The 121896-nt window shown below is 41.1% G+C and overlaps 3 protein-coding genes and 1 long non-coding RNA gene across 6 annotated transcripts in view; 2 read left to right on the top strand and 2 right to left on the bottom strand.

Annotated features, from left to right (window-relative positions):
* Positions 1-7019: 7019 nt before the first annotated feature.
* Positions 7020-73369, top strand: EP300 (E1A binding protein p300). Its single transcript, XM_010983525.3, has 31 exons — positions 7020-7814; positions 24360-24997; positions 32789-32965; positions 34050-34311; positions 34924-35037; positions 35931-36176; positions 41469-41562; positions 42118-42255; positions 43940-44057; positions 44727-44901; positions 47236-47313; positions 47514-47623; positions 49108-49245; positions 49837-50274; positions 51350-51529; positions 51755-51899; positions 53806-53924; positions 55108-55347; positions 55727-55815; positions 57705-57785; positions 59705-59761; positions 60430-60507; positions 62181-62248; positions 63143-63293; positions 63415-63561; positions 64199-64312; positions 65168-65333; positions 66086-66250; positions 67045-67206; positions 69564-69845; positions 70068-73369. The coding sequence occupies exons 1-31, from the start codon at positions 7721-7723 to the stop codon at positions 72264-72266; spliced, it is 7263 nt and encodes a 2420-aa protein (XP_010981827.3). The 5' UTR covers positions 7020-7720; the 3' UTR covers positions 72267-73369.
* On the bottom strand, positions 50264-97737 carry LOC116156514 (uncharacterized). The gene is made up of 4 exons (XR_004140359.2): positions 97036-97737; positions 96461-96500; positions 89180-89215; positions 50264-50411 (listed from the first exon to the last, which is right to left on the bottom strand). It is a non-coding gene; the product is annotated as an uncharacterized LOC116156514 (long non-coding RNA).
* Positions 97738-103857: 6120 nt separating this feature from the next.
* L3MBTL2 (L3MBTL histone methyl-lysine binding protein 2) lies at positions 103858-120428 on the top strand. Of its 3 annotated transcripts, none has more exons than XM_064491414.1 (17): positions 103858-103977; positions 105999-106239; positions 107512-107645; positions 109301-109424; positions 110240-110319; positions 111935-112052; positions 112492-112626; positions 112926-113014; positions 115090-115288; positions 115689-115765; positions 115952-116056; positions 116751-116898; positions 117303-117385; positions 117663-117897; positions 118378-118443; positions 119293-119409; positions 119867-120428. In XM_064491414.1, the coding sequence occupies exons 1-17, from the start codon at positions 103954-103956 to the stop codon at positions 119977-119979; spliced, it is 2088 nt and encodes a 695-aa protein (XP_064347484.1). In that variant the 5' UTR covers positions 103858-103953; the 3' UTR covers positions 119980-120428. The 3 variants fall into 3 exon arrangements, with proteins under 3 accessions (XP_064347484.1, XP_010981823.1, XP_064347485.1); XM_010983521.3 differs by having other exon boundaries at positions 115057-115288; XM_064491415.1 differs by lacking the exon at positions 103858-103977 and adding an exon at positions 105078-105186 and having other exon boundaries at positions 115057-115288.
* CHADL (chondroadherin like) overlaps positions 119268-121896 on the bottom strand; it is a 10949-nt gene continuing 8320 nt past the window's right edge. Inside the window, exon 6 of the mRNA XM_010983524.3 lies at positions 119268-119483. Coding sequence (XP_010981826.3) covers positions 119457-119483 — 27 coding nt within the window. The 3' untranslated portion in view covers positions 119268-119456. The remainder of the gene's footprint in view (positions 119484-121896) is intronic.

The following is a 121896-nucleotide window of genomic DNA, read 5'->3' as shown; positions in this document are numbered from 1 at the left end:
GGAGGGGGTGGGAGGAGCCAGGAACCTGAACTCAGGGGGATCAGGGAGGACTTTTCAGAAGAAGGGCTATGTGAGCTGAGACCTGAAGGGGGACTGGGAATTAGGTGGGTAAAAGGGATGGGGGATGTGGGGGTTTCAGACAGAAAGGACGTATGTGTGGATGTCCCAGAAACACAGAAAGCATGGCAGGAGCAGAATAGAAATAGTTCCACTTGGCTGCAAGAGGGAAGTCGAAAGAAATGAGGTAGGTAGGCAAGAGCCACTTCTCGAACATGAAATTTTACCTTAACAGCAAAGAGGAACTATTGAAAGTTTTTGAAAAAGCACTTTTTGGTTCTGATTTCACACACCACAAACATCTGTAATGCAGAATGAAAGCTCCCCATAGCACTGCTCTTACCCCAACACTGTTAACAGTGTGCTGCATATTCATTCCGTTTCTAACCCAGTATTATTATTAACTACACTTGTAAAAATAAAAGCCATTCTTTACCTACTGTCCTATAATTTTCTTTTTGTCCTTAGGAATATATGGATATCTTCCTACAGTAGCACATCCACATAGCTGACTACTCTTTTTTTTTTTTTTTTTTTTGCGGGGGGAAGTAATGAGGTTTTTGTTGTTGTTGTTTGTTTTTATTTTTTAACATCTTTATTGTGACATTCATATACAGCAAACAACACATAATTCAGAGGTACACTTTGATGAATTTTGATAGATGTCTACACCCATGAAACCACCACTACAATCAAGATAGCTAACATTTCCATCACTCCCCCAAGAGGTACAAATTTTGAACTCCCAATTTATCCCTCACCGGCCTCTTTCCCCACTGGTAACCATAAGTTTGTTCTCTATGTTTGTGAGTCTGTTTCTGTTTTGTAGATATGTTCATTTGTGTCCTTTTTTTATATTCCACTTATAAGCAATATCGCATGTTATTTTTCTTTCTCTTTCACTTAGAATGACAGTCTCCAGGTCCATCCACATTGTTGCAAATGGCATTATTTTGTTCTTTTTTATGGCTGAGTAGTGTTCCATTGTATAAATATACCACAGCTTCTTTATCCAGTCATCTGTCAATGGACATTTGGGTTGTTTCCATATCTTGGCTATTGTAAATAGTGCTCCTGTGAACACTGGGGCACATGTGTCTTTTCGAATTATATTTTTCTCTGGATGTATGCCCAGGAGTGGGATTGCTGGATCATATGGTAAGTTTATTTTTAGTTTTTTAAGGAAACTCCATACTGTCATCCATCGTGGCTGCACCAATTTACATTCCCACCAACAGAGTAGGAGGGTTCCTTTTTCTCCACACCCTCTCCAGCATTTATCGTTTGTGGACTTCTTAATCATGGCCATTCAGACAGGTGTGAGGTGACATCTCATTGTAGTTCTGATTTGCATTTCTCTAACAATTAGTGATTTTTGAGCATCTTTTCATGTGCTTGTTGGCCATCTGGATGTTTTCTTTGGAGAGATGTCTATTTAGGTCTTCTGCGCATTTATTGATTGGGTTGCTTGGGGTTTTTTTTAATATTAAGCTGTATGAGCTGCTTGTATATTTTGGAAATTAGTCCCTTGTTGGTTGCATCATTTGCAAATATTTTCTCCCATTCTGTAGGTTGTCTTTTTGTTTTTTCGATGGTATCCTTAGCTGTACAAAGGCTTTTAAGTTTAATTAGGTCTCATTTGTTTATTTTTGCTTTTATTTCCATTATTCTAGGGGCTGGTTCAAAGAAAATATTTCTGTGATAAGGTTTTTTTTTCATTTAAATTTTTTAATGGAGGTACTGAGGATTGAAACTAGGCTCTTGTGCATGCTAAGCACATGGTCTACCACTGAGCTGTACCTACCCCTCCTTTATACCTATTCATTTTTAAATGACTACATAATATCTCATCAGCATAAGACTGTTTCATTGTTTGTTTTTTATCATGGTAAAACAAAAAATATATATATATATACTACATATATATATATCATAAAATTTATAACCATTTTTAACTTTTTTTTTTATTTTATTGGATTTGGGGGGGGTGGTAATTAGGTTTGTTTGTTTGTTTGTTTGTTTTTAATGGCGGTACTAGGGATTGAACCCAGGACCTCATGCAGGCTAGGCATGCACTCTACCACTGAGCTATACCCGCCCCCTCTTAACCATTTTTATATTTTTAAATAAATTGTGGTAAAATACATATAACATAAAATTTACCATGATAATCATTTTTAAGCTCACAGTTAAGTACATTCACACCATTGTGCAACCATCATCACCATTCATCTCCAGAAGTTTTTCATCTTATCAAATTGAAACTCTGTACCTCTTAAACATTAATTCCTCATTCTTCCCAGCTCCTGGCAACCACCATTCTACTGTCTGTCTCTATGAATTTGACTCCTCCAGGTACATTATACAAATGGAATCACATCCATTGTTGTTGTTTTTTAACCATTCACGTAGAGATGGGCTGTTGGCTTGTTTCCCCCTTTCTTGGGTTGGGGAGGAACTGTCACAATGCTGCAGGGATATTTTCATCTCTGTGTACTTGCAGAATACATCCTAGAGATACTGGGATTTTCAAAGTCTATAAACATTTGGTATGAAAGTAAATATTTGTACCACACTCTATTCCCACTAACAATATTGGAAAGCACCAATTCTCCACATTCCTGCCAATATTGGCTATTAAAATTTTTTTAAGAACAGATTTTATTAACGTGGCTGAGTAACAATGGAATATTATTCAGCCATAAAAAGAATGAAATACTGCCATTTGCAGCAACATAGATGGACCTACAAATTATCATATTAAGTGAAGTAAGTCAGACAGAGAAAGACAAATATATGATATCACTTATATGCGGAATTTTTAAAAAATGATACAAATTCTATTTACAAACCAAAAACAGACTCACAGACATAGAAAACAAATTATGGTTACCAAAGAGGAAAGGTGGGGAGGGATAGATTAGGGGCTGGGGATTAACAGACACACGTTACTATATATAAAATAGACAGAAAACAAGGACCTACTGTATAGCACAAGGAACTATATTCAATATCTTATAATAACCTATAATGGAAAAGAATCTGAAAAAGTATATATATAGATATACATATATCTTATATATATATAGATAGATAGATATCTGAATCACTTTACTATACACCAGAAACTAACATGACATTGTAAATCAACTATACTTCATTTAAAAAAAGATATTTTTATATACAAAGTATATAATTTATATATAAAGTATATAGTCTTGTGCTTCACTAAAAATGTTCAGATTAATGTTTTGAAGTAGTTAGGAAAGAACAGATCTTATTAAATGTGTGATATAAAAGAAATCTGTTCTTGCAAACACAGTCAACATTTTACAAGAGCATATAAGTCAATAGTTCCTTGTGATGGACGTGCAGCCTCTTCCACAACCCCATTCACGTTCAGATTTGCAGGAGCAACCCAAGCTCGTGAACCATTTTTCCCTTGATGACAAGTGCTTTGGAAAACCTTTGTTGAGACTATAAAAGCCCTTTTTAGTTTAATTTTTGTGAATAGGTGATACTTGCCCATTGTTCAACATTCTTGATTGGAAAATAATTAGGGAAGTAGGATCTGTGGGACTTGATGATTGGGTGTGAGGAAGAAGGAAGAGGGAGGACTCTGTGGATTCATGGATGGTGTCCAGATTTTCAGCTGGACAAATAGAGGGAGAGTGGAATTATTCCTAGGAATAGGGAATACACCAAAAAAGGTATAGATCCTGGGGAAAGGGGCCCAGTGCCTGTGGATCATATGGATTGCATCTTGACCAGGTACAACCGATGGATTCACCCTGGAGTAATACCTTTCTCTTCCTACTCTTGTGTCCACTATCTGGGGGTCTCCATTTGGCAATCAGGGCACCTGGGAAGCTGGATTAGTGATCAGAAGGTTTCAAGGTGAAGAGAGAATGTCTTAAAGGAGTTGGATGACCCTGTGGTAGCCCAGGAGCAATCACCAAGCTCTGAGTGCTGCCAAACACCTTACATGCAATGGTCTCATTTTTATTCTCCTAGCAACTCTTTGAGTTAGGTAAGATCTTTTCCCTTGTGGAAGGGATGACTGGGAACAGCTAGGTGTATTGAGTACTGATTGTATGCCAGGCACTATGACAAGCACTACTCAATAAATTATAATGTTTAGTCTTCACAATAGTAAAGTAGGTATAATCAAGAAATCCATTTCACCAACGAGGAGCCTGCCCAAGTCATACAGCTGCTAAGTGACAGAGGCAGAATTTAAATCCAGTCCAGGCTGATGTCAGTACCCCTGTTCATACCTGCCTGTCTCATGCCCTCCTCCTCCCCACTCCCTGCTGCTGGCAGACAATTCCTTCTTCATGAAGTTACTCTTCACCTACACGGAGCACTCGACAATTGATTAAATTTTCATTTGATGAGGCTAGATCAAATCCAAGCTGAAGATTCAATTCTACATTTTTGAAAACATCCAAAATTTCACCTTGACCGCATTTTGTGTGATGCTTATTTCTCCAGCCACTTCCAACATGGCTGACCTGAGCATCAGACTCAGGGTCAAGACCCAGAGGAGCTAATCCCAGGAAGATGTGCCATGCATCTGATTCTCCATTCATAGCAGAGCCTTACCTTGTGGGTAGGTCCATGGCCCCTGACTACTCTTTTCAGAATTTTCTCATGAGATGTTCCTCAGATCTTTAGAGTCCCTGTCCCTGGTTCCACAGTAGTTTTGGTTAGGTGGGCCAGGTAGGTTTGAATGCTATTTAACCTCAAGCTACATCCTCTGCAAAAGTAGGCAAATCTTTTCCCAAAGGGTAGAAACTCTTCAAAAAATCAGATGAGCAAAACCTCCCACGAGGAAATTACAAGCCAAATTCCCAGGTGTTATCCACATGTCTTTTCTCTGTCCCTTTTACTGTGAATGTGGGTATAAACTATTCATGATGAGTAAATCACTCCTGAAGGCCAGTGTTGACCTTAGCCCTACATAGTGAATCCATCCTTTACCAGCTTGAAGACAGATAGGTACTGCCCTCAATTTGCCTGCTTTTCTACCACAGTTTGGGTGAATTAGGCTTGAACATCACACGACAGAATTCACCCTTGTTGGCAACCTGAGCTGCTTCATTAGGATCTTTCACTCCTGGGTTCTTATTTATTCTCCTGTTCATTCATTTGAAAGGCAATAAACAGCAACAAAAGACAAAGTAAACTCGACAGTAAGTAAGCATAAGTTGAGGAGCATGAGATTTGAAATACGTTTAAAAGCTTTTAACTATCTCCACAGATACTGGTTTGGGGGTTTCCTTGGGGGGACTTTGCCACCTCCTCAAGTACCAGTTTACCCAAGGGCAAACACAGAGGCATCCTGCAGTGTGTAGGGATGTGAAAAGATGTTGGCCAGGCCCTCTTCTGCAAAACTGTTGTCAAACACACCACATTTTATTTTCAAGCATTTTCCTCCATCGTTACGTTTTTACTTTAATCCATGTTGACATTACCTTCAGCACAGTACGTTTCTGCTCTTTCCCTCATCATTACAGTTTATCTTTAAGGCACTGCCTAAACGTGTTTTTTTTTAAGCTGGTCTGTTGAGAGTGGGTGAAAAGAAATACCCTAAACTGTCCTCAGGTCCGAGATGTGTTAGAAAAATAATTCAAGTCTCTGGTGAGAAGGCTACCTCGCAGGGGCATGTGGACACGTGGTGGGCAAGAAACGAATCTAGATCTGGTCCTAAAACATCTTCCCACTGCTGTGATTTTTGTTTTCTGATTATTAAACTAATACATGTTCTTTTTTTTTTTTTTTAACTGTAAAATTAAGAGAAAAAGGAAACAATTCGTAATCGGTGTGATTTTTGCATGTGAGCCCGCCCCTCTGGGAAAGCGATGAAGAGAGGAACGCGCTGTCTCTGGCCCGAAACACCGGGCGGCTGGGTATCCCCTGCCTGGTAAATTCAACCAAGGTTCGGAAGACTGGCCGCCCAAGGGCCTGGGGCGCAGGGCCAGCCCCACGGCGCTCCTCTTCGGCCACCTGTGCGGTGACTTGGCGCCTTCCCGGAGTAGCTGCGGGGCTCCGTCACCCCCGGTTCCCACCGGTCTCCTACGCAGAGACCCAACCCAGGCACCTTCCCCCGTAAGTGTCCACCGACTGAAAATAGATCCCGAGTCCGCCCCTGACCCCCCTTCTTCAAATCCTCCCCTTTAAAGGGAGCCACCGGGTGACGCCAGGGGAGTTTGCGGAAGCGCCAACCGCGTTGGGGCCTTGGGCGGATCCCGTGATTGGAACCGGCCCCGCCCCCGGGTCCTCTTCCCCCATTGTGTGAGCAGCTCGAGCCCAGGCCCCGCCCCCTGCCACCTCCCTCCGGAGGCCCAACCCCTCCCCTTTTTTTCACCCCCCCCTTGGCTCATTTCCGGCCGCCGCTGCTACCGCTAGCCTGTAAGGAAGATTCGGCAGAGGGAAGAAACAACAGCCGCCATCTTGTTTGTGTGCTAGGCTGGGGGGGAGAGAGAGCGAGAGGGAGCGGGCGAGAGTGGGCAAGCGGGACGCCGGCCTGAGTGCGAACTGCGGGAGCGAGAGTGCGGAGGGGAAGCCGGGCCAGAGAGAAGCGACAGGGGCCGAGACAGTGGCAGGGGGCCCGGGGCGCACGGGCTGAGGCGACCCCCAGCCCTCTCCCGCCCGCACACACCCCCACCGCGGCCCGGGAGCCAGACCGGCGTCGACGCCTAGGGGGGACCATTACATAACCCCGCGCCCCGCGGCGCCTTCGCCCGCCGCCGAGGGCGGCCCCGAGCGGATCCCCGAGGGGCGGGCGCTCCCGGCACCTGGCCGCCGGGGGTGGGGGCCGTAGCGGCGGCCGTATTTATTTATTTTCCGCGGGAGGGGAGGGCGAAGGAGGAGAGCGCGGCGCGAGGGGAGGCCGCCTGCGCCGCCCGCCGGAGCGGGGCCTCCTCGGTGGGCTCGGCGTCGGCGCGGGCGGGCGGCGCTGCTCGGCCCGGCCCCCTTGGCCCTCTGGGCCGGCGAGCTCCGCTCCCGGCGTCCTCGCCGCGCCTCCGCCGCGAGATGTGAGGCGGCAGCGCCAGCCTGGATCTCGGCTCGGTCGAGCTCTCTGCGGCCATTAGGGGCCGGTGCGGCGGCGGCGCGGAGCGCGGCGGCAGGAGGAGGGTTCGGAGGGTGGGGGCTCAGGTCCGGGAGGGGACACCAGGAGGAGGTGAGTGTCTCTCGTCGCCTCCTCCTCTCCCCCCTTTTCGCCCCCGCCTCCTTGTGGCGATGAGAAGGAGGAGGACAGCGCCGAGGAGGAAGAGGCTGATGGCGGCGGCGGAGCTCCGAGAGACCTCGGCTGGGCAGGGGCCGGCCGTGGCGGGCCGGGGACTGCGCCTCTAGAGTCGCGAGTTCTCCGGAATTCGCCGCAGCGGACGCGCTCGGCGGATTTGTGTTCCTGTGCCCTCCTCCGGGCCTGGGCTCGGGCCCGGCCCCTCGCACTTGCCCCTACCTTTTCTATCGAGTCCGCATCCCTCTTCAGCCACTGCGATCCGGCTAAGAGAAAAAGGAACTTCCCCCACCCCTCCTCGGGGGCCCGCGGAGCCCCCCAAGCCCACCCCAGGGATCCGGGCGGGGACCCCGGGCTGAAGAAGAGATTTCCCGAGAATTTTCGTTTTCCTCGCCTGTATCTCCGAAAGAATTAAAAATGGCCGAGAATGTCGTGGAACCGGGGCCGCCTTCAGCCAAGCGGCCTAAACTCTCATCTCCGGCCCTCTCGGCGTCCGCCAGCGATGGCACAGGTTAGTCTTGGGAGCCCCGGCCTTCCACCTCCTTCTTAATGTTTTCTCCTCGCTGCACCTTTATTCGTCCATATTTTCTTCCTTTCTCTCGCTTAGTTCTCTGCCTCTTGATTAATTTTAAAGGTGTTTGAATGAGCTGGTCAAAGACGTCTAGTAGCCCAACCATTTTCTTTGCTTCCTAATACATTCATTGCAACACTGTGTCATATCTATGTGTGTTCTGGAATTAGAGCTCTTGAGTGGTGCTGTAGAAATGGCCTTTATTGTTGCTCCCGTGAAGTTTAATTTTGGAAACGCCAGTGCATTTGTGTTTAAGGGCTTTTTATGCAATTTTACTTTTAATTTCTTTTATTGTTGGTAAATGAGGAATTGCGGATCCTTTTTGATCGTAGTTTACTCTGTTTCCTTTACTTTCTACTGTAAGAATTTGTTTTCACACAAGCTATTCTTTTGAGGATGAGGGTGTAAAAAAAAATCTTGGGTTTTTACTTGTGTGATCCAGGATTTCTGGGTTGACGTGAAGTTTAATGCCAACCCTGAATTTTGGTACGGATTATTTTGCCTACTGTTTCTAGCTTTTTTGCTTCCCCCCTCCCCTTATTTGTTTTAAGAATCAATATGGAGCGCAGTTCATTTTACATCTCTCATTTCTTTCATGCGAGACCAAAATGTCTGAAACTCTGGGGTTTTAGGTTGTGGGAGAGCAGAGGCATTTTCTTTGCAGTTTGTAGTTACTTTCTCTTTGAGAAGGGTTCGGGGGAGGCGGTAAGAACCGATTTTATGGAGTTATGTACTTCGAAATTAAGATCAGAGTCGGAAGAGTCCCAGTGGTGAACAGCAAACATGAGCTGATGATACGAAAGTTTAAAATGTGCATTAGGTTTTATATTTGTGTGTTCTGTTTTTTTGCACTTTAAACATCTGGAGATCCAGATTTCAGTTTTAAAAAGCTCTACAGTTTTTTTTGTTTGTTTGTTTTACTCCGTTGTGGACTATCCCTTTTGTCAAGAGAAATTCAGGGAGACTTCCATCATCTCCTTGTTACAGTTAGTTTGGTACTGTCCTGATGGCCACCGACCTTCTCTTTTGCTGCCCTAGTTGTTTGAGGTGCCAGCATAATGAAGACGGAGAATGGCTGGCCATCTGACAGTCCACAAGATGTTCCCCCTTACTACAGAGCATCTCTTTAACTCTCTGAGAACAGGCTCAACGTCATCCCTCCATCTGCCAGTGAGAGTGCATAATGGAGTTAAATGTACCCTTTGAGTTTGTAGAGAACTTCTAAAGCATGGTTCTAAGTAGGCTTCATTTCAAAGGGTGAAAATGTAAGGATATGGCAAATGCTTTGGATTCTTTGCTTTTATAAGAAAGATGTATTATGAGTTTGAGATAACCTGCAAAGATTGAGGATTTTTGCAGAGTTCCTCTGCTTCAAGCTTGTAACGTTGGTGATGCATGAACTTTGAACTGTCCTCATTCCTTGAAGTTTCTGTAGTCTTCAGGGATTTTTTTTTAAACTGTCTTTTTTCCTCAGAATTCATATACATATTGAATATTCCTTTGTACTTACTGAAATGTTGCTTGGAAGGGTTTTTAGATCCCCTTTAGCCACATTTTCACCTGTAGATTGTTATGGTGTTTCTTTAGTTTTTGTATCCTATGGTAGTTTCTGCTCTTTAGTTTTTGTGTAATGTGGTAATGGATTTTACATTTGAGTTAGCCAGTGACTTGGGATAGTGTAGAGAAGACTTTTTACGTGCATTATTATGATTCCTGATTTGAGCAGCTTAGTCTTAGAGTAGTGGTAGGCCTGAAAGGGAGGCTGTGCTCTGTTCAGACACCTCTGTTCAGGTGCACTGCTGCATTCTCCATATTTGATCTGTGTACTTGGTAACTTTAGCTAACTTATTTTGATAGTGTCTTACCTGGGTAATACACAGAAACTGTTTTGCTACTTGAAATATCTTTAAATAGTTATGAGTCCTAAATGTATCAAATGGGTTTTTATAATAAGAAACCTTCAACATTGAGATTAACTCAATCTCACTACTAAGAGTTTGTTTTAGTGTTAGTTACTTTGTTCTAAATTTTGTAGTGAAGGTTGATTCCCCTCCTGTGCCTCCCCCCCCCCTTAAGATTCTACTCCAGGAATTCTTGGTGTCCAATTTTTAATCCTAACCTGTCTAGATTTTTTGATGGGAAGAGGGAATGGGTATTAAGAATATACCGTCCCCATGTGAACTTCAAGTTGGGCACCATTACATTTTGATTTTTTGTTTGTTTTTTGCATCCAGCACTGTGTACTCTAAGTTTACAGGCAACTTTTAATGGAGACACTTCACTTTTTAAAACTTTACATTTCAAACTTGTTAACTTCTACATTTTTACTTTTGATTTGCCACCTAGATATTTTATAAACGTGAGTGTAAATTGTTTCTTGGTACTTGATTATGAATTTTACCTAGAGCCGGTCAAAATCATCCCAAAATTCTAGACCGCAGAAACTTTTTTTTAAATGATGGAGGCTTGCAGTTTTAGTAGTGTGAATGTACCTGCCAAGAGTGTTTGCGTGTGCCAGTTTTATAGGAAAGAAAACTGGAATCCTTTTAGGTTGACATGCTAAAGCACTACAAATGAGTGTTTAAATCCCAAATTCTGAATTTCTGAGGTTATCCACTGATGCAGAATAAAAATGACTTACTTAATTCTCAAAGATTCTTCTAAAAAATTTCCAGATTGATTAACTTGAATTAAGTTCAAATTTTACATGTCAGAATGGGAAGAGAGTTAGAGGTTTTGCATTTTTATGTTCATGTTTCAATAATTGCACTTCATCCATTGAAAATTTTATTAACTGGTATGTTTAGGTCAAAACTGTTTGAAAAATCAGATGACTTTCTGTTCTACCCTCTCCACTGTGCCCCCTCCCCCCCAAAGAAGTCATAAAAGCCGCTTGTAGAAATGTTTTGGTAAAATTATTGACTAGAATAGTTAACAGGTAAGTCCTGGAAATGTTTCTTGAACCTGTTTCTAGTAATAACCTGAGTGATGAGAATGATGAGGATGCTATGTTGCCTTATTTGCTCACTGAACATGTTCTATCACTGCTTTGTAAACACTTAATGCTGTATGTACGGAAAGAACAGACTCTGGAAAGATGGGTGACTGCACTGGGCTCTGGCAATATTAAGTAGGGGAGAAGATCCTTCTGGTGTTGATACAGTTTTGTGGCCCTACTGTGTACTCAGGTGTCAAAATTGGTTTGAATTTTTTGCCTGCCTTCATTTTGAAGACATGGGGCAAATGAAGCTGCATTTTGACCATTAGGTTAGTGTACACAATAGAGAAGTGGCAAGGATTTTTAAAAAGTCAGTTTTACTTTCTGAAAACACCATTGTGTATTAGTGGTTTATCATCTAACCAGAGTATTTTTGGTGGAGGCCATTCTTTTTCAGCTCTTGCACCTGTGAGATTATATTTTAATTTTATGTTTTAGGCATGAGTATTTACATGAGAGTTTTGCTTCTGTAGTTTTTGAGTTATGGCTCTTTAGTCCAGTGAGGTATTGCTGACCTCAGTGTTAAATTAAATTGCAAAACATCTTACTAAGTGCCTTGAACTTTGGAAGTTACATGTTCTCAAGGCTTTGTAAGTTCGTTTATAGGACTTCAAGAAAGCTATCTGTGGTTGATAGTGAGGTAGAGTGACTTTTGTTAAATTGTAAATCTTGTATGTGTTACAATGAGTGCCCTTTTCCAGCTAGAGTTCATATTCTGTTGCAGAGGTAAGAAATGTATTGGCATGTCCAGTGAATGGTTGATGGGGAGGGGGGAAAGAGTTTCTGCCTTGGTTGCCTTTTGGTGTTATTTTCTGTTTAGCTTTTCTGCTATCTCCTTAGTCTGTTCTATAAAAAGGCAGGGAATTGAAACAAGAAGTTGAAAATTAGTGCATAGTGGTGCTTGTAAGGGAATTAAGTAGTAAAAAGGAAAGGAAAAAAGGAGTAGGAAGAATGTTGCAGATACAAGTGGGAGTGTAAAATACTTCCTCCTGGTATATTTACAAAAACAATTCAGGAGTTATTCTGCCAATATATACACCCAACAATTAATGGGAAAATAAGACATACTTGTTTTGTGTGATTTTTTGAGATTTTAGGGTTTCCTCCTTTGAGAGTTTCTGAATTTGATTTTTTTTAAGTATGACAAGCATTAGAAAAATTAATGGGCAAGTTGAAACTTAAATTATGCCAAGTGTGAAATATTTAAAACATTGAATTTTGCAGATATTTTCTTCATGAGACGGGTAGTGATTTTCTCCTGAAATTTTAATGGGAAAATTTTTGCTCAGTTCTCAAAAATTTAAGAGAATAAATATTGAGATTTTAAGCCTCTTCTGAACAATTTGAGTATCATTTGTCTTTAGATGTAGATTTTTTTTTTTTTTTTTATAAATGCTCCAAAAGGCAGTTAGGAGTAATTTAGCTGAGAGAGAATGTAAAATTTAAACTACGGGAAAAAAATGAATGGTTGAGAGAATGAATTTTGGAGTCAGACTAGTGGAGTTCAGATTCCAGACCTGCTTTTTTTAACTGCAAACCTTGAGCCAATTGCTTAACCTCTCTATCTAAGCTTCCTCACCTCAGATATGTAAGGCATAATGAGAAATCAGAAAGCAGATTGTTCTCATTGGAAATACTCAAGATGAGAATTTGCTATAAAGAATCATGTGGTTGAACATTATTTTTTATTTGTTTATCTGGATCATAAAAGAAGACTTTCCTAATGGAGGAGGAAGTAAAGTAGAAGGAGCAGTGTATCCCCTTTTCAAAATTTTTTTAAAAGTTTTTTTTTTATTTTGGGGGGTAATAAAGTTTACTTATTTATTTTTAGAGTAGATACCAGGACCTTATGTATGCTAAGCATGCAGTCTACAACTTGCGCTATACCCTCCCCCCTAAAATTTTTGACCGCACCTAAGTAAGAACTACATTGTACACGGAGAACCAGAGACCCTGTCTCAGCAAGTGAACAAACAGTACTTACCTTTATTACTTGTATTATCCTCTGATATTTTCTATTTTTTTTGCATTTCTTTTTTAAGTTTTGATTGTGACCCACTATATTGATTTCGTGACCCACTATTGCTTATGACTCAGAATCTGAAAAATACAGGTTTAAAAGAGTTGACAAGCTGCCAGTTGGCCTGTATTAGACCCATATTTTTTGTATGTGAGGCTTTTACGCTCAAAGCAGAATACTCTGATAATCCAGACAGACATAGACCCTTCCTTCCTGGAGTTCATAGACGAGGGGAGGAGAATGACATTCAACTCTGACGTGACCAGTGTTGCATAGTGTACAATGGGAGAAACAGGGGCCCCTAACCTATATCTACTGTTAACTCTGGTGCTGTCTTTGAGGAATTGCTCTCTGATTTTGGGATTTGGAGGATAGATGAAGTGTTTTTAAGAGTTGGCGTAGGCTGAAAATAAGAGTGTGGTCCATCGGGGAACCTGTAAATTTCACCTGGCTTGGGGGAATAGCAAGAAATAGTACTGTAGAGCTGAGCAAGGGGCCAATCATGCAGGACTTAGAATGCGTATTGGAGTTTAGACTTTCATTTTAGCTCTTTTAAATGGATGGACAAAGTTGTACCTTAGATAACTGACTAAAATGAGGAATGGTTTGGAAAGAAACGGGAGAAATAGGCAGAAGGCCAGTGAGATGGCTGTTTCAGGATTCCAGCTGTGATGAGGGTGCCCTGGATTAGTAGATGGAAAGAACTGAAAAGATTTAACGAGAGCATGGGTGGCCCAAAGAACTTGCTGATTGATTAGATGTGAGGATGTTATGATACAAGAATCAAGATAGCTCCCAAGTTTCAAGTTCGGGCAACTGAATTGCTGAGGATGCCGTTTACTAAGATCACAAACATGGGAAGAGAAGTGTTTGTGTATGATAGGGATAGGAGGAGGGTTGTGATGAGTTACATTTTGGACATTTTCAGGTTGTGTGATTCTCCTGACTTGAGTAGTCACTGTTTTCATTTGGAGTGCCTTTCTTTTCAGCCAACAAATATTGACTACCCAGCAAGCTTAGGTATTTGGAATGTAAAGATGAACCAAGGTGCAGTTTCTGCTCTCAAAGCCTTTAGGATCTGATGGAGTTGGTACACACATCAACAAAGTTTTCCTGTAAGTCTTTTAAAGGTACTAGATAAAGGCAGAGGATAGTGATTTTTCTGACAGGACGGGTTTGGAGTAGTTGGGGGGAACTTCATAGAGAAAATATATGTTTGACTGGGGATAGGAGAGTGAAAATAACGTACCTTTTCTTAGAAGTAGGGCAAGTTGGAAAGGTATCTCAGGTGGAACAAATACAAGTGGTTTTTATGTGACTGGAACACAGACAGATTGTGTGGTAGATTGTTTTCATGGGAGACAGATGGAAAAGGATGTTCGGATTCTATTATGAAAAGACGAATATGCTAAGGAATTGGGCATTTATCTCACCATCAGGGTAAAAATCTTACGAGAAGAGTGACATGGTCGAGGAAAGAGTAATTCTAGTGACACTGTATAGGATCAGTAGCAGGGAGGGAACCTAATGGCAGGAAGACCAAGGCTTTATCTCTTCAAATGCACTTATTGTTCGTTTTTCAAGTTTTTGGTAAATTTTAACTATCAAAGTGAATTGTTTATTTTTTTAAGATCCAAGTTTTGTTTACCAGTTGTCGTACATGTAGAAACCATAGCAGGTAACTCAAAAAGAAAACCCCAAAACCAGTCACACTCACCTTTGTCTTTACAGATATTCAATTTTTAGAAGGCTTTTTTTTCTTTTTAAAGAGGTGGTATGATAGCTTTATCTAGGATCCCCTATAGGCATTTCCTTGGAGCAAACCCCAGTTAAGCAAACAAATCCACCCCTCACTGCAGAGCTTCTCACAAGACGTTACTACACTCACTCAAAGTTAAGAAATGATCAGTGATAGTTGTTAGTGGACAGTTCAGGTTTAATATAAACATGTCATTGAGTTGATTTGTAAAGTGGGTATTTATTAAAATATGAATAATAGTGTCCTCATCTTTTGGTTAATATCAAACCAAGAAGTATTACTATAATGATAAAGATAGGCAGGTAGTCAACGTTAAACTTCTAAAAGTGGGCCCCAAGTCACATTTTTGATGAGTTATATAGCACTCCATCTCTGTTTAAATTTTCAGTCCTAACTCAAATGGAGTTAAGAATAAAACTTCAAGTCATTCACTTCCAAAGTATAGGTATACCTTTTGATGTCATGATTGCAAGGCAGTTAAGAGTGCACATTTTGGAAATTAACTTGCACTTTTGCCCTTTTGACTATTGGATTTCAAAATTCAGCAGCTGCCAACATACATAGCTATATGATCCTATAAAACTTAATATTGATTATCATCTTCAGTCAAATTTGTATGTAACTGACAGGTTGTTACCAGTTGTTTTGGAAAGTATTAGAAGTCTTACCTGTCTTTCCAGCATGGATATCTCATTACATTTTCTTAGCATTCCTTCAGATTACGTACTATAGTTTTAAGTGTTCATGCATCTTTCTTTCCTTGATAGGTGGTTGTTTATGATTAGGTTAATTCTGCTTCATCTACAGAATATTAAAATACTATTTTTTAAATGAACTATTGGATGAAGGCTGGGATTGTTATTTTAACCTGGTTAAATTCATGAAGTTTGTAAAAAATCACCTCTTTTTAAAGGCCATGGTGTTTTAAAATGTCTTGCTTTTTAAGCACCCCAAACAGCCAAGTTAATTTAAGAGTAGTAGTGCCCCAAACCAACAAGGAGAAGAGATCTTTGTGAGATTGCTAGTCTCATGTCTAGCCAAACTGTTACCAGAATTATTATTAAAAGTTTTATAGATTTGACTTTCACTTCTAATCCTTACTTTTTTAAATCCCCGTTCTTTGCCCACCTCATCCTGCACCTGGCTCCCCCTACTTTGAATTCCTTGAGTTGCTGTGGCTCAGCTTTAGTTGTTCACATCCTATTCTTTTCTTCACTCTAAAATTGTCCAGCTCCTGCCCATCCTCTGGTCTTACCATGGGATTAGATGAAAGAAAGGTTTTGAGATCTGGAATGTTCTTTTTTTCTTTTTTCTTTTTTTTTTTTTAAGTATAGTCAGTTTACAATGTTGTGTCAATTTCTGGTGTACGGCACAGTGCTTTGGTCATACATGAGTATACATATATTTGTTTCCACATTCTTTGTCCACCATAAGTTACCACAAGATACTGAATATAGTTCCCTGTGCTATACAGTATGAACTTTTTTTTTATTAATAGCAACATTATTTATGATTGCCAAGATATGGAAGCAACTCAAGGGCTGCAAATGGCACAATATCCTTCTGTTCTGTGTTGTGGGTTGTGTTCCATTGCATGTATATGCTGTGTCTTCTTTATCCATTCATCTATTGATGTGTACTTGGAATGTCCATTTTTTAAAAAGCATTTTAATGCTGCAGAGAAAACTAACTGAAAGGAGGAGAATTGATGGATAGATTCTGTCTTCTAAGTGGATACTTAAGAATTACTAATTTTGGAATAATTAATATGGGTATTTTGCTTAAAATACACAGTTTAAGAGCAGAACTGAGTTTTTATTTGACTTCAGTTTACTTGAAGTACAAAAGTAAGCCTATATATTCAACAAAAAATGTTTGAACCTGCTAAGTGGGAAAAAAACTGGAAGAGGTACTGTCATGCAGTAGAATTAGATTTTGAGCCAAAATTATTTCAGTTTTGCATTCTAGTTTATAACTAAATTTTATTTATACTTACAGTGTTTGGGATTTTATTGTTAGTAATCCTAATTTTGAAGGTTATACTTCATTTATATCATAGTGGGGAATATTTGTCTAATTTTTCATGTGTCATGAAATTGTCTTGATCTTTTGATTTTTGGAAAGGCTAATTGAGCTGAGTATTTTACAAGAGATTTTATGGCTAAATCTGCTGTGAGGACCATAGCAATACAGAAGACACCAAGGGTGACCTACAGAATCAGTATGTAATAATGAAAGGATGTTTTGACTCAACACTAGTTTCCCACATGTTCAGTCCAAATTCATTTTCGTTTAAATTGACACATTTCTAATACATGGTACATTGTATAAACTTAATGTATTATGCTCAATTTCAAATCATATTTAAATCTGTCCTGCTAGTCACATTTTGTGTCACTGTGTTTGGACTGAATGTACACTCAGATGAAGAAACATTTTACTCAAAGTCATTTTGTATTTGAGCACCATTAACTGTATATGGGAACTTGTCAATAAACTGGCAGAAGTAGCCTGCTGATGATGTTGATTGGTTGGTATTTTAGAGAGTAAGCAGGAAATGCCTTACTGGAGATAAGTGTGAGTTCATTCATTTCATGTTGTTTATACTACTGTTCTGTAATATTTGCCATAGGATAGCTTAAAAGTAATGGAATAAATTTCAGATTTGTAAATTTCCAATCAAAGGAGGTGTCAGCAAATTAAATATGTAAGAGCTGGCTGTAATATCTAGAAAAACTACTTGCTGTCATTTGCTTTTTTGCCTCCTACTTCTCAGTCCACTGCAGTCTGGCTCTTTACAACTCCACTGCTCTAAATTACTAAATATCTCCTATTATCTATATTGAGTGAATTCTCTCTGGCGCATGGAACACCACCAACATTTCCTTCTTGGAACCTGGTTTCCAAGACACTATTCCTGGTGGATGGGCCGGGGGAATGTTGGGTTTTAGCTAGCATGTTTTCCTGGTTAAGATTACTGGCATTTCCAGTGGTTCCCTTAATGGCTGATGGTTACTTAAGCTCCACATTTCTCTCTCACATTGCCATGAATTCCTCTGGTTGCCCTTCTGGATAATTGTACTCTTAGGTTATCCAGGCCAGAAACTTAGGAATTATTCTCCTCTTTTTCTCTCCTTAACCTCCTACTTATAGTCAGAGAGTTCTTTTGATTGGCCTCTTTGATGCCACTGCCCCTTTAGCAGCAGCGTCCTAACCAGTCTCCCTGACTCTAGACTTCTCTGTCCAATTTATTCTTCATATTGTTTGCCTGTGTAGGCTCTAATAAATGCAATTTTGTGTTTTTCATATTTCTGCTTGAAATTCTTCAGTAAATTAGTTTTCTCTCTACAGTAAAAATCCCAAGCTATTATGTTACAGGACCCTCTAAGTTGCTTCTTACTATATTTGTTGAACATGTAAATTTTATTCAGCTAATCTGAACTAATCCCTGTGAAGGGCAAATTGAGATGAGGGCCTGAGATGGTGATTTTTTTTTTTCTCCTGAGATAGTGATTTATTTGAACTTTTATTTTTTCCCATTTTTTGAAGGAAAAGGAAGAACCTGAGGATCTTAGTAAGAGGCATGAATTGAGGCTAGTCAATAATAAAATCCACTGTTACATAGGATTTGTTTAAATTACGGCATTTAAATTTTAATTTATTTTTCCATTGCACCTTCATACATATTGCTTTTAGTTTGGGACTTGTTTTTCTACTAGTTTTAGACCACTGGGTTTTATTTGCTATTTATGACAAACTGGCCAAAGATGTAGTCTCTTATTTTTAGTGGCCTTTTTATAGTATGTTGCTTATGAGCTTGCTGCCAGTTTGGGGTTTTTTTGTTTGTTTTGTTTTGTTTTTCCTGGGAAGCCCCTTGTGAAAGGATCTAATGGAGAAAGACTGGAAGTTTGGTGGCTAAAATAAAATCCACTTATTAGGTTTTTGAGCTTTACGACTCTTAACCATACTGGTATAGAATTAATTACTTACAGTTTGAGGAACTTTTCTCAGTCTAGAAATACTAATTAAATTTTGTTTAAAAAAACCTGTTTTCTCAGTTTAAAAATGTTCAAAAAAGTTATAGTTTTCATGATGTTCAGTAATCTAAAACAGCTGCTAAAAATGAAGTCTGTCTGCTTGCTTGCATCGAAGGAGCATTGAATTGGGGATCCAGGGACTTCAGTAGAGTCCATATTCAATAACAAAATAGTATAATCTGTGGAAGCCAGTGGTGTATCAGGGGCAGTGTTCTAAGAAGCCTGAGGAAAATGGATCTTTATTTTCCCAATTCCTCCTCACTGAACGTGGTTCTGCTTTTTATTTTGTCTGTTTCCAGTTAAACAGTACTAGATGATCCCAAAGGATCCTTTAGTGTGTTCCACCTGGTATATAACTTTAAAGAAGAAGGTTAATAAATTTACACATTTACATAGATCACACATTTATATGCTTTAGAATCTGTCTTTAAAAATACATTAAGGATCACCTCATTGGTTCTTAAAACAGCTCCATGAAAGTGGCAGATAGAATAAGTTTTACTGCCTTTTGAGAAAAGAGGTGACATGAGCTCACAGTTGGAAAGTTTGATAAATGAGGTCATCTTGTAGAATTGGGTTTGAATCCAGCTATTTGAACTCCTTGAGCAGTGTCAAGTTAGACACCAGTGATAGCTGATGACATTTAGGAATCATAAATGTCCAGAACTTTGAGGCAAAAATCAAACTAGCCTAGAAGTAATAATGACAGTCAATGATATCAGATGAAATAATGTCTGTTTAATCATGGGTCAGAGTACAAATGACTTTTTAACATAGTCTTCCAAATTTAAAATGTAATCATTGAAAATAACAAGTCTTAAGGAAAGGTTAAGAAAACTTTATTATAATGTTGTAAATACCCAATTAGATACAAATAATTATAGTATGTGATTGCAGAATTGTTGGAAACATTTATTATCCGATTCATTCCTTGAGCATGTGCTAGGTACTAAGGAAATGTACGTATCTGTTAAATGAGACCCTTATCCTTCAGATACTTACAATTTGGTAAAGAAGTAATATGCACACAAGTATTTAGCTGTAACAAAAGATAGAAAATATGAAGTGCATAGTTGAGGTGTAACAAAGTGAGTCATCTTAGGAAATGGGGTATTTCAGTCAATCTTTGAATTGAAACCTGATGGATCTTTCTTAATGGAATGGTCACTACAATTAGATCTGTTGAAAATACAGGATTGCCATTAAAAAAACAGCCCTATAACCTTCATTTTCAAGGTCTAGCAATGTAAGCCCTCCTGTCTGCATCACAGTGGAGCCTAACTTTGTAATGTGATGTTAAATGTTTTGCATAAATATAAAACAGCAACCAAGTACAACAGATTTGGCTGTAGTACAGGTTAAAATCCTTAAGACTAGGGCCTAGAGCAAGTCTTCCTTATTACTGAAGTTGATTTCTCCTCAGTGAACTCTCTGTATGTGGCTATTATCTACTTCTGAGATTGTTAGAGGATCAACAAGAATAATACAATTATTGAGCCGCAGACGGTGCCTGACAAACTGAAAGTGCTTGATAAAAGTTTGCTCTCATTATTATAAGCCAGTCTTGTCTCATAAGTAGTGATTCCACTGAATAATAATAGTAGATAACATTTCATAGTGCTTAATATGTGCTAGGCACTGTTCTACCTTTTGTTTGTTTGTTTTGCTAGGCACTGTTCTAAATGCTTGTATTAACTCACTGAATCCTCACAACCTATGAAGTGGGTACTTTCCTATTATACAGAGATGGAAACAGTTCTTCTGTGTGTATTTTAGAATTATCTTGTCTGGTTCTCTGAAAAACTTAGGATTTTGATTGGCATTGCATTGAAGCTATAGGTCAATATTGGGGAAGAACTGATGTCTTTATATAATATTGAGGACTTGTACCCAGATGTTTGTGATAATATCCTATTTATTTAGGTGGTCTTCAGTTTTGCAATTTACACATATTATCTAATAATACTGTCAGATTTTTTTCTGTTTTCCCCTATTATATTTACTTCTAATCATTTGTTACTGATATACAGAAATGCAGTTTAATTTGTTTATATTTGTGGTATGTTCCATCACCTTGCTAACCTCACTATTTCTAATTCTTTGCATTGGATTTTCTATGTTGACAGTTATTTCATCTGCATACAATAAGTTGTGTTTCTTCCTTTACAATCTTTTTACTCATTAATTTTTCTTGTATTATTGCTTTGGTTAGAAACTCCTTTACAACATTGAATAGAAGCTGGGTATCTGTCTTGTTCTGATGCTAAAGAGGCTACTTTTTTTTTTTAACATTTTTTATTGATTTATAATCATTTTACAATGTTGTGTCAAATTTCAGTGTAGAGCACAATTTTTCAGTTATACATGTAAAGAGGCTACTTTTAATATTGGTCCATTATGCATATTTGCTGTCAATTTTTAGGTTTTGAAAGAGACCTTTCTGTCAATTTAAGGAAGTTCCCATCAGGTTTTTGATTGTTACAGTTTTGTTTTTTTTTAATGAGGAATTGGGTATTGACTTTTATCCAGTGCTTTTTTTACAGCCATTAAGATGAATCTTACTTTTTCTTTCTCCTTTGTTAATGTGGTAAATAACATGTGTAGGTGGTCTAAGGTTCTAATGCGTACCTCTCCTTTCTGGATTCCTGAGATTATCCCAACTTGATCATGAAATTACATTTTTAAGATGCTGATAAATTTGATTTTTTTTTTCTCCCCTTTAAGGATTCTTGTTTCTGTGTTCATGATTTTTTTTTTTCTAGTATTGGCCATGTGTGGTTTTTAGAGTACTTTATTTTCTAAAAATGTTTGTGAAAGGTTGAATTGTCTTTTCCTTGAAAGTTCAGTGGGACATGGCTATAAAAGTATTTAGATCTGGTGTTTTCTTCATGGAAAGGTTAACCAATGGTTCATTTTTTTTCAATAGCAATAAGATTGTTCAGGGTTTCTATGTCTCTTAAATTTTTTAAGATGGGATATTTCAGTTTAACAGAATAGTAGAAAGAACTCGTCCATGTGCCTATTATTTCAGGTTACTGATAATTTTGCCCCCTAGAGTTTCTACTGAGTTTTAAAAAGCAAATCCCAGACATGTCATTTCACTAGAAATAGTTAAATATGTATCTTAGTTAAAATGATTTACTGATTTATTTTAACATAGTAACTATGCTATTGTCATACCCAACAAAATTAATAATTTTTTAATATTACCCACTATTCAGCCTTTATTTATATTATTCTGATTCTTGTCTAAAATGTATTTTCACAATCAATTTGAATCAAGACCCAAACAAGGTACATCTGGTTGTTGAATCTCTTGTTTGGTAACAACTTTTCCCATTCTTTTTTGTTTTTCCTTTTATGCCATGGAGAAGCTGGGACATTTATCTGATATAATTTCATTTTTGATTAAGGTTTGTTGAGTATTTTCTCAGGAACTTACTCATTTTTGTCTCTTCAAATTTTTTGTGTAAAATTGATTAATAGTGTTACTTTCTTTTTATTTAGTTTTTTTCTTAACTTCCCAGAAGTTTATCTTATTATTCTCTTCAGAGAACCAACTTCTGATTTTGTTGCTAACCTCTCAGTTGTATTTCTTCTGTTGATAATTGCTTTTATCTTTGATCATCTTTTTCCATTGTTTTTCTAACATAACGTAGATACTTAACTCATTAATTTCAAGCTTTATTTTCTAACATAAGCCTTTTAAGTTTTGAAATGTAGTATTTTGATTACCACTCAGTTTCTTTTTTATTTTCCCTTTTATCACTTAGATACATGCATATTTTTAAAATTGCTATATAGGTAGACATTTAAATTTTTTTCTAAATGTTTAACCCTAAAAATATGCCAGTGATAAACGTTTCCTTCTATACTCCAGGGGGAAAGTAGAATGCAAAATCACTTAAAAGTATGTATGATCACAGTTTTGTGAATTATGTAAATAGAAAGAAATGATGAAATGCATCAGTATATTAAGCAGTGGTCTTTTGAGTAGTGATGTCAGGTAAATTTTATTTGAAACTTTGTTTATATTGCAAAACTATTCATAAGATGCATTTTATTTTTATGATGGAGGGGCATGTATGATTTTTCAAAAGAAAAGAGAATAATTCTGTCAGTCTGAACTCTAAATCATGTCCCAAGATCCTGGAATGCAATTCAGTTCAATTAAAATATGACCAGTTGCTTTTTCTGTTGGGCATTAGGCAAGGAGTTGGTGTGTAAGTGGTAAGACTTGTCCTTCCCAAAGAGCTACAGTCTGGGTGCGGGGGTGAGGTGGAGGGGTGGTGGTGGGGAACAGATGGCATGAGAGTAGGGGAGAGAGACAGACGCGTATAATTTCAGTGCCATGATAGAATGCTACAGGAACAGGAAGGGCACATAGAGGAAGAGTTGTACTTAAAAACCAAGGGTAACTGGGCCAAGACAATCATTATTAAAGTGATATCTTGTCTTCAGTGGGTGGATGATTTTTAACAGGATTATTAGTTGTAGATTCAAGTATATTTAATTTTTAAATACCCAACAATGCCCTTTTAATGTGAAAACTACTTGGAGAATTAAAAGGAAACTCAAACACCTTAATCTGTATGAGTTAATACTGTCAACAAATCAACCAGGGACAGTTTTGCACTTCCAGGGAACATTTGGTGATATCTAGAGATATTTTTGTTGGTTTATTGGGGGGGCAAGCAGTAATTAGGTTTGTTTGTTTGTTTATTTCAAAGGAGGTACTGGGGATTGAACCCAGGACCTCCTGCATGCTAAGCACGCACTCTACCACTGAGCTGTACCCTCCCCCCAGAGATATTTTTGACTGTCACAAATGGGCTAGGGATACTATTGGCATTGAGAGGAGAGACCAGGGGTTTGCTGAGTATCTTACAGTGCACAGGACAGTCTCCCCTTCCCTCACAACAAAGAATTATCCAGCCCAGAATGTTTAATAGTGCCAAGGATGAGAAACCCGGGGTCGCTCTATAATTTGCCTCCTCTTTTTGGTGGGGGTGTGGCAGAGGTGGAGTAGGGGTGGTTTATATGTTGTTGAAGGAACCAGAGGCTTGGGTTTCTAGCCTATTCAGCCAGATTTGGGTTAAGGAAAACTAATCTGTAGTCTGAGGCCCGGTGAAAGCAAATTTACTAAACTTTGTGGCAGGCACTGGGATAGGAATTTGGTAAAGAGTGGTAGGCAGCCCATCTTCCTGGAGCTTACACTGAATGGTCTACAAGTGTCAGATCTTTTTATCAGTTGTCTTTCTCTTTGTTATCTTTTAAATCCTTTGTTTCATTCTGAATTTAGTGTATGGATAAGTTATTTTAACCTCTTCAAAGGAATTTTGGAATAGCATACAGTTTAATTGTTTATTTTTTCATGACTGTCAGTACAAACTTGGCAACTTGTGTAATGGGTATTGTACTAAGATGTAATCCTTTTTTTCCTTCAGTCTTATTTTAGGTACAGTTTGTAAGTGTTTAAACTTGTTGGCATGACCAAATACTATACATACATATATAAAACTTTTCAGTATAACATGAAAAACTGCAATACAAATAGTATTCCATGGAGTGAGATTTAGAAATACTTATTATCAAGAACAAAGTACAGAGAAATTTGTAATTTTTGACTCTGTCATACTTTTAACTATTGTCTTTCCTCTTTGTTTTTTAGATTTTGGCTCTCTATTTGACTTGGAGCACGACTTACCAGATGAATTAATCAACTCTACAGAATTGGGACTAACCAATGGTGGTGATATTAGTCAGCTTCAGACAAGTCTTGGCATAGTACAAGATGCAGCCTCTAAACATAAACAGCTGTCAGAATTGCTACGGTCTGGTAGTTCCCCTAACCTCAATATGGGGGTTGGTGGCCCAGGCCAAGGCATGGCCAGCCAGCCCCAACAGAACAGTCCTGGATTAGGTTTGATAAATAGCATGGTCAAAAGCCCAATGGCACAGGCAGGCTTGACTTCTCCCAACATGGGGATGGGCACTAGTGGACCAAATCAGGGTCCTGCACCATCTGCACCAGGTATGATGAACAGTCCAGTAAATCAACCTGCCATGGGAATGAACACAGGGATGAATGCGGGCATGAATCCTGGAATGTTGACTGCAGGCAATGGACAGGGGATGATGCCTAATCAAGTCATGAACGGTTCAATTGGAGCAGGCCGGGGGCGACCTAATATGCAGTACCCAAACCCAGGCATGGGAAGTGCTGGCAATTTAATGACTGAGCCACTGCAGCAAGGCTCTCCTCAGATGGGAGGACAAACAGGATTGAGAGGCCCCCAGCCTCTTAAGGTGAGTACAGTTTTGGTGTGTGTCAGTATGTTTTTGGAGTGTTGCAATGATGGAGGGGGAGGGCTTGAGGTCAGTTATTCATTTATTCTTTACATGTTTAATCTTGTTACATTATATAGCATTTCCCACATATATGCCAAGGGTTGTCACAGATTTTATGAAGCTCTTACATTAAATGTAATGTAAGTGATACATTTATTTTGCACCTGACTAGTACTGTATACCTTCACAGTTTGTTCCAAATGATTGCCAGTTAATTCCTGGGCCCTGTGGCACAAGTATTAGAATATTTTCATCTCATTTTTAATTCATCTTATTTTAGCCTTCACAGCCTTCCTTAAAAAAAAAAAAACCCACAGTTTTGTGATAGCTAGCATTATACTGTCTTCAGATAGACTTCACTTGTTCCCAGTTTTTAAAAGATGTGTTATTTTTTTCCTTTAATTAATGAAATTGAGGTGCATTAGTTTACTGTGAAACTTTAACCAACATTCCAGGTTTTCCAGTTAGCCTGATTTTGGCTGCTTTTGTTTTTTTTTAAAGCTTACTTTCTTTGTTGTATTAGGTAGAGAATGCTAAATACATTTTTTTAAACCCTTTAAATGTGTACTTTGTATAATTAAGATATTATAAGCATATATTTGATGCTTATTCCTCCATATTTTCCCTACACATTTTAGTCTCCTTTTCTTAAAATGACATCACATTATAGTTGCCACTGCCTGGCAGGTACTTGTTAAATACATGTTGAATGAAAGAGAATGCTTCATTTGGAAGGTGATGTTAGAGATGGATAAGATTTTCAGAAGGAGTTGGGAGCAAGCTTGTTCTGTAAGAGGAATAATTTGAGCAGGCATTAGGACTTCTGTGTTCCTGAGAATAGTGATGGTGAGAGTTTAAGTATGAAATTAAGACATGTGGATGAATTGGGAGGTGGGGGGTGCTGAGGTCACGTATAGATACATGAAAGCCCCCAAATATTTTTTTTGCTACACAGTAAAGAATATTGACATCTTAGGAAGGGATTCTTTTGGCATCCGTGTCTACTCTATAGATTATCCTTTTCTGGCACTTTTATGTTGCTGTGTGGATGTGGTTTACCTAGAATATTTGAAGTGAGAACCAGAAACAGAAAAGTAGATGATTTAGTCAGTACCTCTTCAAGGAACATACCTATGAAGAGTCCCTGCCCCTCCTGATGTTTACATTTGGGGGTGGAGGTGGATGACAGACATTAAACCTTCACTGATTGAGCAAATATTTACTCAGTCCTAGCTTTGATGTTGAAGATACAGCAGTGAATCAATTCATTTTATGGAACTTAAACTTTCTAAGTGTACACGTAAGATGTAAATTTATAGTGTTCCAGGTAAGTGCTGTAAAGACAAATAGTAAGGAAGGGCTCATTAGGAAAATGCCTAGGTTGGGAGTGGGGTACCGTTCTGTTTACAATCCAAATCACACATTTCTTGCATCAGCATTGTTTCGGGGACTAGATGAATAGCAATAAATTAATCAGACAAAATCCCCATCGTTGTGGAGCTTGTATTTTCATGGGAGAGGGGGATTCAAATATAAAAGCTTTATTTTTAAATGAGTCCCACCTATATTTTATATTTGTAAGTTGATACTTGTAAACCAAGTAACAGCAGTGCCTGACACATAAGAGTTTTAAATGTTTAGTGAATCAGTCTTTTGGAGTTATGGAGGCTTGGGGATGAAATGAATTGCTATAAAAGTTAGTACTTTTATAAAAGTTTTCTCTTTGAGAGGAAAAAAGCCTTCTCTGTATTTTCCTGTTAAAGATTAAAATAAATTCAAATCAGCCTGTTCAAATTGTTGGCTAGCAGTTGCCCTTCCAAAGTACCAGGTCCTAAAATTGTAGAGTTGATTATATTCGTTACCTTTCTTGTAAAACTAGTAAGAGTTCTGGTGATATTTAAGAATTAGGAATTAAGATGAGAAACTGAGACTTGATAACTTGAACCCTGTTGGCACATAGTAGTGGCTTTTGTACACAGTTCTTTTTATGAATGAATCTGTGATTCAAAATGTGCAGGTAGGTAGGTTGTGACTTTATTACTATGACAGTCTTTCAGAAGTCTTGCTGATGGTGGCTTATGGGAAGAAACTTGGATCATACCCCCTTTCACCCTAATCTTTAATTTTAGTCAGCATAAAATAATCAGAGACAAATGTTTTAGGTCTTTATTTCTGACCAGTGAGTTCAGGAGGGTACAGTGAAAGGCAGAATAGTGTGCAGATTCTGATCGATACTGTCTGGATGAGAATCTGGTCTATACCACCAGCCTCCTCCTATTTACCTGCATATTGCAAATCAAAGCTTTTCAGTTAAGATCATTTCAGTCCCCATTAACTTCACAAGACACTATGTCTGCCTCCTCAAAAATGCTGGTGACAAAAGAAATTTAAAAATTTTGAAAATCCTTTTTCAATAGCCACCCCTTAAGTATGAAGGAAGAAATGAAATTAAAAAGCATCATAGTTATTGGTGTGGACTATGAGCTGTACTGCCTGTGTTAAAAATGGACTTGGCCACTTACATAGTAGCTACATTACACTGAATTGCTTACGGTACCTCAGTTTTCCCATCTGTGGAATGTGAATAGTAAGAGTAAGTGTCACCTACCTCATGGGATTATTGGAGAACTAGATCAGTTAATACAAGTCAGCTCTTTGTGAGTGGCATATAGTAGTAAGCACCTATTATTAGAGTAGTAGTCTTAGCAAGTGCATGTATTGTAGTTCCCATTTTGTGATGTTCTTTTAACATTTTTATGAGGAGGGGGGAAATTAAAGCCACATCGTGTAGTTAAAGCTGGAGTCTGTAGCAGCATAGCTCTCAGTTGTAATGGGGAGATCAAATCAGTGTACCCCATGGATAGCAGCTGGCTGGAGGTTGTACCAGAGACTTCAGTGGATTAATACTATATAAATTTGATGGAAGGTTTACTTTCTTTGAAACTAAGGACTTTTTATTCAATAAGTGTTTATTAATATTCTGGAGGGGTTTTGGGGGGGTTCCCTTAGAAAATAGAAACAAAGCTATTCTATGAAGGATCTTGTTATGTATGATTAAGGAGACTAGTTTCAGTGTCAGACAGTATACTTGTACGTATATCAGTGTTTAGCTCCAAATTCTAAGGAACTCCTGATTATTAAAGATACTTAATATGTGTTGGGGCCATTAATTCTAACATCAGCCCTATGAAATGATAGTTTTATTCATATTATACAGGTAAGGAAACAAAGTGAGGGAGGTTACTACAGAGAACTCTTGTCTTTCTGAATTAAAAATGTTCGTTCATCACTATAGTATAATGTCATTCTGTTATTGTAATTCTTAATATTCATAAGACCTACACAGCTAAAAACAAATACTGGGGTTTTTTGTTTGCTGTCTCAGCATTTCACCTCCTGGCTTACTTGTAACTTACATACACATGATCATTGCTAGACTGAGACCTGTAAGAGCAGGAGCCATGCCTGTTTTTTGTAATCCATCTTAGTGACCCCTGAACCTTTCACAGATAGAACTTTGGAGCCTCTTTATGTGTTACTTTTCAGTTTTTACTCTGCAGCCCTAGATCGAGGGGAAAAGAATATACAAATCCTAACCCTCTTTTCTATGTCTCTGGTTACCTCACCTGCTATAAAGTGTTACCTGGCATCCAGATAGATACATATCCAAGGTTTTACATGCTTTGTGATTGATGAAACTAGTACCAAAGACAACAATAACAAAAAACAGCCAACTGCGAACTTTATCCAAAGGAGTACTGGCATTAGGAATAATTCTTTTTTCCTTTTCTCTTAAAATTTTTTTAAGGAGGTAAGAGTGCTAATGTCCATTTTGGAGCTCTTCTCTTAAAATTAATATCAGTTTGTGATGGTATTTGGCATGTGATGTTAAAGAGTATTTAACCTGTAAAATTTTAAACTAAGAGTAATGATTTATCTCTTGCATCTTTTAGAACTTGGGTGTTCTTGGATAGGCAAGGAATGAAGCAGGAAGGACCAGTTAGGAAGGTATTAAGTATAAGGCAGGGAGGAAGAATCCATGTTGAGAGAGAAAAAGATGGGCCTTAAAGGCCATATTCTGATGGGTTTTAAATAGGAGAAAATTATGCTCAGATTTACAATCTGGATGGATGTGGTTTTAGGTGTGCAGTATCAACTTAAAATAGTCCCTGTGCAGTGATGAGGCCCCCTAACTAAGGCAGTGGTATAAAAGTAATGGGAATGAGTCTGAAAAATATTTAGGATTGGATGTAGGTTCTGAGAGATCCCTAGTCTTCCTTGTTTATCAGCATATCTCCTCCCCTACCCCAGTGCTTAACATAATGCCTGGCATATGACTTGGATATAGAAATATTATCAAATCCAGTAGGTAGGAGGAAATGTCAGAATGTAGTTTAATTTTGTTTTTATTATTTGGTGAATCTTGGAGTCACAGTTAGTGTTGTTGTGTGTTACTGTTGATGCTTGCAAGTCTTAAGAGATTTTTGTCGCTGTGTTTAATGTTTCTAAACTGTTATATTTGTTGTATTTTGGGCACTAGTTTTTATTTTTCCTATTTATATGTCAATATTTATTCACCATCATGTGTTATATGTGTTCCTGTGTTCCGTAAAGTTTCTTTTTAATATATTGAATGCTTAGACACAACCTGTGTAGTTAGATTTCTTTTTAAAGAAAGATAAAATAGTGCCCTGCAGGTCCTTTGGTTTTAGCTGCCTTAGAACTGTTTGTGGCTTCCTGGTCCTCTGCCTTTTCAGTTTAGGTAGAGATCTGTATCTTTGTGGTTCAGGTAGGTGGTGGGTAGTTGGACATCTGGATCACATTATCTGTAGGGAAGGGAACGAGCTCTAATAACTAACTACAGTATAGCAGAAATTAGGTATAGTATATTCCCTTCTTGTTATATTTGATGGGGGAGCTGTAAGGGTTGGGGGGATAGGGTAGGGATGAGGGGCATTGGTTTTATTTTATTTTCCAATGCTGGCGGCAGAACTCTGAAGGAGATGGGAAAACAAGCCTGAGAGTCTTTGTTGGTCAGAGTGACCAGAAGTATCAGGAATGAATTACTGCCAGCTGACCAGCAGTTAGTGCAGTCTGTATATTTGAGACCGTACTCTGTCATAGAGTGAACTTGGAGTTTCTAGGTAATACGTGGTGATTGAGGGAACAAGCAATATCAGGAATTGGTTGAAACTCAATTGGTGTAGTTGTTTGCACAAGGCAGTGTCTGTGTGAACAAATGTGTGAAAGACCAGATTCTACTAGGATGTTTGATAAAGACATTATGCTTATTAACGAGATACCAAGGCATCTTACAAAGCCCAGCATTTTAATTTATGTAAATTATGGACTCTTTACAAGCATAATCTATTGTCTTTTGGTCTTTTATGGTCTGTCGTGCAAGTTCTATGATAGAATGGCTTTCATTTTATGTCTGTCATGAATTTGCATGGTAATAAGAAACACAAGTGAAATATAACTCCTCCAGGTGGAGATGTGCATATCATTGGAACTATATTAATATAAATATTAGTACTTTAAAAGCATATGTAGTAGCAGCACTCCTAGCCATGTTTGAAACCTGAACTTTGAATTTAAGCCTGTTTCTGTATTCATTTGATTGTCCCTACAATCTTACTGTCCAGATTCACATAGGAAATTCCAGTTATTGGAGACAATACACTTTTTACTCTGGATGCTTACCATTTAGGCCACCCCCATTTTTTTATGATACGCCCAAACTGTGCCAATTTACACAGTCTCGTTCCCTATCATTATTAGAGCACTAGGCAGGTTACTTAACTCCTAGTCTCTAACCTTTCTGGGAAATGTTCTTTAATTTTTTCTTTAATATTTTGCCTTCCCACTACAGGCGAACCTTTGAACTGATGAAGATGTTATATTCATATAAATTTGCAGAGTTGACTGCATATGATATAAAGAACTGAATTTTACTTACAGAGTTCATACAATTTACTTTGTGTTTCTATTTTCCTGAGTCAGCGAGTTCTTTTGTCAGCCAGGTTTGGGATGACAGGGCTACAAAGAAAAATCAACTAAGGTTCTTTATCTTTTGGTCTGTGGATAGAAGACATTTTTCACAGATACTTTTATCACCTATGTTATATTATAAATAAAGGCATGAACATTTCTGTTTGGGTTGAAAAAGAACTGTCTAGAATAATAGATACTTCACAGAGGTGGTAACTTTTGAAATGTATCTTAAAGGATGGATAGAATCTGCAGCTACTTATTTACCTTTGTACCAGCCAAGTAAGCAAGAAAAAATGAAAATTAGACTGCCTATTCACAAACTTAGTATTTTATTTCCTTTACAGGTTAGCATTCAGAAGTCAAATAGGAAAGGAGGGTGTACCATTGCCTAGTTATAGGGAAAAGGGAAAGCCTAAACAAATGTTGGAGATTCGAGAAGCGTGATACTCTCAGGTTTGCAAGTTAATGGGTACAGGAGATAGGATGCCATGGAGAGTAGTCAGTACTTATGAAGATCATGAAGGGTCTGGTATACTATGGTTTTTCCCCTTTATGAATAGAAAAAAGTTAGAACAGAAGGCAAGAAAACCTGTTAGACAGTCTATAAAAGCTGTGATGAGGGGCTTGAATTAAGACAGTGATAGTGGGCACGGATACATGGAAACGATGGAGGGTGGGTGATTAGATGTAGAATTCGAAGGACCCTCTGATAGAACGTTTGAGAAGAATATAGAAATCCCTTATGACTCCTTGTAATTGGTCAGCAGTGGTAGCATTCTTAGTTTCTGTTCTGAGTTCTTGCTGTATGTTTCTAGTGGGTGATGATTGACTTATAGTGGGACCTTATATGGAAGAATAGAACTGTAAGTTGCATCATTACCAGTAAAATATTTGGCTTCTGAATAATTAATACTCTGTTCTTTAAGTTAATCATTATCCAGTATGATGATTCCAGGTGGACTTGCATAAACACAGGGAAAAAACTTACTTTTTGAAGTAGATAAGGTTTGCAGACACACACAAATTACTTTAAGAACAAAGGAGGTAATTTAATAAAAACAGCTAGGTGTAAGACAGCAAGAAATGGTGCAGACTCTGAAGTTTGGATGATCTTTTTAAAGGTTTCAGATTGAAAAAGTCTACTGTGTTCCTAAATAAAAAAGGACGTATCAGGGGGAGGGTGTAGCTCAATGGTAGAGCACATGCCTAGCTTGCACAAGGTCCTGGGTTCAATCCCCAGTGCCTCCATTAAATAAATAAACATAGTTACCTTCCCCTCCAAAAATTTTTTTAAAAAAAATTTAAAAAAAAAAGGACATATCCCCCAAACTAAGAGTTTTCTACCTTTTTTATAAACAAAATGCTGGAATAAGCATTCAAATGCTCTGACAAATCAAACTGTAATTTAATTTTTAAGGATTTGATGATTAATTGAGTTGAATTGAATTTATTATGTTTGCATATTAAATGAAAGTCATTTAGTACATTTAAAGTGGAGAAAAATGGCAAACCCTGCTTAGCAGTTATATAGCTAAATGAACACACAGATTTTTCAAAAACATTTATCTTATTTATAGAAGACAGCTCTAAATTTACTGTACCTGGGACCCTCAGATTACAATATGTTTATATATACAGAGACTTTCTTTTAAAATTGTCTTTGTTAATTAGGAAGTGGAAAAAGAAAGGAAATGGTAATGTTCTATTAGTATGGAGAATAACAATCTTAATTTCTCTTCTGTTTCTTGTTCTTAGATGGGAATGATGAACAACCCAAATCCTTACAGTTCACCATATACTCAGAATTCTGGACAGCAGATTGGAACCAGTGGCCTTGGTCTCCAGATTCCAACAAAGTCTGTGCTACCAAATAGCTTACCTCCGTTTGCAATGGACAAAAAGGCAGTTCCTGGTGGAGGAATGCCCAACATGGTGAGTAGTAATCTATCTAAAATTTGTCTTCCACCTGACACTTTAAGAAAAGAATTATGTTAAACTTTGATATCATCTGCTATACACAGTAGGATGTAATGGATGGCCCCTGTGATCGAGGAAGCTTCTGCCTTCTATTTCACATAGTGTTTTGTTACTTGTATTGATCAGTAAGGGTGCTGGTCCAAATAGGAGCAAGTGGGGCTGCTACAGTGAAAGTTTTGATGTCCTGCCATATCCTTCTTGTGAACATTTCTTTCTGTAGGATATGAAAACGGAACCTTTTTCCTCTTGGGAAGGACTCTCTGACAGAGGATTCCAGCTCTCAGTGACCACACCAACTAATATGTATCTGATACTCCTACATAGAAGTAACTTCCCTCTCAAAGTTACACACTAATTTTAAATGTGATTTTTGTTACGGAAAAATTTCCAAAGCCTCTAACATTGCTATTTTTCTAAAGTAGAACTATTTCTGGTTGTAAATATAGCAAGTAGTCCATGGAAAAAATTGTCTTTGGAAAAAAAATTGTACTATAGGAATTGCATTCAGTCATATTCATTGAATGCTTATATTTCAGGACTCAGCGAAGTATTGGAGATATAAAGATGAATAATACATGGCATTTCTGTCCCCAGAAATGTTTGCTTTTTTACTGGAAAAACCAAATTTCCTCCAGAGTTTACAAAAACTAATTTTCTACACACCTGAAAGGCCGTGCCAGGTCTCCCAAGAAGATCTTCATTATTCTTCAAAACCTAACTTGGACCTACTGTTCACTACAGATTCCTTCCTTCTACCCCTCACAGTGGAGCTTACCGTGTTCTCCTCTTTCTTTTGCTCTCTTTATGTTATACGTACTTTGGTTTTATTGCTTGGTTTATGTAGTAATTTGTTTTCTTATTAAATTGAGCTTCTTGATTGTAGAAAGCTTCATTTATTTATGTTAGAATCCCCTGTGTCAAAAAAAATGGAGTCTGTCCTTAAAGATTTTCATTGAAAATCTCCAGGTGCATATTTAATAGGGAGGTAGCACACCATGACACCTAAAATTAAATGTATCTTTATTGTTTTATCCCTTAGGGCCAGCAGCAGTCCCCGCAGGTCCAGCAGCCGGGCCTGGTGACTCCGGTAGCCCAAGGGATGGGTTCTGGAGCACACACGGCTGATCCAGAGAAGCGCAAGCTCATCCAGCAGCAGCTTGTTCTCCTTTTGCACGCTCACAAGTGCCAGCGCCGGGAGCAGGCTAATGGGGAAGTGCGGCAGTGCAACCTTCCCCACTGTCGGACAATGAAGAATGTCCTTAACCACATGACACACTGCCAGTCAGGCAAGTCCTGCCAAGGTGAGTGGGCTCAAGGCGTTTTCATGCTCAGCCGTTAATACTTACAGTTAGTACTCAAAATATCTCTATTTTGAGACTTCTTATTGATAATGCCTTACTCTATATTAGGTTATGGTAAAAGTCAGTATCATTTTGTGAATGAGTATCTAGAGATGTGTGGTAGGAGAGGAAGTTCTAGAGACTTCCCTGATGTGATGATTCCTACTGACTGATTTGCCCCAGTGTAGCATACTGTAAATACAAAAACAATGTTACTCAACTTAATATAATTTGTGTATTTATGGAGTCATTAGAAGTCTATTTTTACAGATTTTTATAGAATAAAATAGACTTCACAACTTTATGATGAAAATAGGGGCTCTGGAAGCCAGACCAGCTTGAGTTTGAATCCCACTTTGGGTGCTCTGTGACTTTGTGCAGATTACTTAACCAGTTTTTACCTGTTTTCTCAACTATAAAACATGAGTACTAACAACTATTCTGTAGAGGTATTATGAAGATGTAATGGGTTAATAACATTTGTAGCCCTTGTTAAGTGATTGATAAGTTAGTTGATACTAATATAAAAATATAACCTGCATTTGGAAAAACAATCATTTTTGTTCTTTTTAGTGGCACACTGTGCATCTTCTCGACAAATCATTTCACACTGGAAGAATTGTACAAGGCATGATTGCCCTGTGTGTCTCCCCCTTAAGAATGCTGGGGATAAGAGAAATCAACAGTGTAAGTGTTTAAATCTTTTGAAGCTTTTATATCAAAAGTATTCTCAGACTATCACCAATGCAGTTTGGTGAGATTTAAAGTATTTCTTGATTATGTGAAGTTCCTCTGACTGCCTAGAGCTAATACTAGATTATTTCCATTTACCACTTAATGTCATATTAATAAGGTTAGAATTGAACTACTTTTAACCTAAAATACGATCCAGAAAGATCATTGCTTTGACATTGGGCAAGTTACTCTTTTATATGAGCGATCTAAATATTTAGATTATCTGAAATTATGTAAAAAAAAGAAAAAAGGTTTGAGATTAGTTTTACAAGCCTGGGGTGATGAGGAGCTTCTTTTCATAGAAAAGACAGGTCAAAAGTAGAAAGTGCAGCTCCCACAACTCCTCTGGAAACAAAACTTAAGAATTGAAAGACAAATTTGGAACTCAATATATAGCATGTTAGAAAGGAATTAAATTCCATAAAGATAAATCGTAAATAGCCCAGTGGAGAATTGGGACTACGAAATAGTTTGCTAGAGGGAGGGAATACCATAAAGTTCACTATTAAATTAAGAAATGAAGAAGTACCATGTCTATCCTGTCACATTGGCAGAAGTGATACTACCTGGTATTGGCTTTGAGGCATTTGTGCACTGTTGGTGGGAACATTGATACAGTCTATGGGAAGGCTTTTGGGTATTTTGGATCAAAAGCCTTACATGCCAGTGATTCTTTGACCACTCAGTTATGCATCCAGTAATTTCTTCAGGGAAATAATAGGAAATGAGATGCATGTATTTCATAATCACATAACAATTTTGTGTTTAAAATTCACTCAAACATGGTAGTGTTTTCTTTTTCACCATCTTTAATGTTGTAATACTGTTTCTTTTGTTTTCTCCAGCAATTCTGACTGGAGCACCAGTTGGACTTGGAAATACTAGCTCTCTAGGGGTGGGTCAACAGTCTACTCCCAGCCTAAGCACTGTTAGTCAGATTGATCCCAGCTCTATAGAAAGAGCATATGCAGCCCTTGGACTACCCTATCAAGTAAATCAGATGCCGACACAGCCCCAGGTGCAAGCAAAGAACCAGCAGAACCAGCAGTCGGGGCAGTCTCCTCAAGGGATGCGACCCATGAGCAACATGAGTAAGTCTGTGGCCTCCTAGTGACAGATGAGATTATCAGTTCGTGTAAATGCCAAGTAATATGCAAGGTTAACTCCTTGGTTTATCGTGGTCTCTCTGTTATTGTTTCTGTCTCTCTCCCTCTCTTACTTTTTTTGTAACATGACTCATTTTAAAGTAATTTTTAGAAGATTGCAGTGCATACTATACATAAAATAGATACACAACAAATTTATACTATATAGCACAGGCAGCTATATTCAGTACCTTGCAACAAATAATGAAAAGGAATATATGTATATATGTATATGTATATGTATGACTGAAACATGCTGTACACCAGAAATTGACACATCTTAAACTGACTGTCCTTCAATTTTAAAAAAAGAAGAAAATTTGAAAACATAAAAACATTGTAGTATAAAAATTCCCTTGTAATCCATGTATCAGAGGCAACTTTTACTTTGTTTATATCCTTCCTAATCCCAATGACTTTATATTTCTAGAAATGGGATCCCATGTGTTATAACAGGCTACTTCTTTACGAAATGTGAAGGTCTTTTCAGTTTCCATACTTAATGTATCATTTTTAATGCTTGTATAGTATTTCTTTGTATAGAACCGTCTGTTACTGTTGGACATTTAAGGCCCCCCCCTTTTATTTATTTATTTTTGCTTTTTTAAAAGGCACAAAGAAACAGTTGTGTTTTGGCTTGAAATATTCTTTTGGTTTGAAATGTTTAGTTATTGTTAATGTAGATTTCCAGATGTATCTAGCAACAGAAGTAGTTTGCTTGCCTTTGAAACAGTTAATCAAATATACTTGTTTGCTTAACCTCTTCCTATGATACAACTGAGAGGGAAGGGGAAGTGAGCAGTGTTCTAATATCCTAACTCGCAGTGGTTTTTATTCTCTTAATTATATGGTAAGATAAAGGAGAATTGCCCTATAATTATCCCTTTGCTGTCAGGCAGTCGAACATATAAGCCATTTTGTATAAATAGTTAAATATCCAGCTCTGGTAAGCCTGTGCTTTTTAATACTTTGCCTGTTATTCTAAAATTGTTCTTGGTGATGATGTTTTTCTGTAACTAGAAAAGTCTGATTCAGAATAATCCATCATGGTTTTGCCTATGAAACCCACTCTTAGCCTTCCATTCATAAGTGCGGTAGGCTTAGTTTCTGCCCACTGTTTGATTCTAAATGAGAAAACAGTTGGGCACACCACTCTTGTAAAAATGTAATCTTGTTGATTTTTGTTATTTTTATCTTGAAATGTGCATTATTTCATGAAAAGCAGTGCTAACTTGTTAAACAGTTATTGAGTGAAGAGTTAAAAACTGGTCTAGAAACTGGGATGGAGAGCATTCCTGCCTTTTCAGGCTTATTTTCAAGCTCTTATGTATGTATTAAAAGAGAGATCTGAGGACTTCATTTCCCCTTTACTCTCTCTCTTTTTAACTTATGATTGCTTTTTTCTCTCCCTTTCCAAGTGATACAGAGTACATCTTCTTTGAGTTTTAGAATCTTGACCCAGTGAAGTTATCTACCTCTGGCCTAGGTTTTCATTTTTGTAATTATTTTCCATTAATTTTTCAAATTTCTGTGTATAGTTCCTAGTTTAATTCTTTTCATCTTTTCTTGTATCATCTGTATACTTGTATATACATTTGTATATACCCACAAAATTACTTGAAAATTTGCTTCGTGAATTTCTTTTTTTCCCTTTTTTCAGTGTCTTTAAAATTATTATTTTAGGAGTAAGATTAATCAAGTTTCAAGATGCTTCAGGTTTGGACTTGATCTAGTAGGCTAAATCCACAAACAGGATTAAATTGTGTTCCCTAACAGTGTGAGATTTTTATCCTGTTTGTAAACAAAAGCAGTTTACTTGAGTATTGTTTTACTTACTCAGTAACCTAAAATGTTTATCTTTTATGTTTTTCTAAGATTGAGCTCCAAGTGGCTAGTTCTGTCAATTCTCACCCATATTATTTTAACCCTAATGTATCCTTGGGGGCCCTGCCAAAGTGATAGATAGGAAAGCTTTGTCAGAAAATTTGGGCCATAGAAGCACATCTATGTAATCTCCCCAGTAGTGATTTAAAATATTTTAGATTCTTCCTTCATAATCATTGCAGATTTAAAGTAAAGGCAGTGTTTTAGTGACTTCTTTTCCTCTGTACATTTTTTCTCCCGAATTTTAATTTGGTTTTTCAAACCTGCTAAAAATTGTCATAGTCCAATAGAGACTATGTGATACCCTTTATCTAGATTTACTAATTTTCAACATTTTTGCCACATTTGCTTTGAGTCTGTGTGGACTTCAGAGATCTTCACAGTTGACTGCTAACTATTTCGGCATGTATTTCCTAGTAATAAAGAATACTCAACTCCATAACCACAGTATTGTTACCACACCTGCAAAATTGAACATTTGCTAATATCCTCTAGTTAGTACAGTCTGTATTTTAATTTATCCAGTTGTCCCCAAAAGTCAAGTGTTTTACATTCATTTAGTTAAGTGTCTTTTGTCTCTTTTCATCTAGAAGTCATCCCACCTTTTCTTTGTTCATCACACAGTGACTTCATGAGCCTCGTAGATTGTCCCATAATTTGGATTTGTCTGACTGTTTCCTTAAAATTAGATCCTGATTAAACACTTTGGGGATGAGTATGTCATGGGTTGTCGTGTGGTATGCCATCAAGTTTTAATAATTTATTGGGATTCTTTGCTTTTAGCTAGCCCTTATAGTATCCCTATTCTCTTGTTTTATTGTTGACCTTCAAATTATTGATTACCCATTTTTCAGCTATTTCATGGAAGTTCTGGAACTGTTACTATCAAGAACTTGAGTTTTGTTTTGTATTCTCTTCTAAAGGTTTTATATCTCACTTATTTGGTAGACATCATATCTAGTTTATGTTCCAACAGACTGTCAGATATTAAGAAGTACTACTTATGAGTAAGGGTCTGTGTCATACGACCTTTACCTGAAGTATATAGTACTAGGTAGGATGAAGTGCCTGAGCAGACATTTATACTAATGCTTCCATGTGGAAAATATTCACAGTGACAGATGTGTCTCCCTCTGTGACAGAACCGCTGTAATGCTGGGACATTCTCAGTTACAGATTTTAGGTCCTTTGATTGACAAGGGTGTTTGAATAAATGATTAACAGCGTTCACTCAGATGTGCTGTGTGCTGGAAAAAACTAGTAAAGGGGGTAACATGGTCCCTACTTTAAGACATCTCTAGTCTGGGTGGGCAGGTAAATGACTAAGTAGACAAAACAAAAGTAGCTACTACGTATATCAGGTTATAGAGATTCTGTAGCAGGGAGGGGAAGAGGGAATCCACTCCAGAGCCCAAAATTAGAGCTTTTTTCTGTAAGCCTTCCATGACCATATTTGACCACATTCTTAATCTTCTAGTTCATATTAAATTAACATATTCCTATAAAGATTTTATTAGGGGTTAGAAAAAATATATACTCCTAGGGCTGAGGGTTTCTCCTTGGGCTTAAAAATACATATAATATACTCCCTGATTTTTTAGGTGCCATGAATTCTTTCCTTGTTCATTTTTTCCTCCTGACTTACTCTTTGTCAGTGCCAGTAGTGTCTGACTTCCTACATTTTTGTATTCTCAAGTGAATGCTCACTCCTAGGGTCTTAAATACTATCCTGTGTAAGAATATTCCCTCTGAAGTTATGAGCCATTACTCACAGTCAATGTGAAATATTAAGTGGACCTGGATACTTTGTAGAGAATGTTTGGCTATGTTTTCATGTACCATCAGAAAGCAGTAAGATAAGTAAACTGATACTCAGTGTAATCACTTTTTTCTTTTACCTTCATAATATTACCACCAATTAAAAAATATGCCTTAAGGGTACATAATTTCTCTAAAAATAACACAGTGGTGACAAATAAAGAATTGCAGTTGAGACAATTAAAGACCACTACCAGCAGCTACATTTCAGAGCCACCCTGATGCTGCCAGAAGCAAAGTTCTGCCTAAGCATGTAGGAAGCATGATGAAAAAAGGCAACAGGATTTGACTTAGATAGAATCTAGTTCATTATTTGCATTTTACTGGGAAGTTTTGTTTGTTTTCTTGTCTTTAACCAAAATACCTTGAGGAGTATATTAATAGAATTGTGTATCAAAAAAATTTTAACCGCATGAAAATCTGAACATTGCTGTTTTATGTTTTTAAGGAAATAGAATATTCATTAAAACTGTTAATCAAAAAAGTAATACATGCACATAGAGCTATTCAAGCCAGTCTGAAGGAATATTCAATAAAAAATAGTTTAACTCTAACCCAGACAGTTTTATTACCCTCTTTAGGGACCATCATACTTAGATTCCTTATGTCCTTACATAAACTGTGCTTACAAAAGCACGTGCATGTATAATTCAGTTCCCTAAGCAATTCTGGTTCTAGTTTTTTGCTTCTTTGACGTTACTCTTACATCTGTACATACATGTATGAGTATAACTGTAAGACAAATATCAGAAATGGAAATCCTAATCAATGAATATGTGCATGCATTTTTTCATTTATTTAGCAATTACCAAATAAAGTGAGTCAGTTTACACACCAATGGATTTTCACTGAAAATGCTTCTTTTAGGGGGGAGGGTATAGCTCAGTAGTAGAGTGCGTGCTTAGCATGCATGAGGTCCTAGGTCCAGTCCCTAGTACTTCCATTAAAAAATAAATAAACCTAACCTCCCCATAATAATAATTTTTTAAAAGAAAATTCTTTTTTTCCCAGACCCTTCTCAACCCTTGATATTCTCAAACTTTAAAAAGATTTCAAAATTTCATACAGAAAAATATATTACTTTAAGTTTTATTTTAAATGCAGTTGAGCATATGTGCATTTTTTAAATCTATTGCATTTCTTTTTATGTAAATTGCTTGTTCCTTTCCTATTGGATTATTCGTCTTTTTCTTACTGGATTGTAAAGGTGCTTTGTGAATTAGCCTTTATATGTGTGTTGCTAGTTATATTGTAAATAGTGATTTTTTATATGTACTGCTAGTATTTTTTAACCCTGATTTGTCATTTGTCTCTTAACTTTGTTTATGGTGATTATTTTCCTTATTACTCAAATGTCCTTAAAGATTCTATTTTGGGTCTGTCTTTCAAAGGATGAAAGTTTCTTGTGACATTTTCTTCTAGGACTTTCATCACTTTTCCTTCTTCCTTCTCTCTCTCTTTCTCCACCTCCTCTCTTTTTTTTTAAGTTGTTACTGGTATTTAAGATATTCTATCATGTTTTTTGTTTTGACCTAGGTGCTAGTCCTATGGGAGTAAACGGAGGTGTAGGGGTTCAAACGTCAAATCTTCTTTCTGACTCGATGTTGCATTCAGCCATAAATTCTCAAAAGTAAGTATTGTGGTTTGTGCCCTTTGTCAGGTTTCAGACACTTGTTAGGATTCCTTTTTTGAGTTTTTAAATTTCCTTGACTAGAAGATATCCTTGATGAATGAAGACAAATAGTATGTTTGAGTTCATACTTTATGCTTTCTATAACCTAATTAAAAATTGTATCCATTATTTGGGGTAGCAGACACCTTCCCACATACAGTAGGGTGTTGCAAATGCAGCTGCTTAGAAAACGAGTTTGCTCTATCCCAGGGTTAAGGATTAGTCCATTGTCCAGTGGATTCCCTGGGATGAGCTGTGTCAAAGTGACAGCTTAGTTTTATGTAACACAAGACTTAGTCTTCTAAACACATCATCCACTTCTCCAAACAACAAAATGTTGTGGGTTAATAACTCTTTTCCCTCACACAGATATAAACACATGCACACCCCCAGACTTCTTTATGTAAATGGACTTGTCATGGTGTATTGGCCCTATCAGCTCTACTTAAATGAGATCCTCTTTTCTCCTACCTTTCTTCACTAAAACTATTATTTCACGACTCCTTTTTAAAGCCCAATGATGAGTGAAAATGCCAGTGTGGCCTCCCTGGGTCCTATGCCAACAGCAGCTCAACCATCCAGTACTGGAATTCGGAAACAGTGGCATGAAGATATTACTCAGGATCTTCGAAATCATCTTGTTCACAAACTGTAAGATTGTAGGCATGTCTTATTCATAAACAGTTACAGGTCAACATGCTTCCAATCTGCCTGGCACTTAAACACAAGAGAAATGTTAGTGATTTTTCTGTAGCCTGGCTGTTGCTGCTGATACTTCTTCTGTGGCTTTCCTGCTTCCTATTCTCTGCTTCTCAACTTCTTCGCCATTATTCATTACGAGTCTTTCAGCTTTAACAGCATGTAAACAATTCTGCCTAGTGACAGTAATCAACACATTATTTAAGACGTTTTCACTTTAAATTTAAATTGTAAAGTGGCCTTTACAGAACTCATTTTAAAAGAAAAGCTAGGTCTTAGATCATTAGAATAGTAGTGTCAGTGCTGTTTTCTGTTGTCCCTGGTAAAGCTTTTATTATCTTGACAAGTTGAATCTGTTTGGGTGGTTTCTCTGTGGTCTTCTGTCCCTCCAAATGTGCACATATCAATAGTTTGTGAAATACCTCTGCGCTATTTGTTGTGAAGTTGATATATGCCAGGCACACTGCCTCACAGTCACTCTCTTCTCAGATGAAAGAGGGAGAAGGCATATGGAGTGGTAAAATGTAATGCACCCAATATCCTAAAGATAGAGATTAGACTTGACTGATTACAGAGTTTATACTTCAAAAAAAAATGCAGAATTTCTTTTTTTCTTGGAAGTATCAGTTCCCCCCCCTCACTTAATGGAGGGCTTTTCGTTTTATTCGTTTTTTTTAATTGGCTTAGAACTTTGTGACCTGTCTTTTATCTTTATTTTTATGTTACATTAGCCTACCAGTTATACTTGAGTTTCATTTAGGAATTCTCAAATGATAGCACTAAAAATGGAATTTGACAAAGAGAAAACTGAGATGTTAATACAGTAAATTAATAAGGAATAACGAAAACAAACTTATTTTGTGATCCAGCTGTTAAGGAACTTTTATTTAATGAACAGAGACAGTAGATTGTTTGGGATTTGTTATCTGAGTTAATGTGAAATGTTTATTATATGCTTGTGGATTTTTTTTTCTTACTAACTTAGGTATTTTTCTAAGCTTCCATTTATTTCTTCTCCACATGGTTGTTTCAGGTACAGGTGAACATAAGGTGTCCATATGATAAAATTAGTGGTTGAAATCACATCTGTCAATCTTCTGGAATGTCAGTGCCAAGCATTTTGTAGGGACTTGCTGGAGAGTAAAAGATACTGAATTTAGCAGAATTATTATGCATTTTTGCCCCCTTCACTTCAAGTTTTTTTTTTATCTTTTAAGATTTTGTAGATTATTAGGTTTTATTTGACTAAGCTGAATTTAGGAAAGTAGAAGGATCTTAAGGCTGTTGCTACTTGATACTATGACAAAGGTTATGTTTCCTCACTTCCTTTATGCAAATAGCACAGTATAATTTTTTTGCTCCACATTAGAGTTACAGGGACCAGAGAGTATTTTTATGGAGTCATTTCTTAGATTCTGATCAGGAGAACCCTTTGTTTACCGCAGAGACATTTTCATTTTGGTCAGTATTTTATATTTGAGCACATCTTACCCCTCATTTTAAAATTTTACCTAATGTGTTCATGGTATAAAAATGGGGAACTACTAATCAGGAAGAAGTTTAAAATACTGTATATTTGTATGACAAGAACGAAAAACTGACATGGTATAATAGTGGTAGGATTTTCTGTTCCTAGTGTTCAAGCCATATTTCCTACTCCGGATCCTGCTGCTTTAAAAGACAGGCGGATGGAAAACCTAGTTGCATATGCCCGGAAAGTGGAAGGGGACATGTATGAATCTGCAAATAATCGAGTGAGCATCTTTTTTGTCTATATAAAGTCAAAAATGGACCTCTTTTGGTTATTCCTCGTTGTTACATGTACATGGAAAATACTGAACTTCACAGGATACCCTTTAGCCATTCTGTCTTAGTCTCACTGTGGAGTCACGATAACAAAGCAATTTTCTTAAAGTGTATGTCAAGAATCTTACATTTTTCCTCCTAATAATACAGTGCACTCACGAGGCACTTTATCTGGGTTGTCCTTCTGTCAGCTGAAAAGTGGTTGAGCTGTTACCAGCTCTGTGCTATTTTCACTAGAATATGGTGAATCAGCTGCTTAGTATTTTCATCTCAAGTAGTATTTCCATATCAGTTGAACTTTCTTCTCTAAATTGGCACTTCTTCAAAAATGTAGCATATTCTTTCCACATGCTATAAATTGCCAGCACATAGTTTGTAAACTTACTTTGAGAGGTCATGCTTTACTCTGTAGGTTCATAATAAAGCAGCTTTTTACACGATCATTCCAAACATGAGCTCATATTTGGAATGATTTAAGAAAGTAGATTAGATTGATTCTTCTCCCATTACATTTCTTCCTACCTCTTTAAATGAAGCTAGTATCTATTCTTAGTTCATTTTTTTTGTTACCTCATGGTAATTCATCTTTTCTCCTCATCTCTACAAAATTCCAAAAGGCGGAATACTACCACCTGCTAGCTGAGAAGATCTATAAAATCCAGAAAGAACTAGAAGAAAAACGAAGGACTAGACTACAGAAACAGAACATGCTACCAAGTGCTGCAAGCATGGGGCCAGTTTCCATGAACCCAGGGCCTAACATGGGACAGCCACAACCAGGAATGACTTCAAGTGAGTGCTTTCTATTGTTATTTTGGGGAGAAATTGTAATAAAATGGTTCATAACCAAATTCACTAATTTTCAGTAGCTTTGGTAACTATTCTAGAGTTTTCAAATGACTCTTTTTTGCCTTTTCAAAGAAAATAATTCAGCTTCCAGTAAAAGCAGTAGCTGAACAGTATATTTAAGATTACTGGACTTGCTGCTTTATATGTCTTGGTTATATGGTATTTTTAGTACCGAAGATATTCTTCTCTCGTAGAAGATATTCTTCTCTCACAGTGACATCGTGGAATTGATAGTCCACAGGTTTTCACTGACTTGTATATTGTATGCAGCCAATAGATGTAGACTGAGCAGGTGCAGAGGCCTCACTGACTTTGATACGTCCTACAAACAATATCATGTTACTTACACTGTCACACTTTCTTCCTGACACGATATATTGGAAGAACTGTTTATTTTTTAGAAGCATCATTTAAAATTCATCTTGACAGTTCAGTGTTCTAGTTAAAGCAGCCTTCATGACTTGATGAATTAACCAGATAGCCAAGATTATTATGCATTCCCTTACTCATTCATTGATTTGCTACTAGGTTCCAAGCAGTGAAATACGATACAGGTATAGAACAGTGAGGAAGAATACAGGCTGTGTAAATGATGTGTGAAAGGCTATGATAGGGAAAACTTGTACTTTGAATCAGAGAAAGCTCACTACCTACTACATGTAGATAGTGCCAACAGAGCCAGTAGGTACCAAGTCTTAGGCCATTAGTGGATTATAGGTGGGCTGAGAAATTCATCCCCCGCAGGTCCTGAAGTAGTGAAATGGAGAACTCTTGGTTGCCACTGGTTTTTAGCAGCCTCGTTTGTTAACTGCAGTGTGCTAGATACACTTTCTCATTGGACCGTGGTGTGAAGAGTTGAGAACAGCATCAGCTTTTTTGGCAGAGGGACTAGCATGCACCGAGGCCCCACTGGCAAAGGAAAACACAGGTATTTTTTGATTAGGTGGAACAATTGTTCAGAAAAAAAGTGAAGACTACAGTTGAGGACACTGCTTCAGTGCTGATGCTTTGAAGTAGGGCAGTAACTAAGGTATAGAGACAAGTGGACAAATTTGAGATACTTGGGTGTGGTAGAATTTACTTGAGTTCATTAGAAATTTGAGCCTAGTTAAAAGTCTCATATTAAATTGTAGTCTCCTATTAGAATGAAAACAGTATGGTACTGATGCAGGCAGGAACAAATATTAGTGGAACTGAATGGCCTTGAGTATATGTTTATGGAATGAGATCCCCACCTTATCTCACACACAGAAATTAACTGTAGAAGAATCAAATTTTTTAAAACTTTAAATTAAAAAGTACTATACAGAATATTGAAGAAAATATAAAATGAAATGAGAAAAGTCTCTAAATACTGGAAGCTTTAAAGAAAAAAGAAAAACAGAAGAAATCACAAACATAATTAGTGGGCAAACCAAGGACAATATATTCATATTAAAGATACTAATTTTTTTAATATACAGTAGGAGTCCTATTTGTTGCTGTTTAGTATAGCAAACTTTTTAGTAAATGAGCAGTAGTGACAGAGGACATTTTGAGAGTTGTCTGAAATGGTGGCCTTCTCTTTAGAGCACAGTCTGCCACAGGTTTGCCCGAAGCTTGAGTACATACTACTTGGGGAGGGGGGCGGTGCAGGGTAGAGCTGGGTCACTACAGGCATCCCAGAATGTGAAAGAAACATTATTTTTTTGGTGCACCCTGATGTGAAAAATGTTGGGAAGCACTGTGCTGCTAAAGAATGTGCAGACAATCCAAGAAAATATTAGAATTTACGTATCTATATTTATTTCTGTTTTTGTATCTAAGAGGTACATGATATGTAGTGCAGTATAATGTGTGTATTTAAAGTCAGTGTTCACGGTGGGCTTGTATGCATAAAAACACGTTATTGGAGTTGGGGGAACTTGGCCAGTGTGTGGTCCTTATGTATAGAGGTATTCTGCATACCAACGGAAGAATCAGGCTTAATCAAACAACAGTGTATTCAATGCTGTAGTCGTCTTTTTAAATATAAGACCTTACATTATTTTCCTGTCAGTGCGGAAAGCACTCTGGTTCATAAAGAAATGTGCCAAAACCATTTTGAGGCTTCTTCTTGTATTCTAGAACTAACATTTTTTTCAGGTTCCTGTCCAGTTCATAGCTTTATTCCTTTCATATTCAGACTGGATTCTGTAAGACATTACTAAAGATATTTTTGTAGAGTTTCTTTTTTTGTTTTTAAGGAAATAGCTGCCTGAAAGATAAGGTTCTAACCTTTTCTATATTCCACTCTAGACGGCCCTCTACCTGATCCTTCTATGATCCGTGGCAGTGTGCCAAACCAGATGATGCCTCGGATAACTCCACAACCTGGTAAGTAATGAAAGAAATCCATGTACCTTTTTAAACAGAGTCCCTGGTGTATTATAAGATTATTATCTGCCGTTCATTCACTGTTGGAAGCAGGTTCCTTTATTTGTCCTGATAAAATTACATAGAATCATAAATAAGAGCTCTTCTATTCTCCAGTTACATAAAGGTGCTCAGATGTAATATCTTACACTTACTCACAGGTTTGAATCAATTTGGCCAGATGAGCATGCCTCAGCCCCCTATTGGACCCCGGCAAACCTCTCCTCTTCAGCACCATGGACAGTTAGCTCAACCTGGAACTCTCAACCCGGTAAGTTTGACCTCTGGGTAATCTTTTTGTCCTCCACCTGTCATCTTGAAATTCCCTTTTCTTTGTTTATACTCGGTAAACAAATTCTTAGATTTGCTTAAACAGTTGACTGTAAGTAATTAATCCTTAACCTTGAGTTTTTTAAATGGAGATACTGGAGATTGAACCCAGGACCTCATGCATGCTAGGCATGTGGTCTACCACTGTACCCTCTCCCCTTAGCCTTTTTTTTTTTTTCCTGTAATTCTGTTGTATTTGCTCTTTAATATATACATGATTAGAACTAAACCATATCTGGTAATTACATAGTGAATACTAAAGTCTTTAATTTTCCCCACTTCTTTTACTTACATGTTTTTAGAAATTTATCGTACAGAAATAAATCACTGAGATATTAAAAGGCTATAATTTGAAGAAAATTCATTAAGGATGTTATGTGTACTGTGTTTTGGAAAAAGGCCATATCCTCAATGTACATTAAGGGATTCGTTATGGTTAAATTATAGTACATCTGTAAATTGGAATGCTCCATAAGCAATAATTTCAGAACTTATATGATGGCATGAAAGCAGTTTACAGCTTTAAATGGGAAAAGCAGGTATCTGAAGTGTATGTAAGGATCCTTATAGTTAAGAACTCTTTTGATTATACTATATATAAAATAAACATTTAAAGAAAGGTTTGCTTCCAAGTACTGTTCATACTCACAGTACTAGAAAGCTTATAAGAGCAGCCAGTCACCCTTACCTGGAATCTCAATGTTGAGTAGTCTGCATGTTTTGACATAGTCATCTCTCTTCCTAATGTCTGTCTTCCCCAAACACAGAACCTACCCAGGCAGAAAACTGTCATGGGTGTTGGAGGGCCGGGTACCTGATTCTAGAGACTAGAGAAGAGGGACTCTGAGCACTTCACTGCTCCTTATGCAAACTCTGAACCTGTCATTCACCTTTCTTTATTGACCCCAACCCTTATCCTCTCTGTCAGAGTTAGCTAGTGCTGTCAGTCCTTGGGCCTTTTTGAAGTTACCTAGCATAATGTCTAGCACCAGTCTGCCATGTTTAATGAGGGGTCTTAGTCTTCATTTTAATCTATAAGACAAATACCTTTTTTAGATTACTAAGGTTTTGGCCTTTGGTACTCCATAGTGACTCATTATGGAGTCCTGTAGTTTGTGCTATTACAGTACCACCTATGTGAGCAAAGACTTGATGAAATTGTGGTTTGCTCTTCTGACTTAAAAGAGTATGCAAACAAAGAGTTACCCCTGTGCCTTGTCATAGTTCTAGATGCATTTGTGTAATTTCTTCAGAGTGGGGTTAGGTAAGCTGAGAGGCTGTTCTCCATTATCTTTCATGAGGGTCAGCTCCTGTTGCAGCACCCTCTCCATAGCAGGGCCAGAGTGGTTGGTGATTCCAGCTGTGGTAGAATAACTGAAAAGAAGCAACTTGGTACTCTGTGTTTTGAATGTGTTTTTTGTGCAGCCTATGGGCTATGGGCCTCGCATGCAGCAGCCTTCCAGCCAGAGCCAGTTCCTTCCGCAGACTGCGTTCTCAACACAGGGAATGAATGTAACAAATATGCCTTTGGCTCCGTCTGGCGGTCAAGCACCAGTGTCTCAAGTATGTCTTACAACTGGATTTCTGTTTTTTTAACTTGTTTTCGTGTTTCTTGGAACTTCTTTTGATCTGGGCTTTTACAGGGAAGGGTGGCAGCAAATAATGGATGAAAATGGGTGATTAAGTTTTTAATAAGAACAGTTAATGGACATGGTATTCTGAACATGAAGGGATTACTCTGTGACATAGGAATGGTGTTAATTGCTAATAAGTAAGAAAGATTAGATTTTAAAAAGAACAGGTTTAATCATTTTTTAAAATAGTGAATGCCTTTTAAAATGATGTCTTACTGAAGAACTACAATGCAGAATGAAGAACTCTGGCTGAAGAGAGCACAGAACAGCTCAACAGTCTCATGCCTCTGCAGTGGCGGAGGCCGTTCTGCTGAATTTTTTTAAGTCTACTTAATTACTACGTTGGGTGGATTATCCCAAGATATGCCCCTAGGAATAGGATTTTTGACACATTTGAAAACAGAGGCATTCACTACCAGCTTCTGTTTAATCAGTTTGTGTCCTTAAATGTAAATGCCTATGGAGATATTTCTTTAATTCTGTTCTGAATTGCACCTTCTTATGGTTTCCATTTTAATAGGCACAAATATCCGGTTCTTCCTGCCCTGTGAACTCTCCTATAATGCCTCCTGGATCTCAAGGGAGCCACATTCACTGTCCCTCTCTCCCTCAGCCAGCTCTGCACCAGAACTCACCTTCTCCTGTCCCTAGTCGTACCCCCACCCCTCACCACACTCCCCCAAGCATAGGGGCTCAGCAGCCACCAGCAGCAGGAATTCCAGGCCCTGTTCCTACACCTCCAGCAGGGCCGCCCGGGCCCCAGTCCCAGGCTCTGCACCCACCTCCACGACAGACACCTACACCACCACCAACGCAACTTCCTCCCCAAGTACAGCCTTCACTTCCTGCTGCTCCTCCAGCTGACCCGGCACAGCAGCAGCCTCTGTCACAGCAAAGTACCGCGGCCTCTGTTCCCACCCCGACGGCGCCACTGCTGCCACCGCAGCCGGCCACTCCGGTAAGTAAGCAGCACGAGCGTCTTGAGCAGAGTCGTCCCCGCTGTCCTGGGGGATCCACGTCTCTTGGCTCTTGTCTCCCCGGTCAGACTCTGCTGTTACAGACTTCGTTTCCTTTCTTTTTTTCCTGTAACGGTACCTGACATAAAAGGAGCTCAGTTGTTTAGGTTTGACACTTAATATACACCACATGAATTTTACAGAAATTTAAAAGAATCTTTTCATATGATCTGATCTGCTCTATCAAGAGCAAATGAAACAAAATCATGGATTTAAGAGTGTCTGTGGTCCTAGCCAAAGTTAGAAAATCATGATCTAAGATGAGAAGAGTGTGGGCCTGGAACACCCCGTAGCTTCCTTGTGAGAGGACTGTTATGTGTGTAGTGGAAATCCAAATGCACATCCCATAGTCATGTCCTTACTAGCAGAACTCTGTGTCATGACTTCCACTGACACTGATTTAGTTCTCTGTCATGTTGGCAGAATGAGTCACAGCTACTTCATAAAAAACTGTCCATCAGTGACTGGTTCATCCTAGCCTCTGATATTATTTCTGAAAATACTAACTTCTCATGGGGTATGTCATTGGAAGATTTGGGAAAATTTGAGATTTTGTTAGTTATCCCATTACAGTGTGGTGATTTGAAACGGTGGCTCATTGTGTTCATTACAGTCTCTACTTTTCTGTACATTTGAAACTTTTTCTAATGAGAAGTTAAAAAGAAGGTTGCCAGTCACTCTTATTTTCCATTTCTCTATATGTAAGAGCTCTTCTGAGGCAGTCATTTCTGAAACTCCCCTCCCTCACGCACTGCCACCGAATGAGTTACTGAAGAAACAGTTGCTGTCTGTTTCATGTATAATCAGCCAGCCAGTATTTGCAAGTCCTCAGTCTCCTGTTCTTAAGCACAATTTACTTCAAGGGTGTGAAATAGGTAGAGTACGTGACAGTACCATAAATGGATATAGTTTAATGATACTAGCCTATAAATAGGTTGATCATGGCATCCTGCTGTGTAGCCTACATTCTGGTTGTATGACAGGCAAACTTTTTGTTTCTCCCCTCTTTCCACCCAGCTCTCCCAGCCAGCTGTAAGCATTGAAGGGCAGGTATCAAACCCTCCATCTACTAGTAGCACAGAAGTGAATTCTCAGACCATCCCTGAGAAGCAGCCTTCACAGGAAGTGAAAATGGAGACTAAAATGGAAGTGGATCCACCAGAACCAGCAGATACACAGCCAGAGGAGATTCCAGAGGTGAGAATAGGGCAATTACTGCTGTTTTTTGGTTAGGATCTCAGACTCGGAACCCCATTAAATATGTTACAGGAATGTATTCTGATAATTGGATCTCATTTTATTGATTTCCATGTGAGAACGGGTCTTCAGATGCATCCACAGGGGAGAGTACATAAGATAATGGTATTACTGCTTCCTAGTTGCATGTCTCTGGAATCTAAAAATTCCTACTTCATCTTTTAGACTAAAGCAGAAGACTGTAAAGTGGAACCTACAGAAACAGAAGAGAGAGGCACTGAATTGAAAACTGAAACAAAAGAAGAGGAAGACCAGCCAAGTACTTCAGCGACCCAGTCACCTCCAGTCCCAGGACAGTCAAAGAAGAAGAGTAAGTCTCTTAGACTCTGCATTTCTGGAGGCAGGAAAAAAAAAAGAGAGAGACCTCAGTAAGATGAGATTGAGCTGTTAGGTGTGGGAAATGGACTTTAATGTGATTTCACTAAGCCTGGAGCCCTTGACCTGGTCTCATCAGTATTACTAATGTTGGAAAAAGAAATTTTCTTTCCTTTATGTGTATTTGCTTTCTTTAGTCACTAGGGTTGTTAACAGCCTCTCAAAATTACCTGTCAGAGGAGAGAGATTATTAAATAATATCCTTGACTAAAATGCAGGAAACAATAATAGTTGTAATGTATTTTGTTAGCCTGCTATACACCAGGCACTGGCCACACACGTGCTTTGTCTCTTGTGAGAACTTCACAGCACCTCTGTGGGGTCTTTGATTCCTGTTTTACAGGCAGGAAAATTGAGGCTGGGCAAGGTCAGGTAACTGAACTTGCCCCGGCTGACTAGGCTGGTAAGTGAGCCTGGGCACACTGGTTCAGAACCTTTGCTCTGAACCACGCTACCGAGTAATAGTAAAGCCAAGCAGGTCGCAGTCCTTAGCAAGGTGTTAAACTCAAACAGTTCCCCAGAGATTAATTTACTAAATAGTTTAGGACTAGAACTTCTTGTGGCTCTACCAACCCCTTTAGTGGCACAGGTAGGACTTATCTCAAGGGAGAATCTGCTGGCTCTTGAAGATGATGTATATAAAAGTGTTCCCATGAATGCAATGCACTGGAAGTGATGGGGTTAAAATTTTATTTTCATTTAAAAATAAGGTCATTTGTAAAGCCTATAATGAAAAAATATGGAAAGGGAAAAAAAAATATATATATATATATATATATAATTGAATCACTGTGCTGTATACCAGAAACTAACACAACATTGTAAATCAACTATAATAGTTTAACCTTTTTTTTAAAAAAAAGGTTGTTATATATTGAGATACTTTAATGTAAGCTGCAACAAACCCCATCTTACCATTAGGAATTTCTCTTTATCTGCTTAAATTGTTTATTTTGAGCACAACAAAGTATGAGAGACAAAGACGCTTCTCCTCCCATCTATTTAATTTTTTTCACGGCAGCCCCTACCATGGGGTAAAGAATATGTGAGGTACTGATAAGTGGGTATCCTCTTTAAGTTAAAATTAATTCGTAAATAGAAAAGTAACAAAACCGCTGTTCAGAGTGATTTAAAGCTGAAAAATTGACCCTTACTGACCAGCTTTTTTAACAGTAGTTTAAATTAATTCCATTCAGGACACACCAGCAAATCTTTCCTGACTTAGGAAACATTTAGTAAGAACACATACAAATGTATTTTGATTAGCTGAGTCCATTGTTCTGGCAGTAACAATTTAGTTCTCTTTCTTTAGACTTAAACCTAACATTTGCCATTAAAATAATAAGTAAGTCTTCTGCTGAAGCATTTTAATGAAGGACTCCTAGCCTTCAGTGGTCCTGATTCTTTGGTGATAAGACAATAGTAGGTCTAATTTCTGACTGATTATATACTGTATCACAAAGGAGGGCTTCTTTCTATTCTTGCTTGACAGCATCCCCCGCCTGTCATGTGTATCTTTTGGAATATTCTGACAAGTCTCTTCATGAATTTTTTGGAAGGCTTAGGATTCTGTTTCTGCTTGGTCAAGGCTATCTTAATTGAGTTTTTGACTGAGAAATTAGCTGAGCCGGGTATTTAAAGGTGCCTAGACATGGTGTTTTGAAGGCTCTATCTGAAGCCGACCAGGAATTAGACAGGAAGTACACCCTTAGTGATAGTTCATGGAGACAATGCAGGGAATTTTGTGTTTTCTGAGTCTTGACATAGTTTTTATAGCTTTGACTTGAACTTTTTTTCTTCTTATGTTCAAAATGGTAACTAATTTCAAATGTACTCTTAAGTTTTCAAACCTGAAGAGTTAAGACAGGCACTGATGCCAACACTGGAGGCACTTTATCGACAGGATCCAGAATCCCTCCCCTTTCGTCAACCTGTGGACCCTCAACTTCTAGGAATCCCTGTAAGTATGGGTTGGTACTCATGATTTTTTTTTTTTTTTGTCAACAGCTTTATTCAGATACAATTCACATATTGTACAGGTCACTCATTTAAAGTGTACAGTTCAGCAGGTTTTGTGGATTAATAGAATTGTGTAGCTATCAACCCAGTCAGTTTTGGATCATTTTCCTCACCCCAAAAAGGAAATCCCATCTCCATAAGCAGTCAGTCCCCATTTCCTCCCACAATCCCCCAGTCAGCCTCTGGTCTACTTTCTGTCTCTATGGATTTGTTCATTCTGGACATTTCATCAAATGGAATCTTACAGAATGTGGTTCTTTCTGACTGGCTTCTCTCACTTAGCATGATGTTTTCAAGATTTGACAATATTGTAGCACAGATCAGTACTTCATTCCTTTTTATGGCCAGCAATATTCTGTTGTATGGATATATATACATTTTGTTTACCCATCCATTAGTTGATAGACATTTGGGTTGTTCAGACTTTTTGGCTGTTGAGGATAGCACATTTATAAATATTCACATACAAGTTTGTGTGTGTTACATATCTTTTAATTTACTTCCCTTGGTTGTATACCTAGGAGTGGGATTGCTGAGTTATTTGGCTTATTTATTTTTATCACTTGAGTAGCAGTAGTTCGTGATAGAAAAGATGAACCCAAATTAGCTTCATCTGGTTTTAGAGTTGCCTTTACCTACCAGCTGCTGGCAGGTTTCATTTGAGGATTTTAAGTGGTATTGGGTAAGGCATTGGAGTGCTTCAAGGGGCAAAAATCCATTAGGATTTTTTTTAACCCCTATATTTTCCCATGACCTTAGATGGATCACTGACGTTCTCTGGACTTAGGCTCTTTCTAGTAGTAAAATGTTAAAGGTCTTTGACTTCTTGGTCTTTAAACTGATCGCACATATACTGTGGTAAAGTATCTGGAATCACTTCTGTAGACCATCAGCTTGCTGTCTAGAAAGTCTATAGTTATTGTTATTCTGTCTGCTCTGGGCTGCTTCGTGTCTCTGTAGACCGATGATTTAAAGGAGTGATGGGCATCAATCATATTTTTGGAAATACAGACACATCAAACCAAAACTCAACATTACCTGGAAAATTAATGATGATTATAGCCAGCTATGCCATATACCTTGAATATATTTTGGATAATGTTGCTGGGTGTCACTTATCCTAGGATTACTTTGATATTGTGAAGAGCCCCATGGATCTTTCTACCATCAAGAGGAAGTTAGACACTGGACAGTATCAGGAGCCCTGGCAGTATGTGGACGACATTTGGCTTATGTTCAACAATGCCTGGTTATATAATCGGAAAACATCACGGGTATACAAATACTGCTCCAAGTTATCTGAGGTCTTTGAACAAGAAATTGACCCAGTGATGCAGGGCCTTGGATACTGTTGTGGCAGAAAGGTAAGAAATTTTTGCACAGATGAGAATTGAAAATTTGACCAATTAGAATTCTGAATCATCAGATTGTAAGTTCATCTTGAATAGGGACTCATAGGGTCATATTTCCCTGTGGTGCACAATGCCTGGCATGTGCTGGTTCTCCTAGGCATGTCAGTTCACATTGAGCTCCTCTTGTTCTCTTGTTCTTTGTAACTGGTGGAAGGATATGATTGTTAAGCTTCTTTCAGAGTGATGAAATAATACACTAGTAAACCGAAACTGCCTGTTGTGATTCACATAAATGAGAACTAAGACTTCACTGACTTTTGTTTCAGAATTGCCAGTATAAATATTTCAGCTTGCCCTTCAAACCATATTTAATAAATGGTTTCTTTTGCAGTTGGAGTTCTCTCCACAGACACTCTGTTGCTATGGCAAACAGTTATGCACAATCCCTCGCGATGCCACTTACTACAGTTACCAGAACAGGTAAGCTTGACCTGTGTGGACTGTGGTCAGAGTGTCCGCGTGTCTAGGGAGTGCATGCGGAAGGACCAGCACACATACAGTCATGGTTCATGTGGAACTTGCTTGAAAACAGCTGTACAGCACAAGTTCTGGTCTTTGCATTCTGCCTTTGTTTGCAGAATTACACAGTTTTCTAGTAGAAAGTAGCCTTGTGTCTGGGCCCATATTTTTATAAGGCAGAAACCCAAGGCCTTATGAAGTTAAGCAATTTCATGAGTTGGTGGCATACATGGGACTAGGTCCCAGGCCCCACTTCTCTTTCCACTGTCCTCTTCCAGCTCACCGCAGCCTCTAGCAAAACAAAATTTTCAAACTAATTAGTCTTTCTACTTGTCCATGAAATTGCTGCTGGCTTTCACCATTCCCGAAACTACCCAGAAAACTTTTAACCAAAAGTTTGTTAACCAGCTGTATCTTTTAGGAAATGTTTCCTTTTTGTGTACAGCCTATCCATCCAAAAACTCCCAAGTTTTTCTTGGAGTATATAAAAACAGAGGAATATTAAAAAACAGGTTTTTTGCCTCTCTTAAGCAAATAAAAGGGAATACCCCCAAAAGTAACTCTGTACCAGACTCTTCTTACACAGACTTGAATATGACAGTGGATGGTAGGCTTCTAGTAAATTAGACACTGCTGCCTTATTTTCTCTTGCTCAAACAATGGCTATAATTACAAATTGCAATTACTATCTTAATCAGCCAACAATATAGCTGGCATCAGGTGTTTACTTGGGGCTCTGAGACAGTAATAGCAAGGCTGGACAGTTAATACTTTGAACCAAACCCACAGTGATTTTTTTTGCTGAACTTGTTTGCTACAGTTGTATTTCTAGCTTTGAAAAGATCACTTAAACTTTTTGTTTTATTTACAAAGTTAGGTGCACTCTCCCTGATGCTTTGTAGTCATTAGAATCCACAGTTTTTACTCATTAAAACTTAGGAAGTGGTCTCAAGTTGTTACAAGCACCTTGTGTTCAAAAAAGCAAGTGACAGCTGGCACGAAACTTTGCTTGTGCTGTCATCTTGACATTTATGTAGCGTTTCTGGACTTTTACCACCAGTCTACAGCGCTTGCAGTCTTTGTACCAAGAAATAATGTAATCATGTATCTGCACACACCACTGCCTTTCTTCTCCCCTTTAAATGATGTCAGTTGGTGCCACAGTCTGTTTAACTGCTTGTGCAGACTTTTCATTGTACTTACGTGGCTTCCTTGATCAAAAAGAAACTTTTTCAGACTACAGTGGTTTTTAGATGATTTCTTGATACTATATCCCTAATGGATTTTTTCTTTGAAAGTGGGGAGAAGAGTGATTGCCATGTTTAGGTGATAGAGTAACAGATCTTCTCTCCCCAGTATATTTATCCTTCCTTATCCTTTTGATTATTTGCATCAAGTAGCGTTAATTACTAAAACCGAAGGGTATAGGTCTGTGTGAGACTTGTTTGTTTTATTTGCTGTAATCATTTGCTACTTGTGATCCCATTGAGATATTTAATGCTAATCTGTGCTTTGCCTTGGCTTTCTGCTTTGTGTTGTCTTGCGTTTTATGGTTTTTGTTGTCCTGCAATCCCTCATTTCTTCGTTTGTTTTGTGTTTTTTTTTTTTTCTCCCTCATGCTTGTCGTTGTCTGCACTTGGCTTTGATTGCAAAAAACCAAAAACCAAAAACCAAACCTAAACTGTGGGGCCCATAAATCTGCATCATTGAATGTCCTTGTCGCCGTTGATGACCTGCTCTCTGCTCCCGTCCCCCTCCTTGGCCTGCTGTGATTGGTGGCTTCGTTGCTTGGCTTGGGCTGTGTTGTGTGAACGGAACAGTTCACCCCAGTATGGCCTTCTTGCCGACAGGTATCATTTCTGTGAGAAGTGTTTCAATGAAATCCAAGGGGAGAGCGTTTCTTTGGGGGATGACCCTTCCCAGCCTCAAACGTAAGTAACTATGTTATGTTGGAAAGTACTGTCTTATTTCTCTGTTTTGTTAGGTGATTATGCTCAGGCTTCTAAGTGGTCTTGGTTTATGCTGTCTAGTGTGATAGCCGTTAGCCGCAGGGAGCTAGTAAAATACAGATTAACTTAAAGCAAACAAAACTTAAAATTCCTAATTTCTGTTGCTTAATAAACATCTGTAGCTAATGGCTACCATATTGGTCAGTACAGATGGAGAATATTTCCATCACAGCAGGAGGTTCTTTCAGTGCTGATCTAGGGAATACATCAGTATTGGATGGTCATTTTAGGTATATTTCTTCTATAAGGAAACAGCCAGCTTCACTCCTAAAAAGTTAGTTTCACTGTTAGCTATGTTGAGTTTGAGGGAAATTGACCAAATAACCACCATTCAACTTTCTCATACAGGTTAAAAATACCCAAATCATTACAATTGTGAATATGATTTCACAACATTAGGGATTTAGGAATTTGTTAGAGTGACTTATAGAAAGACACTTGGTTGGACTTCTGCTGTCTCACAAGCTCTTGTGGTTTGGTAAATGCCAAGAAAATTTTTCAGACGCAGCCTAAACTGCCTCATGGTACGTCTGATCTCTAAGATTCAGTTAGACATTGAAATTTGCATTGTTAACAGAAAAAAAGAACTGCGTGTTGTCTTTTCAATATTCTTCAGCTTCTTTTCCAGTTTAACCTATAATAAACAGAAGCAACTGAGAACATTTAAAAAAAAAAAGTACGGAATTGTTACTAGTAATAACAGGGCTTCTGAGAAAAACTGGTTAATGTTTCCAAATTGGGTTTTGAAGTTGTACTTTGTCCTCAGTCACCATAGACATAGTGGGGACTGGTGCTGGTCTGGAAACTAGATATTAGGTCCCCTTGAACCTTAAGGAGATTTTCTGACCCTTGGCTAAACCAGGGAAGTCTGCTCCAGCTAGTTTTCCCTGATGCAGGAAGGGAGACAGCCTTACAGTTGGTGCTATCGAGTGGCTCCCCATGTGTCCTGTACCTTCGGACAGCTCATCTCTGACTTTACAGTGCAGAGGCCCCTCTTCCAGTTCTGAATGTGGCAGTGGGCCTGAATCAGTGCATTACTAACAAGTTCCCAGATCATTCTGTGCTTCTTGTCTTCAGAACACACTTTGAGTAGCAAGACTTCAGGCCATTTAATGATGAGTCTCTAGCCTATAACCAGTCGGATACAGCTTAAATGTGGAAATGTCCTCATTTTTGTGAGGAGGAACCACATTAGTCAAAGTTGGGCCCCCTGAAGTTTAATTCTAGGTTGACAGTAAGACTGTTAGCTTCTATATTTGTGAGGCTATGAGCATTGTGGTACGCTGGATTTCAGGATGGGAGGCCATGTGGAAACTTAATGAATACCCTTTTTTGGCCAACTATAAGTGACCTGAAATATATATTCTTAATATTGACGTTTTCTGTTAATATAAAAGTTGTTTGACTAGACTGTCCTGATTAATTAGGTTTTTTTTAAATAGTGATTTAGGTCCCTCTGTACACACTATCTTTATATACCTTGTTCAGTCTAGAAACATTAAACTATTAAAAGGTATAGATACCTAACAGTAAGAGTAGTGGGCAAGATTTAAAAAGGAAAAGAACTAACCCATATGCCTAGTTCTTACTGGGTTCTCCTTTTCCTATAAGTGGGAGTAGATTTACTCTAAAGTTCTTTCCAGAAAACATAGGCATTTCTTTATGTAAATGTGCATTTTGTGGGAGCAAGAATGTACAAGTTTATTGTATCCTTGGTTTAGTCTTAGAAGATTTAAATAACCCACTTACAGGATGGGTTTTTTTGTTCCTTTTGGTTAGAACAGTGGTCTAATTATCTTTCTATGTTGCCTTTTCTCATTGTATCCCTCTTCTTTCCTTAGTACAATAAATAAAGAACAATTTTCGAAGAGAAAAAATGACACACTGGATCCTGAACTGTAAGTAGTTCCCCTTGAATAGTCAGTACACCTTGAGTTTCCTTCTTCCTTTCATTCTCTTGGTTTGCATAGCCAGTGAGATGATTCTCTATTCTTGGGCTAAATCTGTAACATACCTAACACAGATGGTAGAAAAGTTAAAGTTCACGTTATGGTTAGGATTCATTTACATTTCACTAAATTGACGTAATATTTTGGTGTTTTATATGTAGGCCTAAGTGAAGCACCAAGCTACCTCTGCTCAGGGCCATGCATTCCAGCCCTGTTGTCCTCTGCATTTGCAAACCAGCTCATAATCCCCCCCTTTATAGTGAGGCCTTTCAGAACCCTGTGCAGAGATGTACTGGTGTTCTGGGCATTCCTGACATGGATATGATGGTGTTGGACTCGTTGGAAGGCAGTCGTCTTTATCTTTCACTTTTTACCGCCTTTCCATGGTCACATTTAAAATTGCCACACTTAATGACTGAACTTAACTGCTTCTGAGATTTGCTCTACCTATAAACACTAAGGAACTTTTAACCCAGGAACTCTTTAAAACTATTACTTCAGTTCTTTGGACATGACCTTGGCTGTCTTTTGAATTGTCAGAAATCAGGAAATATCGGAAGTTTTTATTTGGTTAAAGATTTGGATTTAATCTTGACATTTTGACTTTTCATTTCCAGGTTTGTTGAATGTACAGAGTGTGGAAGAAAGATGCATCAGATCTGTGTTCTTCATCATGAGATCATCTGGCCATCTGGGTGAGACTTAAGTATTTTCTCTCGACTTTTTTCCTGTGAACTTTAGTGAGTTTTAGTCTTCTTTGCAATAATTATATTTTCAAAGTTGCTGTCTCTGAAAATTATTTTTTGGATTGGGAAAAGATAAGTAAAATCTGGTTTTAAAACATTAAATAACCTAGAATCCAAAAATATAAATCTTTCTCTTGCATTTTTAATCCATATACAAGGAAGTTTGTTCTGCTGGTTCATTTTTTAAATTCTTTGGTGGTCATTGTTCATCAAAAATCAATACTTAATGAAAGATTTATCAGCAGAGATTACAAGAAATTTGTAGCAGCTAGAAACCAGCAAGGAGGTGTTAGACTCAGTTAAATTTGCCAGAGTCTGAATTTTACTTATGCAGTAGAAAAATTAGAAGATATGGGTAATGGAGGGTGCCAAGGGGACACCTATTTCTACCTCTGAAAGACCATCATAATGAACAGTGTACTAAATGGTGACCTTGGTTAGGATTTGACTTAAAATGTTTTCAGTGGGTTGGGTTGTAAGTTACATCGGTGTTCAGTGGAAGGCAGGGTTGCGTGACAGTGACCAGATACAGACTTCAGTGAACAAGGTATTCTTGGGCCCCATGTTCTGTTTCTGAATATTCTTCACATATTTACTTAGGTTGCACATTGTTAATGACTTTCACAGAGTGGGTTTTTGTCCATTGTGACACTCATCTGTCTACTGCTTTGGGCTGCTTCTCACTCTCCAGGAACGGGGCTGATCCCAGCTGTGTTCCAAGGGAAGGGCTGGGGGAGGGTCTCCGCACTCAGCGACTCGCAGTAGGACGAGAGCTCTACTCTACTCTACTCTTTCTTGGACTGACTGTTGACACTGGTTTGGAGGTCACAGGAAAGGGGAGGCAAATCAACAAATTTCCAGAAAAAAACAGTGAAGTCACAGCAGTTGATGTTTACATGGCTTGTCTTTAGATAAGCCTTTTCAGTACCCTCCTCAAGAGTGGGTGAGAGTAATTAAGATACTTCAGTGATCCTTGCAACTAAACATGAGTCAGTTGGCTGGTGAGCACTTAATGTGGAACCCAGTTTTTGTAAGAAATTCTACTTGTGCACACATCCTTACAGAATTGCTGGAGCAATGAGAATGTACATTTAAAATCTGGTGCTGCTTTCAAAATGTACTTATTTACATCCCCACCAGTAGCATGTAGACTTTTGCCAATGTGATTAGCCAAAAAAAAACCCACAAGAATTCCTGCTTTAATCTGTAATTCTTCATCATCTTTGCACATGTAAGCCATTTTATATGCCCTAACGTTTCTTCATGCCTGTTGCCTGTTTTTTAATTAGGTTTTTAATTTTTTTCCTTCTTAAATTTTTCTAAGAGCTCTTTATTAGTTTTATTAACTCTTTGTTATGTATTTAGAAATATCTCTCTGAATTGCAACTTTACACATACATAAGATAGATTTTATACTACAATATTAATTTTTTGTTTGTTTGGTTTTTGTTTAGAAGGGGTGATTAGGTTTGTTTATTTTTAATGGAGGTACTGGGGATTGAACCCAGGACCTCGTGGGCGCTAGGCATGCACTCTACCACGGAGTTATACCCTCCCCCTAGTACACATTAATTTAAATATTTCTCTAAGTTGTTTAAGCAAAGTCTTGGTTTATATTTTAGATTTGTCTGTGATGGCTGTTTAAAGAAAACTGCACGAACTAGAAAAGAAAATAAATTTTCTGCTAAAAGTAAGTTTCATTCTTACAGGTGAATTTTGGCAAAACTTCACTGAAGCATAGTTAAAACTAAACATCCAAAATGAACTATTTTGTTTTAATATGATTTAAATTACTTAAAGTAAAAATCAAATTTTTTCTATAATTTAAGTTGTACTGAAATGTACTTTTTGGTGTGAAATTCATTAGACCTAATGATTTGTAAAAAGAAGGATATGTGTTTTCTTTGTTGCTACATTTTTCTGTATTTGGGGCACTTCCTGATTGGGGCCAGATGTGGAAATACTTGGTCAGAATTGCCATCTCATGAATGATTCCCTGGGTTTTGTGTAAATACCCTTACGTAGTAAGGATTGCTTTTAGACCTATGTGATCTTTTCAGTGGGGTGGGGGTGGCGGTCAATTTCAGTTTTATACATGCCTTTGCCGTTTGGGGGTTTTTTTGTTTTTGTTTGTTTTGTTTTGCTGAGCTTTATTCTTTATAAGGTTTATCAAAGCACCTACCAGATGTTTTTAAGTATTATTGTAGTCGAGGCAAAGTGCATATGGATGTCTGTTCTGTTTTTTGAATCTTCTGAAATTGAAAACTTTTCAAAATAAAAAGTTGAGGAAAGTAACATTTAAAAAATACTGACTACCCTGCTTGCTTTAACTGCACATATACTGAAATGAGAATGATATGAGAGGAGTAGCATGCGCTCTGCGGGGAGGACACACAGGCTCACGAAGTGTTCCATGTTAATTTTTTTTAAGTATTGACTACATTGCTAACTTTTAACAAAACCCAGCAAGTTATCCCTTTAGTATTGAAAAAGCAGAATTGAAATTCATATTGAACCTTATAAGACTGACAGTAATAAATATGCACCTTTGTTACTACTGAATGTGTAATTTCTGCATTCCTAGGGTTGCCGTCTACTAGGCTTGGCACCTTTCTGGAGAATCGTGTGAATGACTTTCTGAGGCGACAGAATCACCCTGAGTCTGGAGAGGTCACTGTGCGGGTAGTTCATGCTTCTGACAAAACTGTGGAAGTCAAACCAGGCATGAAAGCAAGGTATCGAATAATTTCCCCTTTTCTTCTCTTGTGGATCCACCGTTGAGCACACACGGTTACTGCTGGTGATTCTAGTTTTACGGAGATGTTGTGGGTTTTCCCTCCAATGTGCACTGTACAGGTTTGTAGATAGTGGAGAGATGGCAGAATCCTTTCCATATCGAACCAAAGCCCTCTTTGCCTTCGAAGAGATTGATGGTGTTGACCTGTGTTTCTTCGGCATGCACGTGCAAGAGTATGGCTCCGACTGCCCTCCGCCCAACCAGAGGTAGGGCTTACAACTGCCACTTTCTGATTTGCATGGGAGTCTGAAGTTACAAGGTGAAAAGGCATAATGAACAAGACAGTGTTTGATGTGCTTGGTTTGGAAATGCAAAATCTTGAGTACTTTATATTGAAGTGAAACAACAACAAAAAAACCCAAAAGACAAAATACTGGTTTTCTGTGGTCACAGTAATAAGGAAAGAGATATGAATAGCAACTTGAAATTCAAAATAGGGAACAAACTGACTGCTTTTCAGAAAATGTACTTAAATCTAGGTTGTGTCGTGTACCTTCCTGAGATATCTGAAAGAATGTCGTGCAAATGGGATAGGATATGGTTTGGAATTTTTCGTTTCCAAAATAGTACAAAGGCCAGAATCAGAGTTCTGCCAGGATGTATTTGGATCCATCACTGTTGATTGATGTCCTGTGTTGTCAGGCCCTGCTGGGTGCTGCTGGGACTGTAATAGGGCTGTAGGCCCAAAATCTAGTCATTTACCCAAATAACTAGTAACGTGTGGTAAGCATCACAAATGACAAGGTGAGCAGAGAGCGCTGAAGAGAGAACGTGTGTCGTAGCCACATCAGTAGGAACTGGTTATGTGACCTGACTTGGTTTCTTTCTCCCCATTTGGTGTAGGAGAGTATACATATCATACCTCGATAGTGTTCATTTCTTCCGTCCTAAATGCTTGAGGACTGCAGTCTATCATGAAATTCTAATTGGATATTTAGAATACGTCAAGAAACTAGGGTAAGCATAAAAGCAATTTGTTTAAACTGATTACCACTGGGTGTTATGGTGAGACATAGGTTAAGATATGCAAATATTTGACCTTTTTGTCTTTACTCTTCAACTTTGGTTTTCATCTAGTAGAACTATAATCTTAACTTGGTTAGATATCCTTTGCCCGGGGTGGGGGGGGGGGATGGATATTTTGGCCCTAGTTGCACCCATCCCAGACTAGTATTATTTTGTTTGGTTAAGCTATTAGAATGCAGTTAGATTTGAACATTATTACCCATTAAAGAGAACGATAAATTGCACTTGATTCTTTTACACCTGGGTATCAAAAACCAAAATCAAACTAAGGTCCAGAGATTTAAAACAGTCCATAAGACAGGTTCCTTACCTTCAAGGTGTATGTGTGCTTTAGAGTATTCCGCATCACCTGTGGTGGTTATTTCTCTTAACAATGTGCATTTTATTTAGCTCTCTTGTCGACATGGATTCATTTTCCTTTGCATTGTAGCTTTTGTTTGGTCCTTTAGTGCAAATTTGAAGGGTGTTGATCCAGGATCATGCCTAGTTCTGGCCTACAAATGTCCATCTGATGTGGATCGTACACTTTGTGTCATCTTGGGCGAAATCACTGGTTTCTGTAATGACTCCACTCTACACTTGAAAGTGTGGCATTCTCGTGTGGGAGGGTATAGCTCAGTGGTAGAGTCTGTGCTTAGCATGTCCTGGGTTCAACCCTCAGTACCTCCATTATCCAATTAATTAACTTTCTAATTACCTCTCCTCCCCTCCCCCAAATATAGTGTAGCATTCTTTTCAGAATGGATGATCTTTTCTCTTGAGTGTTTCTTCTCTTTATGTTGTTAGATATACAACAGGGCATATTTGGGCATGTCCCCCAAGTGAGGGAGACGACTATATCTTCCATTGCCACCCCCCTGACCAGAAGATACCCAAGCCCAAGAGACTGCAGGAGTGGTACAAAAAGATGCTGGACAAGGCCGTGTCCGAGCGAATTGTCCATGACTACAAGGTCAGGAGTGGGGGGACAGAACTGGAAAATGACTGATGTTGCTGCTCTGTGCTGTTTAACTGTCTCAACAAAAATCTTGTTTGTTCTCCCTCGTCCATGAATTTGTGAAATTAAGCTGATTTGAAAGTGGGGCTTTTTCCCCATGAATTACTATTAAGATGTTTATTTAATAGCCATTGGTGATTACAGAGTATCTCACGACAAGAACTTCTACTAAATCTGTTACCTGTTTTTACTCACGGGGAGGAAAACATGAACTGGATGTCTTCCTGAGCAGCACAGCGAGTCATTCTTTAGCCATACAGTCTCCACTGTTTATAGTTTGGGTGGTTTAGAACATATTTCTCAGTGGATGCTGATGTTTCAAGGATGCGTGCAGGGTAGGCATGCCTTGTGCCACACTGCATTCTGTCTGAGTGTAAAGGCCACGGTGTGAAAGATGCTGCCTCTGCCATTGTTCTTGGTAACATAAAGGATAATTTCCCTCTTGGTAACATAAAGGCAGGCGATTTCCCAGTCCTCATGGGTAGAGGACTGTGGAAACCAGAAATACCAATCTCAGATCGTGCCTTTCCACTGTCTGAAACACTAAATGGCTCTCGGGCATTGAGGTTGGACATAAAATCTCTGCCATCTTCCAGAAGACCCACCTAATCCTTCATGTTTCTTGTGTCCCTTACCTATGACTATTTCAGTATAATAAATGCTTTTTTAAAAAAAAAAATCCCATTTGTATGTGGATGTTTTCACAGGATATTTTTAAACAAGCTACTGAGGATCGATTAACAAGCGCGAAGGAATTGCCTTACTTTGAGGGTGATTTCTGGCCCAATGTTCTGGAAGAGAGCATTAAGGAACTGGAGCAGGAGGAGGAAGAGAGGAAGCGAGAGGAGAACACCAGCAATGAGAGCACAGATGTGAGGGCTTTGCATTTTCCTTTCCCACCTCTACCTCGATTCTCATGTATAACCCAGAAGTGAGCTTAAATTTTCATTGTGGCCTCAAAGCTCTGGGCTCTTTAAGTTGGGCAGGAAACAACGGCTTAGATAAGTTACTGTGGTTCTAGTTCAGTGGTTTTCAACCTTTTTAGCATCAGACCCCATTTTTAAATGGAATCTTGGATTTCCAGTAATGGAAACCAAAGGAAAGGAACCCTGGAAAACTGATAGAGAATTATCTATCTAGAGCATGGGGCCAGGACACTTTACTTTCTGTAAAGGTCTAGATTATGAATAGTTGGGGCCTTGTAGGCCATATAATTGCAGCCTTTAAAATCATTGAATGTTTTCAAGGTTTTTTTTGAATGGTAGGCCCATAAATTCTAGAATGTGAGTGGAAGGAAATGTAACTGAGGTCTTTGGCTCCCTACTTCCACGCACTCTTCCCCTGCTCCTTGTTCCCTGTCCTCAAGTCTGGGATAGTGTGGATCCATCAGAGGGGTCTCCTGGTCTGCAGGTTCTACTGATCAAAAAGCTAAGGCTGCCATTTTCTTGATGAAGAAGCATCAGTGCAAGGATTCTTCACTGGGAGAAAACTAGTACAAAACTTTAGTAAACCTTAGTTTACTGTAAATAACAGCTTTAAAAAGAGCAGCTAGTGGAAGGTGTAAGGTTATGATCTCTAGTTTCAAAAAATGGAGTCTTTTACCATTAGTATTGCTCACGTCACTTAAATAGTTAACATTTTCTTGTCCCCTTGTGCTAACCTGCAGGTGACAAAGGGAGACAGCAAGAATGCTAAAAAGAAGAATAATAAGAAAACCAGCAAAAACAAGAGTAGCCTGAGCAGAGGCAATAAGAAGAAGCCAGGCATGCCCAATGTGTCCAATGATCTCTCGCAAAAACTGTACGCCACCATGGAGAAGCACAAAGAGGTGAGATACAGCCGCGAGAGTGGACAGAACTGGGTCAGCGTTTCTAAAAAACTGCCCACCATGGTTGGAGGTTGACGTGAGCACCAGAGACCATTTGAAATTCAGATGGGAAAAAAAAAATCATTTGAAGGGGAAAGAAGGGAAAATGAGGATGGTTGGAGTGGGTGGTGCGAACAGGGATGGTAAGGTGTCTGATACGCAGCTGTTACAAGTCTAGATGCTGTGGGGACGAGTACCAGCACTGTCTGTCTGACCCTGTTGTTTGCAGTCCTCTTATGTTTGTATTTTTGTCCATTGTTCAGGAGGTTGGCTTGTTGGGTATCTCTTTGTTGTTTTGTTTTAGCCCAAGCTCCTTTGAGCTCCATTTGGCCGTTCCAGTTTGTAATGGAACTTTGGCAAAACAAAAGAATGAAAATGTTGATTGTTTGCCTTCCTGAAAGGGAATTGGGAAGTGGAGAGAACTGAAGAAAAGTTAAACTCGAATATATGCACTTACAGCCCCTTCTCAGCAAAGTTAAAACTTTGAATTATTTTGTTATTTAAATTGCTTGCTTGTTGTTGTAGGTAGTTTGGGGATGTAATTGGGTGTGTTGGGGTTTTTTTCCTCAGCATCATCCTTGGCAAGATGAGAGGTCTCAAAGGGTAATTCATGTCAGGTTTTTGGTTTTTGTTGGGTTTTGTTTTGTTTTGTTTTAACCTCTCAGTTTGACTTTGTTGGGACACCATAATCAAGTTCTCATAGGAAGAGGCTGTTACGTGGGGAGGGAAGTCGAGGCCTGGCTTTAGGTACTGATCCTCACTTAGATGATGATGATCAGCTATTCTGAGCAATATTTAGCGTCACAAAATTCTGTCATCACAGTGACTAGGGAAAGCCCTTACAGTACATCATAATAGATGTGACTTCAGTTGTGAGTACATCTGGGACTTGGTTTACCCTGAGGAGGATGTAGGGTGACAGTCATCTGTTAGGAGTCAGAATCTAAGTTTGTCAATTTAGGTTAAAGTCAAGTATTTTCTTAGCTCTAGGGTGACATACAGTGGAGTCAATCATGCTGGTTGTTACTGGAGGGTTGGCCGTAAAGACGATGACCTAGGAAGTCACTAGATGGTTTTATCTGCCCCTGTTTTGAATGGGTTGCTACAGGTATTCCCCCACTGGTTAGATTCAGTGTTTAGGAGTGCTTTCTTTGAGCCACAGTTAATATCAAACCCAGTATTACAAGGTCAAACACACATCACAGTCCTTCCTTGATGCTTTTAGCTTTTGGCATCTGTTTGATTCATGTATCTATTCAGTGTGTGTGCTCTTGTTCTATGTTCTTTTTCTAGAAATGTATCTTAAAAGACTTGTTTTATGTAAACATTGCTACCCAAGTATATTACAAATGTTACTGCCAGTTGGCACAGATTTTCAGCCTCCGAAAAACTGGTAGAATATAGAAGGCAACACAGCAGTGGCTCACAAGTTCTTGATCTCTTGAAGACGCCGTTTTACACTTTACTGTTACGTATGTAATACCAGCTTCCTGCTGCAGCCTTTACAGCGATGATTATGGAAATTAATGGTGGTTCTGTATTTTCAGACTTCATTGAACAAAAGTTTTGCCGCTTCTGTAGCAAGGACTAAGGAGGTTTTGCTTTTCTATCTTTCCCACCTCTACCAACTTTTTTCTTCTTCAAACTTAACAGGAGAGTTAAATAGAAGACCCCCTCTGAAACACTTCACTTTGATTTCACCAGTTGTTAACACCCTGCTACATTTTCTTTATCTCTATTTCAGCAAATACCTTGTAAGAAAGAAGACATTCTCTACATGACCATGCTGTGGTTTTGTGCCACCGTCTCATGTCTGCTCCTTATGGTCGAGTCCAAGAGTGTGTGTCATATTCAGTTTCCAGGTCTCAGTTCCTGGCCTTATATTCTTTCATGATGTGGGCAGTTTGTTGAAGACGCCAGGCCAATTGTTTTGTAGGATGTTTCTCAATTTGGATTTGTCTGATGTGTTTCCTTGTGATGAGTCAGATTAAGCTGTGGATTGCATCTTTGAGCAGACCACTTCAAGGCAGAAGGTCCACTGTACACGTGCTCTACCTAACCCAGACCACTCTTGCTTGGAAGGAATTACTGGATGAGATAGAAAAGATAAGGTGTAGGTTTTTAGGCTTGTCATAGTCCATCCCAGAGAAGAACAGGCCTACATGAAGCAGGAGAGAGGGGGCTTGTCTCAGGTAACCTTGTGGTGTGGTCATAAAACTAAATGGGGCGTCCCAGCCCCACAGCTGCGCAGCCGGGCTCTGCTGCCGTTGACCCAAGGCTCCAGTTCCAGCATCGGAATGAAGCTTTCTGTCTTGCAGGTCTTCTTTGTGATCCGTCTTATCGCCGGCCCTGCCGCCAACTCCCTGCCTCCCATTGTTGATCCCGACCCCCTCATCCCCTGCGACCTGATGGATGGGCGGGATGCCTTCCTCACCCTCGCCAGGGACAAGCACCTGGAGTTCTCTTCACTCCGAAGAGCCCAGTGGTCCACCATGTGCATGCTGGTGGAGCTGCACACTCAGAGCCAGGATCGCTTCGTCTACACCTGCAATGAGTGCAAGCACCATGTAGAGACGCGCTGGCACTGCACCGTGTGCGAGGTAGGCCCCGCGGGGGGGACGGGAGCGGCTGCGGGGGCCTCGAGAGGCGACGCAGTCAGAGGTTATACAGGCTGGGGGTGGGTGGGGCCTGGCCTCATTGGAGTGGTCTGGCTGAAGCAGCTTTCTCTAAAAAGGGGCTTTTTTGTAGCCCAAGCGGAATATGTAAAGGCTTTTGAATGACTTCAGCCTTGGAAAGTTGACCTGCACCTGTTTTTCCCCCAGGATTATGATTTGTGTATCACTTGCTATAACACTAAAAACCACGACCACAAGATGGAGAAACTAGGTCTTGGGTTGGATGATGAGAGCAATAGCCAGCAGGCCGCAGCCACCCAGAGCCCGGGAGACTCCCGCCGCCTGAGCATCCAGCGCTGCATCCAGTCTCTGGTCCACGCCTGCCAGTGCCGAAATGCCAACTGCTCCCTGCCCTCCTGCCAGAAGATGAAGCGGGTCGTGCAGCACACCAAGGGCTGCAAGCGGAAGACCAATGGAGGGTGCCCCATCTGCAAGCAGCTCATCGCCCTCTGCTGCTACCATGCCAAGCACTGCCAGGAGAACAAGTGCCCTGTGCCCTTCTGCCTCAACATCAAGCAGAAGCTTCGGCAACAGCAACTGCAGCACCGGCTCCAGCAGGCCCAGATGCTTCGCCGGAGAATGGCCAGCATGCAGCGGACTGGCGTGGTGGGGCAGCAGCAGGGCCTGCCCTCCCCAACGCCCGCCACTCCCACCACACCGACGGGCCAGCAGCCCACCACCCCGCAGACGCCCCAGCCCCAGCCCCCATCACAGCCCCAGCCCACTCCCCCCAACAGCATGCCGCCCTACTTGCCCAGGACTCAAGCCACTGGCCCTGTGTCCCAGGGTAAGGCAGCAGGACAGGTGACCCCTCCGACCCCTCCTCAGACTGCTCAGCCACCCCTTCCAGGACCTCCACCTGCTGCAGTGGAAATGGCAATGCAGATTCAGAGGGCGGCTGAGACGCAGCGCCAGATGGCCCACGTGCAAATTTTCCAAAGGCCAATTCAGCACCAGATGCCCCAGATGACTCCAATGGCCCCCATGGGCATGAATCCGCCCCCCATGGCCAGAGGGCCCAGCGGGCATCTGGAGCCAGGGATGGGGCCCACAGGGATGCAGCAGCAACCACCGTGGGCCCAAGGAGGGTTGCCTCAACCCCAGCAGCTGCAGCCCGGAATGCCAAGGCCAGCCATGATGTCAGTGTCACAGCATGGGCAGCCCTTGAACATGGCTCCCCAGCCCGGACTGGGCCAGGTCGGTGTGAGCCCTCTCAAACCAGGCACTGTGTCTCAACAAGCCTTACAAAACCTTTTGCGGACTCTCAGGTCTCCCAGCTCTCCCCTACAGCAGCAACAGGTGCTTAGTATCCTTCACGCCAACCCCCAGTTGTTGGCGGCGTTCATCAAGCAGCGGGCTGCCAAGTACGCCAACTCTAACCCGCAGCCCCTCCCGGGACAGCCTGGCATGCCCCAGGGCCAACCGGGGCTGCAGCCACCTACCATGCCAGGCCAGCAGGGCGTCCACTCCAGTCCAGCCATGCAGAACATGAATCCCATGCAGGCGGGCGTCCCGAGGGCCGGCCTGCCCCAGCAGCAACCACAGCAGCAGCTCCAGCCACCGATGGGAGGGATGAGCCCCCAGGCTCAGCAGATGAACATGAATCACAACGCCATGCCTTCACAGTTCCGAGACATCTTGAGACGACAGCAGATGATGCAGCAGCAGCAACAGGGCGCAGGGCCAGGGATCGGCCCCGGGATGGCCAACCACAACCAGTTCCAGCAGCCCCAGGGAGTTGGCTACCCCCCGCAGCAGCAGCAGCAGCAGCAGCAGCAGCGGATGCAGCATCACATGCAGCAGATACAGCAGGGGAACATGGGACAGATGGGCCAGCTCCCGCAGGCCCTGGGCGCAGAGGCAGGAGCCAGTCTGCAGGCCTATCAGCAGCGACTCCTTCAGCAGCAGATGGGATCGCCGGCTCAGCCCAACCCCATGAGCCCCCAGCAGCACATGCTCCCAAGTCAGGCCCAGTCCCCACACCTCCAGGGCCAGCAGATTCCTTCTCTCTCCAACCAAGTGCGTTCTCCTCAGCCTGTCCCTTCTCCGCGGCCGCAGTCCCAGCCCCCCCACTCCAGCCCGTCCCCGAGGATGCAGCCTCAGCCTTCTCCACACCACGTTTCCCCACAGACCAGTTCTCCACATCCTGGACTGGTAGCTGCCCAGGGCAACCCCATGGAACAAGGGCATTTTGCCAGCCCGGACCAGAATTCGATGCTTTCTCAGCTCGCTAGCAACCCAGGCATGGCAAACCTCCATGGTGCAAGCGCCACGGACCTGGGACTTAGCACCGATAACTCAGACTTGAATTCAAACCTCTCACAGAGTACACTAGACATACACTAGAGACACCTTGTAGTATTTTGGGAGCAAAAAAATTATTTTCTCTTAACAAGACTTTTTGTACTGAAAACAATTTTTTTCAATCTTTCTTAGCCTAAAAGACAATTTTCCTTGGAACACATAAGAACTGTGCAGTAGCTGTTTGTGGTTTAAAGCAAACATGCAGGATGAACCTGAGGGACGATAGAGTACAAAGAATATATTTTTGTTATGGCTGGTCACCCCCAGCCTGCTTTTCCCCTTGTGTGTGTGGTTCAGGTGTGCACTGGGAGGAGGCTGAGGTCTGTGAAGCCAACCACACGCTCCTGCCTTGCACCTCCAATAGGTTTTATTATTTTTTTTAAATTAATGAAAATATGTAATATTAATAGTTATTATTTACTGGTGCAGATGGTTGACATTTTTCCCTATTTTCCTCACTTTATGGAAGAGTTAAAAAAGAACATTTCTAAAACCAGAGGACAAAAGGGGTTAATGTTACTTTAAAATTACATTCTATATATATATAAATATATATAAATATATATTAAAATACCAATTTTTTTTCTCTGGGTGCAAAGATGTTCATTCTTTTAAAAATGTAAAAAAAAAAAAAGAAAAAGAAAAAAAATTCCCCTTTCCTCCCCTCAAGTCAACTTTTGTGCTCCAGAAAATTTTCTATTCCGTAAGTCTGAGCGTAAAAACTTCAAGTATTAAAGTAATTTGTACATGTAGAGAGAAAAATGACTTTTTCAAAATATACAGGGGCAGCTGCCAAATTGATGTATTATATATTGTGGTTCTGTTTCTTGAAAGAATTTTTTTCGTTATTTTTACATCTAACAAAGGAAAAAATTAAAAAGAGGGTAAGAAACGATTCCAATGGGATGATTTTAACATGCAAAATGTCCCTGGGGTTTCTTCTTTGCTTGCTTTCTTCCTCTTTACCCTCCCACCCCCCACACACACACACTTTCTGTAAAACTTGAAAATAGAAAGCAAAAACCCTCAACTTGTAAATCATGCAATTAAAGTTGATTACTTATAAATATGAACTTTGGATCACTGTATAGACTGTTAAATTTGATTTCTTATTACCTATTGTTAAATAAACTGTGTGCGACAGACACCTGACTTTGTTTCACTTCTTGACTTCACATCTATCTTGGGAGCATCACTGGAAGTGCTTGATGTGTAGGATTCGGGGGGGAAGTGAAAGCACCCGCTTACTGTCCTTGCTAACTATTACCTAAAGTGATTTTGTGACAAAAATGGATTTTAAGAAATAAATGTTGGTAAATTTGTCCAAAGTTCAGGAGAAAACACAAGAAGTACCAGCTAGATGTCAGTTTTGTCCGTCTGAATTGATAGTAATTAGCCTTCAACAGCCTGATGTAAGCCCTCCTTCTGTGGTCCCCTGTGGATGACCTCCTGGTCTTCCAGTCACCCTTATCCTGCAGGGATAAGACTGAGCACCTCAGAGGGGTCACATCTGCCTAAGTTACAAGTAAGCCCTTGAAAGAGCAGCACTTAGAGCCAGGGCAGCAATACTACATCCCAGTTCTGTTCAAATACTTTGTTACTGCTAACTGCCAACCAAGAAGTCGGCGGGGAAAGAGGCTGTACAAAAGGAAAGGAAAACGTGAAAATAAAACCCAGAAGAGATGGCAGCAAGGAGTCCGGTACTGTGCTGGGTGTGGAAGGATGGGGAGGTTGCCAGTCCTCCGTCCACCCGAATATTTCATCGGCTGTGAGTGAGTGTGAAATGAGGACACTCGGGGAGCTGCGCTGGCATCACTAGGCAGGTCTTCCTTGTTATCGTCATGGAGCTTTACACTGACGATGATCTCTGCTAAGGGCTAAAGAAAAAAGATCTCTTCAAGTAGCTTAATTCAAACTCCTAATTGTTCTCCCACTATTTTACATTGTCTCACCAAAACAACCAGTATCTCGGTGTGAAGTGAACTTGCATAGTCAGCATGAATCAGAGCCCACCCCAGCAGATGTTATCGAGCATCCACCTGCCTCAGGTCAGTGGTCCAGCAAATGTATGCACGCGCAGCACCTACAGTCTGCCAGGCAGGACAGCGAGCATGGACAGGATGCGGCCCTGCCCTCCAGCTAGCCAGCCTGAGATCTAGAAAAGAGGACAGAATGATGCTTAAACAAGATGAAATAAAGGTTAAGTGCTGTAAGCGGGACAGAGGGAGCAGGAGGAATCGTTTCCGGCTGAGAGGAATTGGGAGTTTCTGGAAAGGATAGAATTGAAACTGGAAGAGGGCATAGCTCAGTGCTAGAGCACAAGCATGAGGTCCTGGGTCCAATCCCCAGCACCTCCATTGAAAAAAAAAATTTAAGTCAACCTAATTACCCCCCCTCCTCCTCACCCCAAAAAAGAGTTAGCTAAACTGGATCTTGGAGGGGAAGTGAACCAGGAAAGGTGGAGAGGGGTGAGAAGGAACTCCACCCACAAGAGTGAAGAATCTGATCCTGTTGGGAAACAACTTCAAATCCACTTGGCTGGGACCAGAGAGAACATGTTGAGTGTCTGTCGGAGAAAGTCTCCCATAGTGCTCCCCGTTACCAGGGCCCAGGATTGATTCGAGCTCCTGGATGGGAACACAGAATTTTCACCCATTTCCAAGCAGTAAATTCCCAGCTTTTACAGCTCTAGACTCTGGCTGAAGATAGCTGGGTTGAAGTGTCAACCTCTTCACTGTGATGTTGCAAGGAGAAAGCAGGGGCAGAAATAATTAAATAGGGAGGGGAGAAAAGCTGTCCTTGCCCAAACTAGAGGCAGTTTTAGGAGGGGGAAGATGTGGATTAGTCCACAGGAATACAAGAAGGTTAGTTCACCGTTTGTGTATATTTGAAAATTATCACAGTAAAAAGTTGGGAAGAGCTAAAAGGAGCCACAAGTCTCCAACAAAGTTGTTTCTAAGACATCAATCTAGGAAACGGGCCCAATGGGCACCAGCAGTATCCAGGTGTTACTTTAGTTGCTTAGCTCACTGAATCCTCAAAAATGACAAATGAGAAAGCTGCAGCTCAGATGTATGCGGAAGGTCACACAGCTACCGAGAAAGCCAAACATCTGCTGGATTCCACAGCCTGCTTCTCCGCATCCTTTCTCCCTCACCGTAGAGAAGCCCTCTAATGGCTGCACGTTAATAGGTTTGACACAGGGCCCCATGCCAAGTAAATTCAAAATATAGACTAAAAACTGAAAGGGGGAGAAAAGTAAGGAATCATAAAGATAAGCTCCCCAGGCTTCTCCTTTCCCAACCACAGAACCTCGTCTCCAGAGAGATGGTTTTCCAAAATGTTATGTTCATGATGAGGTCACCATGTTTAAAGAACACACAGGCCAGCATCAAAAAGAATAAAATGCTTAGGAATAAGTTTAACAAAAGACATGCAAGACGTGTACACTGAAAACTACAGAACATCCTTGAAAGAAATTAAAGACCTAAATAAATGAAAAGATATCCTTGCTCATGGATCGGAAGACTAGGGAGGCCTAACATTGCTAAGAAAGTACAGGCAACCTTGTTTACTTGTGCGTCACTTTAAGCACTTTGCCGATACTGCGTTTTTTACAGCTGGAGGTTTGTGGCAACCCTGCACCAAGCAAGTCTATCGGTGCCATTGTTCTAACAGCATTTGCTCACTTACTGTCTCCGTGTCGCATTTTGGTAATTCTCCCAATACTTCAAACCTTTTCATTTTTACTATTATACTTGCTATGGTGACCTGTGATCAGTGATCTTTGATGCTACTATCTTGGAACACCACACAGTGCACCCATGGAAGACTGCAAACATGATCAATAAATGTGTGTAACGTGACTGCTCCACTGGCAAAACAGACATTCCCCTGCCTCTCCCTCTCCTGGGGCCTTCCTGTTCCTCAAGACACAACAATATTGAAATCAGGCCAATTAATAACCCTATGATGGCCTCTAAATGCTCAAATGAAAGGACGAGTTGCATGTCTCACTTTAAATCAACAGCTAGAAATGATTACACTTAGCGAGGAAGGCATGTCAAAAGCTGAGACAGGCTGATCCAAACAGTGAGCCAACTTGTGAATGCAAAGGAAAAGTTTTGGAAGGAAATTAAAAGTGCTCCTCTAATGAATGCACAAATGATAAGAAAGCAAAACATCTTAATTGCTGATAAGAAAAAAGTTTTAGTGATCTGGAAAGCTTAAACCAGCCACAACATTCCCTTAAGCCAAAGCCTAACCCAGAGCAAGGCCCTAACTCTCTTCAGTTCTATGAAGGCTGGGAAAGGGGAGGCAGAAAGGCAGAAGGAAAGTCTGAAGCTGGCAGAGGTTGTTTCGTGAGGCTTAAGGAAAGCAACCACCTCCATAACATAAAAGCACAAACTGACACATCAAGTGCCGATGTAGGGGCTGCGGCAAGTCCTCCAGAAGATCCAGCTCAGATAAGCAATGAAAGTGGCTGCACAAAACAGCTGATTTTCAATGTGGACGACAGTCTTATATTGGAAGATGATGCCATCCAGGACTTTTCATAGCTAAAGAGAAGTCAAAGCTGGGCTTCCAATCTTCAAAGGGAATAATGCAGCTGGTGGCTTGAAGTTGAAGCCAATGCTCATTTACTACTCTGAATATTCTAGGGCCCTTAAGAATTGGGCCAAATCTACTCAGCCTGTGCTCTATAAATGGAACAACAAAGCCTGAATGACAGTAAATCTGTATACAACATGGTTTGCCAAACATTTTAGGCCCACTGTTGAGACCTACTGCTCAGAGAAAAAAGATTCCTTTCAAAATAGTACTGCTCACTGACAGTGCCCTGGCCACCCTAGAGCGCTGGCGGAGACGTACAGGAGACGAACGTTGCTCTCCTGCCGTTCAAACAGCACCCAGTCTGCAGCCCATGGGTCACGGAGTCATTTCGACTTTCAGGTCTTATTTTTAGGAAATACATCTCATAAGGCTATAGCTTCCATACGTTAATGACTCCTCTGATGGATCTAAGCAAAGTAAACTGAAAACCTACTGGAAAGAACTCATCATTCTTTATTCACCATTCACCATTAGCTGCCATTGAGAACATTTGTGATTCATGGGAAGAGGTCAAAATATCGACATAAACAGCCAGTTTGGAAGATGATTCCAACCCTCCTTGTCAATGACTTTGAGGGATTCAGGACTTCAGTGGAGGAAGTACCTGTACCTGCTGTCGAAACAGCAAGAGAATTAAAATCAGAAGTAGAGCCTGAAGATGTGACTGCATTGCTGCAACCTCGTAACACAACTTGAATGACTGAGGAGTTGCTGCTTACGGATGAGAGAAGAAAGTGTTTTCTTGAGATGGAATCTACTCTTGGTGAAGATACTGTGAAAATTGTTGAAATGACAACAAAGGATTTAGAGTTTTACACAAAGCCAGTTGATAAAGTAGCAGCAGGTTTTGAGAAGACTGACTCCAATTTTGAAAGAAATTCTACTGTGGGTAAAATGCTATCAAACAGCATTGCACACTACAGAGAAATCATTTGTGAAAAGAAGTCAACTGGTGTATCAAACTTCACTGTCGTCATATTTTAAGAAATTGCCACAGCCACCCAACCACGCTGATCAGTCAGCAGCCACCGACATCGAGGCAAGACTCTCTACCAGCAAAAAGATTATGACTCACTGCAGGCTCAGATGGTTGGCATTTTTTGGCAATAAAGTATTTTTAAATTAAGATATGTACATTTTTTCAGACATAATGCTATTGTGCACTTAACAGACTACAGCACAGTGTAAACATAATTTACATGCATTAGGAAACAAAGAATTCATGTGACTCACTTTATTGTAACATTTGCTTTATTGCAGTGATCAGAAACCAAACCCTCAGTATCTCGGAGGTATGCCTGTACTGCACCCCAACTGACGTACAGATTCAATGCAATCCCTATCAAAATATCTTCTGGCTTTTTCTTTTTTAGCATAAATTGACATGGTGATCCTAAAATGCATATGGAAATGTAAAGAAGCCAAAACAATCTTGAAAATGAAGTACAAATTTGGAGGACTAACACTTTCCGATTTCAAAACTTAAACTACAAAGATGCAGTAATCAAGACTACAGTAGTGGCATGAGAAGAGACATTTAAATCATTGGAATAGAGAGTCCAGAAATAAACCCATATATTTAAGGTCAATGGATTTTCAATAAGGATGCCAAGGCAACTCAAAGGAGAAAGAAGAGGCTTTTCAACAAATAGTGCTGGGACAACTAGACACCCACATTCAAAAGAATGAAGTTGGACCTCTATATACAGAAATTAACTCAACATAGATCATAGACCTAATGTAAGAGCTAAAAACTATAAAAATCATACAAGAATACATGGGAATAAATCTTCATTACCTTGGATTAGGAAATGGTTAATCTGATATGACACCTAAAGTACAAGCAACACCCTCCCCCCCAAAAAAAACTGGGCTTCATCAAAAGGTATAACTTTTGTTTATCAAAAGGCACTTATCAGAGCGGGAGGGTAAAGCTCAGTGGTAGAGCACATGCTTAGCATGCACGAGGTCCTGGGTTCAATCCCCAGTACCTCCATCAAAAAATAAATAAATAAACTTAATTATCTCCCCCTGACTCACCCCCCAAAAAACCCACAAAACCTCTGGGACACAGCAAAAGCAGTTCTGAGAGGGAAGTTTATAGCAATACAAGCTTACACCTCAGGAAACAAAGAAAAATCTCAAATAAACAACCTAAATTTACATCTAAAGCAACTAGAGAAAGAAGAACAAACAAAACCCAAAGTTAGTAGAAGAAATCATAAAGATTAGAGCAGAAATAAATGAAAGAGACTAAAAAAGCAACAGAAAAGATCAATGAAACTAAAAGCTGGTTCTTTGAAAAGATAAACAAAATTGATAAACTTTTAGTCAGACTCATCAAGAAAACAAGGGAGAGCACCCACATTTATAAAATCAGAAATGAAAAAGGAGAAGTCACAACTGACATCAGAAATACAAGGGATCATAAGAGGCTACTATGAGCAACTACATGCCAACAAAAAGGACAATGTAGAAGAAATGGACAATTTCTTAGAAAGGTACAATTTGCCAAGACTGAACCAGGAAGAAAGAGACAATATGAACAGACCAATTACCAATAATGAAACCGAATCAGTAATTTTAAAACTCCCAACAAACGAAAGTCCAGGACCAGGTGGCTTCACAAGCAAATTCTACCAAACATCTAGAGAAGAGTTAACACCTACCTATCCTTCTAAAACTATTCCAAAAAATTTCAGAGGAAGGAACACTTCCAAACTCATTCTATGAGGCCACCATCACCCTGATACCAAAACCAGACAAAGGTATCACAAAAAAAGAAAATAACAGGCCAGTATCACTTATAAATACAAAAATCCTCAACAAAATATGAGCAAATCGACTCCAACAATGCATTAGAAGGATCATACACCATGATCAGGTGGGATTTATCCCAGGGAGGCAGAGATTTTTCAATATCCACAAATCAATCAAAGTGATACACCTCATTAACAAATTGAAGAATAAAAATCATATGATCATCTCAAAAGATGCAGAAAAAGCTTTTGATAAAATTCAACATCTGTTTATGATAAAAACTCTCCAGAAAGTGGGCATAGAGAGACCAAACCTCAACATAACAAAGGCCATATATGACAAAACCACAGCTAACATCATACTTAATGGGGAAAAGCTGAAAGCATATCAGGAATAAGACAAGGATGCCCACTCTCACCACTTTTATTCAACATACCTTTGGAAGTCCTAGCCACAGCAATTAGAGAAGAAAAAGAAATAAAAGGAATCCAAATCAGAATTGAAGAAGTAAAACTGTCACTGTCTGCAGATGACATGATACTATACGTAGAAAATCCTAAAGATGCTATCAGAAAACGACTAGAGCTCATCAATGAATTTGGAAAAGTTGCAGGATACCAAATTAATATACAGAAATCATTTGTATTTCTATACACTCACAGTGAAACAGCAGAAGGAGAAATTAAGGAAACAATCTCATTCATCACCACATCAAAAAGAATAAAATACTTAGGCATAAACCTACCTAAGGAGGCAAAAGACCTGTACTACGAAAACTATAAGACATTGATGAAAGAAACTGAAGATGACATAGAGGAAAGATATACTGTGTTCTTGGATTGGAATAATTAATATTGTTAAAATGGCCATACTACCCAAGGCAATATACAGATTCAATGCAATCCCTATCAAATTACCAACGACATTTTTCACAGAACTGGAACAAAAATTCTTAAAATTTGCATGGAAACACAAAAGACCCAACAAGCCAAAACAAGCTTGAGAAAGAAGAATGGAGCTGGGGAATCATGCTCCCTGATTTCAAACTGTACTACAAAGCTACCATAATCAAAACAGTATGGTACTGTCACAAAAACAGACACACAGATCAATGGAACAGGATAGAAAATCCAGAAATAAACCCACGCACCCAGCATCACGACAGTATTGTACTGTATATTGCTAGCCCAGGGAAAGATCAAAATTCAAAACTCAAAGTGCAGTTTCTACTGAATATGTATCACTTTTGCACCACTGTAAAGTCAAAAATTATAAATTGGAGGCCATCTGTATGAGAAAACTAAAAACCAATAGCCCTCATCAACATAAATGTAAAAACTCCTAAGCACAATGTTAGCAAATGAAGTCTAGCAATATATAAAAAGGATACTATATCATGATCAAGTGGGGTTTACCCCAAGAACTCAAGGTTGGCTTAGTATTACAAACAGTGAAATTCACCATGTTAACAGAATAAGGGAGATAAACTATATAATCATCTCAATAGACACACATATACATAATAAAATCCTCAGTAAACTAGGAACAGAAGTGAACCTCATAGCCTAAAACAGCATCTATAAAAAAAAAAAAATACAGCTAACACCATATAATGAAAAAGCAAATACTCTCTCCCTAAGCTTAGGAATGAGGCAGGAATCTCCATTCTTACCAATTCTTTTCAACATTATACTGGATGTTCTAGCCAGCAATATAAAGCAAGAAAAAGAAATCAAAGTAAAAATGGTTGGTAAGAAGGAGATAAAACTCTTTCTATTCTCAGTGTCATGATTGGATAAATAAAAAACCCTAAGGAATCTACAAAAAAGCTGCTTAAACTAATAAGTGAATTTCACAAGGTAGCAGGATATAAAAAGTTTACAAAGATCACTTGCACTTTTATATACCAGCCACTAACAGAAAATGAAATTTATAATTTCTAGTCATGAGTCTTTCATCATATATGTGGTTTGCAAATATTTTCTGCCAGTTGATAGCTTGTCTTTTCATCCTAACAGGGTGTTTGTTTTTTTTTTAACAGAGCAAACGTTTTAAATTTGATAAAAGTAAAACACACTAGTTTTTTTCCTTTATGGATCATGCTTTTGGTGTTATGTCTAAGAATTCTTCAACCAAACCCCAGGTCCTGAATATCACCTAAAAGTTTTAAAGTTTCATGTTTTACATTTAAATCTCTGATCCTTTTTGAGTTCATTTTTTTTAAACATTTTTTATTGAGTTATAGTCATTTTACAATGTTATGTCAAATTCCAGTGTAGAGCACAATTTTTCAGTTATACATGAACATATATATATTCATTGTCACATTGTTTTTCGCTGTTAAGTTCATTTTTGTTCAGAGGTTTAGCTTGAGGATTTTTGTGGGGTTTTTTATTTTGTTTTGTTTTTTGCCTATGGATATCCAGTTGCTCCAGCCCCTTTATTAGAAAAACTATCCTTCCTCCGTTGAACTGCTTGTGGACCTTTGTTAAAAATCAGTTGGTCATACTTATGTGGAGCTACTTCTGGGTTCTCTGTTCTGTTTTATTGGTCTATATGTCTATCCATCTGCAAATACCAACACAATCTTGTTTAATGTAGCTGTAAGTCTAGAATCAGGTAGAGTGATTCTTCCAACTTTATTATTCTTTTTCAGAAATTTTTTAGATATTCTAGCTCCTTTGCCTTTCCATATACATTTTAGAATAATCTTGTCTATATTTATCTTAAATATCTTGTGGAATTTTTATAGGAATTATGTTAAACCTTTGTATCAATTGGGAGAGAATTGATATATTTACTATTATATCTTCCAGCCCATGAACACAGAATGTCTATTTATCTAGATCTCCTTTGATTTCTTTCACCACTGTTGTGTAGTTTTCAGCATACAGGTCCTGTATGTGTTTTGTTACATTTACCTCTAAGTATTTCTTTTTATTTTTTTATTGATTGTTACTGACATTATACTTTTAATTTTAATTTCCTTTTTTAAGATTTTTTAAAATTTCAGTCTCACTGATAGTATATAGAAATACAAATGACTTTTTAATGTTCATCTTCTATCCTATAACCTTACTGAACTCACTCAGTTCTAGTAAGTTTTTGTAGCTGCTGATTCCATGGAATTTTCTACATAGACCACCATGTTATCCACAGAAAGAAATGTTTTATTTCTTCCTTTCTGATCCATATCCCTTTTATTTCCTTTTCTTGCCTTACTGTGCTGGCAAGAATTGCCAGTACCATGTTGCCTAGCAGTGGTGAGAGTGGACACTGTTGCCTTCTTTCTAATCTTAAAGGAAAAATATTCAGTATTTCACCATTAAGTATACTAGTTGTAGGTTTTCTGCAGATGTTCTTTATCAAGTTGAAGTCCCTTCTATTTCTGGTTTCCTGAGTTTTTTACCATAAATCGGTGTTGAATTTTGTCAAATGCTTTTTATCTATCAATTGATATGATCATATGATTTTTCTTCTTTCACCTATTAATATCCTAGGTTACACTGATTTATTTTCAAATACTGAACCAGCCTTTCATCTTTGGAGTAAATGTCATTTGGTCATGGTGTATAAGTCTCCTTAAATATTGCTGAATTCTATTTGATAGTATTTTGATAAGGATTCCTGAATCTATATTCATGAGAGATATTGGTCTGTAGTTTCCTTTTTTCCTTTTTTTTTTTTTTTTTGAACTGTCTTTGATTCCGGTATCAAGGTAATACTGGCTTCATAGAATGAGCTGGGGAATGTATCTCCTCTTCTATTTTCTGAGGTTGTGTAGAATTAACGGTAATTCCTTAAACATTTGTTAAAACTTTCCAATGAAACTATCTGGGCCTGGAGATTTATTAGGAGTTTTAAAATTATGAATTCAAATTCTTTAATAGTTATGGGGCTATTCAAATTACTTATTAATATTTTATGAGATAAAGGAAATTTGTACTTTGTGAGGAATTGGTTCATTTCACCTATGTTGTCAAATCTGTGTGTACTGAGCTGTCTGTAGTATTCTATTACTATCACTTCAGAGTCTGCCTATCTCATTCCTGATTTTAGTAGTGAGGTCCGTCAATTTTGTTGATCTTTTCAAAGAACCAGCTTTTTGCTTCAATAATTTTTCCTATTCTTTTTCTGTTTTCAATTTCATTGATTTCTGTTCTTATTTTTATTATTTCTTTGGGTTTGTTGTTTATCTTTTTCTAATTTTCTGAGGTGGAAGCATAGTGTTTTTGTTTTTGTTTTTGTTTTTAATGGAGGTACTGGGGACTAAACCCAGGACCTTGTGCATGCTAAGCATGCACTCTACCATTTGAGCTACACCCTCCCCCAGGAGCATAGATTACTGATTTGAGACTTTTTCTCTTTTCCAATGTGAACAGTTAGTGCAATAAATTTCCCTCTCTATTCTACTTTAGCTGCACCCTACAAATTTTGATATGTTGTATTTCATTTATATTCAGTTAAAATTTTTTTCTTTAATTTCCCTTGGGACTTCATCTTTGACCCATGGATTATTTATAAGTGTGCTATTTAATTTCCAAATGTTTGGAGATTTCCTTAGTATCTTTCTATTGCTGATTTCCAGTTTGATTCCACTGATTCCAGTAGTCAGAAAGCATACTCCATATGATTTCAATAATTTCAAATTTGTTGAGATTTGCTTAACGGCTCTAGATATAATCTATTATAGTATACGTTCCATGGGCACTTGAAAAAGAATGTGTATTCTGTGTTGTTGGGTAGATTGTCCGTCAGATCCTGTTGGTTGATGGTGTTACTGAGTTCTACATCTCTGCTGATTTTATGTCTAGTTGTTTGTCAACTGGTGTTGAGGTCTCCAAGTATAACTGTGGAGATGTCTACTTCTACTTTCAGGTCTATCAGTTTTGCTTCACGTATTTTGCAGCTCTGTCGTATGGTGCACATACATTTAGGATTCAATGTCTTCTTGGTGTATTGACCCTTTTATCATTATACAATATCCCTCTCTGTCCCTGACAATTTCCTTTGTTCTAACGTCTACTTTATCTACTATAAATATAGCTACTCCTGCTTTCTTTTTATTAATGCTTGCATGTATATCTTTCCTATTATATTTACTTTCAACCTACAATTATTATATTTAATATCATTATGTTATATTTGAAGGGAATTTCTTATAAACAGCATATAATTGGGTCATGTTTTTAAATCCTTCTGCCAGTCTCTGTTTTTTAATTGGTACATTTGGATGATTTCCATTTAATGTAATTATTGGTATATTAAGCCCTAAATCTGTCGTTTTGTTTTTTTTTTTTAGTTGCGGTATAGTCAGTTACAATGTGTCCATTTCTGGTATACAGCATAATATACCAGTCATACATACATATATATATACATATATTTGTTTTCATATTCTTTTTCATTAAAGGTTATTACAAGATATTGAATATATTTCCCTGTGCTATACAGAAATTTATCTATTTTTGTCATTTTGGTTTTGGTTTTCTGTTTGTAGTCTCTGCTTTTCATTTGTTTTCTTTTTCCTGCCTTACTGTGAGTTACCTGAACACTTTCATTTTGATTTATCTATAGTGTCTTTTAGTGCATTCACTTGTATAGCTTTTAGAGTTTACTCTAGCTATTACAATTTATACATATACAATATATTACATACACTTACCCTAAACAGTTGTCCACACAAAGAACTGCATATACATGCTCCCAGCAGCTTTATTCATAACCCCTCAAACTGGAAACAACCTAAATGTCTGTCACCAGGTGAATGGACACCCAACCAATGGAATACTGCTCAGCAAGAGAAAGAATCTAAGCCACACAACAACAAGGCTGAATCTCAAAAAAACTTGATGCTGAGGGAAAAAAGCCAGATATAAAAGTATATACTGTATTTCATTTATGTGGAGTTCTAGAAAAGGTAGAGCTAATCTATTAGTAGCAAAAATCAGAATGGTGGTTGCCTAGGGCCAAAGAGTGGAGTGGGGACTGACTGCAAAGTTAACTATCAGGGAACTCTTTGGGACGGTGGAAATGTTTGAGTTTTTGTTTGTGGTGGGTACCTATTGAACTGAATGCTTAAAATAGATGCATTTTATTATCTATGCATCATATTGAAATAAAGTTGATTTTTAAAAATTTAATTGACCTTTTTTCTTACTTTTCTGGATTTTTCTTCAAGATGTATTCTGCTGCCCACTCCTTCCTTCTAAAACATACTCTTTCTTTAACTTCCCTAAACCATCTCTCTTGATTTTCCTCCTCCTTCTCCAACCACCCTCCTTAAACTCTTTCCAGACAGGTTTCACAATTTTGGCCAATTTCTTGAGTATTGGTGCTTCTCAGATTTCTGCAGTTCTCTCAACACACTCTCCTGGTTGACCTCCTTCACTTCCGGAGTCTTACCTAATAACCTCTGTCTTGGGCCCAGATCTGTCCCCTAAGCCTCAGGTCCACGCTTTTCCCAAAGACAAGGGAAACAGCTCCACCTCAGATATACTATAGGTACCTCCAACTCCACATGCCTGTACTGGGCTCATCACCCACTCCCTAAACAAGTCTTAAGGCCCCTTTAATGACCACAGACCTCCAGTTGCTCCAGTAAGAAACCAGGAAGTCTTCCTAGATTCCTCCCACCTATTTGTTCCCCATCCACTGTTAAGTCTCGTCTATTCTATCTCCTGAGTCACTGATGAATTTGTCCCCTCTGTCCATCCCCACAGGCCCGGAAAGGCCCTCAGAAATTCTCTTTCCTAGTCTTCTGCTGTAACTTCCAAACTAGTCTCCCAATCTCCAGCCTTTCTCCCTCCAACACACATTCCTAAGCACAGTGTGGGTCTGGACAAAGAACAGACACACAGGTCAAAAGAATCAAAGAGAGAGTCCAGGAAAAGGCCCAGAAAAATACAGTCAATTGATTTTTTCATGAAGGGTAATTCAGTAGAGAAAGTATAGTCTTTTCAGCAAATTGTACTGAAACATCTGGACACCCATATGCAAACAACAACCACCACCACTTCAACCTATACCTCATATCAACTACAAAAATTAACTCAAAATGGATGATAGACTTAAATGTAAAACATAAAACTATAAGACAGAGGAAAACATAGGAGGAAATCTTCATGACTTTGGGTTAGGCAAAGAATTCTTAGATACAGCTCTATAAGCAGGACTTAAAAATGAAAAATTGGACTTTATCAAGATTTAAAACTTGTTTTGCAAAAAGAATGAAATAAGCCATAGACTTGGAGAAAGTATCTGTAAATCACGTATATAACAAAAACTGGTATTCACAAAGCCAAACACACACAGCACAAGCTAAAATAAGTGAGACTACATCAAACTAAAAAGCTTCTTCTGCACAGCAAAGGAAATCATCAACAAAATGAAAAAGCAACCTACCAAATGGAGAAAATATTTGCAAATCATATATCTAATAAAGGATTAATGTCCAAAATATATAAAGAACTCATACAACCCAATAGCAAAACCAAAAAACAATCTGATTAAAAAAGGGGCAGAAGACCTAAACAGACATTTTTCCAAAGACATACCAATGGTCAACAGGTACATGAAAATGTGCTCAGCGCCATTAACCGTCAGGGAAGTGCCAATCAAAACCACAGTGAGATACCATCTCACATGTGCTAGAATGGCTATCATCAAAAAGACCATAAATAACAAACATTGGCAAGAATGTGGAGAAAAGGGAACCCTTATGCGCCACTGATGAGAATATAAATTTGGTACAGCCAGTATGGAAAACAATATAGAAGTTCCTCAAAAAACTAAAACTAGAACTACCATATGATCTAGCAAGTCTACTTCTCAGTGGTTATCTGAAAGACTAAACCCTAACTCAAAAAGATACCTGCACCCCCATGTTCATTGCAGCATTATTTACAACAGTCAAGACACATTAACAACCAGTGTCCATTCATGGATGGATGAATGAATAAAGAATATGCGTTATATACATACAACTCAGTATTATTTAGCCATAAAAAAAAGACAATCCTGCCACTTGTGACAATATGGATGGACCCTGAGAGCATTATCCCAAGTGAAATAAGTCAGACAAAGTTAATTACATTATGATCTCACTTATATATGGAATCTAAAACAAACAAGCAAAACACTCATAAATATAGATAACGGACTGGTGGTTGCCAGAGGTGGGGGTGTGGGGGATGGGTGAAAGCGGTGAAAAGGTTCAAACTTCCAGTTATAAAATAAGTAAGTCACGGGGGTTATAATGTACAGTATGGTGACAACAGTTAATAATACTGTGCTGTATATTTGAAAGTTGCTAACAGAACAGATCTTAAAAGTTCTCATCACAAGAAAAAATGTGTAACTGTGTGTGGTGATCCATATTAACCAGACTTACTGTGGTGATTATTTCACAATATATACATTATATGGAATCATTATGTTATGTACCTGAAATTAATATAATGTTATATGTCAATTACATTGCAATAAAAATAAACCCTGATTCCAGAATAGAGAAAGGACTTCTACCTCAAAACTGTATAAAACAGAGGACAGTATGGAGGTTCCTTAAAAAATTAAAAATAGACTTACTATATGATCCAACAATCTCATCCTGGGCATATACCCAGAGAAAACTATAATTTGAAAAGACACATGCACCCCAATGTTCATAGCAGCACTATTTACAATAGCCAAGACATGGAAGCAACCTAGATGTCCATCCACAGATGAATGGATAAAGAAGATGTGGAGTGTGTGTATGTGTATGTATGTACACACACACACACACACACACACACACACACAATGGACTATTACTCAGCCATAAAAAATAATGAAATAATGTCATTCGCAGAAACGTGAATGGACCTAAAGATTATCAAATTGAGTGAAGTAAGTCAGACAGAGAAAGACAAATATTATATGATATCTCTTATATGTGGAACCTAAAAAATTATACAAAGTCTACTTACAAACCAAAAATAGATTCATGGACACAGAAAACAAACTGTAGTTACCAAAGGGGAAAGGAGGGGAGGGATAAGTTAGATAAATTAGGGATTGGGGATTAACAGACACACGTTACTATATATAAAACAGATAAACAACAAGGACCTACCATACAGCATAGGAAACTATATTCAATTTCTTGTAATAATATACAATGGAAAAAGATCTTAAAAGAATATATATGTATGTATATACATAACTGAATCACTTTGTTGTTCACCTGAAACTAACACTGTTAATCAACTACACTTCAATTTAAAAAAAAAACCTGAACAAAACAAAGCAAACAATGCGATTGTTCAAAATGCATAAAAGATCTGGAAACCTCACTAAAAAAGACAAATGGCAAATAAGCATAAGAAGAGACTCAACATCACCAGACACTAGGAAACGCAAATTAAAACCACGAGATAATCACTACACACCCAGGAGAATGGAGGGGAAAAAACTGACAATTCTGAGTGCTGGTGAGAATGTGTAACGATTGGAACCTTCATACACTAAGAATGCAAAATGTACAACCACTATGAAAAAGTTTGGCAAGTTTCTTATAAAGCTAAACATACACTTACCTTATAACTCAGCAATCCTGCTTCTTGATATTTACCCTGGAGAGATGAAAACTTATGTTCACACAAAAACCTATACAAGAATGTGCGCTGCAGCATTATTCATAATCACCAAAAACTAGAAACTGGAATTAGTGTACTTTTTTCTCTCTCAAATATGTTTAAGTTTGGCAAAATACGCATGACATAAAATTAAACATCTTAACGACTTCTACGTAAACAGTTCAGTAGATACATTCACATTGTTGTGCAACCAACATCCAGAACATGTTTCATCTAGCAAATCTGAAACTTTTAGTTTTTGGGGAACTGCCATACCGTTTTCGACAATGGCTGCACCACTTCACATGCCCAGTAGCAGTGCAAAAGTGTTCAAATTTCTCGATATCCTCACCAACACATGTTTTCTGCTGTGGTTCTGATTTGCACTTCCCTAATGATTGGTGTTGAGCACCCTTTCATGTGCTTGTTGGCTATTTGTAGATCTTCTTTGGAGAAATACCTATTTAAGTTCTCTGCCCATTTTTTTAATCAGGTTATTGGGGGTTTGGGGTTGAGTTGTACGAGTTCTTTATATATTTCGAATATTAACCCCTTATCAGATACGTGATTTGAAACTATTTTCTCCCATTCTGCAGGTTGCCTTTTCACTCTGTTGATTGCTTCCTTTGATGAACAGAAATCTTTAATTTTGATGTAGTCCAGATTATGGATTTCTACTTTTGTTGCCTGTGCTTTTGGTCCAAGAAATCATTGCCAAGTTCAATGGCATGAAGTTTTTCTCTGATGTTTTCTTCTAAGAGTTTTATAGTCTTAATTGTTAGGTCTTTCAAATTAGATCACTTGGGAATTTATAGTTAGATCTTTGAGGTCTCTTAGGTCTTTGCTTCACTCTGAGTTAAATTTTGTACGTGATGTAAAGGTAAGGGTCCAACTTCATGTTTTTGTATATAGCTAACCAATTTTCCCAGCACTATTTGTTGAAAAGACTCCTTCCCCCACAAAATGGTCTCAGCATCCTTGTTGCAAGTCATTTGATCATACATGCAAGGGTTTATTTCTGGACTCTATTCTGTTGGGGAGTTAGTGTCTAATGGGTACAGAGTTTTAGTTTGGGAAGGTGAAAAAGCTCTGGAGATAGATGGAAACAATAGCTGTACAACAATGTGAATGTACTTAATGGCACAGAACTCTATACTTTAAAATGGTAAATTTTATGTTATATGTTTTTTACCACAATTTAAAAAAAATTTTAATGAAATAAAGACATTTTCAGAGAAGCAAAAGCAGGGATAATTTGTAACCAGCAGACACTTATTATTCTAAGAAATGAGAAAGGAAATTCTTCAGACTGGAAGGAGAAATGAAAATTCAGATCTACGGAAAGGAAAGAATCACACCAAAAATGGCAAATATGTGGGTAAATATAAAATACTATTGTTCTTTTTTTTCTTAAATTTTTAAAAAAGTCAATTGGCTTTTTAAACTAAAAATAACAGCGTATTGTGAAATTTATATCATTTATAGAAGTAAAATAAATGACAACAGTACAAAGGACAATAGAGGTATAGACACAATGATATTGTTGTAAAGAGTTTCATTAAATATGAGCCAGTTGTGATAAATTAAGGACAGATATGTAATCCCTAAAGTAACCACATGAAAAACGACCAAAGAACTGGCTAAAAGTCACCAGAAGAAAAATAATGAATTACTTTAAAATGTTCAATTAACCGAAACAATACAGGAAAGGCAAAATAAAGGAACAAAAAGCAGAGAGGGACAAAGAGAAAACAAATATCTAGATGTCAGACTAAAATACAATCAGTAATTACATTACAGGGAAGTGGAATAAACATCCAATAAAATTGATAAATCTCTGATTAATTAGAGAGAGAAAACAAATCACCAACATCAGGAATAAGAGAGGACATCCCTACAAAACCTACAGAATAATAAGATAAAATTATGAATAACTTTATGCCAATATATTTAACAACTTAAATGAAATGGACAAACTTCTTGAAAATGCAATTTACTAAAATACAAGAAAATATAAAAATATATAAGTAGTCCATCATCTATAATAAAGAAACTGAATTCATAATTAACAAACTTCCCACTAGAAAACTCCAGGCCCAGATGGCTTCAGTGGTGAATTACACCAAATATTTAAGATATAACACCAGTCTTACACAAATTCCTTCAAAAGGAGAGAAGGGAATACTTCTCAGCTTGTTTTATGTGACCAGCATAATTCTAATATCAAAACCTGACACTATGTAAGAAGAAAACTGCAGATAATACCATTCATGAACACAGACAAAAAATTAGTAAATTAAAAAATATAAATTATTAGTGAGTTTTAGTTGAATCAGCAATGTATAAAAATGATAATCATATCCATGTGGAATTTATACCAGTTATTTAAAGTTGGTTCAACTTTGCAAACTTAGGGTAGGCAAAAATTTCTTAGAACACAAAAAGCATTGATCATAAAAGAAAAATTGAATAAACTAGACTTCAATCAAAATAAAAATTTTATGCCCATCAAAAAAAAAAGGTTAAGTCTTAGATTGGGAGAAAATACTCACAATACATGCATATGACAAGGGACTTACATTCATATTACATTTTAAAAATTCATATAACTCAATAATAAAAAAAGACAACCCAATTTATAAAAATGGGCAAAAGACTTGGACACTTTACAAATGAAGGTATACAAATGGTCAAAAAACACATTAAAAGATACTCAACACCGTTAGTAATTCTGAAAATGCAAATTAAAACCACTACGAGATTCCTCTACCTGCCCAGTAGAATGGCCAACAGTAAAAGGACTGACAAGACCAAGTATTGTCAAGGACGTGGAACAGCAGGAACTCTCACCCCGAGCTGGGGGAACTGGAAATGCTGTAATCACTTCGGCAGTTTCCTACTTTCCACACCACTCAGCACACCCACTTCCAGATATTCACCCAAGAGAAAGAGAAACCTCTGTCCACACAAAGCCCTTCATGTGAATGTGGATAGCTTTATCACAATAGCCAAATTGTGGAAATAGCCCAACAAATGGTGACTGTATAACCAGTCTGTGATCCACGCATACGGTGCGTCATTACTCAGCAATCAAAAGGAACAAAGCACTGATACACATGACATGGCTGAATCTCAAAAGCATTATGCTGAAAGAAGCCAGATGCAAAAGACTTAACACTGTATGAAATGCCATAACATAGGGACAGAAAGATGATAGTGATTTCCACAGAGGAGCTTTGGGGGGTGATGGAAATGATTCTGGTGGTGGTTATACAACTGTATACATCTGTCAAAACCCATTGAACTATAGATTTTAAATGGATGAACTTTACTATGTATAAATTATACCTCAATAAAGTTGATTTCTTTAATGCTACATGAGACACCAGTTCATATCCACCAGAAAGGCTAAAATGAAAACACTAACAACAATACCAAATGTTAGCAAGGATATAAAGCAACTGAAACTCTCATACAAAGCTGGTAGACAGTAGAACAGTAAAACCATCTTAGAAGAAGATTTGGCCATTTCTTATAAAGTTAATCATATGCTTTCCTTATGACCCAGTAATTCTAACTCCGGTATTTATTCAAGTAAATGAAAACATGAGTCCACAAAAAGAATGTTTGCAGCAGCTTTCTTCACAGTAGCCAAAAACTGGGAACAATTCAATTGTCCATCAACGGGTGAATGGGTAAACAAATTGGTACAATGAAATACTACACAACAATAAAAATGAATGATGTACTGATACTTCCACGAATATGGCTAAAACTGAAAAACATTATGCTGTATGAAAGAAAACTCAAAAGAGTACATTCTTCATGATTCTATTTACATGAAGTTCTGGAACAGGTAAAACTAACTGATGATTATAGAAATCATTACAGTGGTTGCCTGTAGAGTGCGGAGTAGGGATATTATATATAAATTATACCTCAAGTACGAAATTTGCAGATTCTAACTACTATTTATAAAATAGATACATAATAAGCTCCTTCTGTATAGCTCAGGGAACTATATTCAATATCCTGTAGTAAACTATAATGAAAAAGAACACAGAAATGGATATACATATGTGTATGTATGACTGAAACATGATGCTGTACACCAGAAATTGACACAATATTGTAAACTGACTATACTTCAATTAAAAAATTTTTTAATAAATTATACTTCAGTTTTTTTAAAAAAGCTTGAAGAGGGACTAAGTATACAAAAGGCATGTCATCAGATCCTGTACACTTGCAATGCGGGTGGGAGGAGATTTGACTTTTAGCTTACGAGCCCAAGAAGCAACGAACAGAAAATAATCAGTCAACTCTGTAGCCAAAAGAGTGAAAAAAATCAGCTCTTCAGACTTTAAGAGTAGTTCTAGGTTTATAGCAAAATTGAGAGGGAGGTGTAGCAATTTCCTATACACCCTTTGCTACTACACATGCATAGCTTTCCCCATCATCAACATCCCTGACCAGAGTGGTATACTTGGCTCCACTTTGGGTTTCTGTTTTTTGTTTTTTTAATGGAAGTACTGGGGATTGAACCCAGGACCTCATGCTCGCTAAGCACGCACTCTACCACTGAGCTATACCCTACCTCAGAGTGGTACATTCGTTATAACCAACGAATCTACATCGATACATTGTCACTTGAAGTTCATAGTTTACATGAAAGTTCACTCTAGGTGTTGTACATTCTATGAGTTTGGACAAATGTATAATGACACGTATCCACCATTTCCATGTCATACAGTGTTTTCACTGCCCTAAAAACCCCCCATGCTCTGTCTGCTCATCCCTCCCTCCCCACAACCCCTGACAACCACTGATATTTTTATTGTCTCCATAGTTTTGCCTTTTCCAGAATGTCATATAGGTGGAATCATACTGTAACTAGCCTTTTCAGATTGGTATCTTTCACTGGGTAAAATGCATTTAAGGTTCCTCCATGTCTTTTCATGGCTTGATAGCGCATTTATTTTTAGCACTGAATGGTATTCCATTGTCTGGAGATACCAGTTTTTATTTATTCATTCACCTACTGAATGACATCTTGGTTGCTTCCAAGTTAAGGCAATTATGAATTAAGCTGCTATAAACATTGTGTTTAGGTTTTTGTGTGAACATAAGTTTTCAGCTCCTTTGGATAAATACCAAGGAGCTAAACTGGCAGATCATATGGTAAGATTATGCTTAGTTTGATGAGAAATCACCAATCTGTCTTCCAAAGTGGCTACACCATTTTGCATTCCTATCAGCAAAGTTCCTGTTGCTCTACATCCTCGTAAGCATTTGGTGTCATCAGGGTCCCAGAGTTTGGCCATTCTAATAGTGTGTAGTACTATCTTACTGTCATACTAATTTGCATTTTCCAGGTCACACAAGATGTGGAACATCTTTTCATATGCTTATCTACGATCTGTATATGTTCTTTGGAGAAGTGTCTGTTAAGATCTTCAGCTCATTTTACCATCGAGATGTGTCCTTATTATTGCATTTTAAGAGTTCTTTGTACATTTTGGATAACAATCTTTTATCAAATATGTCTTTTGCAAATATTTTCTCCCAGTCTCTGGCTTGTCTTTTCATTCTCTTGACAATATTTTTGCAGAGCAGAAATTTTTAATTTTAATGAAGCCCAGCTAATCAGTTCTTTCTTTCAAGGATCGTGGCTTTGGTGCTATCTAAAACGTCATTGCCAAAAACCAAGGTCACCTAGATTTTCTCTTATGTTATCTTCTATACATAGTTTTGTATAGAATACAGTTTTGTGTTTTACATTTAGGTATATGATCCATTTTGAGCTAATTTTTGCAAAGGGTGTATGCTCCTGCCTAGATTCATTCTTTTGTATGTCAACGTCCAGGTTGTTCCAGCACCATTGTATTGCCTTTGCTCCTTGGTCAAACGTCAGTTGACTATTTGGATACGGGTCTATTTCTGGGCTCTCCATTCTGTTTCATTGCTCTGTCTATTCTGTCACCAGCACTATACTGTCTTGATTACTGTAGCTTTATACAGAGTTCGTTAGATTATACTCTCTTTTAAAAAACCAGAGTTGTGGAGGTTGGTTGGAGGTGGATTAAGACCAAGGCTGCCTCTGTCTATTTTCCTCAGTGCTCAGTTTTAAGCATCTGAAGGCAAAGGCCTTTTAACAATCTACCAATCACCTTTCTTACTGGTCATGCTGGAATTTCCACCAGATGTTTTTTTCATAAGTAACACCTAACCGGTCCAAGTGTCAGATCAGTGTAGTCACATTAATCAATATTGAGATTTATAAATGTTAGCTACTAAATATAAAAATCGATTTTTAAAAAGTTTAAAAATATTGAGTGTATTTATCACAGGAAACTAGTGACATTTTCAGATTTACTTGTCATCGGTGGAAGAATATGCTCTTACAATTCAATCTGTTACGTAAGACCCACACTTCTACTTTGTACCACCCTTTCTGAGATGCCAGGATTGTATTAAAGGAATTACTACTGTTGGTGTCCCCACAGTACCACATCATATTTAGAAAGAGAGGCTACAACATCACCATGGATTCATAAATGCTTATCTCCTGTCCTGCAGGAGGGAGTGGGCAATTTTTTTTTTTAAGTCGACTAAGTCACCTTGCTAGTTGACTTCAAGGTGACCAGCTGAAGTGAGCAAAAAGCATGGTGGGTTTTCATGAAGATTTAAAAAATACTCAGAGGCACCTGGCATAAGTAACTGTTCATTAAATATTCACAGACTCAACCTGGATCAATCAACAATGTGAAAAGTGTGGTTTAGTGAAGTTTTTTGGCACCAACAGGCCTGGTTTACTTAACTTTCCTAAGCTTCACTCTCCTCATTTCTAAAATAAAAACCCCTCCTGCCTTTTAAGTTTATGAAGAAAAACAAGATTACAAGGTTATAAACAAGGTTACAAGTGATAACATTTAGCCCAGAAAATACCTAGCACACATCACAGACATTACAAAGCACTTGCCCCTCTTCCCTTTCACAGGTTGATGGGGGGCTAAAAAAAAATAGCATCTCTCAGACTATCTGTCAGTGTTTGTGGTCTTGGACTGCCACCTGTGTAGACCTCGCTGCAGGCATTAGTAAATACACCCCTCAAAAATGAGCAGTGGATGAGCACCTGCCAATTAACTGTACACTTAGAAATGTCATCACCAAATTAACTGCCATTATTCTGCAAATAAACAATTTCAGTCCCTTTAACTGGTATTTCAAATCCCTACTTACATTTCTCATGTTCCTTCCAATAATTTGCTAGGAGGTGAACCTGTCAATAGGAAGGACAAAAATTATTATTTATCATGGATGCCCTCAAAATAATTACTTAGAAAACCCAAAATACTTAGTTGGAATTTTCAGAATTCAATCAACCTTCTATCCAACTACCTCCCAGTTTCAACTTCACCTAAAGGACTCCTCATAGTTGGACCAGCCCAAATCAGTAAACATTTAAAAAGTAATAATAGTTAAAACGCTGTGTCCTGGTGATCCGAGTTGCTGGGACACAGTTGCTGGGAGTTGGGAAGGGACAAGCAGATCCAGCACAAGTATTGCTTTAAACTAGCAGCTAAGAGTATGTCTGAGTTTCAGAGCTTTATGCTCATCCAAAGCAGTTATCCTAAAAATCTTTGATTTATTCAACATTAATGCCCTGCCACCGCTCCCTGATTTTATTAAATTCTCTAGGACAGTTTCTTCGTCTGTAAGGGGAAGCTAATAAAAACGCTTCCTCGGTGGGTTGTGAGGCATTATCTATGATAACGTATTTGAAAGTGCTTTACACTTTGCAAAGCACTACTTACATATGAGTTATTAGTTTTCCTAAGTCCAGCCATTTTTACGTCGGAGGAAAGGGTGGCCTATGAAGAGCAAACGTCTTCTCGAGGTTTTACAGCGAACCGGGCAGAGCTCGCTCAGTCATCCACCCTTCACACCCTTCCCAATCTTCAAAGCCTGGTTCGGGTCCACGTTTTCCTCAGCCTAGCGCAGTGGCCAAGAGCCAAACGGCCCAGGTTCGTATCCCAGCTCTGCCTCTTTCACAATCCGAGGACACATGCTGTGCCTTGTGTGCCTCAGCTGCCACCGCGAGAAGGAAGGGGTGGTGACCGCGCCCGGCCAGCCTGGGTGCTTAATGGCAGTTAACCTCTGTCAGCCCAGGGATCGCTCCCCTCCATGTTTCCTCCCCGTGCTGGGGTTGCAGTCAAGGCCGGGATACTCTGAGGGCTCGCTGCGTGCCAGGCACTGCTAGTTGCTCTGGCGGAGCGCAGCCCCCCTCGTCAGCCCAAGACAAGGTTGGGGGTGGGGGGGTCGCGCCACCCCGGGCGGGCATCCTAGCTCAGGCAGCGCTCAGCTCAGTATTCTCCCCTCTCGCTGTCCGCGACGCCCCCAGCGCTCCCTCCCTATACAGTGGTCACTAACACCCCGCCCCAAACTGGACCCCGCTGTCCAGAAGGCCAGGTAAGCCCGCGCCCCTGCTCCTCGCTCCGGTCGGCCTCCCACAGCAGGAGCTGCGGCCTTCCAGCTGGCGGGCGGGGGAGGGGTGGGCGGAGGCGCGGGGAGCGCGCGCCGAGGGGCGGGCCGCGGGGCGGGGCGACCGGCGGTTGGCGCTCGGAACCGGCGCGCTCCGCCCGGCCACGTGACCCACGAGCGCCGGGGCTCGCCCCGCCCCCCGGCCCTCCGGGGATGGGGGCGGGGCAGGCATTAAGATCTCTACCCTCGCCTGGCATCCCCACCCCTTACCAGGTGAGAGCCAGGGTTGAGACTTACTTGTTATCACCCAATTTTGTAGTTGAGGCCAGCTGAGGCCTGCCCAGAGTCATGGGTGGTAGGTCGGGTGTCGAGGCCGGGAAGTTTTGGTCTCCTTTCCTTTGGATTTTGTTGGAACCGAAGCTCTATGAAGGCAGGAATTGTGCTGTTCTCTTGGTCACTGTTGTGCCCAGAGCACAGTGGGCACGCACTAAATCATTTGAATGAATAACTCTTACCCCGGCCCTCCTCTAACTCTCTAACCTCAACGTGAGTCAGCCTGCCCTCTCCCCCAAGATCTTCTAAAATAGTTGGGGGAAAGCCCGACAGGGTTTATAGGAGATGGAAAAAAGGAGCATCCAGCCTGCATATCACTGGTGCAGAGGAGTTAATCCAATTCATGGGATAGGTTGAGAGAGACCAGCTAGGCTTCAGTGGAGTCCAGCGGAGGGATGATGGTGGTCTGGATTTAAGGGGTAGCAGGTAGGGATAGAAAGACGGGGAAATACTCGAGGTGGGTTTTGGAAAATTAAAGGGATTTGCTGATGGATTGAAAGTAGCGGGGAATCAAGAAGAATTTCCTGAGCAGCTGATGCTGCTGGGTACTGAAATGGGGAAAGCTCTAAGAGAAACAGGTTTGGGGTAAAGGAATGAAATGTTCGGTTTTGCGGTTTATGATGTAATGTCAGTTATCTCTACAGATGGATATATGAATCCGCAGCTCAGAGGACAAACACATGGGCTGAAGATGTGAATCTGGGGCTTTATAAGTAGTATTTACAGCAGTAAGAATGAAAGACATCGCTTATGGGGAGCAATAAAGAGAAAAGAAGCAGGTCCAGGACAGAGCCCTGGAGAACGCCAGTACTTAAGTTCAGGTAGAAGAGGAAGGTCCTGTGAAGGAGAGAGGATTGGCCAGAGAGGCAGAAGGAAAACCAAGAGGGACCCAGAAAGGACTGTTTCAGGAAGCACGGAGTCATTGTTATGTCAGATGCCACTGAGAGAAGAGGGGTGTGGCTGGTTTTAATCAGAGAAGCTGTACTTGAAATTGACAGAGCAGTTTTGGTGGAGTGTGGGGACAGATGGAGAAGTAGAAGCAGAGGTAGTGTGTGCAGACAGTCCTTTCAAGAGACTGGGGTAGGGAGGAATAGCACAATGGCAGGGGGCTGAGGGGGTGGGCTCAAGGACTTATTTGTACAGAACGGGTGATATAAGAGCACATTTGTGCTGCTACTGGGAATGATCCAATAGACAGCAAGAGAGCAATGATCCCAGAGAGAAAGAGGGGCAGTGACTTACCGAGGGAAGGCTTCAAAAAGAGGGGCGCCTACGAGGTCTGTGTGTAAACGCGTGGCTCAGACCAGCTAATGCTACAACATCAGCCCTGGGACCAGGAGCTCTGCAGCCGAAGGAACTGCCACACTGTTCCAGGGTAGGCACTGTTGCTTAGCAACCTGTGTTTAATAAGATGTTTCAACTGAATTCCTAATCAATGGCCATTTCTACTTACGCTAACAGTTCCTGTCACTGGGGTCTTATCTCTGCTTCCTTCCAACTCCCAAAGGCTGGTACTTCTGTTTCTTTTGTTGAACTGCCGTGAAACTGAAAAGCTCAGGTTTCTACTTTCTTGTACTATTGATGATATATGCATTGAGATGTGAAAAACAATACATCACAGAGAAGATGGATTTAGGGGTTATGATTCTATCTTAAAGGGAGGTGATCAAAAATTTCAGGATTTAGATCTCCAGTTCAGGGCTGTCTGATGAGCTCCAACTGCTGTCCTGCCCTCTTGGAGGCATCTCAGACCAAGCAGAATTCTTAACTCCCTCTACTCAACCACCCAGACTCATTCATTCCTTGTTTTTTATATTTATCACTACAGAATGTGGTCCCACCGTGTACCCATCTGACATGTTCACCCAGAATCATACTGGATTCCTCCCTCTTCCAAACCCACCCTGTACCATTCATTAGTGCCTCCAACATATTTCTCAAGTTCTACTTTTCGGCATGCCTTCTAAGTCTGCTGTGGTCCAAACCACCATTCCCCTAGATCAGTACAAGAGCCTTCTAACTGGTCTCCCCGAAGCTTCTCTTGACCTCTCTCCAGTCTATTTTCCACGCAGCAGCCAGAGAGCGATCTCTTAAAACACAATCTAAACAATTTCCTCCCTTGCTTAAAACCTTTAAAGGTTTTCCATTACATTCTCCTGCCAACTGGTGCTGTTCACCTCCCTCCCTAAATTTTGTCTCTGCCTGGAATGACCTTCCCCCAACAATCCCCTTCTCCTCACTGACTCCTCACCCTGCAAGTCAAGGATGTTTGTTTTCTGCACAGCACGCCTTCTCCCTACATCCCCTGTGCAGGTGCTTCCTTTCCTGTTCTCCATCACAGTGCCCTGCCAAGTTCCTTCTCAGTTGGGAGTAGGTGTTTGTCAATTTCCACTATCTCCGGGCAGGAGGCAGTAAACTCCATGAGGACAGAGCTGTTCACCTGTATCTCCTCAGAATCCAGGACTGACCCTGGCACAGAGTAGGCACTTAATAAATTTTTGATAAACAAGATGATTTGGTTGCCTTAAGCAGATTCTCTGCCTGTGAAATTCATTGTTGTGCATTTATAAAAATTAGTAAAAGATTAAGCAACTCACAAAGGTTATTTCTCTTGGCTGGTTTACTTTTCTAGTTTCTGCCACCCAGTATCTAATAGGATGATAATAACTACCATTCCCAGTGCCCAGTATGTGGCAGCCACTGCACACTTATTATTTCTAATTCTAACAACAACCCAACAAGGTGGTCCTATTACAACCTAGACTCCATCTGCTTATCACACTTGATGTTGAATCCAGTATGGAGGCTTCTCAAAAAAACGAAAAGTAGAGATACCACATGACCCAGCAATTCTACTCCTGGGTACCCATCTGAAAAAAAATGAAAACACTAATTAAAAAGATACATGCACCCTGGTGTTCATAGCAGCAACCTAACTGTCCATCAACAGATAAGAGGGGGCTATGGCTCAGTGGTAGAGCGCCTGCTTAGCATGCGCAAGGTCTTAAGTTCAATCCCCAGTATCTCCATCAAAAAACAAACAAATAAATAAATAAAAATAAATAAACCTAATTACCTCCCCCCCCCAAAAAAGATAAGGAAGATGTGGTGTATATATATATATAAATATTTTCCGCCATTAAAAAGAATGAAATTTTGCCATTTGCAACAACATGAATAGACTTGGAGGATATTATGCTAAGTGAAATAAGTCAGACAGAGAAAGACAAATACTGTATGATATCACTTATATGTGGAGTCTAAAAAATTAACAATAAACTTGTGAATATAACAAAAATAGATTCATATATAGAAAACAAAATAGTAGTTACCAGCAGGGAGTTTCGTCTTTTTCAGCATGTGACTTGACAAACAGTCACTACCTTTTTTTTGATATTTTTAAAGCATTAAATTTAAACATTAAAACTATTCTGCCAAATGTTGGCAAGGATGTGGAGAAAAGGGAACCCTCATACACTGCTGGTGAGAATGTAAATTGGTGCAGCCACTGTAAAAGCATGGAGGTTTCTCAAAAAGTTAAAAATAGAACTACTTATGTGATCCAGCAATTCCACTCCTGGGTATATATCCAAAAGAAACAAAAACACTAATTCGAAAAGATAAATGCACCCCAATGTTCATAGCAGCATTATTTATAATTGCCAAGATAGAAGGCAACCTAAGTGTTTATCAACAGATGAATGGATAAAGAAAATGTAGTATGTGTGTACACACACACACACACACACATACACACACACACAATGGGGTACTACTCAGCCATAAAAAAGAACAAAATTTTGCCATTTGCAGCAACATGGTTGGACTTGGAGGATATCATGCTAAGTGAAGTAAGTCAGCCAAAGAAAGACAAATACTATATGATATCACTTATATGTGGAATTGAAAAAATACAACAAACCTGTGAATATAACAAAAAAAGAAGCAAACTCACAGATACAGAGAACAAACTAGTGGTTACCACTAGGGGAGAAGGAAGAGGGGAGGGGCAAGATAGAGGTAGGGGATTAAGAGGTACAAACTACTAAGTATAAATTAAAGAAGCTGCAAGTATATATTGTACAACACAGGGAATATAGCCAATATTCCATAATAACAATAAATGGAATATAACTTTAAAATTATTAATTACTATGTTGTACACCTGAAACATATGATATTACATATTAACTGTACCTTGATTTGAAAAAAATCTTTGTTGAAGAAACAGAAAAGAAAAAAAAAGCAGAAGCCTGTTGTAATCCTTGAAGTCTTATTAGCTAGCTCTTCAGTCACTGAGCACCTAGTGTATACTAGGCTCTGCTCTTGCCCCTGGAAATACAGCAGACAGCAAGACAGACTTAATTCCCAGCCCTCATGGAGCTTACATTCCAGTGGTGGGAGATGAGCAATAAACAAGTAAACAGATGAATGAGATAATTTCAAACAGAAAAAAGCACTGTGAAGGACTGCAAAATGGGTGAAGGGATACAGAGTGAGGGGAGGGAACAGCTACTTTAAGTAAAGTCCTGAAAGAGGTGACTTTGAGCTGAAATCTAAAAAAAAAATGAAGAGCCATACATGAGAAAAGCCATGGAAAGGATGTTCCACACGAATGGAACAGAAAGTGCAAAGGCCCTGAGGCCAACTCAAGCTTGGCAATCAAGAATAGGAAGAGGTGAGTGGATGGATACAGTGATAGGAGGAGAAGATGATACAAGAGGCGGTTGAAAAGAAACCTGGAGCTAGGTTATTGTGGCAGGTTTGCATTTTATTCAAAGTGCAAGGGGAAGCTATTAGGGGTTTTTAAGCAGAGGAATGAACATGATCTGGTTTATGATTTTTAAAAATTCATCCGTGTGAATTAAAGAAGATGAAGATTCAAACTGAGAGACTAGTTGGAGGGCTGTTTCAGTGGACCAATGGCTTGTATTAGGGACACAGGATACATTTTGGAGGTAGAAGACCCAACAATACTTGTGGATAGCATGACTATGGGGTTGGAGGTAGAAAGGGTTGAAGAAAAGAAAGAAATCAAGAAGACTTTCACATCTTTGCAGTGGACCTCAAATTTAGAAATATGTTTAACATATGTTAAACTAATTACATTTAGATTCTCAATTAATTAATTGGATTACAACATAGCATAGGGGAAGAATTTGGACTAAATTTTATATTCCATGTGATCTTGGAGAGTGTCTAAACCCGAAGAGCCACTGTTTTGTCATCTTTAAAAGGGTGATTGGTGATTGGTTGTCCCTGATTTGAGATGTTTGTAAAGCACTTGGAACTCTGAGTGTGGAAATCTAAAAGGAATGAGGCTGTCTCATATCTGAGGGGTGTTTTTTTTTTCTCCCCTTCAGGAGATGATGCAAGGGAGAGTGTTGCAGGATCTTGAGCATGCCGAACATTTATAGCGTTGGGCCTAAGACCATTCCCGTTTCTGCCTGAATTGAAATGAGTCTCTCAGCTAAGCATTCCGGCCCCCGGGCACCTTAAATTTCTACTCAGGGAGAATACGAAGTTATTTCTGACACCTGGAACAGTACCTGTCTTAGGTATTAAATAATTGTTTAATGAAGAATAGAGTCGGAGTGACTGGAAGAGGTTGGCGTGGGGAAGAGAACAGTGCGCGCTATCTGCTGCAGGGCTAGCGCCGGGGGATTTTTCACGTCGCTATAGCAACACCCCCTCCCACACGCACCCAAGGGAGAACTACAAGTCCCACAAGCGCCCGCGGTTCCCCCGCCTCCAGGGGAGGAGGGGCGCGGGCGAGCGCGGAACCGGCTTTTCCTCTTTCCTGAAGCGTGATTGGCCCGCGGCTCTGCGAGGTGGCCAATGGGTGCGCTCGGGGAGAGCGGCGAAGCCAATATGGCTTCCTGCACCTGGTGACGGTTGAAGAAACTGTGTTAGGTCTCATGGAGAAGCCCCGGGGCGTCGAGGTGAGAGGGAGAGGACTTCTCGTGACTGGGAAAGGGAACCCCGAGAGCCTCGCTCGGTGGGCCCTCCTTTAGGTCTTTGAGCGACGCCTGGAGGGTGGAGGGTGGAAGGATGGATAAACAGGTAGTTAGGCTAAGCCGGGCCAGAGGCGATTGGCGTTGCCTTTCGCTCCCGTGCTCCTGGGGCCGAGTAGTCGAGGAAAGAAGGCTCCCTGCCCTGGGGGAAGGGGAATTGGGTTTCAGGATCTGAGTTTCTAGATCTTCTTCCTCCTCCTTGTCTCGTGGGGGTGTTCTTTAGGGATTATGAGGCCTGTCACATCCTGGTAAGAAGTAAAGGAAGTAAAAGTTTAATAAACTCTCCGTGCCTGGAGCGTTCACGTGCATTATCTCCCGATATACTCACAACAATCCTGTGTTATTGTTTCGTTTTTATGGTTCAAGTAGCTGAGGCTTAGAGAGGTGGTGCGACTCCCCGAGAGGGTCACACAGCTGAAAAGTGAAGGAGGTGGGCACTAAGTCTGTCAAGTTCCAAAGCTCTACTTGATTTGCTTTTTCCACTCTACCACAGCCTGTAATCCACTCATCCTTTAATCATTTGGCTTCTGGTCATCTTATATTTGAATTGGGTTTCACTCTAGTACATTTGTATGTATAGTTGTAAATATAAAGTGGAATAGCTCAAAAACTCTACAAGGGTAAAGGAGAATAATCATCAAGTGGAGAGTAAGAACAATAGCTTAGAGTTTTAGAGCTGTCACTAACTGTCGGAAACAGAACTAACTGGGCTTTACATACCTTATCAGTGTTCATAGTAATCTTCTAAAAAAGTTGTGTTATATCTTTTGTACTGATGGGGAAACCGAGAGCAGTAAGGTTAAATATCTTGCGCATAATCACACAGGTAATAAGTGGTAGAGCCTGGATTCAAACTCAGGCAAATCTGGTTTGAGAGCCCATATTTTTAACGTAATGATTGTCACCGTTTATTGAGCACTTGCTATGTGCAAGTCACTGTTTTTAGCACTTTCCGTATTAACCCTTACTTTTCCCCTAAAGCCTATGAAATAGGTGGAATTGTCCTCATTTACAGACGCAGAAATGGAGGCACTGAGATTGATCTGCTGCAGGTCGTACAGCTAGTAAGCAGTAGAGAGGGTATTTGAGCCCTGGCCTAGAGCCCAAACTCTTCACACCTTTTCTGCTGCATGCCAGGTAGATTTTAGATTTACATACAATGTCTCATTTATATGTCAGAAAGTGTGATCCAAATATTGTTCTTGTTTTATAGATGAGAAAATTGAGACCCAGAGAGGTTAAATGCCTAGTTAGGATCAGAGCTGAATCCATAGCCATGCTGTAGCTAGTGTGTTTCCTGCTTCTTAAATTCTTTTTCGGATAGTCTGGATACCAAGTTTTGTTTTTTACTTTTTTTCGGGGGCGTGGGGGTTGGTAATTTGATTGATTGATTGATTGATTGATTGATTTAATGGAGGTACTGAGGATTGAACCCAGGACCTCATGCATGCTAAGCATGCACTCTACCACTGAACTATACCCTCCCCTCTGTGTACCTAATTAAGTTTTCTCTGACTTAAATTGTTTTTGAGTTGAAATTATTTTGTTGTACATATGCTGAAGGAGAAAAATGAGATTCTAAAATACATCTTTCCCAGAAAGTCTTCATGAGGCACCTTGCTTAGAGTATTTTCACATCACTGCATTCTATTCAAATTGTGTTAAAATATCATCATTTATAAATCCACAGAAGGAGCTTGTTGAATTCCTAATACATGTTTTCTGCCTTGCTAAGGTATTTTGTTGAGTTGCAATTGAGAAATGTATAAATAAGAGTAATGATCCTGGTGTTTGCAAAAGGGCTGTTTGATTCTGCCTGCCACTTGGCGCAAAAGTGTTGACTTGACCAAGAACTGGAAAGGGGGTTGATAGCAGATCTGCAGCCTCCCTTCCCACACACTAAGCCAACTGTGATTCCTTCTGCCTGGTTTTTGTCATCCTTCCACTAGGAGACTCCGTCTTCAGAACCAATGGAAGAGGAAGAGGAAGATGATGACTTGGAGCTCTTTGGTGGCTATGACAGTTTCCGGAGTTACAACAGCAGTGCGGGCAGTGAGAGCAGCTCCTATTTAGAGGAGTCGAGTGAAGCAGAAAATGAGGATCGGGAAGCAGGGGAGCTGCCCACCTCCCCCCTGCATTTGCTCAGCCCTGGGACACCCCGCTCCTTGGATGGCAGTGGTTCTGAGCCAGGTGCCTTCAGAGTGTCCCTTGAAGATGGGGAAGTTTCAGGAGGCTGTGGAGGAAGAGTAGGATTAGGCCCTGTGGGCAGAACTGTCCAGGTGTAGGGATGTCTAAGGACCTGTGAGAGAAAGAGAGAGACACCCCAAGTATCCCCAGGGGTCACTTCCCCTGCTGTAGTCTGATTTCAAGTTGTGATTTCATTCATTCTTTCTTACAACTTTTCATTCATTCTTTCTTACAACAATTCTTTCTTTCATTCTTTCTAATATTTATTCAGCGTGTGAGATGCCAGTCATCAACATGGTGCTGCTTTTGCGTTTGTGTAAATAGTTGGTGGCTTTCTAAGCCTGGATGTTGAGCATATAGGACACATAAAGTGTTCTGGTTACTACTTGGGAAAGGACAAGAAATAGTTTGTGGGCTGGAAGTGGCAGGGAGGGAAAAATAGAGTAAAGTGACCTCTGGGTAAGAGGATTAGTAGAGGGCAGGTGCAGGGTGCAGATAAGAATCCCCATGGATCATCGGGAAGCCAGTTGGCTTCAGAGGTGTGATGCTTGCACAGCTGCTGGAGCCCTTTGTCAGGGCCTCCTGTGTGTGAACTGCCTGTGAAAAGAGGCAGGCTATATGGTCTGTGGCGACACTCCTGTTCCCTGGTCCTTCTACTCTAGAAGAGTAATCTAATACTCTTTGCCAGTTGAATCTTACTTCCTTTCTATTCATCCTGTAATCTCTTTCTCTCTCCCTTTTTATCTTTCTCGTTCTGTCTTCTTCCAACCAGTCTCTTAGAATCTTAGAACTTTAGAACTAGAAAGAACTATTAGAGACCATCTAGTCCAGGGGTTCTCCAGCCTGGCTGCACATTAGAATCACCTGGGGAGCTTTTAACAAACTACAGATGCCTATCTCCCTACAACCAGTTAATTAGAATCTGAGGCTTGGGCACTTTTAAAAGCTCCCCCAAGTGATTCTAATGTGGTATTGGGATTGTAACATTGATCTAGTTCAGTTCCTTTATAGAGGAGAAGAAAGCAGACCCACAGAAGTTAAGTGATGCAGTCATCCTCACGGGTTTTCCTTAGCCCCACTGTTGACAGATAGCCAAGGGGTGCCAGGCAGCTTCGGATGTACACGCCAGAACCTCCTCCTCCTATTCCAGTTCTGTCAGCCTTAGGGGGTCTGGGACTCACCTAATCAATGCAGTGTCCAGGTTTTGAAGGGCCTGTCATTGTGTTTGATCTGGGGTGACTGTCAGGGGAGTTACATGCTAAGTTCTCTTCCCAGCTGTCTGTGAGATGTGTGGTATTGTGGGTACAAGGGAAGCCTTCTTCTCCAAGACAAAGAGATTCTGCAGCGTCTCCTGTTCCAGAAGCTACTCCTCCAACTCCAAGAAAGCCAGTATCCTGGCTAGATTACAGGTGAGAGGCAGTCACTTGGAAGACCCCTCCCTGGGGCCCCAGGTGGTAAGATAGGAACAACCAACTGACTGATGGTGAGGGGTCAGGAGGGCTTGGGAAGGACCCTGCTTGTGGCCCTCTGGGGTTGTCAGCTTCCTGGTGTTTATTATGCTCTCCAGCTTTAGAGGGCAGAAGAATCCATTTATGGAGCTCGTTAAATTGCTGATTCCTGGAGCACCCCCCACCCTCACCCCTCAGAGTCTGATGTGTCTTCAGTAAGTTGTAAACAAGAACCTTGGGGGAGCCTGACACACATGTCTTCTCACCACTTTTACAAATGCTCTGACAGGAAGCTGAGAAACAGGCACAAGGCCCACCAGCCATGGTTTGTTTAGGAAGGTGATGCCTCGTCTCTGACTCCATGTCATAGGCAGCCACCTAGTGAGTCTTACCAGTCTTTAGTTAATTACTAACATTTGTAGAATCCTTAGAAATGGAAGGATTCTTAGAGATGTGTTGTCTAATCCGACAAGTGTGCTGAGGTCCAGAGAGGAAGGACTTACCTGTGGGCTCAGTGGGAAGAGAACTGCAGAGCCAAGACTGGAACCTCATCTCAGGGTTCTCAACATTGGTTCTCAAACTTGACTGCACATTAGGTCACCTGGAGAGTTTAAAAAATAATTGATGCTTGAGTCTTACTCCCAAAGATTCTGATTTAATTGGGATGGAGCATAGCCTGGACATCGGGGCTTTAAAGAGCTCCCCAGGTGACTGCCGTGTGCGACCTGATGTTACAGGTCAGTGTGCCAGCACCTCTGCTTCGTGCCTCAGACACTTCACCTCCCACCTTTGTGAGACCATTACAGTTGTTTCGCTCATTTTGCGGAGTGTAGTCAAGGCATAGAAAAACCCTCCCAGAGCTAATAATATTGTTAACAGCTACAATTTGGGGATACTTGCTAAGGGCTTGGCACTCTTAGTACAGCCAGTGATCCCTAAGAAGTGAATTTTTTTTAATTCTTATTTTAAAGACTCAAAATTTTTTATTTACTCAAAGGTACACAAACAAAATTGAAGAGCCAGGATTTGACCCCAGGTCCGTGTGGAACGTAAACTCGCATGTCTGTTTCACTGACCTCTGGGCCTTTCTGATCAGTGCTCCAGTTATTAGTTACAGACCAGATCGGTGGCCTTCTACTTTGGGGGAGGACCCCTTTGAGCTCCTGTTAAGCTATGGACTCACTCTAGAATATTCACATATGTACAAATTGTTGCCTCCTGGTTCAGTTCACGGGCCCCTTTGAAGCCCATTCTCTGCCATAAATCTGTAGGAGCACCCGAGGAAGGAGATGGCTGAGAGCTGAGGCCACAGGGAGGCGGTTCCTAGCAGAGAAGGCTGAAGAGAGAGAAAATGTGTCCCTCCCTGCCCTGTAGCTCCTTCAGCCCCAGCCCCCAGCCCCTCCCCAGCTGAACAATAGCTAAGCACAACACCGGAACTCATCCTTGCGACTCCCCTCTGAGCTCAGCATTATTATTGTTATCATCTTGATTTACAAATGAAGAAACTGAAGTCCCCAAGAGGTTAACTGGACTGCTGCCTGGATTTAAACCTAGGCAGTCCAATCAGAGCCTTACTATGATTAGCCTTTAGGCTACGTATTCTCTCCTCCACCTAGGGAAAACCACCTACCAAGAAAGCTAAAGTCCTGCACAAAGCTGCCTGGTCTGCCAAAATCGGGGCCTTCCTCCACTCCCAAGGGACAGGACAGCTCGCAGACGGGACACCAACAGGGCAGGATGGTAAGACAGCATGGGACTGGTGCTCAGGAAGCGGGTGGGGTGTGGTGCCAGGACTGGGGTGGCCTCCTCAGGAGCGAGGATTGGAAAAGGTGGCCAGCTAGAAAGTGCCGGCCCAGGCTCGCTTTGGAGTGCGTCTTCCTCATCTGGTAGGCGGTGCGAAATTAGCTCAGAAAATCCCTCAGTCACTTTGAAATTGCCAGGATCCCTACTCTTCATAACTTAAAAGACCAGAATTAGCTTCTTTTGTTCTGCGTAGCTTTTAGCCCTCTGGCTTCTGTTTCCCTGAGGCAATGGAGACCAGATCTGGTTTGAAGAAGGGTGCTGGGATAAGGAAAGGAACCTTTCTCTCCCTCTGAGTGTGTCTAGCACTGTTTCTAAGCAAATGTAGGCATGAAGCCACTCGGCTCTACATGGTCTGAGTTTCTGACTGAAATTGAGCTCCCCAGGCTCCACAGTTGGAGGGGCCTAGGTATGTGTACCTCCCACCCATTTAGATTGGTTGTGGCCAATGAGAGGCTGGGGGAGGTCTGAGGAATTTAAGCCCAGGGGTCTTTGAATTTCCTTCTTTCTTTGGGGGAAGGAAGATCAGACATTTCCCTCCCAGTGTTCCCTCCTGAGAGTCTGGCAGCCTTTGGATAAGGTCCTCCCCCCTCCCCCCGTCCTGATGGCCACTGGTCGTTCAGGTATGGGATGGGTTTGGGGCTGCTGGGGTGGCAAAGAGATCTGGTTCTGCCCTCGGCTCACGGCCCGGTTCCTGGAGTGGCTGCTGCTGGAGTTCCTAGCTCAGACTCTAACTCTCTTCCCCTGCTCCACAGCACTGGTCTTGGGTTTCGACTGGGGGAAGTTCCTGAAGGACCACAGTTACAAGGCTGCTCCTGTCAGCTGCTTTAAACACGTGAGTGCCTGGAGATGAGGGGAGGGAGAGCAGGGACCCTCGGTGCTCGCCACCTTCTTTCCTACCTGCCTCTTCCAGTCTGGGTGTCGGCACTGGCACGGGGAGAGAGCAGTGGTGAGGTCTGGGTGCACCAAGCCCAGCCTGCCACTCGCTCCAGTTTATGTTCTGCCCACTCTTTTCAAAAGCTCCTCCCATAAACCCTCACTGAGCGCTTCAAGCACTGCCCCTCTGTCTCCACTTTGCTTATGTACATAATGGCACTTTGTGCTAGCTGATATCTAAAAGCCAACTTTGAAAATCCCTCTCTCCTTTTCCCCCATTTTTAGTGTTTTCTTGTTGAAAGCTTGGTGCTTTTGAACTGCCCTGGGCCTGCTGGTTCCTGGGAGGCAGATGTGGCCACCCCCTGGAGCTCCCTTCTGCTAAAGGCTCCTGACCCCCTGTTCCTGAGAAACACTGAAGGCTGAGACCCTGGAGGGCTGGGCTTGGGGTGGAAGAAGAGCTTAGCAGGCAGGTCTGGGAGGACATGAGGGAGCACTCTTGTTTAGTCTTTCAAGCTGATTTCCTAAACCCCAGGAAATCCAGGAGGAAGCCTCTGTAGCTTTCAAGTCCTCTGATCAGAGTAAACCCACCTCCTAGCCTCTCCTCTCTGAACTGCTTCTGAGCTCTGGGGAGTGCCCGAAACAGGGAAGAGTTGGCACTCAGTGCAGCTTAACTCTTTATTCCATTCCCGTCTGAATCGCTAATGAAGGTGAATATCTTTCCTAGGAGATGAATCTTTTTGTTGTCCTGAATTCTCTAGCAGTTCGGGCATTTTCATTGCAGGAAGTTGCGTCATGCTTGCGTTTTACATACCTGACTTGATATGCTCCGTGAAAGCGCACCCTAATGTGCCTGGGTAGCATAACTGTGTCTCGGTTCTGTGATTGACTCCAGTCTCTACAGCCAGGGAGATGGAATGGGATACTCCATTTGGCTTAAGCCAGGGCTGAGAATGAAAAAAAGGAGAATCTCCCCAAAGGAGAACCACAGTACCACTGGCAGCAGAGTGAGGATTAGATATTGTGATGGCAACCAAAAACGGTCCACTGCTGCCAGAGGGCCTTTTAACAGAAGGTGAGACCTCTTGGAGAGGTGGAGAAAGAACATGCCAGGAGTAGTGTGGGTAGATGGCCCTGGGAAAGCTGGCAGGGTGACAGCTGAGGGACGAGAGGGTCATGGTCCTTACTGCCCAGGATTGAGTAACGATTGAAGGAGGTACTATTTGTGCTGAGAACAGCGCCTGGTTAGTGCCTGGTATGTGGTGAGGGCTGGAAACTGCTAGGGGTCCTTCCTGACGCACAGGCTGGCCTAGGCATGATGTGCCCAAGAGGATAACAGCCAGGAGCCGGTCCTATGACAACCGGCACCCAGGGCACCCCTGTCCACCCCCACTCCCCAGCGTGGCTCTTCACAATCACCCCTAGTCCCATCCTGGCTTCCCACACACAGCACGTGACGTGGAAAGCTGAGGCGCAAAGGAGGAGGATGCGATGTCTGAAGAGGCCACGCTGCTGGCAGCGCTCCTCTGCCAGCCCAGGTGTTCACTGTCCCCGTGGCTTCTCCTGTCCCCACCCAGGTCCCACTCTACGAGCAGTGGGAGGATGTGATGAAGGGGATGAAGGTGGAGGTGCTCAACAGCGATGCTGTGCTTCCCAGCCGAGTGTACTGGATCGCCTCGGTCATCCAGGCGGCAGGTGGGTGCTCCTCTGGGCGTGGCAGGAGAGTCGCACCTCCAGACAGATAGGTGGTGGTGTTGGCAGAAATTGGCTTCATAAAACAAGCGAAGAAACCCACCCGCTGGAGTTTCTGCCTCCCTTCTTGCCATTCTTTTTCCTACCAACCTTAGAGGGGACCACAGAGCTTGGCGAGTTAGGAAACTCCCATTTTTTAAGTTTACTCCAGGGACGATCAGGCTGTAGAAAACTACTTCTCACTGCTGTACCGTCTTGCTTGCCGAGTAAGTGGCATGGATTTGTTTTGCTCTGACTGTTGTGGACAGCGGGGACACCCCTTGCTTGGAAGGAGTTCTAGGAACAGGCAGCGAAAGTCCACTTTAGGCTGGAGAAGAAGGAAGGCGTCGGAGCACACCCTTCCCACCCCACCCTCCCTCACTGGCGCCCCCTTCCTTCTCAGGGTACCGGGTGCTGCTCCGCTATGAAGGCTTTGAAAACGACGGCAGCCATGACTTCTGGTGCAACCTGGGAACTGTGGACGTCCACCCCATTGGCTGGTGTGCCATCAACAGCAAGATTCTGGTGCCCCCGCGGAGTGAGTTGATGAGACCGGCCCCTGCCCTGGTCCCTGCAGGGCACTTGGTAGCAGGGATTTCCTCTCCCAGTTTAGACCAGAACAGGACCCAACTGCCTCCTTGCTTCTGTGCTCCCTTGTCCCAGAGGCCCCATGGCAGGTCCAAGCTGGGCAGCCTGGTTTTATAGATGAGGCGAATGCTGTCCTGAAAAGGGAAAAATAAGTCATTCAGTCCCCTCTGCTGATCTCTGGGGCAGCTCTGGCTCTCTGTCAGTGGGAGGGTGTCAGTCTGTAACCAGGACTCTTCTCTGTCTCTGCAGCCATCCACGCCAAGTTCACCGATTGGAAGGGCTACCTCATGAAGCGGCTGGTGGGCTCCAGGACGCTCCCCGTGGATTTCCATATCAAGGTCCGGCAGTGAGCCCTCTGGATCTCCTGCCGCTCTCCCGTTTTATCTGGCCTTCTTGCTACTCATTGGAGTATTTCTTCTGAGACTTTCTTGCTTAACAATCTCAGCAGCTCCAGATTTCCTAAGTGATTGCTTTCTCCCCACCCAGACTGATCCAGCCACATCGATCACGTTGCCCTACCTGCCATTTGCTCTTCAGATCCTCACCTTTGCTCATAACGTTGTCAGGAGCATTCATTCAATAGATTTTATTAAATACTTGTTTATAAGGCACTGCAGAAATGTAGAGAATACAGACCGTGCCATCCAAGACTCTCCCATCTGGCAGAGCAAACAAAGTCATGCCTATGAATAATTATACAATAGCCTTGGTTCTGAACCAGGGGTATGCCTCAGGATTGTCTGTGTGGCACATAATTTTAATTTTTAAAAATTATTTAGTTCTTTGGCATAAAAAATCATATACATGGTAAAAATCAAAGGGGTCATAAGGTTGCACAGTGAGGACAGTGTCTCCCTCCTCTATATGCCAGGCCTGCTGGTGTGTGGCTCCCTCACACAGGCACCTGGGCCCCACCTGGGGTCTCGGGTCTCCTGACCCAGGTGCTCACATGTGTTCTGTTGCCTTGGGTAAGAGTCAGAGCAGCGAGCAGGGGATGCAGGGCAAGTGCTGTGTGACATGTGGTTGACTGGTCCTGTGGCCTCAAGAGGAGTAGGTATCAAGGAAGGCTTCATGGAGAAAATGGCACTTGAACTCTACCTTGATGGATAGGATGTGGGTGGTAAGGAGCCAGCAGTGGAAAACAGGATGGTATGGAAGTTGGGGCCCCGGACACCTGATGAGAAATTTGCCGCTGTGGGCCTTCACTGTTGGGGGGCTGACCTTCAGCAGGAGTGGGTCCAAGCACCTCAAGGAAGCATACCCTGGCCTTTTCCCCTAAAGCAGCTATGCTTTTTGCCTTACTTGAACTTAGTGGGTAGTACTCATTTGCTATTTATCTCTCTGTATTTTGTTAATTAAATTTTCATATTCTTTACAACAAAACTAAGCTTTTTCTCCTGTATTTCCCATGGTGCCTTGGACAGTTGACAGGTCTGGCAGTTGAAGAGGCGTGTTCACTCCTCCTCAGCTGGCCTTTGTTTTAGGATGAGGCAGGTGACTGTGGGTGGTACAGGCCACTAGGAGTATCAAGGTAGCCTCATTTCTACTTAAATTAAAAGGAGCTTGATTCTGGGTGGCAGAGCAGGGCTGTGTGTGAACCAGTCAGCAAGCAGGTCCTGGCTATCATGTGCCCAGTCCCTGCAGTGCACGCTGGAGGCATATGAAAGCAGCTGCCTCTGAAGATTGGGTGGTGGAGAGGATAAAGGGGGTGGGTTTTTGGAGGCAGCACCAATCCACTCCCTGTGATGCCTGCACTGTGGTAAGTGCTTCATAAAGTGTTTTGAACGAATGCCCATCAGCCAAGGTCAGGTCAGGTGTGTGTGCATGTTTTTGTACATTCAGTTGAGAGAAAAAGTCAACTGAGCACCACCTCTGTGCCTAGTTCTGAGCTTGGAGCTGAGAATACCAAACCTAGCTTCTGCCCTTACAGACCTTGAGTTCCAGCATGTTACTTGGAACAAACAAGGGCAATAAAGTGTTGTTTGGTTGTGGGTGCAGAGGGAAGGAGCATGTCAGGAAGGGTCAGGTGAGGGAGGCGGCCCAGAGGGACCCTAGCCCAGGCCTCACCCTGTCTCTCCCTCTGCTGAGTGGGTCAGTGTATTCCAGCCCTTGGGCGGAGGGCTGAAGGATCTGTGTCCTGGTGGCTGCTTTGTGACCCCTGCGCTGCTTCCCCTCCTGGTGGGATTTAGACGCCTGCCTTCAGTACCATCCTAGGGACTGAGGAGCCAGGACTGAACCTGGGGGGATGGGCGAGCTCATCCGCCTGCTTCCTGACCTAGTGTCTACCCTCTCCATCCTCTGGTTACTTTTAAGAGACAGAACAGAAAAGTGGGTGGGAGTGTCCGCATGACCACAGCAGGCCTGTGTTCTGACATTGCAGATGGTGGAGAGTATGAAGTACCCTTTTCGGCAGGGCATGCGGCTAGAGGTGGTGGACAAGTCCCAGGTGTCACGGACCCGCATGGCTGTGGTGGACACAGTGATCGGGGGTCGCCTGCGGCTCCTCTACGAGGACGGTGACAGCGACGACGACTTCTGGTGCCACATGTGGAGCCCCCTGATCCACCCAGTGGGTTGGTCACGACGTGTCGGCCATGGCATCAAGCTGTCAGGTAAGCAGAGTCCCAGGCCAGCGCGAGCCTGAGTGAGGATATCTCCACACGCCACACCCAGGCTGTGTGGTAGAGGTGACCGTCTCCACTCTGAGGATGATCAGGTATCCAGAGAGGTTGAGTGACTTGACCAAGGTCACTCAGCTTGAAGTAAAAATTGATTTGAAACCAGTGGCTACAGGCCCCGTCCTCTCCTGGGTCATGTAGGAAGAGTCTGGGTCCTAAGGGCTGTGTGGTTCCTGCGGAGAGCTCCTAATGTCTTCTGTCTTCTAGTCTAAGGGCAGTGCTGAGACAGATTAGCACATACGTGGGGCAGCCCCCACAGTACTGAGGGAGGCGTGGAGCAGGCCCTGTTAGCAGCCTTCATCTCCCTTCTCTCTCTCTGCCATCTCCCTGAAAGAGAGGCGCAGTGACATGGCCCACCATCCCACCTTCCGGAAAATCTACTGTGACGCTGTTCCTTACCTGTTCAAGAAGGTGAGGCACAGCCCTTGGGCACTTACCCCTTGGCCACAGGTCCACTCCAGGCCAGAGCTCCCCAGCTCTTCCCAGAATGTCCCTTTCCCTCATTTCCTTCCCAGGCCTGTGACAGACGAGGCCTTCTTCCCCCACCCTTCACCTGGGCCAACCCAGAGATTCCCCAATTGCCCCTGTTCCTTTAAGGTTCGAGCTGTCTACACAGAAGGCGGTTGGTTTGAGGAGGGGATGAAACTGGAGGCCATCGACCCCCTGAATTTGGGCAACATCTGCGTGGCGACCATCTGCAAGGTGAGCCTGGGGCTGGCCCTCCAGCCTCCAGCCTGGCTTTCTGCGGGCCTGCAGATGGCGGAGTTCTGTATTCCATGTGTGACTCCCCCTTCCCGATACTGGCTGCTCCCAGGGTGCCTGGCGTTTGTGAGCAGGGACTTAGCTCCTCACTCACAGTCTGCTTTCATGACATGGTCAGAGGAGCATTGGACAAGTGCTTATTGAACACCTGGCCTGAGCCTGGTCCTGTGACAGTTGTAGCCCCACCCTGTCACCTCAATGGGGGCCTTCCCACCACCAGTGCAATCTCCTTTGAGTGCTGGCCTAGCCAAGAGCCCCAGCTGGGCCTGCTTTGCTGCAAACCTCTGTTACTGCTGCAGCCCGAGGAGCAGACGACCACCCCTCGGCCCTCCAGGGGGACCTGCTGATTTGTCCATCGGCAGATCTCCAGGCTGGGCCCGTGCCCACCACTGAGAACACAGTGACAGAAAGACTGATGTAATTCCTGCTGGCACAGCACTTGCTGTCTCGTGGGGAAGCTAACTGATCTCTCAGGTGTGGGTCACAGCCGAGTGTAAGAGGTGCTGAGTGCTCTGAAACAGCTCAGAGGACAAGCTGCGGCTGGAACCATCCACCTCGTGTCCCTACCACAGCCACCTCACCCTGGGACAGGGGTGCAGTTCAGGACTCCACGTCTGTCTGCCTTGCCCCCTAGGTTCTCCTGGACGGCTACCTGATGCTCTGTGTGGACGGGGGACCCTCCACAGACGGCTCAGACTGGTTCTGTTACCATGCCTCTTCCCATGCCATCTTCCCAGCCACCTTCTGCCAGAAGAATGACATTGAGCTCACACCCCCAAAAGGTAAGACTGCCTTCCAGTCAGAAGGGGCAGGTGGGGACATAGGCCTAGATTCCTGGCCAAGCCAGACTCCCGGAGCTTAAAGTCTCTGAGTGGATTGAAGAGGTGACAGAGCTACCCAAGGTCGCCACTAGCCCTTCCTCTGGGCTGGCTCGGTCCCATGGCCAGGATGTGGTTTGGTGAACAGAGCTCCCATTTGTCCCTTTGGGCAGTGAACAGTCTGTACAGTGGGCCCATGGTCCTAGAGCACATACCAGCCTGGGGAGGAGGGAAGGCAGCTGCTGGGGAGACTCCAGGCTGGGTCCTGACCGAGCTGCAGGCACCCTTTTGACAGTGTGGGACTTCAGGACTCCCTCTCACTCCACTGCTCTTCCTCTCCCCCCGCATCTCCGCTTTCTGGCCTCCAGGGTACGAGACACATACTTTCAACTGGGAGACCTACTTGGAGAAGACCAAGTCCAAAGCAGCTCCATCAAGACTCTTTAACATGGTGAGGAGACTGAGGATGCGAGGGGCCTAAGGGTGGCCGTGGGACCAGCCCTGCCCACTATGAGCAGTGGCACTTCCAATACCTTCTCTTTCCTTGAGTCTCTGCCGCTAAGGTCAGCCACTTCATGAGAGAAGTCCCAGACTGACGCAGGCACTGTGCTGAACAGTTCAGCCAGTCCCTTTCTCGGAGGGGCTTGTGCCTGGGAACAAAGTGCAGTGGGATCACTGGTCAGCGGAACCTGCCCCACAGGCACACTCAGCCCCGCCCCCTCCCCCAGGACTGCCCCAACCACGGCTTCAAGGTGGGCATGAAGCTGGAGGCCGTGGACCTGATGGAGCCCCGGCTCATCTGCGTGGCCACCGTGAAGCGGGTGGTGCATCGGCTCCTCAGCATCCACTTCGATGGCTGGGACAGCGAGTACGACCAGTGGGTGGACTGTGAGTCCCCGGACATCTACCCTGTCGGCTGGTGTGAGCTCACCGGCTACCAGCTCCAGCCACCTGTGGCCGCAGGTCTGGGCTCTCACTGTCCTCAGGGGCTCTTGACTTTTCTTTTTCCTTCCTGCCAACCACGCCCCCTGCCCCCTGCACACTTCTTTCTTTGGCATAAGATCGAGAATCTCCTGGACCACTCCTAAGAAAAGAGTGGCCCTTGTCTCCCCGCCCCCTCCTGACCTCTCTGTCTCCCTCTCCCTCTGGCCTGCAGAGCTCCTTCCTTGACCTTGCCCACTCTGTCATATGCTCGCACCCAGGTAAATCCCCCAGGTCCCTCCGAGAGCCCTGGTGATGCGGGTGGGAAGAAGGGACAGCTCTTCTCCAGTCCCTGCCCGCAGCCCTCTCCCTGTTCTCATTGCCCAGCTCTGGCTTTCCTTCCGGGGGCATCCCCTGTGTATGGGAGGCCGATGAGGGGTGGGCAGAGGCCTCCGGATGTGCTACAGCCTGGGTCCTCTCAGAATTCTCTTCTCACCGCTTGTCTTTGTCTTTCAACAACAGAGCCGACCACACCTCTAAAAGCCAAAGAGGCCACAAAGAAGAAAAAGAAACAATTTGGAAAGAAACGTAAGTGGTGCTCTAAAGGTGCCCAGCTGGTGTGGGACCAGCTGGGCCTGTGTCCCTGGGAGTGGAGGTGGGACGTCGCCACTTAGGCAGCGCTCTTCGTGGTCCTGCCGTCTCCTCCCCCTGCCCTTTGCCCCACAGGCCCGTCGGTCACCCTGTATCTTCAGGGACCTGGAGCATAAGTAGGGCATTCGGTCTCTGGTAATGGTCAGGATACAGAGGAAAAGAGACCAGAGATAGCATCTGAGGGAGAAGGGCGGGTGTGGTTCCCTAGGCAGCTGCCCTGTTTGAAAATAAAAGGTCTGAGAGGAAACAGAAGGTGCTCCTCAGGGCTGTGTTTGTTCCCTCATGACCACGGGGATGGGAGCTTGGGGCCTCTCCTTAGGCAGGGCCCCACGGGAGGGGCAGCAGGTTGGAGAGGGGCAGGGAGCGGCAGAGGCAGGGCACCCTCCGAAGCTGCGGGCCACTGCATGAGATGCGCTCCCTGAGGTGGTGCCACGCAGAGAAGAGGATGTCTGGGTAGAGAGGGAACAAGGGATGTGGTCCTTGGGCAGCGCTGGGATCCTGTGTGGAGTTGCCCAATGGCAGGACCGTGAACTGTTTAAAACGGTAACTTGAGAGGGGGAGACAGTAAGGATCAGGGAAGGGCAGCTTCACCACCACAGAGGGCAGGTGGTCTCATCTACTACTGAAGACCACCTCTGCGGGAGGTCAGAGTGCGCGCCTCCCTCCTGCCAGATTGGCACTTTCCCCTCTGCGGCGCTGCCTGACCTGACTGCTGGGCGAGACCCCACCTTCGCGCTTCACGTGGATACATCCCTATCCTGGATTTAAGTTTGTTTTTATTCAAAGGAAAAAGAATACCACCGACCAAGACCCGGCCCCTCAGACAGGGGTCCAAGAAGCCCCTGCTGGAGGACGACGTGCAGGCCACGGAGAGGATCCCGTCCGAGCCTGGTCCCGATGAGAGTAAGACCCTCCCGGCGAGGTTGAGGCGGGGTCAGCGGCTTCAGGGTTCAGAGGCGGGCTCTCTCCTTCCCAACCTGGGCACAGAAGAGTAAAGTTTGAAGGGAATTTTCTGGGCACCAGGCAACCCTTCTCACTGCTGGGCCTGGAGGGCTTCCCAGTACCTACCAGCAACTCAATGCAGCTGCGCGTCTCGCCTGGCCCTCTCCGCCTCTGCCCCCAGCTCACATGCTTGTCAGGGTGGGCGGCAGCTGCCAGCAACTCCGGCAGCCTGCCTGGCAGGGGCAACGAGGCCCTGGACCATCTCTGCGGCCCACCCCCACAGGGGAGGAAGGGGCTCTCCCCGCCACATCCTGAGGGCCCCTGTCTGTAGGACCCACATCTCTTCCCTGGATCCTGAGCCCTCCGCTCTCCCTGGAGTTACACGCACACTCCCCTCCCTGCCCCTCTTCCTCTGTAGTCATTACCGTGCGTGTGAAGGAGGAGCATCTGGACATGGCCACGCCTGACAAGGCCCCGAGTCCAGAGCTGCCTGTGCCCATCGAGAACATCAAACAGGAGACAGACGACTGAGCCGTCCTCACTGCCAGCGCAGCCGCCTGGCTGAGGCCAATCCAGGGTGCCTCTATTGCCACCACCCCTCCACTCTACTCTACTTTGGAGACTGAGCCTTTTGCATAAATTCTGCCTGGTGCTGTGAGGGCCGGGCCCCAAAGGAACAGCCAGGGTCTCCCTGACCCGCCCTGTTGCCTGTGCCCATCTCTTGGGCAAGGCCTACACAACAGGGGCTGCCTGAGACCCACAACCTTGCCTGTTAGCATACCCCTCTCCAGCCGGAGTTCCTAAAGCCCTTTCTTAAATGTAGCCTCTCTCCACACCCACCATGTCGCTCAGCTGCCAGGGTCGGGGGCTGACCCCATCACGCTGGAAGATTAGTCTGTTGTGGGGGGTGTGCTTATGCCCAAGCAAGTCATAGAAATAAAGGCGTGGAGCAGCTCCCGAGGCGGAGATGCCACCCAGTCGATGGCTTGTGGTGTGATGGGTGCATCGTCTGCCTGATAATGTGCCAACCAAGTGGAACGGCCCATCCTGCCTCCTGAGTCTGTGCCCTGCTCCTCGCCCCCTTGGGGGGCTGGGGAGCCCTGTGCAGGCACCCAGCTCTGGCAGGAGCTGAGCAGCAGTGACCAAGATGTGGGTTTCGGTGACTTGTGAGGTGGCTTTGAGCAACCTCGTTGGCATGAATACGGGTTCCATTCTCCATTTCTAAAAGGAACCGTGGAGCAGAGGCGGGGTCTACACCTTGGTAAAGGGGGCTTGCTGGGGCCCAAGGTGGGGAGACCACACCAGCCCCTTTGCCACTGGGGAGCTTGGTGGTAGAAGCAAGGCAGGGGCAGCAGGACTGAGAGGAGAGCTCAGCGTGTGTGCGCATGTCCCAATAGGGAGACTGCTGCTGGCGTTGACCTGCTCTGGAGCCCAGCTGGCCTAGGACCTGTCCTCTTCACTCCCCTCCTACCTGCTAGCCACGGTCAGGACTGGCCCTGCCAGAAAGTCACGGGGCCTCGATAGAGGGGAGCGGTCAGCTCAGCTGGCTGAGGTCGCCCTGAAGGAGCTCCTGGAGGAAGGGGGAAGGGGAGACTTCTGGCTCCTTTTCTCACTATCATGTCCTTAACTCCATGACATATTTTGACTCCCCTGCTCCTGTCCGAAGTTACATTCTGGAAGTTCACCTAGTGTCTGCCCAAATTTCAGCTGCTTTTATTTTTCCCAGTTAGTCTCCGCTGAAGCTGTCTCCTCCTCTGATCTGTCCTCTCTTCAACGGTTCCTCTTCCTGGAACCTAAGGTGGTGGCAGGCAGCTGCCCTCAGCCTTTTTCTTCCCTTCTGTGTTTTTGGGTAGAGACAGCATGGTCGGGTGGGCCCGTGTCATGCTTTAAGGGCTGTGGCTGTGCTGGGTGGGTGTCCGGCTGCCTGCTCCGTGAGCTGGTCCATTAAGCTGCCACGGTCCACGCTTGCCAGATGGTGTGCTGGCCTTGGTGTGCTCAGGACCCAGCTGTTGAGTGTCATCCCAGAGACAGGGTGCAGTCCAAAGGGAGCCGATTTCCAGTCAGTTCAAGGAGATCCTTTCTCCTTTTCTAAACCAGTAGGCAGGCCCACGTGGTACAGAAGTTACCCTCTTGCAGCCCTAATTCCCCAGAGCATGACTAGGTGTGTAACACAGTGCTGACCAAGGACGGGCAGGTCCCAGGACAGGGCCAGTCTCATACCAGACTTGGGTGGTGACGGGGGAAGAGAAAAGCGTGGGTGTGCATTTTGCTCTGCTCGTGGCACCCTGCCTTTGCCAAGGTAACCTGCCCAGCTGAGAATTCATCGTCCTGGATGCCCTTGCAGGGGAAGGATCCAGTTCTGACCGAAGAACTGGGAAAACAGAACTTGTACGGCATTTCGGCCTTTGGTTCCTTCTTCCTGAATGAAGAAGTGATGTCCACAGGTAC

Source organism: Camelus dromedarius, chromosome 11, assembly GCF_036321535.1.
Source record: "Camelus dromedarius isolate mCamDro1 chromosome 11, mCamDro1.pat, whole genome shotgun sequence".
Classification (NCBI taxonomy): domain Eukaryota; kingdom Metazoa; phylum Chordata; class Mammalia; order Artiodactyla; family Camelidae; genus Camelus; species Camelus dromedarius.
The sequence above is the reverse complement of the archived record's forward strand: the minus strand, read 5'-3'. Positions and strand labels throughout refer to the sequence as shown.

What these genes read in the sequence shown, in the direction of transcription:
- EP300 (XM_010983525.3), top strand. Translation starts at nt 7,721, where the DNA reads ATGGCCGAGAATGTCGTGGAACCGGGGCCGCCTTCAGCCAAGCGGCCT. An exon ending in AATCATCTTGTTCACAAACT is followed by an intron (nt 42,256 to 43,939) that starts GTAAGATTGTAG and finishes TTCTGTTCCTAG; the next exon opens with TGTTCAAGCCATATTTCCTA. An exon ending in GGCACTGCACCGTGTGCGAG is followed by an intron (nt 69,846 to 70,067) that starts GTAGGCCCCGCG and finishes TTTTTCCCCCAG; the next exon opens with GATTATGATTTGTGTATCAC.
- L3MBTL2 (XM_010983521.3), top strand. Translation starts at nt 103,954, where the DNA reads ATGGAGAAGCCCCGGGGCGTCGAG. An exon ending in GTATCCTGGCTAGATTACAG is followed by an intron (nt 107,646 to 109,300) that starts GTGAGAGGCAGT and finishes TCCTCCACCTAG; the next exon opens with GGAAAACCACCTACCAAGAA. An exon ending in CTGTCAGCTGCTTTAAACAC is followed by an intron (nt 110,320 to 111,934) that starts GTGAGTGCCTGG and finishes GTCCCCACCCAG; the next exon opens with GTCCCACTCTACGAGCAGTG.